The sequence below is a fragment of the Chiloscyllium plagiosum genome, unplaced genomic scaffold (genome assembly GCF_037043375.1).
Source record: "Chiloscyllium plagiosum isolate Xiang-an unplaced genomic scaffold, Cpla_swu_hap1 HiC_scaffold_28, whole genome shotgun sequence".
Lineage (NCBI taxonomy): Eukaryota > Metazoa > Chordata > Chondrichthyes > Orectolobiformes > Hemiscylliidae > Chiloscyllium > Chiloscyllium plagiosum.
The window spans coordinates 44,397,333-44,530,764 of NW_028270166.1; the positions used below are offsets into that span (position 1 = coordinate 44,397,333).

General features: G+C 46.2%; 43 non-coding genes across 43 annotated transcripts; all 43 read left to right on the forward strand.

Annotated features, from left to right (window-relative positions):
- The first annotated feature begins 23,821 nt into the window (after positions 1-23,821).
- trnak-uuu (transfer RNA lysine (anticodon UUU)) lies at positions 23,822-23,901 on the forward strand. Its single transcript has one exon. It is a non-coding gene; the product is annotated as a tRNA-Lys (tRNA).
- Positions 23,902-24,995: 1,094 nt separating this feature from the next.
- trnak-uuu (transfer RNA lysine (anticodon UUU)) lies at positions 24,996-25,068 on the forward strand. Its single transcript has one exon. It is a non-coding gene; the product is annotated as a tRNA-Lys (tRNA).
- A 1,093-nt stretch (positions 25,069-26,161) lies between these two features.
- Positions 26,162-26,234, forward strand: trnak-uuu (transfer RNA lysine (anticodon UUU)). Its single transcript has one exon. It is a non-coding gene; the product is annotated as a tRNA-Lys (tRNA).
- Positions 26,235-27,319: 1,085 nt separating this feature from the next.
- trnak-uuu (transfer RNA lysine (anticodon UUU)) lies at positions 27,320-27,399 on the forward strand. Its single transcript has one exon. It is a non-coding gene; the product is annotated as a tRNA-Lys (tRNA).
- A 1,093-nt stretch (positions 27,400-28,492) lies between these two features.
- Positions 28,493-28,565, forward strand: trnak-uuu (transfer RNA lysine (anticodon UUU)). Its single transcript has one exon. It is a non-coding gene; the product is annotated as a tRNA-Lys (tRNA).
- A 1,094-nt stretch (positions 28,566-29,659) lies between these two features.
- Positions 29,660-29,732, forward strand: trnak-uuu (transfer RNA lysine (anticodon UUU)). The gene has a single exon. It is a non-coding gene; the product is annotated as a tRNA-Lys (tRNA).
- Positions 29,733-30,826: 1,094 nt separating this feature from the next.
- Positions 30,827-30,899, forward strand: trnak-uuu (transfer RNA lysine (anticodon UUU)). Its single transcript has one exon. It is a non-coding gene; the product is annotated as a tRNA-Lys (tRNA).
- A 1,094-nt stretch (positions 30,900-31,993) lies between these two features.
- Positions 31,994-32,066, forward strand: trnak-uuu (transfer RNA lysine (anticodon UUU)). Its single transcript has one exon. It is a non-coding gene; the product is annotated as a tRNA-Lys (tRNA).
- A 1,094-nt stretch (positions 32,067-33,160) lies between these two features.
- On the forward strand, positions 33,161-33,233 carry trnak-uuu (transfer RNA lysine (anticodon UUU)). Its single transcript has one exon. It is a non-coding gene; the product is annotated as a tRNA-Lys (tRNA).
- A 1,094-nt stretch (positions 33,234-34,327) lies between these two features.
- On the forward strand, positions 34,328-34,400 carry trnak-uuu (transfer RNA lysine (anticodon UUU)). The gene has a single exon. It is a non-coding gene; the product is annotated as a tRNA-Lys (tRNA).
- Positions 34,401-35,494: 1,094 nt separating this feature from the next.
- trnak-uuu (transfer RNA lysine (anticodon UUU)) lies at positions 35,495-35,567 on the forward strand. The gene has a single exon. It is a non-coding gene; the product is annotated as a tRNA-Lys (tRNA).
- Positions 35,568-36,660: 1,093 nt separating this feature from the next.
- trnak-uuu (transfer RNA lysine (anticodon UUU)) lies at positions 36,661-36,733 on the forward strand. Its single transcript has one exon. It is a non-coding gene; the product is annotated as a tRNA-Lys (tRNA).
- Positions 36,734-37,827: 1,094 nt separating this feature from the next.
- Positions 37,828-37,900, forward strand: trnak-uuu (transfer RNA lysine (anticodon UUU)). The gene has a single exon. It is a non-coding gene; the product is annotated as a tRNA-Lys (tRNA).
- Positions 37,901-38,994: 1,094 nt separating this feature from the next.
- trnak-uuu (transfer RNA lysine (anticodon UUU)) lies at positions 38,995-39,067 on the forward strand. The gene has a single exon. It is a non-coding gene; the product is annotated as a tRNA-Lys (tRNA).
- Positions 39,068-40,161: 1,094 nt separating this feature from the next.
- On the forward strand, positions 40,162-40,234 carry trnak-uuu (transfer RNA lysine (anticodon UUU)). The gene has a single exon. It is a non-coding gene; the product is annotated as a tRNA-Lys (tRNA).
- Positions 40,235-41,328: 1,094 nt separating this feature from the next.
- On the forward strand, positions 41,329-41,401 carry trnak-uuu (transfer RNA lysine (anticodon UUU)). Its single transcript has one exon. It is a non-coding gene; the product is annotated as a tRNA-Lys (tRNA).
- Positions 41,402-42,495: 1,094 nt separating this feature from the next.
- trnak-uuu (transfer RNA lysine (anticodon UUU)) lies at positions 42,496-42,568 on the forward strand. The gene has a single exon. It is a non-coding gene; the product is annotated as a tRNA-Lys (tRNA).
- Positions 42,569-43,662: 1,094 nt separating this feature from the next.
- trnak-uuu (transfer RNA lysine (anticodon UUU)) lies at positions 43,663-43,735 on the forward strand. Its single transcript has one exon. It is a non-coding gene; the product is annotated as a tRNA-Lys (tRNA).
- Positions 43,736-44,829: 1,094 nt separating this feature from the next.
- trnak-uuu (transfer RNA lysine (anticodon UUU)) lies at positions 44,830-44,902 on the forward strand. Its single transcript has one exon. It is a non-coding gene; the product is annotated as a tRNA-Lys (tRNA).
- A 1,093-nt stretch (positions 44,903-45,995) lies between these two features.
- trnak-uuu (transfer RNA lysine (anticodon UUU)) lies at positions 45,996-46,068 on the forward strand. The gene has a single exon. It is a non-coding gene; the product is annotated as a tRNA-Lys (tRNA).
- Positions 46,069-47,160: 1,092 nt separating this feature from the next.
- trnak-uuu (transfer RNA lysine (anticodon UUU)) lies at positions 47,161-47,233 on the forward strand. Its single transcript has one exon. It is a non-coding gene; the product is annotated as a tRNA-Lys (tRNA).
- Positions 47,234-48,327: 1,094 nt separating this feature from the next.
- On the forward strand, positions 48,328-48,400 carry trnak-uuu (transfer RNA lysine (anticodon UUU)). Its single transcript has one exon. It is a non-coding gene; the product is annotated as a tRNA-Lys (tRNA).
- A 1,093-nt stretch (positions 48,401-49,493) lies between these two features.
- trnak-uuu (transfer RNA lysine (anticodon UUU)) lies at positions 49,494-49,566 on the forward strand. The gene has a single exon. It is a non-coding gene; the product is annotated as a tRNA-Lys (tRNA).
- Positions 49,567-50,660: 1,094 nt separating this feature from the next.
- On the forward strand, positions 50,661-50,746 carry trnak-uuu (transfer RNA lysine (anticodon UUU)). Its single transcript has one exon. It is a non-coding gene; the product is annotated as a tRNA-Lys (tRNA).
- Positions 50,747-51,838: 1,092 nt separating this feature from the next.
- trnak-uuu (transfer RNA lysine (anticodon UUU)) lies at positions 51,839-51,911 on the forward strand. Its single transcript has one exon. It is a non-coding gene; the product is annotated as a tRNA-Lys (tRNA).
- Positions 51,912-53,005: 1,094 nt separating this feature from the next.
- On the forward strand, positions 53,006-53,078 carry trnak-uuu (transfer RNA lysine (anticodon UUU)). Its single transcript has one exon. It is a non-coding gene; the product is annotated as a tRNA-Lys (tRNA).
- A 1,094-nt stretch (positions 53,079-54,172) lies between these two features.
- Positions 54,173-54,245, forward strand: trnak-uuu (transfer RNA lysine (anticodon UUU)). Its single transcript has one exon. It is a non-coding gene; the product is annotated as a tRNA-Lys (tRNA).
- A 1,091-nt stretch (positions 54,246-55,336) lies between these two features.
- trnak-uuu (transfer RNA lysine (anticodon UUU)) lies at positions 55,337-55,409 on the forward strand. Its single transcript has one exon. It is a non-coding gene; the product is annotated as a tRNA-Lys (tRNA).
- A 1,084-nt stretch (positions 55,410-56,493) lies between these two features.
- Positions 56,494-56,566, forward strand: trnak-uuu (transfer RNA lysine (anticodon UUU)). The gene has a single exon. It is a non-coding gene; the product is annotated as a tRNA-Lys (tRNA).
- A 1,094-nt stretch (positions 56,567-57,660) lies between these two features.
- Positions 57,661-57,733, forward strand: trnak-uuu (transfer RNA lysine (anticodon UUU)). The gene has a single exon. It is a non-coding gene; the product is annotated as a tRNA-Lys (tRNA).
- Positions 57,734-58,826: 1,093 nt separating this feature from the next.
- trnak-uuu (transfer RNA lysine (anticodon UUU)) lies at positions 58,827-58,899 on the forward strand. Its single transcript has one exon. It is a non-coding gene; the product is annotated as a tRNA-Lys (tRNA).
- Positions 58,900-59,993: 1,094 nt separating this feature from the next.
- trnak-uuu (transfer RNA lysine (anticodon UUU)) lies at positions 59,994-60,066 on the forward strand. Its single transcript has one exon. It is a non-coding gene; the product is annotated as a tRNA-Lys (tRNA).
- Positions 60,067-61,159: 1,093 nt separating this feature from the next.
- Positions 61,160-61,232, forward strand: trnak-uuu (transfer RNA lysine (anticodon UUU)). The gene has a single exon. It is a non-coding gene; the product is annotated as a tRNA-Lys (tRNA).
- Positions 61,233-62,325: 1,093 nt separating this feature from the next.
- On the forward strand, positions 62,326-62,398 carry trnak-uuu (transfer RNA lysine (anticodon UUU)). Its single transcript has one exon. It is a non-coding gene; the product is annotated as a tRNA-Lys (tRNA).
- Positions 62,399-63,490: 1,092 nt separating this feature from the next.
- On the forward strand, positions 63,491-63,563 carry trnak-uuu (transfer RNA lysine (anticodon UUU)). The gene has a single exon. It is a non-coding gene; the product is annotated as a tRNA-Lys (tRNA).
- Positions 63,564-64,655: 1,092 nt separating this feature from the next.
- On the forward strand, positions 64,656-64,728 carry trnak-uuu (transfer RNA lysine (anticodon UUU)). Its single transcript has one exon. It is a non-coding gene; the product is annotated as a tRNA-Lys (tRNA).
- Positions 64,729-65,820: 1,092 nt separating this feature from the next.
- On the forward strand, positions 65,821-65,893 carry trnak-uuu (transfer RNA lysine (anticodon UUU)). Its single transcript has one exon. It is a non-coding gene; the product is annotated as a tRNA-Lys (tRNA).
- Positions 65,894-66,985: 1,092 nt separating this feature from the next.
- On the forward strand, positions 66,986-67,058 carry trnak-cuu (transfer RNA lysine (anticodon CUU)). The gene has a single exon. It is a non-coding gene; the product is annotated as a tRNA-Lys (tRNA).
- Positions 67,059-68,149: 1,091 nt separating this feature from the next.
- Positions 68,150-68,222, forward strand: trnak-cuu (transfer RNA lysine (anticodon CUU)). Its single transcript has one exon. It is a non-coding gene; the product is annotated as a tRNA-Lys (tRNA).
- Positions 68,223-69,316: 1,094 nt separating this feature from the next.
- On the forward strand, positions 69,317-69,389 carry trnak-uuu (transfer RNA lysine (anticodon UUU)). Its single transcript has one exon. It is a non-coding gene; the product is annotated as a tRNA-Lys (tRNA).
- A 1,094-nt stretch (positions 69,390-70,483) lies between these two features.
- On the forward strand, positions 70,484-70,556 carry trnak-uuu (transfer RNA lysine (anticodon UUU)). The gene has a single exon. It is a non-coding gene; the product is annotated as a tRNA-Lys (tRNA).
- A 1,091-nt stretch (positions 70,557-71,647) lies between these two features.
- trnak-cuu (transfer RNA lysine (anticodon CUU)) lies at positions 71,648-71,720 on the forward strand. The gene has a single exon. It is a non-coding gene; the product is annotated as a tRNA-Lys (tRNA).
- Positions 71,721-72,814: 1,094 nt separating this feature from the next.
- trnak-uuu (transfer RNA lysine (anticodon UUU)) lies at positions 72,815-72,887 on the forward strand. Its single transcript has one exon. It is a non-coding gene; the product is annotated as a tRNA-Lys (tRNA).
- Positions 72,888-133,432: the final 60,545 nt, after the last annotated feature.

The following is a 133,432-nucleotide window of genomic DNA, read 5'->3' on the forward strand; positions in this document are numbered from 1 at the left end:
TGTTGCAGCTATACCGGACATAGGTTAGGCCACTTTTGGAATACTGTAATCAGTTCTGGTCTCCCTACTATAGGAAGAATGTTGCTAAACTTGAAAAGGTGCAGAATAGATTTACAAGGATGTTTTTGGGGTTGTAGAGTTTGAGCTATAGGGAAAGGCTGAATAGGCTACGGCTTTTGTCCCTAGAGTGTTGGAAGCTGAGGGGTAACATTACAGAGGTTTATGAAATCTTTAGGGGTATGGATACGATGAACAGCCAAGGTGTTTTCCCCATGGTAGAAGAGTACAAAATTATAGGGCATACGTTTAAGGTAAGAGTGGAAAGATTTAGAAGGGACCTAAGGAGCACTTCTTTTCACATAGAGGGTGTTATGTGCGTATGGAATGAGCTGGCAGAGGAAGTGATGGAGACGGAGACAATTACAGCATTTAAAATGCATCTGGATGGATACATCAATAGGCAGGTTTTAGAGGGATATAAGCCAAATGCTTGCAAATGGGACGAGATTAATTTTGGATATCTGGTCAGCATGGACAGAAGGGCTAGGTTCTGTGCTGTACAACAGTATGACTCTGTGAATCTATCTTGAAGGTTGAATACAATTGCAAAATCGCCTTGAGAAATGTGAGAGCTGGGAGTTCTTTAGAGTTGGGACACAGCAGCCAATCATCTCAGATTCAACCTCAAAATTGTAGCTCATGACCCACTTGGGGCCACACCCTCAGCTTTGAGTAGCCCTGGCCGAAATGATGTAATTTATACCCGTGATATAAGAAAGTAGACACTTATTGTAACCCAGTTTGTGAATTTAATGCAATCTTTCCTTCAATTTCCCATCCACCATTTTCTTTTTGGCTGCTGAATTTGTCTCTTTTTGTTATTGTGTTATTGCAACATTTCCATGTCTTGATTACTTTTTAGTCTCAAATGAACTTGATTAATTTTTGGATGTAAATCACAGCTGGGATCATGCTTCTTGAATAAAATACTTTTGTTAAAATTAAATGCCATTATTCTAAAGAAAGAAACACTTGCAGTAATGTTGATTAAAGAAAACTATTTGGGGGTTGTCAATGTATAAGCTATGTTAAAATAAAAATGTATGATTAGAACTTACTTTGAATGGGGAATATCTGCACTAAGCTCATGGTGAAGCTAGTAAACAAAAGCTGGAACATCCAGCTTTCTGGATTTTTCAGATTCTTTCTTTCCAGGGAGAGCTCAAGATAAAATCACTGGGAACAATAAGTACTGGGACTAAAACAGACATGGAATTTTTATGTCCCTGTGTTTCTGAAGGGCTGTTGATATGATCAAAATTTCACCACATCCTCGCTGCCCTTTGCTCAGTCTCGAAGCTAAACATACTGCTACCTTCATTGTACCATAGGAATAAACGGAGTAAGGTCAATGACTTTAATCACTCAATGCCACCCACAAAGCATAGCCATAAATATCTATGTCTCTCCCTGAACTCACATTGACAAAGACAGTATTTAAGAAAGAAAATGGATATTGTTGGCTATTTTCTCAATCTGGCACTCAAATTCCCTTCTGGTTGTTAAACACATTAATCGTGCACTAAACTAATTTCAATCTAATTTCATTTTCTAATATTGTAACCCTGTCCAATAAAGGGGCTACCAGGTGTGGAATGCCAGCAGCTCTCTGGTATTTTTCATGAGCTGACTTCTTAACACTTATATGGCATTGATCGGGAATCAATACTGAAGATTAGACATCCTACAGTGAATCTGGAGCTGAGCAGCAAACTCAGGAAAAGCTGGTGTTGAAACTTCAATTGATCCCAGTGAAATGGACAATTTGCAAGTCCCTCAGCATCAATTTGAAGGAGTATGAAAAAGCATTGGGAACTGACGGTCTTCTGGTGCAGTACCAGTACCTCTACCTATGGGTTAGAAGGCGTGGGTTTAAGTCTGAATACGTTGATTAAAAATAATTTGAGAGTTTTTGTTTCTTTGAGGAGGCCTTCAGCAAACTGTGCAGAATGCATTCCAAACATGTTCAGGCTAGGCGGATTAGCCATGGGAAATGCAGGTATATGAGGATGGGATGGGATGAGGTCTAGGTGGATGCTCTTTGGAGGGTCAGTCCAGACTCGAATGGCCAAATGACCTCTTTCTGCATTGTAGAGTTCCTATGAGTCTATGAAATGACAAAGAATAGGCCGGAAAACACAGTATCCCAAACAGTAGCTTGGGAGGTGATTACTGGAACCAAAGTGATAATGTGGCCACACCATCAAAGAAGGGATGCAGTCTGAGAAATACACCAAGAGCAAGGAATGGTGATTGCTGGGGAATCTTTTCCTTTTTTTTTGTTATCCATGTTCAATGGGGAGAAGAGTTATTTCAGTGGCTCAGTGGTTAGCACTGCCTCGTTAACAATGGTAGACAAATAGATAAGGTGCTGTGAGGATGTAGGTTAAGCCAGATATGCTTCTACAAGCAGCAATTATAAGCGTCTGATTCCCACTTTTGCACAAACACAAAAAAAACCCCAGTTAAAAGGTCATAAGGATCAATATGGTTGGGGAAAGGGAGGAGACGGCACAGGTGGAGGAAGTAGATAATCATGAAGAAGGATATACCCAACAATGGGCCACAGCAGGACGTGGTGAAATGGCCGAGTAAAGCTTGTGCTTTGTTATGCACAAGGCCGGATAAGGCAAGAGATAAACAATAGTAATGGGCACCGGGTTTGGAGTAGTGAATCCTATATAAGATATGTACTTGCTAAACTCTGTGTGCCAATTCCAGGCACCACGCTTGCAAGCTTTTAATAAACATACTGATTGCTTCAGATCTTGTCTCAGACTGAAATTATTGAAGTGAGTGTGCTTTGTTTCTCACAATATGGTACAGAGATGATACTGAAATGCTTTGTGCTGGAGGAGGAAGAGAGAACCTCGATTGATACAATTCAGCTCAACACATCTCAAAGTGCTCCACAGCCAATGAAGTACTTTTGCAATGCAAAATTGCATTTAATTCTGGTTGCCACACTACAGGAAGGACATAAAGGCTTTGGAGAGGGTGCAGAAGAGGTTTACCAGGATGTTGCCTGGATTAGAGGGTAAGAGCTAAAAGGAAAAGCTAGATAAACTTGGGTTGTTTTCTCTGGAGCAGTGGAGACAAAGGGGAGACTTGATTGAAGTCTGTAAAATTAGGAGATGCTGAGATAAGGATGACAGTCAGAAATATTTTTTTCCCCAGAGTTAAAATATCTTATACTAGGGGACATGTATTTAAGGTGGGAGGGAAAAAGTTCAAAGGACATGTGAGGGGCAAGGCTTTTACTCAGAGAGTGGTAGATATCTGTAAGATGTTGCCAGAGGTAATGATGGAGGCAATTGCGATGGGGATGTTTTAGATAAGCACAGGAATATACAAGAAATAGAAAGATATGGATCAAGGGCAGGCAGAAAGGATTACTTTAATTTTGCGTCAAGTTTGGCACAAAATCGTGGGCGGAAATGCCCGTTCCTGTGCTATACTGTTCTATGTTCTATGTTCTAATGCAATCTCAACTGCATTAAGGAAATGTGACTGTCATTTTGCGGAATCATGGTCACACAAAGAGAAGCCAAATAATGGCCCCAGGGAAATCCGCACAAAATGCTGAGTTAAAACATATGCAAAAATACCTGTTGTTTCCAACAATGGGCTCTCTCAGGTTTTTTTGTTAAAACTGCTCCAGATAAAATCTAAAACAGTTACTGATGGATTGAGATTGATTAATATCCAAACGGCTTCCAAGAAATATGGTGGCTATGTGCACAATTGACCTGGGTTCGATCCCCACCTATCACCTGAGGATGAGGGGATTTCTGAAAGATTGCAACCAGCTCCAACAATTAACTCCCAGGAGACTTTGTGAGTCCAAAATGCCACAAAGGTGTGCTCCCCTTGGTACAATCGATCCATTACATTCTGAAGGGCAACAGTGCCATCCCAGCCCAGCTGAGGAGCTCTCAGTACCCAGAGACAGGAGATAGGAATTAACCTGCAGCATCTCAGAGGATGGGATATTTGACATCCAGAATAGATTGAGAACTAGAACTGTCCTGGCAACCCAGTCAACCCAACACTGAATCGAGAGACATCGAAAATGAGAGCAGAAGGAAGTGTTTTGGCCCTTTATTATTGCCGTACCATTCATAGTGATCATAGCTGATCAAATCTACTCATGAAGATAGTGAGAACTGCAAATGCAGGAGAGTCAGAGTCGAAAAGTGGAAAGACAAAGCAGGTTAAGAAACATCCGAAGAACAAGAGTGTCGCAGGTGGAGGGTGATAGTGATAGCTCAGAGGGGAGGGTGGAGTGGATAGTTGAGAAGGAAGATGGACAGGTAGGACAGGTCAAGAAAGTGGTGTCAAGTTGGAGGGTTGGATCTGCAATATAGTGGGGAGGGGATGTTAGGAAACTAGTGAAGTTGATGTTGATGCTGTGTTGTTGAAGGGTCCCAAGGCAGCAGACAAGGCCTTCTTCTTCCAACCATTGGGTGGCTTGGCTTTGGTGGTGGAGGAGGCCCAGGATTTGCATGTCCTTGAGAGAGTTGGAGGGGGAGTTGAAGTGGTCGGCCACAGAGCAGTGCAGTTGTTTGGTACATGTGTCCCAGTGATGTTCCCTGAAATGTTCCATGAGTTAGTATCCTGTCTCCCTGATATAGAAGAGACCACATCCAATAGAGATTTTCCTGCACATCCAAACATGTTATCTCTGTGTTTGTTGCTTTCGATTTGGTCTCCTTTACATCAGGGAGAGGGGAAGCCAATTTGTGGAATATTGTAGGGAATATCTTTGGAAAGCACGCACCAAACAATCCCATAGCCCTGTGGCCAACCACTTCAACACCCCCCCATTCCGCCAAGGACGTGCACGTCCTGGGCCTCCTCCACCGCCAAATCCAAGCCACCCGACAGCTGGAGGAAGAAGGCCTCATCTGCCGCCTTGGGACCCTCCAACCCTGCGGCCCTGCAAACAATTTCTCTTCACATAATTAACTAATTCTCATTTGACAGCAATAATTGAATCTGTCTCGAATACATACTCCAACAGTGCAATTTAGATCCTAACCACGAACTCAACAGAAAGGTCATTCCTCATGAAGTCTGGCCCCTTTGTCAATTTTTTAAAATCAGTGCCCCATATGGCTCAGAAATAATCAACACCAGGAACAGTTTTTCCCTATCCCCTTTGTCCATGCCTATCGTGTTTTAAATTGCTGATCAAATGTCTTTCTCGAGCTTCTCATTCTTAAGAATAGTCGTCCCAGTTTCCTGAAGCAATCCTTGTGTCTCTCATACCAGAGTCAGTGTAGGAGTATTGATCTTGCTGAATCAGACTTAATGTGTGGGGTTTCAATTTTGTTAAATGAGACTGATCGTGGGGACAATGATTTCCTGAATCAGAGTAAATGTGGAGTCATGATTTTGCTGAGTAGTTGACACTGTATTCAACACTATGGAAAAACAAGTGCTTATAGAGTGACAATCCTCTCTGGGATTTCATTATATTTCAGATGACAGTGAGGGACTAAATATGTGAAAAGATTCTCCATACGATCCTGCATGCAACTTGCAAAATTGTTGAAATTGTTTTGCCTGTGAACAGTTTTGTTGAAATGTTCAACCCTTTCCTTGGAATTCTTTCCATTTTCTGTCTACCTCAACCCTTTTGTGTGATTATTTCAGTTCAAGGTGCTGCAGGGCAGACTGCAAAATTACTTGGCACTGTATTAGTGTTATTGACAGCTGAGACAGTGGTGCAGTGGTAACTATGTTTGCTTTTTTTAGCTGCTGTATAGTATTCAATTCTCAGTCACTACATACTTTCCTTCAGGATGACAAGATCCACTAATGAGTCTGTCTGGAGCCAGTTCTGGCAATTACTAGACGGCAGTTTCTTCTAAATATCTAATTTTCCAAACATCTCACACAAATATTTGCATCAGTAATTTCAATCTTTCTGCATCCATCACTTTCCAACAGTTTGCACTGTTCCTGAACTCTGTGGGATGACCTCTCACTGCCCAAAGATATCAAAATAGGGCAGGGGCTAGGAAACAGTCAAGTTTCCAAAAAGGAGGTTTTTAACAGCATCAGTGAGGCCTGAGCTGAGGCCTAAAATTTATTCCCCAGAGAACAGCAGGTGATAAAATTAAAAGAGTTCCTGATGCCAAAATCAAACATTACATACCGTCAAATTATTTTATTTTGTGCAAATTTAAATTTTTCCTTGAATTCTTTTGTCTCTCAGTCTCCGCTGACTTTGAAGAGAGAGGCATACGGCTGAATCGTGTGGTTTATGTGCTGCATGAAAATCACATCAAGTTTGGTGGCCTAAGTCTCACCACTGGTCTGAGCAAGTTTTCTCACTGTATCTTTTCAAACTCATCACATCCATTGACGTTTCAGTCCGAATGGTTGGTATCTGATTTTCACCCCTACGTACCATATGCCATTCCTGGAGCAGCTCTCCTCTTGTTGGAGATCACCAACTGACCCAGATTTCTTGGCACAAGTACCATCTTTAAAAGCCCTTTGTGCACCCGGCCAAGCACTGTCAATCTAGAGCTGTCCTGCATGGCTCTTAGCATTTGCCCCAAATATGGAAGACCAGGGAAAAATTTTTAAGGTGTTGCAGACACATAATTTCCTCTTGCCCAAGGACCAGCAGTGTAGGCCACCACAGCAGACATACCAGCCTGGTCCAAGGTTGCCAAGTGGGTTAGTGTAAATTCAACCATCTAGAAGGATGTCCAGCACTGTAGGAAGAAAGTCAATGTCGGTCTTTCTCTCCACCAGTGTAAATGCCACCAGCTTCTCTTTGCTACCTCGCACTCTATCGCTGCTTCTGTCGTCACCTCCCACCAAGACTCATGCTCAACCACTTTCATTATGTCCTCTAACACTTTCCCTCTTTTCCATCACAACCTCTGTCACTTTTAACCCTGTGTACCATCTGCACTGCCTACTCACTCACAAACTACACATCCCCACCTGCACCATAAGTACCATTGATGCCAATGTAATGGCTACTGCTCTCTCTCATTCCAGGAGCTAAACTATCCAAAACAGGACAAGATGAGTCAAGCCAGGAGGAGTGCTGCCCATTGTTTAGCTCCGCACTTCTCATGAGGATAGGATCCGGTCTCTAACCACCCTGAGAAGGGCCGAGACTGTATCAGAGGCTGCCTCTGACTAACTGCGCCCACAGCCCCTGAGTGAAGGCCATCCCCTTGACTTGACTGAGGTCTTCTGACAACCATGGCAAGCTTGTTGGCTTTGTGGTTGGCAAGACTTTAGTATTTTGAGCCTGGTATCCCTGGCTGAAGGGGTAATGCCCTAAAAAGGCAAGGCAATGTAAGGTAGGATGCTGCAAGCATTCGGGTAGGCTCAGAGTGAGCGAGCACTATGAATAAAGAGCCCAGAGGTACAGCCTGCTCCAGTCCAGGGGCTGGGTGTATGTCCCTGAGCACACAGTGTCTTTCCCGCAGGATTACAATGGGAGTTATTGGGGCAGCCTAAGGTACAGTGAAGTGTAGAAGCATCTTCTGAATAGATTGGAGACACGCCATGAGGTTACTGAAAGGCCGGCACATGTCGAAGGTTAATATTCGAGGATCTGGGGTGTGTGTGGCTGGAGCCTGTAAAGTGTCCCCAAGATGCTGGTGCCTGGTGTTCAACATGGGGCTCTCTTGGATTAAGTGGTGAGTTGAACCCACTGAGAAACTGATGAGATTTCCATGCTGAGGTATCCTGACACTGGCTTGTATGATAAGTTTGGTGAGATAGAAAGTCATGGTGAGTTTGGCTCTTGATAAGGCTTTTAGCATGCAACAAAAGAGACTCAGTTGCTGCCTAGTATAAATATTGCTATGTCACTTCTGAAAAGCAAATAGGATGCAATGAGCTGAGCCTCATGTGACTCTACCAATCATCGCACCAGAGCCCATGTTGCTCAGGGCCTGCGAAGATACTATCCATCGAGTACAAAAGCAAGAAATTATGACAAGAAACAAAAGCAGGAAGAGGCCATTTGGCCCCTCAAGCACAATCTGTCACTCAACTAGATCATGTTACTTCAAGGCTATTTTCCTTTACTATGCCTCAAGCCGTGATATCTTTAATATCCAAAAATGTGTCAATTTCTCTCTTGAACAGAACTCAATGATTGAACCCCCTCCAGGCTTCTGGGATAGAGAATTCCAAAAATTCATTTCTACCTTATCTCAGTCCTAAATGGGCCTGCCTCTTCTTGTTATGAAGTCGAAAGAGTGTATGGTCACTTTAAGAGACAAGTATCTTTTCTGAGCTGAGAGATTGTGACAGCACATGTTTGTCTGTGTTGAGCATTCCAGGAGCAAAACTATCCAAAACAGGACAAGATGAGTCAAGCCAGGAGGAGTGCTGCCCATTGTTTAGCTCCGCACTTCTCATGAGGATAGGATCCGGTCTCTAACCACCCTGAGAAGGGCCGAGACTGTATCAGAGGCTGCCTCTGACTAACTGCGCCCACAGCCCCTGAGTGAAGACCATCCCCTTGACGTGACTGAGAATGCTGAGAGTTGGATAATATATAACAATCAGCTTGGGATTTGATGTTCAGGCAATTGGATTTGAATTTAACAATTAATTTTAATTATGCCCAGAATACCATAAACCAATTGAGTTTGGATTTATTGTATTGAAAACATCAGACCAATGAGAGGGTACGACGCTGGGGGTTGTAAACGGAAGGGCATTTTGAACATTGGTCAGCGCTAACTGCTCTCTGAAGCAATAAACATCTTTTTCTCAAAAGAAATATCGCAGAAGGTATCATCTATTTAAGGTACCATGAAATTGTATACAAAGACATTCACAAAAAAGTAGATGACCCAGGGAGAAGGCAGCAAAATGGAAAGGAAACAGCAAAATTGGAAGGAAGACAGCATCCAAAGATGTACACATTAGGTGAATTGGCCATGCTAAATTGCCAGTAGTGTTCAGGCATGTGTAGGTTAGGTGCATTAGTCAGGAATAAATATAGAGTAATAAAGTAGGGGAATGGGTCTGAGTGGGTTGTTCTTTGGTGGGTTGGTGTGCACTTGTTGGCCGAAATGACCTTTTTCCACACTGTAGGGGGTTATATGATAAGTGACTGTATGGACTTTGAGAGATAAAATTGAGTTAATGTTTAATCATTGTGTTATTGATGCAGCAGTTTAATTGCGGTGTGGTCAGAGTTTTTCTTTAAGAGAAAAGCTTAACAGGTTTGCTAATAGTTTTTGTTTTGTGTTCATTTTTAGACTTAGAAAAATAAACTGTTATTGTTTTCTTTAAACAATAGAAATCAGAAGGCTTTCTTTCACTCCCTCTGAAAAGATTGAGGTGAGCTTTTCTGTGTGTTTTGGTTTTAAATAGCAGAGGAGTTTGACCTCTATCATAACATTAAACTGAGTGTGCCCCTGTTTGTTTGAATATTTTTATGCTTCAATAAGATGACCTCTCATTTGTCTAAACTGTTATGATTATAGTCAGGGTTAGTGTGGTGCTGGAAAGGCACAGCAGGAAAATCGACATTTCAGGCAAAAGCCATTTGTCAGGCTCCTCAAAGGAGGAGCTACGCCAGGGATCAGTCTACATTTAGCCTAATTCAAAGGGATATGTGTCTTTGGACAATATCTGGGTTTCTAGTAGATTAATTCATTAAAAAAATGATTATCATGATTTAGCCAATGACTTCATTATCATTCTTCCTAAATGTCTCCCTTTTGATTTTTAATTAGGCAGGAAATTTCAAAGTATTTAAACAAAGACTTAACACTGATTGGAAAATTATTTTGGTTGGTTTAATGAGAATGCCACAGGATAATAAGCTTTGTCACAGATTGAAGATAGTGTTGGTTATGGGGGTCTTGGCATAGAATGATGCTTAGTGTGGAGTGCAGTACCTGGGTTAGCGGGGGACTGTGGAGGGATTGCTAGCAAAAGAACACAGAAATATACAGCACAGGAATGGGACATTCGGTCTACAATGTTTTACTGATTGCCCACCAATCATTGTTTAACTGTTTTCCACTTTATAGGAAAATATTTATGGCATTTCTCATGTAACATGTGCCCTTAAGTAACACTGGGAGCCAAACTGTAATTCACTAATTACAAGCAGAAAGTTATTTTCTAAAATACAAGTTTGTTTTTCGGCGTTGCATTAAGTTATGATTGGTAAATCCTTGGAAAAGAAGTATTAGGAAAGAATTGGTCTGAGGTCAAATGACTCATTGTAGAAATTGTAAACTGATTGCAAATCTGAAGTGAGGTCCTGTTTATTTATTTTGCCCTCTTTAGTAAGCAGTGGGATGATCTTATCAAGGAGGTAAAAACAAGGACTGCAGATGCTGGAAACCAGAGTCTAGATTAGAGTGATGCTGGAAAAAGCAAAGCAGGTCAGGCAGCATCCGAGGAACAGGAAAATTGACATTTTGGGCAAAAGCTATTCATCAGGAATAGACTGTTCCTGATGAAGGGCTTTTGCCCGAAACGTCGATTTTCCTGTTCTTCGAATGCTGCCTGACATGCTGTGCTTTTCCAGCACCACCCTAATCTCAACCCTGATATTATCAGGTCCCCATTTACCTCAGACTGAGGGCTGAGTAACACTGTGTGGTTGCAGATGCTGCTTGGATAACACTACTTACACTTTTTTAAATTTGACAGTTCTGCTTGGACATGATATGCTTTCTGGAGTCCAGCCCAGAGTGTCTATCTGCTCACATTGGGCTACATTTGTAATGTGTCGTTATCTGTTAATTTGTTAACTTTTGGTCTGCTAATGGTTTTGTTACTGTTTTTCTTGATACTTTTGCATGTTTTGGGTTTACTAGAGCTGGCCTTAGCTTTTACTTTTACTGTGGGTGACATTGGAACAAAGGTGAATTATAACAGAAAATCCTCATGCACTTTGCCAAACCTAATAGAATTGAAGCTGATAATCTTCTATACTGAGGGGTTTGGCTGTGTGCTAGCCATCCTCCTGCATTAATAAACTGGGTACTCAGACATTTACCAGAAAATTGGTTCAGTTATCAGCATGGACATTGACCTTTTAAAAATTCAATAAATGCCATGAAGCAGTCAGATTACTGTAAAAGAAATTGTCTGGTGTAATGATGGAAACTCACTGTCCTGTTCCTAAATATACAGAGTAACTGAGAGTCTATGGGTTTGGTGGTCTGTGCAGCGAGAGTTAATGTTTGAGTGCAATATGACTGTTCATTAATACTCTTCTTACTGGATTTGAGACGTTATGTCTTTCCTTCTTGACAGATTCTGCCAGACTTGCTGAGTTTTTCCAGTGTTCTCTGTTTGTCTCAGCATCTGCAGTATTTTGCCTTTCTTTGAGTGTCCTTATCCTATCTGCCCCATATGTGGTTCTACTCCACACTTAACACTAACTACATTCTTAAAGAGGTGCAGAACCCTACTCAGTTGTGTGAAATAGTTCAGGGAGCATGCTTAACCCCCGCTTTTCAATAGCTGGAGTCAGACAATACAAACCCACTTTTCTAATCACATCCATATCACAAGAAAGCAAATAAGGTCACTCCCCTTGAGCCACACTACCTGATCTTTGACTTTACCTTTTTGTGGATGTGGAGTTGAGAGCAGTTTTATGGAGCTTCTGTTTACTGAAAATGGAATGAAGACATTGCCCCTCTCGGAAGTCAGGCCACCTAGCTGAACCCAGGAGCCTGAGAGTTTGCTATCAGATCAAGGATTTATGCTCAGTAAAGCTGACTAAAGCTGCCAAAATTGCCCAAGTAAACCAACAACGTAGCTTTTAGGATTAGTTTTATTGTCACATGTATTCGCATGAGTGCAGTGAAAGGTTTACAAATCACCTGTAAAGCCACTTAGGTACCAAGGTACAAATTAAATATAAATTTTTAGGGGAAAAAGAAAAATAAAGTCCAGCAAGAAATTCAAAATAGAGAAGTAAGAGTTCAGATTAACAGTCCTTCCAACCCAGATGGCACTGGGCTTCACCATGAGGCTGGGAGTGCTGGGAGACTAAGTCAATGCTCGCTTTCACCGTGGATGATGTCTGAGCTCGGGAGGCAAAAGGGGAAAAAAAAACATGTAATGAGAGAAAAGAAACCTATGCAATTTTAAGCATCCAGCTCATTCGGGTACTCAGCCCCCAAGCTCATCCAGAGCTCACTGGAAAGAATCCCAGTTCCCTGTTTCGTAAGTGATGCAGGCTGGATAACTGCTTCATATTGATAACAGCACAGCAAAGCTATGTCCAATGGGGATCCTCAAACCATTGATGGTGTGGACTGTCATTGTAATAATTGAGGCCACAAATAAAATTTGCATTTTTGTGACCAGTATTTGTGCACCTTCAAGTCTATCGCATTGTAATGATTGAAGTGCCACAGGATTACAGCCCACAGGCTATCCCTGTTCTGGGTAGCTGCATAAAAATAGCATTGGTGACAATGCTTCATTTTGTGTTTTTGCAGATTCATCCATCACATGGTGCCTGCAATTACTTTTATTGCTTTTGGTTTGCTGCCCATGCAAATGGCATTTCCATTGCAATTGAGACATGGAAATTTCTGCAGTTTCAGCCACACATTAAAATGATCTTTAAAGTTTCAATATTGATAGAAAGGTTTTAATCTGCACAATTTAGCTGTTTGGGTGTTGAAGTTTTGGTTTCTACTTTCCAACTCCACCAGGTTATGGTGATATGGCTTGCAAATTGAAAAGCTGAATTCCCATTTGAACACAGCCAAAGTAACAATTGAAACATTCTGTGGTCATTTTCCATCTCAGTGCTGTAAGAAATATTATGTGCACAGCCAAAAATGCAAGCAGCAATGAAAATGGCAAGGGCACCATATGCTGGCTGAAGAAGAGCTGTGTAAAAAAATCAGGGGAGTTACTTTGAAAATTTGACAAACTTCATCAAAACAGAGCAACTAGTCATCAGTCTTGAGACTGCCCAGACTTTTCAGGCCCTTATAATAAACTACAATCACTACTTGGTGTGCTGAAGTTGGATCCAGCCCTTTGTTCATGTATAATTGTTATAGCTAAACTTATGTTGGAACTTAGAGTAATGGTTTGCAAGCTTTTTCCTCCTTGGACCAGTTATGCAGAGAAAAACATCCGGCAGCACACATACCCATCCCAACAAAACATGCTTTAACCTGCAGACAAACTTAATAGGAAATGAAGCTGCTTTCAGTAAAGTACCAATGGTGTACTAATATGCCAGAGCTATTAGACTGTAGTAAGTCATGTTATCTTGCACTGTGTCCTAGACTAGAACAATATTATTATTATATTGAGCAAAACCCAAATGGTTTGAATTTTTCAAGACAGTAACAGAATACCAGACTGGTACTTGTATTACCTGAATGTGTATCACTCCTGAGTTGGTCAGATGTTTCATTCTTGTTTGGTGCCAACTTGACAGAATTAGAATATTTTGGTCTCGTTCCTGGAAACTATATACAGAGTGTACTGGGGAAAGGAAACCATGAACTTTCTTAAACATTTCGGTGTGATTTCATCTTGACATGAGACTGCAGGCAAGAGCAAGATCAAACGATTTGCATTAATTCATGTGATATTTAAGTGTCTCATTAAAATATCATACAGTCAGACTGAAACCAGCATCTCCCACCAAGTCTGATTCTACCCATTATGCTACTCATACAACAGCCTGACTTCAATTTGTTTTTTAAAAGGGGTGATTGCAATGGTGATTTCATCAGTCTACAAACATGTCATCACTTCCTTCTAAAGGTGATGGGAATTTAGGTTCTCCATGTGGACACTTGGATTCAGCTGGACAGAAGGAGAATTTGAATGAGGCAAGACTGTGGATGAGGTGTCTGTTCTAGGATTGCCCATAATAAGCTTGGTCTTGAGTCAGAATCATTGTAGTGGTTGCAACAATGTCAACCGGATGGACTTCATAGAATGAGTTCCCTGCTCAGAGCTGTTTAATTGTGTCCAATCAGGGAGCACTGAGTGACATTGTCAGGCATCCTGTTCAGAGAGCTGGCTCTGAGGGAGCTGGGTTATTGTCAAGGATTCTCCACATGTAAGTAAGGGGTAACTTGGTGACTGGATACTGGCCTTTTGTGGAGATACTTCAGAGTTTGCCAGAAGATCCTTGACCCCATACATCCATCTGCCCTTTTTTCCTGCTTTTATGACAAATAAACTCCAATTTTCTTTCCTATAAATAAGGAAATTACGAACAAAGGGGCAATCACTCTGTCCACTTGTCTTGATTTGGAGATGCCGGTGTTGGACTGGGGTGTACAAAGTTAAAAATCACACAACACCAGGTTATAGTCCAACAGGTTTAATTGGAAGCACACTAGCTTTCGGAGAGTCGCACCTTCATCAGGTGATAGTGGAGTACTCAATCCTAAAACACAAAATTTATAGCAGAAATTTACAGTATGATGTAACTGAAATTATACATTGAAAAATATCTTGATTGTCTGTTGAGTCTTTCATCTGTTTGAATACCATCAATATATAATTTCAGTTACATCACACTGTAAATTTTTTGCTATAAATTCTGTGTTTTAGGATTGAGTCCTCCACTATCACCCGACAAAGGAGTGATGCTCCGAAAGCTAGTGTGCTTCCAATTAAACCTGTTGTGTGATTTTAGGAGAAAGTGAGGACTGCAGATGCTGGAGATCAGAGCTGAAAATGTGTGTTGCTGAAAAAGCGCAGCAGGTCAGGCAGCATCCAAGGAGCAGGAGAATCGTCTTTTCGGGCATGAGCCCTTCTTCAGGTTTCCTGAAGAAGGGCTCATGCTCGAAACGTCGATTCTCCTGCTCCTTGGATGCTGCCTGACCTGCTGCGCTTTTCCAGCAACACATTTTCAGTTGTGTGATTTTACACTTGTCTTGAAGCTGCTTTGCAGCTTCCTGACAGCACATGTTCTCATCTAGTTGTGACTCATCCACCAGCTTGGACATAATACCTTTGGTCACCACAGCCATGACATTGATATGTATTGTGAACAGCTGGTGTTCAAGTACAGACCCCACTAGTCACAACCTGCTGATGCAAGAATGATCCATATATTCTCACTCTGTTTGCCAATTTTTGATCCATGCCAGTTTATTACCTCCTATTTTAATTTTGCTAACCAGCCTTTTGTGGGCACTTCATTAAAATCCTTCTGAAAACCCAAGTATTCTACATCCGCCAACACCCTTTATCAGATTTGTTCACAACATCATCAAACACCAACTTTGTCAAACTCCATTTCCCATTTGTAAGTCCATGCCGATTACACTCAATCAGATCTTTTTCCTTCAATCCCACATCCATTTATCACATGCTTTTTGATACAATCTCCACTATTGAAGTAAGGTTAATGGGCTTGGGGTTCCCTGCTTTCTCCTTTTCCTCTCTTGTTTAATAGTGCGCCAGATTTTTTACATTCCAGTCACCAGAACCATTCCAAATCTGTAGATTTTTGCAGGATAGTGGACAGGACAAATAAACTGGACACTTTATTCTGGGAGATGGTCACACCCCCTCGGTTTAAGTCTTCTAATTTCATCAATGGTCAGGGAAGGTTGGTGTCACTTCAAGTGAGGTGGGAAAGATGACCCAGAGAGCAGGAATACAGGAGCATTTGCCCAACAGGTTTGAATTTTTGGATGGTAATAAGGGCTGCAAGGATGAATGATCTGTGATGGAAGAAGATTCAAGCTGGGAAATAAGAAAGAGTGTAATGGTAGCCAGTGACAGTATAGTGAGGGGGATTGAAAGTGTTCTCAACATTAAATAACGAGTTCAGATAGTAGTGTTTTCCCCCCGGGGCAAGCACATCAGATCTGACCCAGAGTAGAATTTGCAGGTTGCAAGGGAGGATCCAGTGGTCCACATTGATACCAATGACACAGATCGAACATAAGAAAGAGGTTCTGCTGCAGGAGCATGAGATACAGTCATACAGTCATAGAGATGTATAGAACAGAAACAGACCCTTCGGTCCAACTCATCCATACTGGCCAGATATCCCAACCCAATCTAGTCCCACCTGCCATCACCTGGCCCATATCTCTCCAAACCCCTCCTATTGTATGCCCATCCTGATGCCTTTTAAATGTTGCAATGTTAGATGATAAATTATAAAACTGGAATGTCAAATGTAATAATCTCTGGATTATTACCTGAGCCATATGCAACTTGGCAAAGGATGAATAAGAGTCAAGAACTGAACATGTGGGAGTAGGGGGTTCTGTATCATGGGGTGATAGCACCAGTACTTACGGAAAGTGGACTCTGTGCCATTAGGATCGTCTACACCTTCACTATGCTGGGACCAGTGGTCCCACATGCAACACAATGACTAAAATGGAGGGGGCTTTAGACTAAGGATGGCATAGTAGCTCATTGGTTAGCACTGCTGCCTCACAGTACCAGGGACCTGGGTTTGATTCCAGCCTCATGATGTGCAAACTCCAAACAGACATTCTCCCCATATCTGTGAGAGTTTCCTCCAGGTGCTCCGGTTACTTCCCACAGTGCCAAATGGTGCAGGTAAGGTGGATTGGCCATGCTAAATTGCCCTGTGTCCAGGGAAGTGCAGGATAGGTTAGCCATGTAAAATACAATGTTACTGGGTGAAAATACAGGGGGAATGGATCTGGGTGGGATGATCTTCGAACAGTCAATGTGCACTTGATGGGCCGAATGGCCTGCTTCCACACTGTTGGTGTTCTATAATTCTAAACAAAGGGGCTGAGGAACCAAGGGAGAAAATGATGACTGCAGATGCTGGAGATCATCAGGAAGGTCTTATGCCTGAAACACCGATTCTTCTACTCCTCAGATGCTGCCTGACTTGCTGTACATTTCCAGCACCATAGTCTTGGCTGAGGAACCAAGCTTGGTTAAATGTAACAAATCAAGGAATGGTGTCAAGGCAGGACAGAAAAATACTATGTGGAATGCAGGCCAGAGAATGACAGGAAAGGACAGAAATAACATTAAGAAATAAACTTAAGTAGTCAAGACTAGATGCTGCAAATACAACAAAAACAAACTAAGTTAATGGTTCTCTATCCAAATGCTGGCATCATTCATAACAAGCAAAATGAATTGTTGGTACACTGAAGTGAATGAATATGATCTGATTGTTTCATAATCTTGTAGTAGTTACGCCTTTACTGAATAGTAGAGGGGGCTTGAAGAATTCTCCTAATTCATCTGTGTTTGTGTACCTTTATCAAGTTACCAAATGTTTGTGTGGAAATGCTAGCCACTTTTCTGAGTGCATTTCTGTTGCAGCTTGCTGTGGTTTAGGGCACAGGCATTGTGCTCAAAAGAAAGAACTTGATGATGAACTATAAAATACATAAATTCTGTGTTGTGATCGAGCCCTCCACTATCACCTGATGAAGGAGCGTCGCTCCGAAAGCTAGCGTGCTTCCAATTAAACCTGTTGGACTATAACCTGGTGTTGTGTGATTTTTTAACTTTATAAAATAGAGGGCCCAGTTAAAACAGCCTCAGCTCTCACTCTGTGACTCTGACAGTCCAAGATCGCCATCTTCTGGCTAAATACAAGAGACAATTCAGTCTTTTGAGACAGGTTTTGCCTTAGCCACAACATTTTGACAGTTTCGTCATTCTTTGCTGCTTCTTGAAGTCTGTCCAGTCCTCTAATTCAGCACTCATCTTTGCAGAGCTGTAACGTTTTCTTTCTATTTAATGGTCTCCTGGGTTTATGCATTGAGCAATGGATGAAGGCTGTTTCGCAAGGAGCCTTTCGTTCAACAACAATTCTCTACTGGGTTATTAAATCTCTTTTTAAAAATGCCTCAACCTTTACTATGATACATCTTATCCCAGTTTCCCAGTTCACCTGAGTCAGGTCTGCCATCATATTCTCAGTTACCTTTAATTCATTTTAAATCACAAGTAATGGTCAGAGAATTGAGTACGGGAATTGTGACATTGTTTTATGGCTGTTTAAGATATTAATCTAAATGTGGCCTTGGCAATGTGTACAATTCGAGTTGCTTTGCTATATGAAGGATATTATTAAACTGGGAAGGGCAAAAAAGATTTACAAGGATGTTACTGAGAGTGGATGAGATGAGCTATAAGGATAGGCTGGAATCTTTCTCCCTGATACGGTTCTGAGGGGTGACCTTATACAGGTTTATAAAATCATGAGGGGCATGGATAATCTGAATAGCTAAGATCTCTTCCCTAGGGAATGAGTCCAAAACTAGAGGTCATAGGATTAAGATGAGAAGGGAAAGACTTAAAAGGGTCCTAAGAGGCAACATTTTCAAAGAAGGGGTGGTGTAAAATGGAATGAATTGACCAAAAACATGGTAGCAGCAGATGCAATTACAACATTTAAAAGACATTAGGATAGGTACATGGGTAAGATAGGTTTAGTGGGACATGGGCCAAACACAAGCTGAAGGGACTAATTTAGTTGAGAAAACCTGGTTGGCATGGACAATTTGGGCTGAAGGGTTTCTGTGCTGCATGACTCTATGACACACAATCCATCATTTCAAACTCAACATTAATTTCCTTATGATCACTGTTGAAACAACTTGAGGCTGGTGTCATGAATTTTCTAATTAAAATATTGAGTCAATCTCAGTGAATCTTTCTCAATCAATTTCATCTCATCAAGCTTGGGCCCAAGCCTTTTACTATGACCAGTGGTCACTGAACCTGCAGCTTCTCAGAGACCAGAGCCAAAGTCATTCATTTAATCTGGAAAGGCTCCCCAATATAGGTTCTCAGTCTAGCTGAGGTCTTGCACTAACTTAAGGGTTGGAGTCCAGAGTGAACTTTGCTTAAAACCGATTCTGCAATCATTGAAACAGTTGCACCAGCATCAACCTCCATTAGAAGCAGGTGACCATTTAATCAGATGTTTATTTTGATTGACTCTGGTTTGGATGTTGTGAAGCAATTTAACTGTTCTCAGCCAGATGGAAGAGGATTTTCCAGATGTGCACTTACATGGATATAGGTCCATGAGTTCTCTTACTGAATTTAGGTCTAATGGCACCTTTTTACTGGCTTGAGTCCTCAATTGGTAGCAACTACATCAACGTGCCAGCCTGGAGCCTGAAGAAAGCTTGATTATTTGCCCAAGGCTTGGCTTTGTTTTCAGGTTTTGCTGTGGGGCAGACCTGCAGTCCCTCTGATCAGGATATGTCTTGAGTGAGGCTATGCAATTGTTTTCACTCAAGTGGTGTTCCCCAAGTTCAGTCTGACTCACAGGGGCGTCCACTTCCATTGGTGTGCACTGCAACTCATAGACTCAATTTGCCATATTCTCCAATGATAAAGCCAATTGTACTGCCCTTTGGAAGTCCTGATTTGGAGATGCTGGTGTTGGAAATCCAGTTGCTATTTAGCTAATAGATTATCTTTCATGGTTACATCATAAATCTCATTCGTGTTGCCCCTGAAATAACTCCAGAGGCCAGTATCCTGTCACCAAGTCACCCTTTATTGACATGTTGTGAGCCCTTGACACTGATCCAGCTGTCAGAGTGAGCAGGAATGTCTGACAATCCTGTTTACTGTATATTTCTCAACCAAGGCTCTCTGACTGGATCAGGTTAACAGCTCCAATTCGGAAACTCATTCTGAGGTCCACCTGGCTGACAACATTGCAAACCCGGCAGCTGTCACCTCGAGGCTCCTTTACCATGAGATTATTGATCATTCCTATCTCCTTGCAAACTGCCACGTCTAAAATAGCTTGGTCACAGAAACACTGACTCATTTTTCCTGCTGTCTTTGTGAATTTTATTTTCCCAGTTTACCTTAAGTTTAAAGTCATCAATAATTATGTTGGTACATTGCTCAATTTTACCTCCTGTATGCTCTGCTCTTTGTCACTACTCTCAAGGACCTTATAAACTGTGACCTCTTATCTTTCCTACTCTTGTCTCCACCCAAGCTGATTTGACAGATGGATTTTTCAAGTTAAGACCATCCCTCAGTATTGAACTAATGCCAAACCTAATTAACAGAGCCAATGCACCAACCTTTCCTAGCTTGGCATGCCTCAAATACCCTTCAACACTCACATCCCAGTCTTTCTTACTTTTCGACTATATTTTTGTAATTCTTTTCAACCCATTTTCACAAACACCAATCACTGACAATTCATCCGAATGTGTTGTGCATTCAGCTACAGTGCCTTAAATTCATTCTCTTGACCATTTTTTTGCAATCAAGGCTCCATTCTACTGCTGCACTCTTATATTTGTATGTTCTGTCCCTATCTGACACACTTTTGAACTCATCACTCAAGATATTACCCTGCTCTATCATTTTGTTGTTTCCCGTCACTTTATGATGTCTCCCCTTCACTTGACCATGGGCCCCACTACTTAGTCATTGTCAGTGGCAACAATATGAGTGCAATTGCCCCCTTGGAAATTCTGTGTCATTGCTACTGGATTCTCTGGGTCCTTGTGCACCTGATGAGCCCAATCCTAGAGTCACATCTCCAAACATACATTTGGCATGTGTTTTTGTAATTTATATGCGTACTTATGTGTGTGTGTGTTTCATTGTGCTGACATATGTCCCTGTGTTTTTGTGTAGGTGTGCGTGTTAGCTTGTGTGTTTGTTTGCATATCTGCCATTATGAAATATGCCATTTCCACTCCTAATCTGGCAGCCTTAACTTGCTATTCCACATGAGTTCTTATAACTTCAGGAAGTGAATTCTTCGAACTCCAAAGTAATCCCTAATACCATCATGTGTTTGATCTATTTTCAATGCCTTTATCCACCGATCAAAATTACTTTGTTTGATTCTTTCAAACTCAACACATGTATATGTTTGATCAGGTTCCCTCCTTAGATTCATGAAATGTTGGCTGGAGGCTTCTGGTGTTAGCTCAAATGTACTTAGGATGGCATTTTTCACTCATCAGGACATTAATAATAGACCAAAACACATGACGCTCTGAGAGACAATTATTTTGGAGGAGTTCAAAAATTCACTTCCTGATGTAGTGAGAACTCACGTGGAAGTGCAGAGGTTTAAAATAGCAGGGTAAGCAGCTGAATTTATGATTGAGTTGGGTCATAAATTAATGTTTAGCATCCAACCTCGATTTCATTCTGTGAGGCATAGAAATTGAGGTCAAGAAAAGTACTCACATGGTAAGGAAAAAGTAGATCTCGGTGAAGATGATAAAGATAGCTTACTACAGGTATAAAAAGGAAAGCCAGGAAGGGAAAAGAGAAGTTGAAAACCTCAGGTATTTTCATTGCAATAAAGTAGGCCACATGGAGTCAGTGTTGGTGGGTTAGAAAAGCACTTGGGAAGATTGATGTAGGAAAACAGGATAAGCCAGTAAATTTTGTTAAAGTAGCAAAAAGCACAGTGGCGGCCAAAACGCTGCACCAGAAAGTACAACCTGGTCAGAGGTTGGTTGAGGAGGAAGTGCCAGATTTTCTTAAACTACTTACTTGCAAAGGTAAGATTTATTGCTAGCATTACCAGCAGTAGGTAATAACTTACAGTGTTAACAGATGTGGGATCGTGCCTCTCTTTGTGAGATGAAGAGATACGTAATTCAGAAGAACTATTGCCAGAAAAAACGCCAATTTGTGGAATTCATGGTAAGACAGGAAGTCTTCAATTTATGTAGAGTGAAGTTACAGTCTACCGTGACAAATGGAGAAGTGGTGGTAGGGGTACTGCAGGAACACTCGGTTCCAGGAATACAATTTCTCCTTGGTAACATATTAGCTGGATCACAGAAGTGGGTCTACTGTGGTTGAAAAGCCAGTAGAGAATCAGGCAACTAAGGCATTACAAGAAGTATATCCTAGAAATTTACCTGACTGTAATTACAAGGTCACAATGCCAACAGTTGAAACAGGAGGACAAGTCAAAGAATACAAAAAGGAAGTTGATGTAGAACTATCAGACCATGTTTGATCAAATGGTTGAGACAAAACAGGAACACGTGGAAGACAAAGTGGATATTTTTCGCTCAAGGAATTTAACTGAATTACAACAAAGATGTAAAATTGATGCAATTACATTAGAAAGTGTACACAGAAGTGGAATCTGAGTTTATTCCCAAATGTTACCATCTAAAAAATGAACTGTTCGTGAGGAAATGGAGACCATCACATAGTCAGGCAGGTGAGAAATGAACAGACGTTCTACAAGTTGTATTACCATGGGTTAGAGAAAGGAGGCACTCCGGAGAGTGCATGAATTATCAGTAGAAGGTTATTTGGGGTAACACAAACTGAAGCTAAAATACAAAAACAGTTTTACTGCCCTGGACTGCATAAGGATGTAGATGAATTTTGCCAGATAATTCACACGTGTCAGTTAATTGGAAAACCTCAGGCAAAGATAAAAAGCAGCACCTTTAATACCCATTCCTGCAATTGAGAAACCTTTTAACAAGTGCCATAATCGATTGTGTAGGACCCCAAACTAAAACCAAAAGTGGGAATCAGTATTTGTTAATACTGGACGTGTCCCCTAGATTTCCAAAGGTCATTTCATCACACAACATCACAGCTAAAATTAGAGACGAGTTACTCAAATTTTTCACTGGGTATGGACAACAACAAAACAATCACATCAAGGGGCAAATTTTACACTAAAACTTTTCGGTAAAGTAATGGATAGATGAGGAATAAAACAATTCAAAACAATGCATATCATCTGGAATTGCAAGGAGTGTTAAGACAATGTTAAGAGTTTACAGTCAAGATTAGACAGACGACTGGGAGAAAGGAATTCCTTTTGTTTTCTTTGCCATTTGCGATGCTCAAAATGAATCGACCAAATTCAGTAGACTTGATTTAGATTTTGCGCATGAGATGAAAGGGCCTCTGAAATTAAAGAAAAATAGGTAAATCAGAATTCAGAGACCACATGTTTGGACTGTGTCAAATTGTAGGGAGCAATTAAATGGAGCAGGAGTTGACTAGGCAGCACTTTAAAAAATCATAGCATGAGATTAAACAGGAAGCAGACAAGAAATCCTAACCTAAATTTTGCGAACAAAGCTGAAGAGTTGGTGTTACTTCCTGTGATAGGTAAACCTTTAAAAGTAAGGTGTAGAGGACGTTTTGTCAAATCAAAAGAAGAGTGAGTGAGGTGAACGATTTGACTCCAGGCAGAGATATCTGAGTGTTTTGTGAAATTGCTCAAAAGCGATTTCGAGATGGAATCAAAGCAAAAGGTCAATGATTTACTGGTTACGCAAAGTGAAGAAACACCATCAGAAAATACTTTGGCGGTGCTGTGTTGTAAGCTTGCTGATGGCTTTGCAAGCACAGGCCACTTTTGCCTGCATTTCCAAAATGTGGCAGTTGCTGCCAAACTCGCGGTGTTTCTCCCGCAAAGCGTGGCTTCTGTTTGAATTGATCTCTTTCAGGTCCTCCAAATGTGCGTAATCAGAAATTAGCATAGAATCCCTCGACTGTGGAAACAGGCTCCCGACTCTCCCAGTAGTATCCCCCACACACCCAAACCCCTACCGCATGACTATTTACCCCGAATAAATGCACCGAACCTACACATCCCTGAAAACAATGGGCAATTTAGCATGGCCAGAACACGTGACCTGCAGGTTTGGAATCGGCCCTGCACAGTCGGGGCTGCCCGTCTTTCCTACTGAATTGTGTGGATTGTGTCAGAATGGCTGCGCGAGAGTGTGAAGCGCGAACGTCTTTTCCAGCTCAAGCAGGAAAAGCCGCAGCAGGGCGGCGGCTTGCCGCGAGCCCGGGTAGCTCAGTCGGTAGAGCATCAGACTTTTAATCTGACGGTCCAGGGTTCAAGTCCCTGCTGCGGCGGGTCGCTTTTAAATTGCACTGCCACGGGACAACAGCGAAGGCGAAGTGCGAGCAAATCAGACTGAATGGCCCTCACATTGTGGCGGTGGGAAGCAAGCACAGGCCACTTTTGCCTGCATTTCCGAAATGTGGCAGTTGCTGCCAAACTCGCGGTGTTTCTCCCGCAAAGCGTGGCTTCTGTTTGAATTGATCTCTTTCAGGTCCTCCAAATGTGCGTAATCAGAAATTAGCATCGAATTCCTCGACTGTGGAAACAGGCTCCCGACTCTCCCAGTAGTATCCCCCACACACCCAAACCCCTACCGCATGACTCTATTTACCCCGAACAAATGCACCGAACCTACACATCCCTGAAAACAATGGGCAATTTAGCATGGCCAGAACACCTGACCTGCACACCTTTGGACTGTGGGAGGAAACCGGATCCGTCCGACGAAATCCACGCAGACACGGGTAGAATGTGCAAACTGCACACAGGGAGTCGCCCGAGGCTCGAATCCGACAAGGGTCCGTGGCGCTGGGAGGCAGCAGTGAAATCCTGATTCTATTTGCACGTGCTGAAGCTTCGATTTATGGACACTGCTGTCATCGATGGTCTGCTTTTATAAAATCAAGTCAGACACTTCAAACGGAACCTTTCATGCACATCTTCCTTGTTTTGGAGCTGATGGTGATGTGGCAGTGCGTGTGGGAGTGTCGGTGCCTGCGGCTTGTGTTCGGGTGGATTGTGTCGAGCAGAGAGTGGATGCTGGGGGTAGGGACTGTGCGTGGTGTTGGAGGGATGATGATGAGGCCGTCTCATGAGCACCGTTCTTACTTTGGCGGTGCTGTGTTGTAAGCTTGCTGATGGCTTTGACGGTGCCAGAGGTGTGTGTTGAGGAGGGTTGTTACAGTAGGGAGAGGTCGGGGCGGCAATGGAATGGGGGTGATGAAGAGAGACAGCGGTTTGGAATCGGCCCTGCACAGTCGGGGCTGCCCGTCTTTCCTACTGAATTGTGTGGATTGTGTCAGAATGGCTGCGCGAGAGTGTGAAGCGCGAACGTCTTTTCCAGTTCAAGCAGGAAAAGCCGCAGCAGGGCGGCGGCTTGCCACGAGCCCGGGTAGCTCAGTCGGTAGAGCATCAGACTTTTAATCTGACGGTCCAGGGTTCAAGTCCCTGCTGCGGCGGGTCGCTTTTAAATTGCACTGCCACGGGACAACAGCGAAGGCGAAGTGCGAGCAAATCAGACTGAATGGCCCTCACATTGTGGCGGTGGGAAGCAAGCACAGGCCACTTTTGCCTGCATTTCCGAAATGTGGCAGTTGCTGCCAAACTCGCGGTGTTTCTCCCGCAAAGCGTGGCTTCTGTTTGAATTGATCTCTTTCAGGTCCTCCAAATGTGCGTATCAGAAATTAGCATCGAATCCCTCGACTGTGGAAACAGGCTCCCGACTCTCCCAGTAGTATCCCCCACACACCCAAACCCCTACCGCATGACTCTATTTACCCCGAACAAATGCACCGAACCTACACATCCCTGAAAACAATGGGCAATTTAGCATGGCCAGAACACCTGACCTGCACACCTTTGGACTGTGGGAGGAAACCGGATCCGTCCGACGAAATCCACGCAGACACGGGTAGAATGTGCAAACTGCACACAGGGAGTCGCCCGAGGCTCGAATCCGACAAGGGTCCGTGGCGCTGGGAGGCAGCAGTGAAATCCTGATTCTATTTGCACGTGCTGAAGCTTCGATTTATGGACACTGCTGTCATCGATGGTCTGCTTTTTTAAAATCAAGTCAGACACTTCAAACGGAACCTTTCATGCACATCTTCCTTGTTTTGGAGCTGATGGTGATGTGGCAGTGCGTGTGGGAGTGTCGGTGCCTGCGGCTTGTGTTCGGGTGGATTGTGTCGAGCAGAGAGTGGATGCTGGGGGTAGGGACTGTGCGTGGTGTTGGAGGGATGATGATGAGGCCGTCTCATGAGCACCGTTCTTACTTTGGCGGTGCTGTGTTGTAAGCTTGCTGATGGCTTTGACGGTGCCAGAGGTGTGTGTTGAGGAGGGTTGTTACAGTAGGGAGAGGTCGGGGCGGCAATGGAATGGGGGTGATGAAGAGAGACAGCGGTTTGGAATCGGCCCTGCACAGTCGGGGCTGCCCGTCTTTCCTACTGAATTGTGTGGATTGTGTCAGAATGGCTGCGCGAGAGTGTGAAGCGCGAACGTCTTTTCCAGCTCAAGCAGGAAAAGCCGCAGCAGGGCGGCGGCTTGCCACGAGCCCGGGTAGCTCAGTCGGTAGAGCATCAGACTTTTAATCTGAGGGTCCCGGGTTCAAGTCCCTGCTCGGGCGGGTCGCTTTTAAATTGCACTGCCACGGGACAACAGCGAAGGCGTAGTGCGAGCAAATCAGACTGAATGGCCCTCACATTGTGGCGGTGGGAAGCAAGCACAGGCCACTTTTGCCTGCATTTCCGAAATGTGGCAGTTGCTGCCAAACTCGCGGTGTTTCTCCCGCAAAGCGTGGCTTCTGTTTGAATTGATCTCTTTCAGGTCATCCAAATGTGCGTAATCAGAAATTAGCATCGAATCCCTCGACTGTGGAAACAGGCTCCCGACTCTCCCAGTCGTATCCCCCACACACCCAAACCCCTACCGCATGACTCTATTTACCCCGAACAAATGCACCGAACCTACACATCCCTGAAAACAATGGGCAATTTAGCATGGTCAGAACACCTGACCTGCACACCTTTGGACTGTGGGAGGAAACCGGATCCGTCCGACGAAATCCACGCAGACACGGGTAGAATGTGCAAACTGCACACAGGTAGTCGCCCGAGGCTCGAATCCGACAAGGGTCCGTGGCGCTGGGAGGCAGCAGTGAAATCCTGATTCTATTTGCACGTGCTGAAGCTTCGATTTATGGACACTGCTGTCATCGATGGTCTGCTTTTTTAAAATCAAGTCAGACACTTCAAACGGAACCTTTCATGCACATCTTCCTTGTTTTGGAGCTGATGGTGATGTGGCAGTGCGTGTGGGAGTGTCGGTGCCTGCGGCTTGTGTTCGGGTGGATTGTGTCGAGCAGAGAGTGGATGCTGGGGGTAGGGACTGTGCGTGGTGTTGGAGGGATGATGATGAGGCCGTCTCATGAGCACCGTTCTTACTTTGGCGGTGCTGTGTTGTAAGCTTGCTGATGGCTTTGACGGTGCCAGAGGTGTGTGTTGAGGAGGGTTGTTACAGTAGAGAGGTCGGGGCGGCAATGGAATGGGGGTGATGAAGAGAGACAGCGGTTTGGAATCGGCCCTGCACAGTCGGGGCTGCCCGTCTTTCCTACTGAATTGTGTGGATTGTGTCAGAATGGCTGCGCGAGAGTGTGAAGCGCGAACGTCTTTTCCAGCTCAAGCAGGAAAAGCCGCAGCAGGGCGGCGGCTTGCCACGGGCCCGGGTAGCTCAGTCGGTAGAGCATCAGACTTTTAATCTGACGGTCCAGGGTTCAAGTCCCTGCTGCGGCGGGTCGCTTTTAAATTGCACTGCCACGGGACAACAGCGAAGGCGAAGTGCGAGCAAATCAGACTGAATGGCCCTCACATTGTGGCGGTGGGAAGCAAGCACAGGCCACTTTTGCCTGCATTTCCGAAATGTGGCAGTTGCTGCCAAACTCGCGGTGTTTCTCCCGCAAAGCGTGGCTTCTGTTTGAATTGATCTCTTTCAGGTCCTCCAAATGTGCGTATCAGAAATTAGCATCGAATCCCTCGACTGTGGAAACAGGCTCCCGACTCTCCCAGTAGTATCCCCCACACACCCAAACCCCTACCGCATGACTCTATTTACCCCGAACAAATGCACCGAACCTACACATCCCTGAAAACAATGGGCAATTTAGCATGGCCAGAACACCTGACCTGCACACCTTTGGACTGTGGGAGGAAACCGGATCCGTCCGACGAAATCCACGCAGACACGGGTAGAATGTGCAAACTGCACACAGGGAGTCGCCCGAGGCTCGAATCCGACAAGGGTCCGTGGCGTTGGGAGGCAGCAGTGAAATCCTGATTCTATTTGCACGTGCTGAAGCTTCGATTTATGGACACTGCTGTCATCGATGGTCTGCTTTTTTAAAATAAAGTCAGACACTTCAAACGGAACCTTTCATGCACATCTTCCTTGTTTTGGAGCTGATGGTGATGTGGCAGTGCGTGTGGGAGTGTCGGTGCCTGCGGCTTGTGTTCGGGTGGATTGTGTCGAGCAGAGAGTGGATGCTGGGGGTAGGGACTGTGCGTGGTGTTGGAGGGATGATGATGAGGCCGTCTCATGAGCACCGTTCTTACTTTGGCGGTGCTGTGTTGTAAGCTTGCTGATGGCTTTGACGGTGCCAGAGGTGTGTGTTGAGGAGGGTTGTTACAGTAGGGAGAGGTCGGGGCGGCAATGGAATGGGGGTGATGAAGAGAGACAGCGGTTTGGAATCGGCCCTGCACAGTCGGGGCTGCCCGTCTTTCCTACTGAATTGTGTGGATTGTGCCAGAATGGCTGCGCGAGAGTGTGAAGCGCGAACGTCTTTTCCAGCTCAAGCAGGAAAAGCCGCAGCAGGGCGGCGGCTTGCCACGAGCCCGGGTAGCTCAGTCGGTAGAGCATCAGACTTTTAATCTGAGGGTCCCGGGTTCAAGTCCCTGCTCGGGCGGGTCGCTTTTAAATTGCACTGCCACGGGACAACAGCGAAGGCGTAGTGCGAGCAAATCAGACTGAATGGCCCTCACATTGTGGCGGTGGTAAGCAAGCACAGGCCACTTTTGCCTGCATTTCCGAAATGTGGCAGTTGCTGCCAAACTCGCGGTGTTTCTCCCGCAAAGCGTGGCTTCTGTTTGAATTGATCTCTTTCAGGTCATCCAAATGTGCGTAATCAGAAATTAGCATCGAATCCCTCGACTGTGGAAACAGGCTCCCGACTCTCCCAGTAGTATCCCCCACACACCCAAACCCCTACCGCATGACTCTATTTACCCCGAACAAATGCACCGAACCTACACATCCCTGAAAACAATGGGCAATTTAGCATGGTCAGAACACCTGACCTGCACACCTTTGGACTGTGGGAGGAAACCGGATCCGTCCGACGAAATCCACGCAGACACGGGTAGAATGTGCAAACTGCACACAGGTAGTCGCCCGAGGCTCGAATCCGACAAGGGTCCGTGGCGCTGGGAGGCAGCAGTGAAATCCTGATTCTATTTGCACGTGCTGAAGCTTCGATTTATGGACACTGCTGTCATCGATGGTCTGCTTTTTTAAAATCAAGTCAGACACTTCAAACGGAACCTTTCATGCACATCTTCCTTGTTTTGGAGCTGATGGTGATGTGGCAGTGCGTGTGGGAGTGTCGGTGCCTGCGGCTTGTGTTCGGGTGGATTGTGTCGAGCAGAGAGTGGATGCTGGGGGTAGGGACTGTGCGTGGTGTTGGAGGGATGATGATGAGGCCGTCTCATGAGCACCGTTCTTACTTTGGCGGTGCTGTGTTGTAAGCTTGCTGATGGCTTTGACGGTGCCAGAGGTGTGTGTTGAGGAGGGTTGTTACAGTAGAGAGAGGTCGGGGCGGCAATGGAATGGGGGTGATGAAGAGAGACAGCGGTTTGGAATCGGCCCTGCACAGTCGGGGCTGCCCGTCTTTCCTACTGAATTGTGTGGATTGTGTCAGAATGGCTGCGCGAGAGTGTGAAGCGCGAACGTCTTTTCCAGCTCAAGCAGGAAAAGCCGCAGCAGGGCGTTGGCTTGCCCCGAGCCCGGGTAGCTCAGTCGGTAGAGCATCAGACTTTTAATCTGAGGGTCCAGGGTTCAAGTCCCTGCTCGGGCGGGTCGCTTTTAAATTGCACTGCCACGGGACAACAGCGAAGGCGTAGTGCGAGCAAATCAGACTGAATGGCCCTCACATTGTGGCGGTGGGAAGCAAGCACAGGCCACTTTTGCCTGCATTTCCGAAATGTGGCAGTTGCTGCCAAACTCGCGGTGTTTCTCCCGCAAAGCGTGGCTTCTGTTTGAATTGATCTCTTTCAGGTCCTCCAAATGTGCGTAATCAGAAATTAGCATCGAATCCCTCGACTGTGGAAACAGGCTCCCGACTCTCCCAGTAGTATCCCCCACACACCCAAACCCCGACCGCATGACTCTATTTACCCCGAACAAATGCACCGAACCTACACATCCCTGAAAACAATGGGCAATTTAGCATGGTCAGAACACCTGACCTGCACACCTTTGGACTGTGGGAGGAAACCGGATCCGTCCGACGAAATCCACGCAGACACGGGTAGAATGTGCAAACTGCACACAGGTAGTCGCCCGAGGCTCGAATCCGACAAGGGTCCGTGGCGCTGGGAGGCAGCAGTGAAATCCTGATTCTATTTGCACGTGCTGAAGCTTCGATTTATGGACACTGCTGTCATCGATGGTCTGCTTTTTTAAAATCAAGTCAGACACTTCAAACGGAACCTTTCATGCACATCTTCCTTGTTTTGGAGCTGATGGTGATGTGGCAGTGCGTGTGGGAGTGTCGGTGCCTGCGGCTTGTGTTCGGGTGGATTGTGTCGAGCAGAGAGTGGATGCTGGGGGTAGGGACTGTGCGTGGTGTTGGAGGGATGATGATGAGGCCGTCTCATGAGCACCGTTCTTACTTTGGCGGTGCTGTGTTGTAAGCTTGCTGATGGCTTTGACGGTGCCAGAGGTGTGTGTTGAGGAGGGTTGTTACAGTAGAGAGAGGTCGGGGCGGCAATGGAATGGGGGTGATGAAGAGAGACAGCGGTTTGGAATCGGCCCTGCACAGTCGGGGCTGCCCGTCTTTCCTACTGAATTGTGTGGATTGTGTCAGAATGGCTGCGCGAGAGTGTGAAGCGCGAACGTCTTTTCCAGCTCAAGCAGGAAAAGCCGCAGCAGGGCGGCGGCTTGCCACGAGCCCGGGTAGCTCAGTCGGTAGAGCATCAGACTTTTAATCTGAGGGTCCCGGGTTCAAGTCCCTGCTCGGGCGGGTCGCTTTTAAATTGCACTGCCACGGGACAACAGCGAAGGCGTAGTGCGAGCAAATCAGACTGAATGGCCCTCACATTGTGGCGGTGGTAAGCAAGCACAGGCCACTTTTGCCTGCATTTCCGAAATGTGGCAGTTGCTGCCAAACTCGCGGTGTTTCTCCCGCAAAGCGTGGCTTCTGTTTGAATTGATCTCTTTCAGGTCCTCCAAATGTGCGTAATCAGAAATTAGCATCGAATCCCTCGACTGTGGAAACAGGCTCCCGACTCTCCCAGTAGTATCCCCCACACACCCAAACCCCGACCGCATGACTCTATTTACCCCGAACAAATGCACCGAACCTACACATCCCTGAAAACAATGGGCAATTTAGCATGGTCAGAACACCTGACCTGCACACCTTTGGACTGTGGGAGGAAACCGGATCCGTCCGACGAAATCCACGCAGACACGGGTAGAATGTGCAAACTGCACACAGGTAGTCGCCCGAGGCTCGAATCCGACAAGGGTCCGTGGCGCTGGGAGGCAGCAGTGAAATCCTGATTCTATTTGCACGTGCTGAAGCTTCGATTTATGGACACTGCTGTCATCGATGGTCTGCTTTTTTAAAATCAAGTCAGACACTTCAAACGGAACCTTTCATGCACATCTTCCTTGTTTTGGAGCTGATGGTGATGTGGCAGTGCGTGTGGGAGTGTCGGTGCCTGCGGCTTGTGTTCGGGTGGATTGTGTCGAGCAGAGAGTGGATGCTGGGGGTAGGGACTGTGCGTGGTGTTGGAGGGATGATGATGAGGCCGTCTCATGAGCACCGTTCTTACTTTGGCGGTGCTGTGTTGTAAGCTTGCTGATGGCTTTGACGGTGCCAGAGGTGTGTGTTGAGGAGGGTTGTTACAGTAGAGAGAGGTCGGGGCGGCAATGGAATGGGGGTGATGAAGAGAGACAGCGGTTTGGAATCGGCCCTGCACAGTCGGGGCTGCCCGTCTTTCCTACTGAATTGTGTGGATTGTGTCAGAATGGCTGCGCGAGAGTGTGAAGCGCGAACGTCTTTTCCAGCTCAAGCAGGAAAAGCCGCAGCAGGGCGGCGGCTTGCCACGAGCCCGGGTAGCTCAGTCGGTAGAGCATCAGACTTTTAATCTGAGGGTCCCGGGTTCAAGTCCCTGCTCGGGCGGGTCGCTTTTAAATTGCACTGCCACGGGACAACAGCGAAGGCGTAGTGCGAGCAAATCAGACTGAATGGCCCTCACATTGTGGCGGTGGTAAGCAAGCACAGGCCACTTTTGCCTGCATTTCCGAAATGTGGCAGTTGCTGCCAAACTCGCGGTGTTTCTCCCGCAAAGCGTGGCTTCTGTTTGAATTGATCTCTTTCAGGTCATCCAAATGTGCGTAATCAGAAATTAGCATCGAATCCCTCGACTGTGGAAACAGGCTCCCGACTCTCCCAGTAGTATCCCCCACACACCCAAACCCCTACCGCATGACTCTATTTACCCCGAACAAATGCACCGAACCTACACATCCCTGAAAACAATGGGCAATTTAGCATGGTCAGAACACCTGACCTGCACACCTTTGGACTGTGGGAGGAAACCGGATCCGTCCGACGAAATCCACGCAGACACGGGTAGAATGTGCAAACTGCACACAGGTAGTCGCCCGAGGCTCGAATCCGACAAGGGTCCGTGGCGCTGGGAGGCAGCAGTGAAATCCTGATTCTATTTGCACGTGCTGAAGCTTCGATTTATGGACACTGCTGTCATCGATGGTCTGCTTTTTTAAAATCAAGTCAGACACTTCAAACGGAACCTTTCATGCACATCTTCCTTGTTTTGGAGCTGATGGTGATGTGGCAGTGCGTGTGGGAGTGTCGGTGCCTGCGGCTTGTGTTCGGGTGGATTGTGTCGAGCAGAGAGTGGATGCTGGGGGTAGGGACTGTGCGTGGTGTTGGAGGGATGATGATGAGGCCGTCTCATGAGCACCGTTCTTACTTTGGCGGTGCTGTGTTGTAAGCTTGCTGATGGCTTTGACGGTGCCAGAGGTGTGTGTTGAGGAGGGTTGTTACAGTAGAGAGAGGTCGGGGCGGCAATGGAATGGGGGTGATGAAGAGAGACAGCGGTTTGGAATCGGCCCTGCACAGTCGGGGCTGCCCGTCTTTCCTACTGAATTGTGTGGATTGTGTCAGAATGGCTGCGCGAGAGTGTGAAGCGCGAACGTCTTTTCCAGCTCAAGCAGGAAAAGCCGCAGCAGGGCGTTGGCTTGCCCCGAGCCCGGGTAGCTCAGTCGGTAGAGCATCAGACTTTTAATCTGAGGGTCCAGGGTTCAAGTCCCTGCTCGGGCGGGTCGCTTTTAAATTGCACTGCCACGGGACAACAGCGAAGGCGTAGTGCGAGCAAATCAGACTGAATGGCCCTCACATTGTGGCGGTGGGAAGCAAGCACAGGCCACTTTTGCCTGCATTTCCGAAATGTGGCAGTTGCTGCCAAACTCGCGGTGTTTCTCCCGCAAAGCGTGGCTTCTGTTTGAATTGATCTCTTTCAGGTCCTCCAAATGTGCGTAATCAGAAATTAGCATCGAATCCCTCGACTGTGGAAACAGGCTCCCGACTCTCCCAGTAGTATCCCCCACACACCCAAACCCCGACCGCATGACTCTATTTACCCCGAACAAATGCACCGAACCTACACATCCCTGAAAACAATGGGCAATTTAGCATGGTCAGAACACCTGACCTGCACACCTTTGGACTGTGGGAGGAAACCGGATCCGTCCGACGAAATCCACGCAGACACGGGTAGAATGTGCAAACTGCACACAGGTAGTCGCCCGAGGCTCGAATCCGACAAGGGTCCGTGGCGCTGGGAGGCAGCAGTGAAATCCTGATTCTATTTGCACGTGCTGAAGCTTCGATTTATGGACACTGCTGTCATCGATGGTCTGCTTTTTTAAAATCAAGTCAGACACTTCAAACGGAACCTTTCATGCACATCTTCCTTGTTTTGGAGCTGATGGTGATGTGGCAGTGCGTGTGGGAGTGTCGGTGCCTGCGGCTTGTGTTCGGGTGGATTGTGTCGAGCAGAGAGTGGATGCTGGGGGTAGGGACTGTGCGTGGTGTTGGAGGGATGATGATGAGGCCGTCTCATGAGCACCGTTCTTACTTTGGCGGTGCTGTGTTGTAAGCTTGCTGATGGCTTTGACGGTGCCAGAGGTGTGTGTTGAGGAGGGTTGTTACAGTAGAGAGAGGTCGGGGCGGCAATGGAATGGGGGTGATGAAGAGAGACAGCGGTTTGGAATCGGCCCTGCACAGTCGGGGCTGCCCGTCTTTCCTACTGAATTGTGTGGATTGTGTCAGAATGGCTGCGCGAGAGTGTGAAGCGCGAACGTCTTTTCCAGCTCAAGCAGGAAAAGCCGCAGCAGGGCGGCGGCTTGCCACGAGCCCGGGTAGCTCAGTCGGTAGAGCATCAGACTTTTAATCTGAGGGCCCAGGGTTCAAGTCCCTGCTCGGGCGGGTCGCTTTTAAATTGCACTGCCACGGGACAACAGCGAAGGCGTAGTGCGAGCAAATCAGACTGAATGGCCCTCACATTGTGGCGGTGGGAAGCAAGCACAGGCCACTTTTGCCTGCATTTCCGAAATGTGGCAGTTGCTGCCAAACTCGCGGTGTTTCTCCCGCAAAGCGTGGCTTCTGTTTGAATTGATCTCTTTCAGGTCATCCAAATGTGCGTAATCAGAAATTAGCATCGAATCCCTCGACTGTGGAAACAGGCTCCCGACTCTCCCAGTAGTATCCCCCACACACCCAAACCCCTACCGCATGACTCTATTTACCCCGAACAAATGCACCGAACCTACACATCCCTGAAAACAATGGGCAATTTAGCATGGTCAGAACACCTGACCTGCACACCTTTGGACTGTGGGAGGAAACCGGATCCGTCCGACGAAATCCACGCAGACACGGGTAGAATGTGCAAACTGCACACAGGTAGTCGCCCGAGGCTCGAATCCGACAAGGGTCCGTGGCGCTGGGAGGCAGCAGTGAAATCCTGATTCTATTTGCACGTGCTGAAGCTTCGATTTATGGACACTGCTGTCATCGATGGTCTGCTTTTTTAAAATCAAGTCAGACACTTCAAACGGAACCTTTCATGCACATCTTCCTTGTTTTGGAGCTGATGGTGATGTGGCAGTGCGTGTGGGAGTGTCGGTGCCTGCGGCTTGTGTTCGGGTGGATTGTGTCGAGCAGAGAGTGGATGCTGGGGGTAGGGACTGTGCGTGGTGTTGGAGGGATGATGATGAGGCCGTCTCATGAGCACCGTTCTTACTTTGGCGGTGCTGTGTTGTAAGCTTGCTGATGGCTTTGACGGTGCCAGAGGTGTGTGTTGAGGAGGGTTGTTACAGTAGGGAGAGGTCGGGGCGGCAATGGAATGGGGGTGATGAAGAGAGACAGCGGTTTGGAATCGGCCCTGCACAGTCGGGGCTGCCCGTCTTTCCTACTGAATTGTGTGGATTGTGTCAGAATGGCTGCGCGAGAGTGTGAAGCGCGAACGTCTTTTCCAGTTCAAGCAGGAAAAGCCGCAGCAGGGCGGCGGCTTGCCACGAGCCCGGGTAGCTCAGTCGGTAGAGCATCAGACTTTTAATCTGACGGTCCAGGGTTCAAGTCCCTGCTGCGGCGGGTCGCTTTTAAATTGCACTGCCACGGGACAACAGCGAAGGCGAAGTGCGAGCAAATCAGACTGAATGGCCCTCACATTGTGGCGGTGGGAAGCAAGCACAGGCCACTTTTGCCTGCATTTCCGAAATGTGGCAGTTGCTGCCAAACTCGCGGTGTTTCTCCCGCAAAGCGTGGCTTCTGTTTGAATTGATCTCTTTCAGGTCCTCCAAATGTGCGTATCAGAAATTAGCATCGAATCCCTCGACTGTGGAAACAGGCTCCCGACTCTCCCAGTAGTATCCCCCACACACCCAAACCCCTACCGCATGACTCTATTTACCCCGAACAAATGCACCGAACCTACACATCCCTGAAAACAATGGGCAATTTAGCATGGCCAGAACACCTGACCTGCACACCTTTGGACTGTGGGAGGAAACCGGATCCGTCCGACGAAATCCACGCAGACACGGGTAGAATGTGCAAACTGCACACAGGGAGTCGCCCGAGGCTCGAATCCGACAAGGGTCCGTGGCGCTGGGAGGCAGCAGTGAAATCCTGATTCTATTTGCACGTGCTGAAGCTTCGATTTATGGACACTGCTGTCATCGATGGTCTGCTTTTTTAAAATCAAGTCAGACACTTCAAACGGAACCTTTCATGCACATCTTCCTTGTTTTGGAGCTGATGGTGATGTGGCAGTGCGTGTGGGAGTGTCGGTGCCTGCGGCTTGTGTTCGGGTGGATTGTGTCGAGCAGAGAGTGGATGCTGGGGGTAGGGACTGTGCGTGGTGTTGGAGGGATGATGATGAGGCCGTCTCATGAGCACCGTTCTTACTTTGGCGGTGCTGTGTTGTAAGCTTGCTGATGGCTTTGACGGTGCCAGAGGTGTGTGTTGAGGAGGGTTGTTACAGTAGGGAGAGGTCGGGGCGGCAATGGAATGGGGGTGATGAAGAGAGACAGCGGTTTGGAATCGGCCCTGCACAGTCGGGGCTGCCCGTCTTTCCTACTGAATTGTGTGGATTGTGTCAGAATGGCTGCGCGAGAGTGTGAAGCGCGAACGTCTTTTCCAGCTCAAGCAGGAAAAGCCGCAGCAGGGCGGCGGCTTGGCACGAGCCCGGGTAGCTCAGTCGGTGGAGCATCAGACTTTTAATCTGACGGTCCAGGGTTCAAGTCCCTGCTCGGGCGGGTCGCTTTTAAATTGCACTGCCACGGGACAACAGCGAAGGCGTAGTGCGAGCAAATCAGACTGAATGGCCCTCACATTGTGGCGGTGGGAAGCAAGCACAGGCCACTTTTGCCTGCATTTCCGAAATGTGGCAGTTGCTGCCAAACTCGCGGTGTTTCTCCCGCAAAGCGTGGCTTCTGTTTGAATTGATCTCTTTCAGGTCCTCCAAATGTGCGTAATCAGAAATTAGCATCGAATCCCTCGACTGTGGAAACAGGCTCCCGACTCTCCCAGTAGTATCCCCCACACACCCAAACCCCGACCGCATGACTCTATTTACCCCGAACAAATGCACCGAACCTACACATCCCTGAAAACAATGGGCAATTTAGCATGGTCAGAACACCTGACCTGCACACCTTTGGACTGTGGGAGGAAACCGGATCCGTCCGACGAAATCCACGCAGACACGGGTAGAATGTGCAAACTGCACACAGGTAGTCGCCCGAGGCTCGAATCCGACAAGGGTCCGTGGCGCTGGGAGGCAGCAGTGAAATCCTGATTCTATTTGCACGTGCTGAAGCTTCGATTTATGGACACTGCTGTCATCGATGGTCTGCTTTTTTAAAATCAAGTCAGACACTTCAAACGGAACCTTTCATGCACATCTTCCTTGTTTTGGAGCTGATGGTGATGTGGCAGTGCGTGTGGGAGTGTCGGTGCCTGCGGCTTGTGTTCGGGTGGATTGTGTCGAGCAGAGAGTGGATGCTGGGGGTAGGGACTGTGCGTGGTGTTGGAGGGATGATGATGAGGCCGTCTCATGAGCACCGTTCTTACTTTGGCGGTGCTGTGTTGTAAGCTTGCTGATGGCTTTGACGGTGCCAGAGGTGTGTGTTGAGGAGGGTTGTTACAGTAGGGAGAGGTCGGGGCGGCAATGGAATGGGGGTGATGAAGAGAGACAGCGGTTTGGAATCGGCCCTGCACAGTCGGGGCTGCCCGTCTTTCCTACTGAATTGTGTGGATTGTGCCAGAATGGCTGCGCGAGAGTGTGAAGCGCGAACGTCTTTTCCAGCTCAAGCAGGAAAAGCCGCAGCAGGGCGGCGGCTTGCCACGAGCCCGGGTAGCTCAGTCGGTAGAGCATCAGACTTTTAATCTGAGGGTCCCGGGTTCAAGTCCCTGCTCGGGCGGGTCGCTTTTAAATTGCACTGCCACGGGACAACAGCGAAGGCGTAGTGCGAGCAAATCAGACTGAATGGCCCTCACATTGTGGCGGTGGTAAGCAAGCACAGGCCACTTTTGCCTGCATTTCCGAAATGTGGCAGTTGCTGCCAAACTCGCGGTGTTTCTCCCGCAAAGCGTGGCTTCTGTTTGAATTGATCTCTTTCAGGTCATCCAAATGTGCGTAATCAGAAATTAGCATCGAATCCCTCGACTGTGGAAACAGGCTCCCGACTCTCCCAGTAGTATCCCCCACACACCCAAACCCCTACCGCATGACTCTATTTACCCCGAACAAATGCACCGAACCTACACATCCCTGAAAACAATGGGCAATTTAGCATGGTCAGAACACCTGACCTGCACACCTTTGGACTGTGGGAGGAAACCGGATCCGTCCGACGAAATCCACGCAGACACGGGTAGAATGTGCAAACTGCACACAGGTAGTCGCCCGAGGCTCGAATCCGACAAGGGTCCGTGGCGCTGGGAGGCAGCAGTGAAATCCTGATTCTATTTGCACGTGCTGAAGCTTCGATTTATGGACACTGCTGTCATCGATGGTCTGCTTTTTTAAAATCAAGTCAGACACTTCAAACGGAACCTTTCATGCACATCTTCCTTGTTTTGGAGCTGATGGTGATGTGGCAGTGCGTGTGGGAGTGTCGGTGCCTGCGGCTTGTGTTCGGGTGGATTGTGTCGAGCAGAGAGTGGATGCTGGGGGTAGGGACTGTGCGTGGTGTTGGAGGGATGATGATGAGGCCGTCTCATGAGCACCGTTCTTACTTTGGCGGTGCTGTGTTGTAAGCTTGCTGATGGCTTTGACGGTGCCAGAGGTGTGTGTTGAGGAGGGTTGTTACAGTAGAGAGAGGTCGGGGCGGCAATGGAATGGGGGTGATGAAGAGAGACAGCGGTTTGGAATCGGCCCTGCACAGTCGGGGCTGCCCGTCTTTCCTACTGAATTGTGTGGATTGTGTCAGAATGGCTGCGCGAGAGTGTGAAGCGCGAACGTCTTTTCCAGCTCAAGCAGGAAAAGCCGCAGCAGGGCGTTGGCTTGCCCCGAGCCCGGGTAGCTCAGTCGGTAGAGCATCAGACTTTTAATCTGAGGGTCCAGGGTTCAAGTCCCTGCTCGGGCGGGTCGCTTTTAAATTGCACTGCCACGGGACAACAGCGAAGGCGTAGTGCGAGCAAATCAGACTGAATGGCCCTCACATTGTGGCGGTGGGAAGCAAGCACAGGCCACTTTTGCCTGCATTTCCGAAATGTGGCAGTTGCTGCCAAACTCGCGGTGTTTCTCCCGCAAAGCGTGGCTTCTGTTTGAATTGATCTCTTTCAGGTCCTCCAAATGTGCGTAATCAGAAATTAGCATCGAATCCCTCGACTGTGGAAACAGGCTCCCGACTCTCCCAGTAGTATCCCCCACACACCCAAACCCCGACCGCATGACTCTATTTACCCCGAACAAATGCACCGAACCTACACATCCCTGAAAACAATGGGCAATTTAGCATGGTCAGAACACCTGACCTGCACACCTTTGGACTGTGGGAGGAAACCGGATCCGTCCGACGAAATCCACGCAGACACGGGTAGAATGTGCAAACTGCACACAGGTAGTCGCCCGAGGCTCGAATCCGACAAGGGTCCGTGGCGCTGGGAGGCAGCAGTGAAATCCTGATTCTATTTGCACGTGCTGAAGCTTCGATTTATGGACACTGCTGTCATCGATGGTCTGCTTTTTTAAAATCAAGTCAGACACTTCAAACGGAACCTTTCATGCACATCTTCCTTGTTTTGGAGCTGATGGTGATGTGGCAGTGCGTGTGGGAGTGTCGGTGCCTGCGGCTTGTGTTCGGGTGGATTGTGTCGAGCAGAGAGTGGATGCTGGGGGTAGGGACTGTGCGTGGTGTTGGAGGGATGATGATGAGGCCGTCTCATGAGCACCGTTCTTACTTTGGCGGTGCTGTGTTGTAAGCTTGCTGATGGCTTTGACGGTGCCAGAGGTGTGTGTTGAGGAGGGTTGTTACAGTAGAGAGAGGTCGGGGCGGCAATGGAATGGGGGTGATGAAGAGAGACAGCGGTTTGGAATCGGCCCTGCACAGTCGGGGCTGCCCGTCTTTCCTACTGAATTGTGTGGATTGTGTCAGAATGGCTGCGCGAGAGTGTGAAGCGCGAACGTCTTTTCCAGCTCAAGCAGGAAAAGCCGCAGCAGGGCGGCGGCTTGCCACGAGCCCGGGTAGCTCAGTCGGTAGAGCATCAGACTTTTAATCTGAGGGTCCCGGGTTCAAGTCCCTGCTCGGGCGGGTCGCTTTTAAATTGCACTGCCACGGGACAACAGCGAAGGCGTAGTGCGAGCAAATCAGACTGAATGGCCCTCACATTGTGGCGGTGGTAAGCAAGCACAGGCCACTTTTGCCTGCATTTCCGAAATGTGGCAGTTGCTGCCAAACTCGCGGTGTTTCTCCCGCAAAGCGTGGCTTCTGTTTGAATTGATCTCTTTCAGGTCCTCCAAATGTGCGTAATCAGAAATTAGCATCGAATCCCTCGACTGTGGAAACAGGCTCCCGACTCTCCCAGTAGTATCCCCCACACACCCAAACCCCGACCGCATGACTCTATTTACCCCGAACAAATGCACCGAACCTACACATCCCTGAAAACAATGGGCAATTTAGCATGGTCAGAACACCTGACCTGCACACCTTTGGACTGTGGGAGGAAACCGGATCCGTCCGACGAAATCCACGCAGACACGGGTAGAATGTGCAAACTGCACACAGGTAGTCGCCCGAGGCTCGAATCCGACAAGGGTCCGTGGCGCTGGGAGGCAGCAGTGAAATCCTGATTCTATTTGCACGTGCTGAAGCTTCGATTTATGGACACTGCTGTCATCGATGGTCTGCTTTTTTAAAATCAAGTCAGACACTTCAAACGGAACCTTTCATGCACATCTTCCTTGTTTTGGAGCTGATGGTGATGTGGCAGTGCGTGTGGGAGTGTCGGTGCCTGCGGCTTGTGTTCGGGTGGATTGTGTCGAGCAGAGAGTGGATGCTGGGGGTAGGGACTGTGCGTGGTGTTGGAGGGATGATGATGAGGCCGTCTCATGAGCACCGTTCTTACTTTGGCGGTGCTGTGTTGTAAGCTTGCTGATGGCTTTGACGGTGCCAGAGGTGTGTGTTGAGGAGGGTTGTTACAGTAGAGAGAGGTCGGGGCGGCAATGGAATGGGGGTGATGAAGAGAGACAGCGGTTTGGAATCGGCCCTGCACAGTCGGGGCTGCCCGTCTTTCCTACTGAATTGTGTGGATTGTGTCAGAATGGCTGCGCGAGAGTGTGAAGCGCGAACGTCTTTTCCAGCTCAAGCAGGAAAAGCCGCAGCAGGGCGGCGGCTTGCCACGAGCCCGGGTAGCTCAGTCGGTAGAGCATCAGACTTTTAATCTGAGGGTCCCGGGTTCAAGTCCCTGCTCGGGCGGGTCGCTTTTAAATTGCACTGCCACGGGACAACAGCGAAGGCGTAGTGCGAGCAAATCAGACTGAATGGCCCTCACATTGTGGCGGTGGTAAGCAAGCACAGGCCACTTTTGCCTGCATTTCCGAAATGTGGCAGTTGCTGCCAAACTCGCGGTGTTTCTCCCGCAAAGCGTGGCTTCTGTTTGAATTGATCTCTTTCAGGTCATCCAAATGTGCGTAATCAGAAATTAGCATCGAATCCCTCGACTGTGGAAACAGGCTCCCGACTCTCCCAGTAGTATCCCCCACACACCCAAACCCCTACCGCATGACTCTATTTACCCCGAACAAATGCACCGAACCTACACATCCCTGAAAACAATGGGCAATTTAGCATGGTCAGAACACCTGACCTGCACACCTTTGGACTGTGGGAGGAAACCGGATCCGTCCGACGAAATCCACGCAGACACGGGTAGAATGTGCAAACTGCACACAGGTAGTCGCCCGAGGCTCGAATCCGACAAGGGTCCGTGGCGCTGGGAGGCAGCAGTGAAATCCTGATTCTATTTGCACGTGCTGAAGCTTCGATTTATGGACACTGCTGTCATCGATGGTCTGCTTTTTTAAAATCAAGTCAGACACTTCAAACGGAACCTTTCATGCACATCTTCCTTGTTTTGGAGCTGATGGTGATGTGGCAGTGCGTGTGGGAGTGTCGGTGCCTGCGGCTTGTGTTCGGGTGGATTGTGTCGAGCAGAGAGTGGATGCTGGGGGTAGGGACTGTGCGTGGTGTTGGAGGGATGATGATGAGGCCGTCTCATGAGCACCGTTCTTACTTTGGCGGTGCTGTGTTGTAAGCTTGCTGATGGCTTTGACGGTGCCAGAGGTGTGTGTTGAGGAGGGTTGTTACAGTAGAGAGAGGTCGGGGCGGCAATGGAATGGGGGTGATGAAGAGAGACAGCGGTTTGGAATCGGCCCTGCACAGTCGGGGCTGCCCGTCTTTCCTACTGAATTGTGTGGATTGTGTCAGAATGGCTGCGCGAGAGTGTGAAGCGCGAACGTCTTTTCCAGCTCAAGCAGGAAAAGCCGCAGCAGGGCGTTGGCTTGCCCCGAGCCCGGGTAGCTCAGTCGGTAGAGCATCAGACTTTTAATCTGAGGGTCCAGGGTTCAAGTCCCTGCTCGGGCGGGTCGCTTTTAAATTGCACTGCCACGGGACAACAGCGAAGGCGTAGTGCGAGCAAATCAGACTGAATGGCCCTCACATTGTGGCGGTGGGAAGCAAGCACAGGCCACTTTTGCCTGCATTTCCGAAATGTGGCAGTTGCTGCCAAACTCGCGGTGTTTCTCCCGCAAAGCGTGGCTTCTGTTTGAATTGATCTCTTTCAGGTCCTCCAAATGTGCGTAATCAGAAATTAGCATCGAATCCCTCGACTGTGGAAACAGGCTCCCGACTCTCCCAGTAGTATCCCCCACACACCCAAACCCCGACCGCATGACTCTATTTACCCCGAACAAATGCACCGAACCTACACATCCCTGAAAACAATGGGCAATTTAGCATGGTCAGAACACCTGACCTGCACACCTTTGGACTGTGGGAGGAAACCGGATCCGTCCGACGAAATCCACGCAGACACGGGTAGAATGTGCAAACTGCACACAGGTAGTCGCCCGAGGCTCGAATCCGACAAGGGTCCGTGGCGCTGGGAGGCAGCAGTGAAATCCTGATTCTATTTGCACGTGCTGAAGCTTCGATTTATGGACACTGCTGTCATCGATGGTCTGCTTTTTTAAAATCAAGTCAGACACTTCAAACGGAACCTTTCATGCACATCTTCCTTGTTTTGGAGCTGATGGTGATGTGGCAGTGCGTGTGGGAGTGTCGGTGCCTGCGGCTTGTGTTCGGGTGGATTGTGTCGAGCAGAGAGTGGATGCTGGGGGTAGGGACTGTGCGTGGTGTTGGAGGGATGATGATGAGGCCGTCTCATGAGCACCGTTCTTACTTTGGCGGTGCTGTGTTGTAAGCTTGCTGATGGCTTTGACGGTGCCAGAGGTGTGTGTTGAGGAGGGTTGTTACAGTAGAGAGAGGTCGGGGCGGCAATGGAATGGGGGTGATGAAGAGAGACAGCGGTTTGGAATCGGCCCTGCACAGTCGGGGCTGCCCGTCTTTCCTACTGAATTGTGTGGATTGTGTCAGAATGGCTGCGCGAGAGTGTGAAGCGCGAACGTCTTTTCCAGCTCAAGCAGGAAAAGCCGCAGCAGGGCGGCGGCTTGCCACGAGCCCGGGTAGCTCAGTCGGTAGAGCATCAGACTTTTAATCTGAGGGCCCAGGGTTCAAGTCCCTGCTCGGGCGGGTCGCTTTTAAATTGCACTGCCACGGGACAACAGCGAAGGCGTAGTGCGAGCAAATCAGACTGAATGGCCCTCACATTGTGGCGGTGGGAAGCAAGCACAGGCCACTTTTGCCTGCATTTCCGAAATGTGGCAGTTGCTGCCAAACTCGCGGTGTTTCTCCCGCAAAGCGTGGCTTCTGTTTGAATTGATCTCTTTCAGGTCATCCAAATGTGCGTAATCAGAAATTAGCATCGAATCCCTCGACTGTGGAAACAGGCTCCCGACTCTCCCAGTAGTATCCCCCACACACCCAAACCCCTACCGCATGACTCTATTTACCCCGAACAAATGCACCGAACCTACACATCCCTGAAAACAATGGGCAATTTAGCATGGTCAGAACACCTGACCTGCACACCTTTGGACTGTGGGAGGAAACCGGATCCGTCCGACGAAATCCACGCAGACACGGGTAGAATGTGCAAACTGCACACAGGTAGTCGCCCGAGGCTCGAATCCGACAAGGGTCCGTGGCGCTGGGAGGCAGCAGTGAAATCCTGATTCTATTTGCACGTGCTGAAGCTTCGATTTATGGACACTGCTGTCATCGATGGTCTGCTTTTTTAAAATCAAGTCAGACACTTCAAACGGAACCTTTCATGCACATCTTCCTTGTTTTGGAGCTGATGGTGATGTGGCAGTGCGTGTGGGAGTGTCGGTGCCTGCGGCTTGTGTTCGGGTGGATTGTGTCGAGCAGAGAGTGGATGCTGGGGGTAGGGACTGTGCGTGGTGTTGGAGGGATGATGATGAGGCCGTCTCATGAGCACCGTTCTTACTTTGGCGGTGCTGTGTTGTAAGCTTGCTGATGGCTTTGACGGTGCCAGAGGTGTGTGTTGAGGAGGGTTGTTACAGTAGGGAGAGGTCGGGGCGGCAATGGAATGGGGGTGATGAAGAGAGACAGCGGTTTGGAATCGGCCCTGCACAGTCGGGGCTGCCCGTCTTTCCTACTGAATTGTGTGGATTGTGTCAGAATGGCTGCGCGAGAGTGTGAAGCGCGAACGTCTTTTCCAGTTCAAGCAGGAAAAGCCGCAGCAGGGCGGCGGCTTGCCACGAGCCCGGGTAGCTCAGTCGGTAGAGCATCAGACTTTTAATCTGACGGTCCAGGGTTCAAGTCCCTGCTGCGGCGGGTCGCTTTTAAATTGCACTGCCACGGGACAACAGCGAAGGCGAAGTGCGAGCAAATCAGACTGAATGGCCCTCACATTGTGGCGGTGGGAAGCAAGCACAGGCCACTTTTGCCTGCATTTCCGAAATGTGGCAGTTGCTGCCAAACTCGCGGTGTTTCTCCCGCAAAGCGTGGCTTCTGTTTGAATTGATCTCTTTCAGGTCCTCCAAATGTGCGTATCAGAAATTAGCATCGAATCCCTCGACTGTGGAAACAGGCTCCCGACTCTCCCAGTAGTATCCCCCACACACCCAAACCCCTACCGCATGACTCTATTTACCCCGAACAAATGCACCGAACCTACACATCCCTGAAAACAATGGGCAATTTAGCATGGCCAGAACACCTGACCTGCACACCTTTGGACTGTGGGAGGAAACCGGATCCGTCCGACGAAATCCACGCAGACACGGGTAGAATGTGCAAACTGCACACAGGGAGTCGCCCGAGGCTCGAATCCGACAAGGGTCCGTGGCGCTGGGAGGCAGCAGTGAAATCCTGATTCTATTTGCACGTGCTGAAGCTTCGATTTATGGACACTGCTGTCATCGATGGTCTGCTTTTTTAAAATCAAGTCAGACACTTCAAACGGAACCTTTCATGCACATCTTCCTTGTTTTGGAGCTGATGGTGATGTGGCAGTGCGTGTGGGAGTGTCGGTGCCTGCGGCTTGTGTTCGGGTGGATTGTGTCGAGCAGAGAGTGGATGCTGGGGGTAGGGACTGTGCGTGGTGTTGGAGGGATGATGATGAGGCCGTCTCATGAGCACCGTTCTTACTTTGGCGGTGCTGTGTTGTAAGCTTGCTGATGGCTTTGACGGTGCCAGAGGTGTGTGTTGAGGAGGGTTGTTACAGTAGGGAGAGGTCGGGGCGGCAATGGAATGGGGGTGATGAAGAGAGACAGCGGTTTGGAATCGGCCCTGCACAGTCGGGGCTGCCCGTCTTTCCTACTGAATTGTGTGGATTGTGTCAGAATGGCTGCGCGAGAGTGTGAAGCGCGAACGTCTTTTCCAGCTCAAGCAGGAAAAGCCGCAGCAGGGCGGCGGCTTGGCACGAGCCCGGGTAGCTCAGTCGGTGGAGCATCAGACTTTTAATCTGACGGTCCAGGGTTCAAGTCCCTGCTCGGGCGGGTCGCTTTTAAATTGCACTGCCACGGGACAACAGCGAAGGCGTAGTGCGAGCAAATCAGACTGAATGGCCCTCACATTGTGGCGGTGGGAAGCAAGCACAGGCCACTTTTGCCTGCATTTCCGAAATGTGGCAGTTGCTGCCAAACTCGCGGTGTTTCTCCCGCAAAGCGTGGCTTCTGTTTGAATTGATCTCTTTCAGGTCCTCCAAATGTGCGTAATCAGAAATTAGCATCGAATCCCTCGACTGTGGAAACAGGCTCCCGACTCTCCCAGTAGTATCCCCCACACACCCAAACCCCGACCGCATGACTCTATTTACCCCGAACAAATGCACCGAACCTACACATCCCTGAAAACAATGGGCAATTTAGCATGGTCAGAACACCTGACCTGCACACCTTTGGACTGTGGGAGGAAACCGGATCCGTCCGACGAAATCCACGCAGACACGGGTAGAATGTGCAAACTGCACACAGGTAGTCGCCCGAGGCTCGAATCCGACAAGGGTCCGTGGCGCTGGGAGGCAGCAGTGAAATCCTGATTCTATTTGCACGTGCTGAAGCTTCGATTTATGGACACTGCTGTCATCGATGGTCTGCTTTTTTAAAATCAAGTCAGACACTTCAAACGGAACCTTTCATGCACATCTTCCTTGTTTTGGAGCTGATGGTGATGTGGCAGTGCGTGTGGGAGTGTCGGTGCCTGCGGCTTGTGTTCGGGTGGATTGTGTCGAGCAGAGAGTGGATGCTGGGGGTAGGGACTGTGCGTGGTGTTGGAGGGATGATGATGAGGCCGTCTCATGAGCACCGTTCTTACTTTGGCGGTGCTGTGTTGTAAGCTTGCTGATGGCTTTGACGGTGCCAGAGGTGTGTGTTGAGGAGGGTTGTTACAGTAGAGAGGTCGGGGCGGCAATGGAATGGGGGTGATGAAGAGAGACAGCGGTTTGGAATCGGCCCTGCACAGTCGGGGCTGCCCGTCTTTCCTACTGAATTGTGTGGATTGTGTCAGAATGGCTGCGCGAGAGTGTGAAGCGCGAACGTCTTTTCCAGCTCAAGCAGGAAAAGCCGCAGCAGGGCGGCGGCTTGCCACGAGCCCGGGTAGCTCAGTCGGTAGAGCATCAGACTTTTAATCTGACGGTCCAGGGTTCAAGTCCCTGCTCGGGCGGGTCGCTTTTAAATTGCACTGCCACGGGACAACAGCGAAGGCGTAGTGCGAGCAAATCAGACTGAATGGCCCTCACATTGTGGCGGTGGGAAGCAAGCACAGGCCACTTTTGCCTGCATTTCCGAAATGTGGCAGTTGCTGCCAAACTCGCGGTGTTTCTCCCGCAAAGCGTGGCTTCTGTTTGAATTGATCTCTTTCAGGTCATCCAAATGTGCGTAATCAGAAATTAGCATCGAATCCCTCGACTGTGGAAACAGGCTCCCGACTCTCCCAGTAGTATCCCCCACACACCCAAACCCCTACCGCATGACTCTATTTACCCCGAACAAATGCACCGAACCTACACATCCCTGAAAACAATGGGCAATTTAGCATGGTCAGAACACCTGACCTGCACACCTTTGGACTGTGGGAGGAAACCGGATCCGTCCGACGAAATCCACGCAGACACGGGTAGAATGTGCAAACTGCACACAGGTAGTCGCCCGAGGCTCGAATCCGACAAGGGTCCGTGGCGCTGGGAGGCAGCAGTGAAATCCTGATTCTATTTGCACGTGCTGAAGCTTCGATTTATGGACACTGCTGTCATCGATGGTCTGCTTTTTTAAAATCAAGTCAGACACTTCAAACGGAACCTTTCATGCACATCTTCCTTGTTTTGGAGCTGATGGTGATGTGGCAGTGCGTGTGGGAGTGTCGGTGCCTGCGGCTTGTGTTCGGGTGGATTGTGTCGAGCAGAGAGTGGATGCTGGGGGTAGGGACTGTGCGTGGTGTTGGAGGGATGATGATGAGGCCGTCTCATGAGCACCGTTCTTACTTTGGCGGTGCTGTGTTGTAAGCTTGCTGATGGCTTTGACGGTGCCAGAGGTGTGTGTTGAGGAGGGTTGTTACAGTAGAGAGAGGTCGGGGCGGCAATGGAATGGGGGTGATGAAGAGAGACAGCGGTTTGGAATCGGCCCTGCACAGTCGGGGCTGCCCGTCTTTCCTACTGAATTGTGTGGATTGTGTCAGAATGGCTGCGCGAGAGTGTGAAGCGCGAACGTCTTTTCCAGCTCAAGCAGGAAAAGCCGCAGCAGGGCGGCGGCTTGGCACGAGCCCGGGTAGCTCAGTCGGTAGAGCATCAGACTTTTAATCTGACGGTCCAGGGTTCAAGTCCCTGCTGCGGCGGGTCGCTTTTAAATTGCACTGCCACGGGACAACAGCGAAGGCGAAGTGCGAGCAAATCAGACTGAATGGCCCTCACATTGTGGCGGTGGGAAGCAAGCACAGGCCACTTTTGCCTGCATTTCCGAAATGTGGCAGTTGCTGCCAAACTCGCGGTGTTTCTCCCGCAAAGCGTGGCTTCTGTTTGAATTGATCTCTTTCAGGTCCTCCAAATGTGCGTATCAGAAATTAGCATCGAATCCCTCGACTGTGGAAACAGGCTCCCGACTCTCCCAGTAGTATCCCCCACACACCCAAACCCCTACCGCATGACTCTATTTACCCCGAACAAATGCACCGAACCTACACATCCCTGAAAACAATGGGCAATTTAGCATGGCCAGAACACCTGACCTGCACACCTTTGGACTGTGGGAGGAAACCGGATCCGTCCGACGAAATCCACGCAGACACGGGTAGAATGTGCAAACTGCACACAGGGAGTCGCCCGAGGCTCGAATCCGACAAGGGTCCGTGGCGCTGGGAGGCAGCAGTGAAATCCTGATTCTATTTGCACGTGCTGAAGCTTCGATTTATGGACACTGCTGTCATCGATGGTCTGCTTTTTTAAAATCAAGTCAGACACTTCAAACGGAACCTTTCATGCACATCTTCCTTGTTTTGGAGCTGATGGTGATGTGGCAGTGCGTGTGGGAGTGTCGGTGCCTGCGGCTTGTGTTCGGGTGGATTGTGTCGAGCAGAGAGTGGATGCTGGGGGTAGGGACTGTGCGTGGTGTTGGAGGGATGATGATGAGGCCGTCTCATGAGCACCGTTCTTACTTTGGCGGTGCTGTGTTGTAAGCTTGCTGATGGCTTTGACGGTGCCAGAGGTGTGTGTTGAGGAGGGTTGTTACAGTAGAGAGAGGTCGGGGCGGCAATGGAATGGGGGTGATGAAGAGAGACAGCGGTTTGGAATCGGCCCTGCACAGTCGGGGCTGCCCGTCTTTCCTACTGAATTGTGTGGATTGTGTCAGAATGGCTGCGCGAGAGTGTGAAGCGCGAACGTCTTTTCCAGCTCAAGCAGGAAAAGCCGCAGCAGGGCGGCGGCTTGGCACGAGCCCGGGTAGCTCAGTCGGTGGAGCATCAGACTTTTAATCTGACGGTCCAGGGTTCAAGTCCCTGCTCGGGCGGGTCGCTTTTAAATTGCACTGCCACGGGACAACAGCGAAGGCGTAGTGCGAGCAAATCAGACTGAATGGCCCTCACATTGTGGCGGTGGGAAGCAAGCACAGGCCACTTTTGCCTGCATTTCCGAAATGTGGCAGTTGCTGCCAAACTCGCGGTGTTTCTCCCGCAAAGCGTGGCTTCTGTTTGAATTGATCTCTTTCAGGTCATCCAAATGTGCGTAATCAGAAATTAGCATCGAATCCCTCGACTGTGGAAACAGGCTCCCGACTCTCCCAGTAGTATCCCCCACACACCCAAACCCCTACCGCATGACTCTATTTACCCCGAACAAATGCACCGAACCTACACATCCCTGAAAACAATGGGCAATTTAGCATGGTCAGAACACCTGACCTGCACACCTTTGGACTGTGGGAGGAAACCGGATCCGTCCGACGAAATCCACGCAGACACGGGTAGAATGTGCAAACTGCACACAGGTAGTCGCCCGAGGCTCGAATCCGACAAGGGTCCGTGGCGCTGGGAGGCAGCAGTGAAATCCTGATTCTATTTGCACGTGCTGAAGCTTCGATTTATGGACACTGCTGTCATCGATGGTCTGCTTTTTTAAAATCAAGTCAGACACTTCAAACGGAACCTTTCATGCACATCTTCCTTGTTTTGGAGCTGATGGTGATGTGGCAGTGCGTGTGGGAGTGTCGGTGCCTGCGGCTTGTGTTCGGGTGGATTGTGTCGAGCAGAGAGTGGATGCTGGGGGTAGGGACTGTGCGTGGTGTTGGAGGGATGATGATGAGGCCGTCTCATGAGCACCGTTCTTACTTTGGCGGTGCTGTGTTGTAAGCTTGCTGATGGCTTTGACGGTGCCAGAGGTGTGTGTTGAGGAGGGTTGTTACAGTAGAGAGAGGTCGGGGCGGCAATGGAATGGGGGTGATGAAGAGAGACAGCGGTTTGGAATCGGCCCTGCACAGTCGGGGCTGCCCGTCTTTCCGACTGAATTGTGTGGATTGTGTCAGAATGGCTGCGCGAGAGTGTGAAGCGCGAACGTCTTTTCCAGCTCAAGCAGGAAAAGCCGCAGCAGGGCGGCGGCTTGCCACGAGCCCGGGTAGCTCAGTCGGTAGAGCATCAGACTTTTAATCTGAGGGTCCAGGGTTCAGGTCCAGGGTTCAAGTCCTTGCTCGGGCGGGTCGCTTTTAAATTGCACTGCCACGGGACAACAGCGAAGGCGTAGTGCGAGCAAATCAGACTGAATGGCCCTCACATTGTGGCGGTGGGAAGCAAGCACAGGCCACTTTTGCCTGCATTTCCGAAATGTGGCAGTTGCTGCCAAACTCGCGGTGTTTCTCCCGCAAAGCGTGGCTTCTGTTTGAATTGATCTCTTTCAGGTCATCCAAATGTGCGTAATCAGAAATTAGCATCGAATCCCTCGACTGTGGAAACAGGCTCCCGACTCTCCCAGTAGTATCCCCCACACACCCAAACCCCTACCGCATGACTCTATTTACCCCGAACAAATGCACCGAACCTACACATCCCTGAAAACAATGGGCAATTTAGCATGGTCAGAACACCTGACCTGCACACCTTTGGACTGTGGGAGGAAACCGGATCCGTCCGACGAAATCCACGCAGACACGGGTAGAATGTGCAAACTGCACACAGGTAGTCGCCCGAGGCTCGAATCCGACAAGGGTCCGTGGCGCTGGGAGGCAGCAGTGAAATCCTGATTCTATTTGCACGTGCTGAAGCTTCGATTTATGGACACTGCTGTCATCGATGGTCTGCTTTTTTAAAATCAAGTCAGACACTTCAAACGGAACCTTTCATGCACATCTTCCTTGTTTTGGAGCTGATGGTGATGTGGCAGTGCGTGTGGGAGTGTCGGTGCCTGCGGCTTGTGTTCGGGTGGATTGTGTCGAGCAGAGAGTGGATGCTGGGGGTAGGGACTGTGCGTGGTGTTGGAGGGATGATGATGAGGCCGTCTCATGAGCACCGTTCTTACTTTGGCGGTGCTGTGTTGTAAGCTTGCTGATGGCTTTGACGGTGCCAGAGGTGTGTGTTGAGGAGGGTTGTTACAGTAGAGAGGTCGGGGCGGCAATGGAATGGGGGTGATGAAGAGAGACAGCGGTTTGGAATCGGCCCTGCACAGTCGGGGCTGCCCGTCTTTCCTACTGAATTGTGTGGATTGTGTCAGAATGGCTGCGCGAGAGTGTGAAGCGCGAACGTCTTTTCCAGCTCAAGCAGGAAAAGCCGCAGCAGGGCGTTGGCTTGCCCCGAGCCCGGGTAGTTCAGTCGGTAGAGCATCAGACTTTTAATCTGAGGGTCCAGGGTTCAAGTCCCTGCTCGGGCGGGTCGCTTTTAAATTGCACTGCCACGGGACAACAGCGAAGGCGTAGTGCGAGCAAATCAGACTGAATGGCCCTCACATTGTGGCGGTGGGAAGCAAGCACAGGCCACTTTTGCCTGCATTTCCGAAATGTGGCAGTTGCTGCCAAACTCGCGGTGTTTCTCCCGCAAAGCGTGGCTTCTGTTTGAATTGATCTCTTTCAGGTCCTCCAAATGTGCGTAATCAGAAATTAGCATCGAATCCCTCGACTGTGGAAACAGGCTCCCGACTCTCCCAGTAGTATCCCCCACACACCCAAACCCCGACCGCATGACTCTATTTACCCCGAACAAATGCACCGAACCTACACATCCCTGAAAACAATGGGCAATTTAGCATGGTCAGAACACCTGACCTGCACACCTTTGGACTGTGGGAGGAAACCGGATCCGTCCGACGAAATCCACGCAGACACGGGTAGAATGTGCAAACTGCACACAGGTAGTCGCCCGAGGCTCGAATCCGACAAGGGTCCGTGGCGCTGGGAGGCAGCAGTGAAATCCTGATTCTATTTGCACGTGCTGAAGCTTCGATTTATGGACACTGCTGTCATCGATGGTCTGCTTTTTTAAAATCAAGTCAGACACTTCAAACGGAACCTTTCATGCACATCTTCCTTGTTTTGGAGCTGATGGTGATGTGGCAGTGCGTGTGGGAGTGTCGGTGCCTGCGGCTTGTGTTCGGGTGGATTGTGTCGAGCAGAGAGTGGATGCTGGGGGTAGGGACTGTGCGTGGTGTTGGAGGGATGATGATGAGGCCGTCTCATGAGCACCGTTCTTACTTTGGCGGTGCTGTGTTGTAAGCTTGCTGATGGCTTTGACGGTGCCAGAGGTGTGTGTTGAGGAGGGTTGTTACAGTAGAGAGAGGTCGGGGCGGCAATGGAATGGGGGTGATGAAGAGAGACAGCGGTTTGGAATCGGCCCTGCACAGTCGGGGCTGCCCGTCTTTCCTACTGAATTGTGTGGATTGTGTCAGAATGGCTGCGCGAGAGTGTGAAGCGCGAACGTCTTTTCCAGCTCAAGCAGGAAAAGCCGCAGCAGGGCGGCGGCTTGCCACGAGCCCGGGTAGCTCAGTCGGTAGAGCATCAGACTTTTAATCTGAGGGTCCAGGGTTCAAGTCCCTGCTCGGGCGGGTCGCTTTTAAATTGCACTGCCACGGGACAACAGCGAAGGCGTAGGGCGAGCAAATCAGACTGAATGGCCCTCACATTGTGGCGGTGGGAAGCAAGCACAGGCCACTTTTGCCTGCATTTCCGAAATGTGGCAGTTGCTGCCAAACTCGCGGTGTTTCTCCCGCAAAGCGTGGCTTCTGTTTGAATTGATCTCTTTCAGGTCATCCAAATGTGCGTAATCAGAAATTAGCATCGAATCCCTCGACTGTGGAAACAGGCTCCCGACTCTCCCAGTAGTATCCCCCACACACCCAAACCCCTACCGCATGACTCTATTTACCCCGAACAAATGCACCGAACCTACACATCCCTGAAAACAATGGGCAATTTAGCATGGTCAGAACACCTGACCTGCACACCTTTGGACTGTGGGAGGAAACCGGATCCGTCCGACGAAATCCACGCAGACACGGGTAGAATGTGCAAACTGCACACAGGTAGTCGCCCGAGGCTCGAATCCGACAAGGGTCCGTGGCGCTGGGAGGCAGCAGTGAAATCCTGATTCTATTTGCACGTGCTGAAGCTTCGATTTATGGACACTGCTGTCATCGATGGTCTGCTTTTTTAAAATCAAGTCAGACACTTCAAACGGAACCTTTCATGCACATCTTCCTTGTTTTGGAGCTGATGGTGATGTGGCAGTGCGTGTGGGAGTGTCGGTGCCTGCGGCTTGTGTTCGGGTGGATTGTGTCGAGCAGAGAGTGGATGCTGGGGGTAGGGACTGTGCGTGGTGTTGGAGGGATGATGATGAGGCCGTCTCATGAGCACCGTTCTTACTTTGGCGGTGCTGTGTTGTAAGCTTGCTGATGGCTTTGACGGTGCCAGAGGTGTGTGTTGAGGAGGGTTGTTACAGTAGGGAGAGGTCGGGGCGGCAATGGAATGGGGGTGATGAAGAGAGACAGCGGTTTGGAATCGGCCCTGCACAGTCGGGGCTGCCCGTCTTTCCTACTGAATTGTGTGGATTGTGTCAGAATGGCTGCGCGAGAGTGTGAAGCGCGAACGTCTTTTCCAGTTCAAGCAGGAAAAGCCGCAGCAGGGCGGCGGCTTGCCACGAGCCCGGGTAGCTCAGTCGGTAGAGCATCAGACTTTTAATCTGACGGTCCAGGGTTCAAGTCCCTGCTGCGGCGGGTCGCTTTTAAATTGCACTGCCACGGGACAACAGCGAAGGCGAAGTGCGAGCAAATCAGACTGAATGGCCCTCACATTGTGGCGGTGGGAAGCAAGCACAGGCCACTTTTGCCTGCATTTCCGAAATGTGGCAGTTGCTGCCAAACTCGCGGTGTTTCTCCCGCAAAGCGTGGCTTCTGTTTGAATTGATCTCTTTCAGGTCCTCCAAATGTGCGTATCAGAAATTAGCATCGAATCCCTCGACTGTGGAAACAGGCTCCCGACTCTCCCAGTAGTATCCCCCACACACCCAAACCCCTACCGCATGACTCTATTTACCCCGAACAAATGCACCGAACCTACACATCCCTGAAAACAATGGGCAATTTAGCATGGCCAGAACACCTGACCTGCACACCTTTGGACTGTGGGAGGAAACCGGATCCGTCCGACGAAATCCACGCAGACACGGGTAGAATGTGCAAACTGCACACAGGTAGTCGCCCGAGGCTCGAATCCGACAAGGGTCCGTGGCGCTGGGAGGCAGCAGTGAAATCCTGATTCTATTTGCACGTGCTGAAGCTTCGATTTATGGACACTGCTGTCATCGATGGTCTGCTTTTTTAAAATCAAGTCAGACACTTCAAACGGAACCTTTCATGCACATCTTCCTTGTTTTGGAGCTGATGGTGATGTGGCAGTGCGTGTGGGAGTGTCGGTGCCTGCGGCTTGTGTTCGGGTGGATTGTGTCGAGCAGAGAGTGGATGCTGGGGGTAGGGACTGTGCGTGGTGTTGGAGGGATGATGATGAGGCCGTCTCATGAGCACCGTTCTTACTTTGGCGGTGCTGTGTTGTAAGCTTGCTGATGGCTTTGACGGTGCCAGAGGTGTGTGTTGAGGAGGGTTGTTACAGTAGAGAGGTCGGGGCGGCAATGGAATGGGGGTGATGAAGAGAGACAGCGGTTTGGAATCGGCCCTGCACAGTCGGGGCTGCCCGACTTTCCTACTGAATTGTGTGGATTGTGTCAGAATGGCTGCGCGAGAGTGTGAAGCGCGAACGTCTTTTCCAGCTCAAGCAGGAAAAGCCGCAGCAGGGCGGCGGCTTGCCACGAGCCCGGGTAGCTCAGTCGGTAGAGCATCAGACTTTTAATCTGACGGTCCAGGGTTCAAGTCCCTGCTCGGGCGGGTCGCTTTTAAATTGCACTGCCACGGGACAACAGCGAAGGCGTAGTGCGAGCAAATCAGACTGAATGGCCCTCACATTGTGGCGGTGGGAAGCAAGCACAGGCTGCATTTCCGAAATGTGGCAGTTGCTGCCAAACTCGCGGTGTTTCTCCCGCAAAGCGTGGCTTCTGTTTGAATTGATCTCTTTCAGGTCCTCCAAATGTGCGTAATCAGAAATTAGCATCGAATCCCTCGACTGTGGAAACAGGCTCCCGACTCTCCCAGTAGTATCCCCCACACACCCAAACCCCTACCGCATGACTCTATTTACCCCGAACAAATGCACCGAACCTACACATCCCTGAAAACAATGGGCAATTTAGCATGGTCAGAACACCTGACCTGCACACCTTTGGACTGTGGGAGGAAACCGGATCCGTCCGACGAAATCCACGCAGACACGGGTAGAATGTGCAAACTGCACACAGGTAGTCGCCCGAGGCTCGAATCCGACAAGGGTCCGTGGCGCTGGGAGGCAGCAGTGAAATCCTGATTCTATTTGCACGTACTGAAGCTTCGATTTATGGACACTGCTGTCATCGATGGTCTGCTTTTATAAAATCAAGTCAGACACTTCAAACGGAACCTTTCATGCACATCTTCCTTGTTTTGGAGCTGATGGTGATGTGGCAGTGCGTGTGGGAGTGTCGGTGCCTGCGGCTTGTGTTCGGGTGGATTGTGTCGAGCAGAGAGTGGATGCTGGGGGTAGGGACTGTGCGTGGTGTTGGAGGGATGATGATGAGGCAGTCTCATGAGCACCGTTCTTACTTTGGCGGTGCTGTGTTGTAAGCTTGCTGATGTCTTTGACGGTGCCAGAGATGTGTGTTGAGGAGGGTTGTTACAGTAGGGAGAGGTCGGGGCGGCAATGGAATGGGGGTGATGAAGAGAGACAGCGGTTTGGAATCGGCCCTGCACAGTCGGGGCTGCCCGTCTTTCCTACTGAATTGTGTGGATTGTGTCAGAATGGCTGCGCGAGAGTGTGAAGCGCGAACGTCTTTTCCAGCTCAAGCAGGAAAAGCCGCAGCAGGGCGGCGGCTTGCCGCGAGCCCGGGTAGCTCATTCGGTAGAGCATCAGACTTTTAATCTGAGTGTCCAGGGTTCAAGTCCCTGCTCGGGCGGGTCGCTTTTAAATTGCACTGCCACGGGACAACAGCGAAGGCGTCGTGCGAGCAAATCAGACTGAATGGCCCTCACATTGTGGCGGTGGGAAGCAAGCACAGGCCACTTTTGCCTGCATTTCCGAAATGTGGCAGTTGCTGCCAAACTCGCGGTGTTTCTCCCGCAAAGCGTGGCTTCTGTTTGAATTGATCTCTTTCAGGTCCTCCAAATGTGCGTAATCAGAAATTAGCATCGAATCCCTCGACTGTGGAAACAGGCTCCCGACTCTCCCAGTAGTATCCCCCACACACCCAAACCCCTACCGCATGACTCTATTTACCCCGAACAAATGCACCGAACCTACACATCCCTGAAAACAATGGGCAATTTAGCATGGCCAGAACACCTGACCTGCACACCTTTGGACTGTGGGAGGAAACCGGATCCGTCCGACGAAATCCACGCAGACACGGGTAGAATGTGCAAACTGCACACAGGGAGTCGCCCGAGGCTCGAATCCGACAAGGGTCCGTGGCGCTGGGAGGCAGCAGTGAAATCCTGATTCTATTTGCACGTGCTGAAGCTTCGATTTATGGACACTGCTGTCATCGATGGTCTGCTTTTATAAAATCAAGTCAGACACTTCAAACGGAACCTTTCATGCACATCTTCCTTGTTTTGGAGCTGATGGTGATGTGGCAGTGCGTGTGGGAGTGTCGGTGCCTGCGGCTTGTGTTCGGGTGGATTGTGTCGAGCAGAGAGTGGATGCTGGGGGTAGGGACTGTGCGTGGTGTTGGAGGGATGATGATGAGGCCGTCTCATGAGCACCGTTCTTACTTTGGCGGTGCTGTGTTGTAAGCTTGCTGATGGCTTTGACGGTGCCAGAGGTGTGTGTTGAGGAGGGTTGTTACAGTAGGGAGAGGTCGGGGCGGCAATGGAATGGGGGTGATGAAGAGAGACAGCGGTTTGGAATCGGCCCTGCACAGTCGGGGCTGCCCGTCTTTCCTACTGAATTGTGTGGATTGTGTCAGAATGGCTGCGCGAGAGTGTGAAGCGCGAACGTCTTTTCCAGTTCAAGCAGGAAAAGCCGCAGCAGGGCGGCGGCTTGCCACGAGCCCGGGTAGCTCAGTCGGTAGAGCATCAGACTTTTAATCTGACGGTCCAGGGTTCAAGTCCCTGCTGCGGCGGGTCGCTTTTAAATTGCACTGCCACGGGACAACAGCGAAGGCGAAGTGCGAGCAAATCAGACTGAATGGCCCTCACATTGTGGCGGTGGGAAGCAAGCACAGGCCACTTTTGCCTGCATTTCCGAAATGTGGCAGTTGCTGCCAAACTCGCGGTGTTTCTCCCGCAAAGCGTGGCTTCTGTTTGAATTGATCTCTTTCAGGTCCTCCAAATGTGCGTATCAGAAATTAGCATCGAATCCCTCGACTGTGGAAACAGGCTCCCGACTCTCCCAGTAGTATCCCCCACACACCCAAACCCCTACCGCATGACTCTATTTACCCCGAACAAATGCACCGAACCTACACATCCCTGAAAACAATGGGCAATTTAGCATGGCCAGAACACCTGACCTGCACACCTTTGGACTGTGGGAGGAAACCGGATCCGTCCGACGAAATCCACGCAGACACGGGTAGAATGTGCAAACTGCACACAGGGAGTCGCCCGAGGCTCGAATCCGACAAGGGTCCGTGGCGCTGGGAGGCAGCAGTGAAATCCTGATTCTATTTGCACGTGCTGAAGCTTCGATTTATGGACACTGCTGTCATCGATGGTCTGCTTTTTTAAAATCAAGTCAGACACTTCAAACGGAACCTTTCATGCACATCTTCCTTGTTTTGGAGCTGATGGTGATGTGGCAGTGCGTGTGGGAGTGTCGGTGCCTGCGGCTTGTGTTCGGGTGGATTGTGTCGAGCAGAGAGTGGATGCTGGGGGTAGGGACTGTGCGTGGTGTTGGAGGGATGATGATGAGGCCGTCTCATGAGCACCGTTCTTACTTTGGCGGTGCTGTGTTGTAAGCTTGCTGATGGCTTTGACGGTGCCAGAGGTGTGTGTTGAGGAGGGTTGTTACAGTAGGGAGAGGTCGGGGCGGCAATGGAATGGGGGTGATGAAGAGAGACAGCGGTTTGGAATCGGCCCTGCACAGTCGGGGCTGCCCGTCTTTCCTACTGAATTGTGTGGATTGTGTCAGAATGGCTGCGCGAGAGTGTGAAGCGCGAACGTCTTTTCCAGCTCAAGCAGGAAAAGCCGCAGCAGGGCGGCGGCTTGCCACGAGCCCGGGTAGCTCAGTCGGTAGAGCATCAGACTTTTAATCTGAGGGTCCCGGGTTCAAGTCCCTGCTCGGGCGGGTCGCTTTTAAATTGCACTGCCACGGGACAACAGCGAAGGCGTAGTGCGAGCAAATCAGACTGAATGGCCCTCACATTGTGGCGGTGGGAAGCAAGCACAGGCCACTTTTGCCTGCATTTCCGAAATGTGGCAGTTGCTGCCAAACTCGCGGTGTTTCTCCCGCAAAGCGTGGCTTCTGTTTGAATTGATCTCTTTCAGGTCATCCAAATGTGCGTAATCAGAAATTAGCATCGAATCCCTCGACTGTGGAAACAGGCTCCCGACTCTCCCAGTAGTATCCCCCACACACCCAAACCCCTACCGCATGACTCTATTTACCCCGAACAAATGCACCGAACCTACACATCCCTGAAAACAATGGGCAATTTAGCATGGTCAGAACACCTGACCTGCACACCTTTGGACTGTGGGAGGAAACCGGATCCGTCCGACGAAATCCACGCAGACACGGGTAGAATGTGCAAACTGCACACAGGTAGTCGCCCGAGGCTCGAATCCGACAAGGGTCCGTGGCGCTGGGAGGCAGCAGTGAAATCCTGATTCTATTTGCACGTGCTGAAGCTTCGATTTATGGACACTGCTGTCATCGATGGTCTGCTTTTTTAAAATCAAGTCAGACACTTCAAACGGAACCTTTCATGCACATCTTCCTTGTTTTGGAGCTGATGGTGATGTGGCAGTGCGTGTGGGAGTGTCGGTGCCTGCGGCTTGTGTTCGGGTGGATTGTGTCGAGCAGAGAGTGGATGCTGGGGGTAGGGACTGTGCGTGGTGTTGGAGGGATGATGATGAGGCCGTCTCATGAGCACCGTTCTTACTTTGGCGGTGCTGTGTTGTAAGCTTGCTGATGGCTTTGACGGTGCCAGAGGTGTGTGTTGAGGAGGGTTGTTACAGTAGGGAGAGGTCGGGGCGGCAATGGAATGGGGGTGATGAAGAGAGACAGCGGTTTGGAATCGGCCCTGCACAGTCGGGGCTGCCCGTCTTTCCTACTGAATTGTGTGGATTGTGTCAGAATGGCTGCGCGAGAGTGTGAAGCGCGAACGTCTTTTCCAGTTCAAGCAGGAAAAGCCGCAGCAGGGCGGCGGCTTGCCACGAGCCCGGGTAGCTCAGTCGGTAGAGCATCAGACTTTTAATCTGACGGTCCAGGGTTCAAGTCCCTGCTGCGGCGGGTCGCTTTTAAATTGCACTGCCACGGGACAACAGCGAAGGCGAAGTGCGAGCAAATCAGACTGAATGGCCCTCACATTGTGGCGGTGGGAAGCAAGCACAGGCCACTTTTGCCTGCATTTCCGAAATGTGGCAGTTGCTGCCAAACTCGCGGTGTTTCTCCCGCAAAGCGTGGCTTCTGTTTGAATTGATCTCTTTCAGGTCCTCCAAATGTGCGTATCAGAAATTAGCATCGAATCCCTCGACTGTGGAAACAGGCTCCCGACTCTCCCAGTAGTATCCCCCACACACCCAAACCCCTACCGCATGACTCTATTTACCCCGAACAAATGCACCGAACCTACACATCCCTGAAAACAATGGGCAATTTAGCATGGCCAGAACACCTGACCTGCACACCTTTGGACTGTGGGAGGAAACCGGATCCGTCCGACGAAATCCACGCAGACACGGGTAGAATGTGCAAACTGCACACAGGGAGTCGCCCGAGGCTCGAATCCGACAAGGGTCCGTGGCGCTGGGAGGCAGCAGTGAAATCCTGATTCTATTTGCACGTGCTGAAGCTTCGATTTATGGACACTGCTGTCATCGATGGTCTGCTTTTCAAAAATCAAGTCAGACACTTCAAACGGAACCTTTCATGCACATCTTCCTTGTTTTGGAGCTGATGGTGATGTGGCAGTGCGTGTGGGAGTGTCGGTGCCTGCGGCTTGTGTTCGGGTGGATTGTGTCGAGCAGAGAGTGGATGCTGGGGGTAGGGACTGTGCGTGGTGTTGGAGGGATGATGATGAGGCCGTCTCATGAGCACCGTTCTTACTTTGGCGGTGCTGTGTTGTAAGCTTGCTGATGGCTTTGACGGTGCCAGAGGTGTGTGTTGAGGAGGGTTGTTACAGTAGAGAGAGGTCGGGGCGGCAATGGAATGGGGGTGATGAAGAGAGACAGCGGTTTGGAATCGGCCCTGCACAGTCGGGGCTGCCCGTCTTTCCTACTGAATTGTGTGGATTGTGTCAGAATGGCTGCGCGAGAGTGTGAAGCGCGAACGTCTTTTCCAGCTCAAGCAGGAAAAGCCGCAGCAGGGCGGCGGCTTGGCACGAGCCCGGGTAGCTCAGTCGGTAGAGCATCAGACTTTTAATCTGACGGTCCAGGGTTCAAGTCCCTGCTGCGGCGGGTCGCTTTTAAATTGCACTGCCACGGGACAACAGCGAAGGCGAAGTGCGAGCAAATCAGACTGAATGGCCCTCACATTGTGGCGGTGGGAAGCAAGCACAGGCCACTTTTGCCTGCATTTCCGAAATGTGGCAGTTGCTGCCAAACTCGCGGTGTTTCTCCCGCAAAGCGTGGCTTCTGTTTGAATTGATCTCTTTCAGGTCCTCCAAATGTGCGTATCAGAAATTAGCATCGAATCCCTCGACTGTGGAAACAGGCTCCCGACTCTCCCAGTAGTATCCCCCACACACCCAAACCCCTACCGCATGACTCTATTTACCCCGAACAAATGCACCGAACCTACACATCCCTGAAAACAATGGGCAATTTAGCATGGCCAGAACACCTGACCTGCACACCTTTGGACTGTGGGAGGAAACCGGATCCGTCCGACGAAATCCACGCAGACACGGGTAGAATGTGCAAACTGCACACAGGGAGTCGCCCGAGGCTCGAATCCGACAAGGGTCCGTGGCGCTGGGAGGCAGCAGTGAAATCCTGATTCTATTTGCACGTGCTGAAGCTTCGATTTATGGACACTGCTGTCATCGATGGTCTGCTTTTTTAAAATCAAGTCAGACACTTCAAACGGAACCTTTCATGCACATCTTCCTTGTTTTGGAGCTGATGGTGATGTGGCAGTGCGTGTGGGAGTGTCGGTGCCTGCGGCTTGTGTTCGGGTGGATTGTGTCGAGCAGAGAGTGGATGCTGGGGGTAGGGACTGTGCGTGGTGTTGGAGGGATGATGATGAGGCCGTCTCATGAGCACCGTTCTTACTTTGGCGGTGCTGTGTTGTAAGCTTGCTGATGGCTTTGACGGTGCCAGAGGTGTGTGTTGAGGAGGGTTGTTACAGTAGAGAGAGGTCGGGGCGGCAATGGAATGGGGGTGATGAAGAGAGACAGCGGTTTGGAATCGGCCCTGCACAGTCGGGGCTGCCCGTCTTTCCTACTGAATTGTGTGGATTGTGTCAGAATGGCTGCGCGAGAGTGTGAAGCGCGAACGTCTTTTCCAGCTCAAGCAGGAAAAGCCGCAGCAGGGCGGCGGCTTGGCACGAGCCCGGGTAGCTCAGTCGGTGGAGCATCAGACTTTTAATCTGACGGTCCAGGGTTCAAGTCCCTGCTCGGGCGGGTCGCTTTTAAATTGCACTGCCACGGGACAACAGCGAAGGCGTAGTGCGAGCAAATCAGACTGAATGGCCCTCACATTGTGGCGGTGGGAAGCAAGCACAGGCCACTTTTGCCTGCATTTCCGAAATGTGGCAGTTGCTGCCAAACTCGCGGTGTTTCTCCCGCAAAGCGTGGCTTCTGTTTGAATTGATCTCTTTCAGGTCATCCAAATGTGCGTAATCAGAAATTAGCATCGAATCCCTCGACTGTGGAAACAGGCTCCCGACTCTCCCAGTAGTATCCCCCACACACCCAAACCCCTACCGCATGACTCTATTTACCCCGAACAAATGCACCGAACCTACACATCCCTGAAAACAATGGGCAATTTAGCATGGTCAGAACACCTGACCTGCACACCTTTGGACTGTGGGAGGAAACCGGATCCGTCCGACGAAATCCACGCAGACACGGGTAGAATGTGCAAACTGCACACAGGTAGTCGCCCGAGGCTCGAATCCGACAAGGGTCCGTGGCGCTGGGAGGCAGCAGTGAAATCCTGATTCTATTTGCACGTGCTGAAGCTTCGATTTATGGACACTGCTGTCATCGATGGTCTGCTTTTTTAAAATCAAGTCAGACACTTCAAACGGAACCTTTCATGCACATCTTCCTTGTTTTGGAGCTGATGGTGATGTGGCAGTGCGTGTGGGAGTGTCGGTGCCTGCGGCTTGTGTTCGGGTGGATTGTGTCGAGCAGAGAGTGGATGCTGGGGGTAGGGACTGTGCGTGGTGTTGGAGGGATGATGATGAGGCCGTCTCATGAGCACCGTTCTTACTTTGGCGGTGCTGTGTTGTAAGCTTGCTGATGGCTTTGACGGTGCCAGAGGTGTGTGTTGAGGAGGGTTGTTACAGTAGAGAGGTCGGGGCGGCAATGGAATGGGGGTGATGAAGAGAGACAGCGGTTTGGAATCGGCCCTGCACAGTCGGGGCTGCCCGTCTTTCCTACTGAATTGTGTGGATTGTGTCAGAATGGCTGCGCGAGAGTGTGAAGCGCGAACGTCTTTTCCAGCTCAAGCAGGAAAAGCCGCAGCAGGGCGGCGGCTTGCCACGAGCCCGGGTAGCTCAGTCGGTAGAGCATCAGACTTTTAATCTGAGGGTCCAGGGTTCAAGTCCCTGCTCGGGCGGGTCGCTTTTAAATTGCACTGCCACGGGACAACAGCGAAGGCGTAGTGCGAGCAAATCAGACTGAATGGCCCTCACATTGTGGCGGTGGGAAGCAAGCACAGGCCACTTTTGCCTGCATTTCCGAAATGTGGCAGTTGCTGCCAAACTCGCGGTGTTTCTCCCGCAAAGCGTGGCTTCTGTTTGAATTGATCTCTTTCAGGTCATCCAAATGTGCGTAATCAGAAATTAGCATCGAATCCCTCGACTGTGGAAACAGGCTCCCGACTCTCCCAGTAGTATCCCCCACACACCCAAACCCCTACCGCATGACTCTATTTACCCCGAACAAATGCACCGAACCTACACATCCCTGAAAACAATGGGCAATTTAGCATGGTCAGAACACCTGACCTGCACACCTTTGGACTGTGGGAGGAAACCGGATCCGTCCGACGAAATCCACGCAGACACGGGTAGAATGTGCAAACTGCACACAGGTAGTCGCCCGAGGCTCGAATCCGACAAGGGTCCGTGGCGCTGGGAGGCAGCAGTGAAATCCTGATTCTATTTGCACGTGCTGAAGCTTCGATTTATGGACACTGCTGTCATCGATGGTCTGCTTTTTTAAAATCAAGTCAGACACTTCAAACGGAACCTTTCATGCACATCTTCCTTGTTTTGGAGCTGATGGTGATGTGGCAGTGCGTGTGGGAGTGTCGGTGCCTGCGGCTTGTGTTCGGGTGGATTGTGTCGAGCAGAGAGTGGATGCTGGGGGTAGGGACTGTGCGTGGTGTTGGAGGGATGATGATGAGGCCGTCTCATGAGCACCGTTCTTACTTTGGCGGTGCTGTGTTGTAAGCTTGCTGATGGCTTTGACGGTGCCAGAGGTGTGTGTTGAGGAGGGTTGTTACAGTAGAGAGGTCGGGGCGGCAATGGAATGGGGGTGATGAAGAGAGACAGCGGTTTGGAATCGGCCCTGCACAGTCGGGGCTGCCCGTCTTTCCTACTGAATTGTGTGGATTGTGTCAGAATGGCTGCGCGAGAGTGTGAAGCGCGAACGTCTTTTCCAGCTCAAGCAGGAAAAGCCGCAGCAGGGCGTTGGCTTGCCCCGAGCCCGGGTAGCTCAGTCGGTAGAGCATCAGACTTTTAATCTGAGGGTCCAGGGTTCAAGTCCCTGCTCGGGCGGGTCGCTTTTAAATTGCACTGCCACGGGACAACAGCGAAGGCGTAGTGCGAGCAAATCAGACTGAATGGCCCTCACATTGTGGCGGTGGGAAGCAAGCACAGGCCACTTTTGCCTGCATTTCCGAAATGTGGCAGTTGCTGCCAAACTCGCGGTGTTTCTCCCGCAAAGCGTGGCTTCTGTTTGAATTGATCTCTTTCAGGTCCTCCAAATGTGCGTAATCAGAAATTAGCATCGAATCCCTCGACTGTGGAAACAGGCTCCCGACTCTCCCAGTAGTATCCCCCACACACCCAAACCCCGACCGCATGACTCTATTTACCCCGAACAAATGCACCGAACCTACACATCCCTGAAAACAATGGGCAATTTAGCATGGTCAGAACACCTGACCTGCACACCTTTGGACTGTGGGAGGAAACCGGATCCGTCCGACGAAATCCACGCAGACACGGGTAGAATGTGCAAACTGCACACAGGGAGTCGCCCGAGGCTCGAATCCGACAAGGGTCCGTGGCGCTGGGAGGCAGCAGTGAAATCCTGATTCTATTTGCACGTGCTGAAGCTTCGATTTATGGACACTGCTGTCATCGATGGTCTGCTTTTTTAAAATCAAGTCAGACACTTCAAACGGAACCTTTCATGCACATCTTCCTTGTTTTGGCGCTGATGGTGATGTGGCAGTGCGTGTGGGAGTGTCGGTGCCTGCGGCTTGTGTTCGGGTGGATTGTGTCGAGCAGAGAGTGGATGCTGGGGGTAGGGACTCTGCGTGGTGTTGGAGGGATGATGATGAGGCCGTCTCATGAGCACCGTTCTTACTTTGGCGGTGCTGTGTTGTAAGCTTGCTGATGGCTTTGACGGTGCCAGAGGTGTGTGTTGAGGAGGGTTGTTACAGTAGAGAGGTCGGGGCGGCAATGGAATGGGGGTGATGAAGAGAGACAGCGGTTTGGAATCGGCCCTGCACAGTCGGGGCTGCCCGTCTTTCCTACTGAATTGTGTGGATTGTGTCAGAATGGCTGCGCGAGAGTGTGAAGCGCGAACGTCTTTTCCAGCTCAAGCAGGAAAAGCCGCAGCAGGGCGGCGGCTTGCCACGAGCCCGGGTAGCTCAGTCGGTAGAGCATCAGACTTTTAATCTGAGGGTCCAGGGTTCAAGTCCCTGCTCGGGCGGGTCGCTTTTAAATTGCACTGCCACGGGACAACAGCGAAGGCGTAGTGCGAGCAAATCAGACTGAATGGCCCTCACATTGTGGCGGTGGGAAGCAAGCACAGGCCACTTTTGCCTGCATTTCCGAAATGTGGCAGTTGCTGCCAAACTCGCGGTGTTTCTCCCGCAAAGCGTGGCTTCTGTTTGAATTGATCTCTTTCAGGTCATCCAAATGTGCGTAATCAGAAATTAGCATCGAATCCCTCGACTGTGGAAACAGGCTCCCGACTCTCCCAGTAGTATCCCCCACACACCCAAACCCCTACCGCATGACTCTATTTACCCCGAACAAATGCACCGAACCTACACATCCCTGAAAACAATGGGCAATTTAGCATGGTCAGAACACCTGACCTGCACACCTTTGGACTGTGGGAGGAAACCGGATCCGTCCGACGAAATCCACGCAGACACGGGTAGAATGTGCAAACTGCACACAGGTAGTCGCCCGAGGCTCGAATCCGACAAGGGTCCGTGGCGCTGGGAGGCAGCAGTGAAATCCTGATTCTATTTGCACGTGCTGAAGCTTCGATTTATGGACACTGCTGTCATCGATGGTCTGCTTTTTTAAAATCAAGTCAGACACTTCAAACGGAACCTTTCATGCACATCTTCCTTGTTTTGGAGCTGATGGTGATGTGGCAGTGCGTGTGGGAGTGTCGGTGCCTGCGGCTTGTGTTCGGGTGGATTGTGTCGAGCAGAGAGTGGATGCTGGGGGTAGGGACTGTGCGTGGTGTTGGAGGGATGATGATGAGGCCGTCTCATGAGCACCGTTCTTACTTTGGCGGTGCTGTGTTGTAAGCTTGCTGATGGCTTTGACGGTGCCAGAGGTGTGTGTTGAGGAGGGTTGTTACAGTAGAGAGGTCGGGGCGGCAATGGAATGGGGGTGATGAAGAGAGACAGCGGTTTGGAATCGGCCCTGCACAGTCGGGGCTGCCCGTCTTTCCTACTGAATTGTGTGGATTGTGTCAGAATGGCTGCGCGAGAGTGTGAAGCGCGAACGTCTTTTCCAGCTCAAGCAGGAAAAGCCGCAGCAGGGCGTTGGCTTGCCCCGAGCCCGGGTAGCTCAGTCGGTAGAGTATCAGACTCTTAATCTGAGTGTCCAGGGTTCAAGTCCCTGCTCGGGCGGGTCGCTTTTAAATTGCACTGCCACGGGACAACAGCGAAGGCGTCGTGCGAGCAAATCAGACTGAATGGCCCTCACATTGTGGCGGTGGGAAGCAAGCACAGGCCACTTTTGCCTGCATTTCCGAAATGTGGCAGTTGCTGCCAAACTCGCGGTGTTTCTCCCGCAAAGCGTGGCTTCTGTTTGAATTGATCTCTTTCAGGTCCTCCAAATGTGCGTATCAGAAATTAGCATCGAATCCCTCGACTGTGGAAACAGGCTCCCGACTCTCCCAGTAGTATCCCCCACACACCCAAACCCCTACCGCATGACTCTATTCACCCCGAACAAATGCACCGAACCTACACATCCCTGAAAACAATGGGCAATTTAGCATGGCCAGAACACCTGACCTGCACACCTTTGGACTGTGGGAGGAAACCGGATCCGTCCGACGAAATCCACGCAGACACGGGTAGAATGTGCAAACTGCACACAGGTAGTCGCCCGAGGCTCGAATCCGACAAGGGTCCGTGGCGCTGGGAGGCAGCAGTGAAATCCTGATTCTATTTGCACGTGCTGAAGCTTCGATTTATGGACACTGCTGTCATCGATGGTCTGCTTTTTTAAAATCAAGTCAGACACTTCAAACGGAACCTTTCATGCACATCTTCCTTGTTTTGGAGCTGATGGTGATGTGGCAGTGCGTGTGGGAGTGTCGGTGCCTGCGGCTTGTGTTCGGGTGGATTGTGTCGAGCAGAGAGTGGATGCTGGGGGTAGGGACTGTGCGTGGTGTTGGAGGGATGATGATGAGGCCGTCTCATGAGCACCGTTCTTACTTTGTCGGTGCTGTGTTGTAAGCTTGCTGATGGCTTTGACGGTGCCAGAGGTGTGTGTTGAGGAGGGTTGTTACAGTAGAGAGGTCGGGGCGGCAATGGAATGGGGGTGATGAAGAGAGACAGCGGTTTGGAATCGGCCCTGCACAGTCGGGGCTGCCCGTCTTTCCTACTGAATTGTGTGGATTGTGTCAGAATGGCTGCGCGAGAGTGTGAAGCGCGAACGTCTTTTCCAGCTCAAGCAGGAAAAGCCGCAGCAGGGGGTTGGTTTGCCGCGAGCCCGGGTAGCTCAGTCGGTAGAGTATCAGACTCTTAATCAGAGAGTCCAGGGTTCAAGTCCCTGCTCGGGCGGGTCGCTTTTAAATTGCACTGCCACGGGACAACAGCGAAGGCGTAGTGCGAGCAAATCAGACTGAATGGCCCTCACATTGTGGCGGTGGGAAGCAAGAACAGGCCACTTTTGCCTGCATTTCCGAAATGTGGCAGTTGCTGCCAAACTCGCGGTGTTTCTCCCGCAAAGCGTGGCTTCTGTTTGAATTGATCTCTTTCAGGTCATCCAAATGTGCGTAATCAGAAATTAGCATCGAATCCCTCGACTGTGGAAACAGGCTCCCGACTCTCCCAGTAGTATCCCCCACACACCCAAACCCCTACCGCATGACTCTATTTACACCGAACAAATGCACCGAACCTACACATCCCTGAAAACAATGGGCAATTTAGCATGGCCAGAACACCTGACCTGCACACCTTTGGACTGTGGGAGGAAACCGAATCCGTCCGACGAAATCCACGCAGACACGGGTAGAATGTGCAAACTGCACACAGGTAGTCGCCCGAGGCTCGAATCCGACAAGGGTCCGTGGCGCTGGGAGGCAGCAGTGAAATCCTGATTCTATTTGCACGTGCTGAAGCTTCGATTTATGGACACTGCTGTCATCGATGGTCTGCTTTTTTAAAATCAAGTCAGACACTTCAAACGGAACCATCCATGCACATCTTCCTTGTTTTGGAGCTGATGGTGATGTGGCAGTGCGTGTGGGAGTGTCGGTGCCAGCGGCTTGTGTTCGGGTGGATTGTGTCGAGCAGAGAGTGGAGGCTGGGGGTAGGGACTGTGCGTGGTGTTGGAGGGATGATGATGAGGCCGTCTCATGAGCACCGTTCTTACTTTGGCGGTGCTGTGTTGTAAGCTTGCTGATGGCTTTGACGGTGCCAGAGGTGTGTGTTGAGGAGGGTTGTTACAGTAGAGAGAGGTCGGGGCGGCAATGGAATGGGGGTGATGAAGAGAGACAGCGGTTTGGAATCGGCCCTGCACAGTCGGGGCTGCCCGTCTTTCCTACTGAATTGTGTGGATTGTGTCAGAATGGCTGCGCGAGAGTGTGAAGCGCGAACGTCTTTTCCAGCTCAAGCAGGAAAAGCCGCAGCAGGGCGGCGGCTTGGCACGAGCCCGGGTAGCTCAGTCGGTAGAGCATCAGACTTTTAATCTGACGGTCCAGGGTTCAAGTCCCTGCTGCGGCGGGTCGCTTTTAAATTGCACTGCCTCGGGACAACAGCGAAGGCGTAGTGCGAGCAAATCAGACTGAATGGCCCTCACATTGTGGCGGTGGGAAGCAAGCACAGGCCACTTTTGCCTGCATTTCCGAAATGTGGCAGTTGCTGCCAAACTCGCGGTGTTTCTCCCGCAAAGCGTGGCTTCTGTTTGAATTGATCTCTTTCAGGTCCTCCAAATGTGCGTAATCAGAAATTAGCATCGAATTCCTCGACTGTGGAAACAGGCTCCCGACTCTCCCAGTCGTATCCCCCACACACCCAAACCCCTACCGCATGACTCTATTTACTCCGAACAAATGCACCGAACCTACACATCCCTGAAAACAATGGGCAATTTAGCATGGCCAGAACACCTGACCTGCACACCTTTGGACTGTGGGAGGAAACCGAATCCGTCCGACGAAATCCACGCAGACACGGGTAGAATGTGCAAACTGCACACAGGTAGTCGCCCGAGGCTCGAATCCGACAAGGGTCCGTGCCGCTGGGAGGCAGCAGTGAAATCCTGATTCTATTTGCACGTGCTGAAGCTTCGATTTATGGACACTGCTGTCATCGATGGTCTGCTTTTTTAAAATCAAGTCAGACACTTCAAACGGAACCTTTCATGCACATCTTCCTTGTTTTGGAGCTGATGGTGATGTGGCAGTGCGTGTGGGAGTGTCGGTGCCAGCGGCTTGTGTTCGGGTGGATTGTGTCGAGCAGAGAGTGGAGGCTGGGGGTAGGGACTGTGCGTGGTGTTGGAGGGATGATGATGAGGCCGTCTCATGAGCACCGTTCTGACTTTGGCGGTGCTGTGTTGTCAGCTTGCTGATGGCTTTGATGGTGCCAGAGGTGTGTGTTGAGGAGGGTTGTTACAGTAGAGAGAGGTTGGGACGGCAATGGAATGGGGGTGATGAAGAGGGATAGCGGTTTGGAATCGGCCCTGCACAGTCGGGGCTGCCCGTCTTTCCTACTGAATTGTGTGGATTGTGTCAGAATGGCTGCGCGAGAGTGTGAAGCGCGAACGTCTTTTCCAGCTCAAGCAGGAAAAGCCGCAGCAGGGCGGCGGCTTGCCACGAGCCCGGGTAGCTCATTCGGTAGAGCATCAGACTTTTAATCTGAGTGTCCAGGGTTCAAGTCCCTGCTCGGGCGGGTCGCTTTTAAATTGCACTGCCACGGGACAACAGCGAAGGCGTCGTGCGAGCAAATCAGACTGAATGGCCCTCACATTGTGGCGGTGGGAAGCAAGCACAGGCCACTTTTGCCTGCATTTCCGAAATGTGGCAGTTGCTGCCAAACTCGCGGTGTTTCTCCCGCAAAGCGTGGCTTCTGTTTGAATTGATCTCTTTCAGGTCCTCCAAATGTGCGTATCAGAAATTAGCATCGAATCCCTCGACTGTGGAAACAGGCTCCCGACTCTCCCAGTAGTATCCCCCACACACCCAAACCCCTACCGCATGACTCTATTCACCCCGAACAAATGCACCGAACCTACACATCCCTGAAAATAATGGGCAATTTAGCATGGCCAGAACACCTGACCTGCACACCTTTGGACTGTGGGAGGAACCCGGATCCGTCCGACGAAATCCACGCAGACACGGGTAGAATGTGCAAACTGCACACAGGTAGTCGCCCGAGGCTCGAATCCGACAAGGGTCCGTGGCGCTGGGAGGCAGCAGTGAAATCCTGATTCTATTTGCACGTGCTGAAGCTTCGATTTATGGACACTGCTGTCATCGATGGTCTGCTTTTTTAAAATCAAGTCAGACACTTCAAACGGAACCTTTCATGCACATCTTCCTTGTTTTGGAGCTGATGGTGATGTGGCAGTGCGTGTGGGAGTGTCGGTGCCTGCGGCTTGTGTTCGGGTGGATTGTGTCGAGCAGAGAGTGGATGCTGGGGGTAGGGACTGTGCGTGGTGTTGGAGGGATGATGATGAGGCCGTCTCATGAGCACCGTTCTTACTTTGTCGGTGCTGTGTTGTAAGCTTGCTGATGGCTTTGACGGTGCCAGAGGTGTGTGTTGAGGAGGGTTGTTACAGTAGAGAGGTCGGGGCGGCAATGGAATGGGGGTGATGAAGAGAGACAGCGGTTTGGAATCGGCCCTGCACAGTCGGGGCTGCCCGTCTTTCCTACTGAATTGTGTGGATTGTGTCAGAATGGCTGCGCGAGAGTGTGAAGCGCGAACGTCTTTTCCAGCTCAAGCAGGAAAAGCCGCAGCAGGGGGTTGGTTTGCCGCGAGCCCGGGTAGCTCAGTCGGTAGAGTATCAGACTCTTAATCAGAGGGTCCAGGGTTCAAGTCCCTGCTCGGGCGGGTCGCTTTTAAATTGCACTGCCACGGGACAACAGCGAAGGCGTAGTGCGAGCAAATCAGACTGAATGGCCCTCACATTGTGGCGGTGGGAAGCAAGAATAGGCCACTTTTGCCTGCATTTCCGAAATGTGGCAGTTGCTGCCAAACTCGCGGTGTTTCTCCCGCAAAGCGTGGCTTCTGTTTGAATTGATCTCTTTCAGGTCATCCAAATGTGCGTAATCAGAAATTAGCATCGAATCCCTCGACTGTGGAAACAGGCTCCCGACTCTCCCAGTAGTATCCCCCACACACCCAAACCCCTACCGCATGACTCTATTTACCCCGAACAAATGCACCGAACCTACACATCCCTGAAAACAATGGGCAATTTAGCATGGCCAGAACACCTGACCTGCACACCTTTGGACTGTGGGAGGAAACCGAATCCGTCCGACGAAATCCACGCAGACACGGGTAGAATGTGCAAACTGCACACAGGTAGTCGCCCGAGGCTCGAATCCGACAAGGGTCCGTGCCGCTGGGAGGCAGCAGTGAAATCCTGATTCTATTTGCACGTGCTGAAGCTTCGATTTATGGACACTGCTGTCATCGATGGTCTGCTTTTTTAAAATCAAGTCAGACACTTCAAACGGAACCTTTCATGCACATCTTCCTTGTTTTGGAGCTGATGGTGATGTGGCAGTGCGTGTGGGAGTGTCGGTGCCAGCGGCTTGTGTTCGGGTGGATTGTGTCGAGCAGAGAGTGGAGGCTGGGGGTAGGGACTGTGCGTGGTGTTGGAGGGATGATGATGAGGCCGTCTCATGAGCACCGTTCTTACTTTGGCGGTGCTGTGTTGTAAGCTTGCTGATGGCTTTGATGGTGCCAGAGGTGTGTGTTGAGGAGGGTTGTTACAGTAGAGAGAGGTTGGGACGGCAATGGAATGGGGGTGATGAAGAGGGATAGCGGTTTGGAATCGGCCCTGCACAGTCGGGGCTGCCCGTCTTTCCTACTGAATTGTGTGGATTGTGTCAGAATGGCTGCGCGAGAGTGTGAAGCGCGAACGTCTTTTCCAGCTCAGGCAGGAAAAGCCGCAGCAGGGCGTTGGCTTGCCCCGAGCCCGGGTAGCTCAGTCGGTAGAGCATCAGTCCTTTAATCTGAGGGTCCCGGGTTCAAGTCCTTGCTTGGGCTTCGCATTATGTGAAGTAAGCGTACTACAATCAGATGGGATGGTGTTCTCGTTTCTTTGGTTAAATCCAACACTCTCGGCATCAGATGAACAGGGGAAATAGGAGTGTGAGAAGTCTCCTAAGTCCTCTTTTCCAACAAGATCGGAAGTGCTATGTATCACAACTCGGTTCCTTTTTCATACCAGCTCCTCATAGATCTCAACTTCCTGATATTTCAAAAATCGACTCACCACCTCTTTCGATACTTTTAGTTCGCTATCTTTGCAGCTCTTTGGACTGCATTCTCCATACATTCTGGGAGAAGAAATGCTTTCACTTCTTCGTTCTACATGAGTGCCTCCCTTATTATGTAACTGTGTCCACCAGTAGTGGAATCATCTTCTCAACTTTCACCCTTTCAAGCTCCCACAGAATTTGTATGATTCAACAAGATCATCCTTAACTCTAATGAAAAAAAACCTAACCCATTTAACCGTTCATTATAAATCAAACGCTATATCCCAAGAATATACCTTGTGAATCTCTCTTGAGCAGCCTCTAATGCTATACATTAGCTTTTCTGAAACACAAGGGTCAAAACTGTACACAGTTCTCCAGATGCAGCCTTTCCAACAGCCTGTACAGTTATAATAAGAATTCCTTAATTTTAATTCCAAGTTACCATCAATAAAAGCCAAATTCTATTTCCCTTTTTAATTACTTGCTGAACCCAAACACTAACTGCTTTTGTTTTGAGAACTCCAAAATCCTTCAATGCTGGTCTTTTTAGACTGTCTCTCCATTTAAATAATAGCCAGCTTTTTGGTTCTTCCTACCAAAGTGCATGGCCTCACACTTTACTAAATTAAAAACAGTGCCTCCATTATCTCTGCAGCCACTTCCTTTAAAACCCTTGGATGTAAGCCATCAGGTTCTGGCAAATTGTCTGACTTTTATCCAATTCGTTTGTTCAATGCTTTTTTCCTCATGATACAGATTATTGCCAGATCTGTCCTCAAATTAGCACTTCGCTTATCTGTTAACTTTGGGCTATTTATCGTGTCCTTGATCATGAAGTTCAAAATATGGGTTTCAACCATCTGTAGTTTCCCTGAAATTATTTAGTCACATCTTCCACACACTTAGTTCAGTCACTTGCTTGCTGATTATATGCCCATAAGCATTCTTGCTATCTATTTTGTTATATTTATCCAATTTACATTCATAGTAAATGTTCTCTACCTTTATTAGCCGTTTGATCATCTACTGCTGGTTTCTAAAAAAATCCCAATCCTATGGCCTACCACTAGGTTTTGATACTTTATTCCCGCACCTCTGTTTGAATTTTTTCGACTTTTGAAACTCCCCTACAATTGAAACCACCCTCAACGAATTAGTTAGTTCACACCCTAGTTATACTATTCACTAGGACAGCAGTCCCAAAGTCTGGTTCAAATGAATCCTGTCCCCACAACACAGCGCTGTCTTTACCCAATACTGGAGCCAGAATCCCATGTACAGAGCCCATTGCTCCCATAACAATCTTTGAATCACATATTTATCTCTTGAAACTTATTTACCCTACACCAATTTGCACCTGGCTCCGATAGTAACCTGACAAAAATTCCATTTGGTTCTGCTCTTTTATTTAGCTTTGAGCAGTTTGCAATCCCTCAGCACAAATCTTTCTTAGTCCTGTCTATATTGTCAATACCTACATGGACCATGACAACTACAGATTTACAACTACAACCTTCAACTACCACTGCAAATTGTTATCCAGCCCTGAAGAGTTTTCCTGAATCTTGCTATCAATGTAGCCTTCGGGAGTCTACATTTTGTTGCACAGAACAGTATTTCTTCCTCAACGACACTATTCTGCTGTGGAATTTCCCTACTCTTAGAATAAGGACACATTACTGATCCAAACAATAATACAATAATGATTGAGGAATTTTGAAGCAATACTCATGCATGGTAGAAACAAATAAGAAGATTAGGAACCTGGTTCTTTGGTTGGGTAACTTAACCAGCTGTGCGCCAGTCCACACTCTCTGGAATACGGTAATAGTGTCGAGCTTTCATTGGCTCTCGTGTCTGGTTATTCATTGGCACAGCTTTCCTCTCATATGTGTTTAATAATTCAGCAAATTCTTTTAGTGTCTGAAGAAAAAGAAAGAATTAGATTTTCTACAGTATGTCTCACAGACTCAGGCCATCGAATGCAATAGGGATTTAGGAAACACAGCTGCCAATTTGTGCATAGGAAATTGCATGGACAGTAATGTGGTAAATGATCAGATAGTCTTCTGCTAATGCTATCTGGAAAGTCAACATTGACCAGGAAACTGCACCAATTCTTTCTGGTGTTTGTACATGATGCTCGAGGAGAAAGTGAGGACTGCAAATGCTAGAGATCAGAGCTGAAAATGTGTTGCTGGAAGACTTCCTGCGCTTTTCCAGCAACACATTTTCAGCTTTGTAAATGATGCTGTTTGGGATGCAGTATTCTATTATAAAGACAGGACAACATTTGTATCTGCGCCTTGATTTTTTTTTTTTGCACTATGCTATGTCCAAACATTTGATCTCAGGTCAAAATCTAAGCTTGTGTTTCTCTCACATTTCATCACTCTGGATCATGGTAGCTATGGGTGGAGGTTGTTGCCTAGTGGTATTATCACTGGACAGTTAATCCAAAGACTCAGGTAATGTTCTGGGGGCCTAGGTTTGAAAGTCTTCATGGTAGATGGCAGAATTTGAATTCAACAGAAATTTGGAGTTCCAAATTGAATGATGATTATGAAACCATTGTCCGAAAAGAAATGCAACTGGTTCACTAATATCCTTTAGAAAAGAAAACTGCCATCCTCACCTGGTCGGGACTACATATGATTCCAGACTTATAGCAATGTGGTTGACTCTTAACTAGCCTCTGGCAAAACATTCTGGCCCAGCCAGCAATGTCTTCATCTTGTAAATGCATTACAAAAAGCAGATTTTGTGGTGATTTGTTACTTGAACATGTGGGCCCTCAAGATATAAACAATGCTGTTAAAACAACATTTGGAGTCAGAAAGTCATAGAGATGTACAGAACAGAAACAATTCCTTCAGTCCATTTCATCCATGCCGACCTTATATCATAAATTAATCTAGTCCCATTTTCCAGCACTTGGGCCATATCCCTCTAACCCTTTTCTATACATCCAAGTGCCTTTTCAATGTTGTAATTGTACCAGCCTCCACCACTTCCTCTGGCAACTCATTCCATACTTGCACCACTGTCTGCATGAAAATATAGTCCTTCAGATCCCATTCAAATCTTTCCCCTCTCACCTTAAACATATGTCCTCTAGTCTTGAACTCTCCCAGTCTGGGGAAAAGACCTTGGCTATTCAATCTATCCATGCCCCTCGTGATTTTATAAACCTCTATAAGATCACCCCTCAGCCTCCGATGCTCCAGGGAAAACAGCCCCATTCTATTCAGCCTCTCCCTATAGCTCAAACCTCCCTACCCTGGCAACATCCTTATAAATCTTTTCTGAATCCTTTCACGTTTCACAACATTCTTCCTACTGCATGCATGATTCCAAAAGTGGACTAATCACTGTTCTTTACAGCCACAACATGATCTGCCAACTCCTATTCTCAATGCACTGACCAATAAAAGCAAGCATACCAAATGCCATCTTCACTATTCTATCAACCAGGGAGCCCACTTTCAAGGATCTATGAACCTCCACTCCAAGCTGTCTTTATTTAGCAACACTCCCCAGGACCTTACTATTAAGTGTATAAGTCCTGCCCTGATTTGCCTTTACAAAATGCAACACCTCACATTTATCTGAATTAAACTCTATCTGACACTCCTCAGCCCATTTACCTATCTGATCAAGGTCATATTGTACTATGAGGTAACCTTCTTCATTGTCCACTACACCTCCAATTTTGGTGTCATCTGCAAACTTATGAACCTCCTATGTTCGCATCCAAACCATTTATATAAATAATGAAAAGCAGTGGACCCAGCACCGATCCTTGTGGCATTCCACTTGTCACAGTCCTCCAATCTGACAAGCAAGCCTCCACCACCACCATCTGTCTGCTTCCTTTGAGCCAGTCTGTATCCAAATGGCTAATTCTCACTATATTCCATGAGATCTAACCTTGCTAACCAATCTACCATGAGCAAACTTGTCGAATGCCATACTGAAGTCTATATAGATCACGTCCACCACTCATAAATCCCCTTAATTACTTCTTTAAAAAACTCAATCAAGTTAATGAGTTGTGATTTCCCACGCACAAAGCCATGTTGACTGTCCCTAATCAGTTTTTGCATTTCCAAATACATGTAAATCCTATCCCTCCAGATTCCCTCCAACAACTTACCCACCATGGACTTTTACTATAAACCCACAGACTCGCATAACTACCTGGACAATACCTCCACCCACCCCAGTAGCCTGCAAGAATGCTATCCCATTTTTCCAATTCCTCTGCCTTTGTTGCATCTCCTCAGATGAGGAGACCTTCCACTCGCAAGCATCCCAGACGTCCACTCATTTTGAACAACATGCTTTTCCCCCTCTGTCATCCAGACAGCCATCCTCTGCACTTACTCCATTCCCTGCTCCACTGCTTTAAACCCCCACCCTTCCAACCACCACAAAGACAGAGTCCCCCACTCCTCGCCTCCCACCCGATCAGTCTCTGCATCCAATGTATATCCTTAAACACTTCTGCCAACTCCAACTAGACCCCAACACCAAGAACATCTTCGTCTCCCCACCCATTTCTGCCTTCCGCAAGGACTACTCCCTTCGCCAATCCTTTGTTTGCACCACTCTCCCCACCGACCCCCCGAATCCCCAGGGACCTTCCCCTGTAACCGTAAAAGATGCAAAACCTGCAGTTACACCCCCCCCCCCCAACACACCTCCATCCAGGGCCCTAAACAATCCTTCCATGTGAGACAGGGGTTCACCTGCCTCGCCTCCAACCTAGTTTACTGTATCTGGTGCTCCCGATGTGGTTTTCTCTACATCGGAGACACCAAATGTTAACTAAGGGAACGTTTAAGCGAGCATTTCAGCAGTGCCTGAAGAGGCCAACCTGACCTCCCAGTCACCTATTTACCAAAGCTACTTCATGTCCCCTTTTTGCCTTCCTGATTTCCCTTTGAAGTGTACTCCTACTGCCTTTATAATCTTCTAGGCATCCACTCTGTCCCTGCTGTCTATACCTGACATAATCTTCCTTCTTTCTCTTAGCTAAAGCCTCAATTTCTCAATTCATCAGCATTCCCTACACCTACCAGCCTTTCCTTTCACCCTAACAGGAATATACTGTCCCTGGACTCTCGTCATCTCATTTATCAAGGTTTTGCAATGTCCTACTGTCCCTTACCTGTGAACATCTGCCCCCATTCACCTTTTGAAAGTTCTTGCCAAATTCCATCAAAATCACCCTTCCTGCAATTTAGAATTTTGACTTTTAGATTCGATCGATCCTTTTCCATCTCTATTTCAAAACCAGTAGAATTTTGGACATTGGCCCCAAAGTGCTTCCCCACTGACACCTCAGTCACCTGCTCTGCCTTATTGCTCAAGAGTAGGTCATGTTTTGCACCTTCTCGAGTCGGTACATCCACATCCTGACTCAGAACATTTTCTTGTAGACACTTAACAAAATCCTGTCCATCTAAGCCCTTAACACTATGGCAGTCCCAATCTACTTTTGGAAAGTTACAGCCTCCTACAATAACCACCCTATTATTCTGACAAATAACTGAGATCTCCTTACAAGTTATTTTCTCTATTTTCCCACTGACTATTGGAGGGTCTATAGTACAGTCCCTGTAAGATGATCATCCCTTTGTTTATTTCTCAGTTCCACTCAAATAACTTCCCTGGACATATTCCCTGGAATACCTTCCCTAAGTACAGCTAACTAAACCTTGATCAAGAATGCCAATCCCCCTCCTCCCTTGCCCCCTTTCTATTCTTCTGATCGCATCTATACCTTGGAACATTAAACTGCCAGTCCTGTCCACCCCTGAGCCACATGTTAGTAACTGCTATGATGTTCGGTACCAGAAACCTGGCTGTCAGTACTACATACAGCTATGAGTCCATCATTCCCTAATTTTCCAAAACAGCATACTTGTTCAAGTTGGGGATAGCCACAGGAGATGCCTGCACTACCTGCCTCCCTCGCCTACGTTTCCTGGAGGTAATCTATCAACCTGAATGTATCTGTGGTTTATCTCCCTTCCTGCAACTACCATCTATCACACCCTCCTTGCTTCTGTAAACTCTTCATTGCCTCTAGCTGCCATTCCAACTGCTCCATGCGATCCAATAAGATTATCAACCAGACACACTTCATGCAGATATAATCATCAGTAACATGGAAACTCTCTCTAATCTTCCACATCCGACAGGAAGAGCACATCACTCTACTAAAGGCCGCCTTTGCACCTTAACAATCTGCAGACCCAGAAAATAGCCCAGTCTTCCTGATGTAAAAACACTTCTCCAGGCCAAATTAGTATCTATGTTTTATATTTTAAAAGTTTAATCAAGAGACAGACCTCAACAAAAACATTTAATCAAAAATAAAACCACTGTACTCACTGTTGTAGATTTATATTTTAAAAAAGTGAGATAACACTTTAAAACCTAGCCACTGAGCTGTTCCCATGCTGTGAGCTCCCCTAAACAGGTTAGCTGTGAACTTCACTCTTTATTTTTCTTAGAAGAACTCTGATGTCCAAAGATACTTGAAACCAAACAGCAGAGGCAGTCAGCTGTGCAGGTTCATTGCTGGGTCAGACAGTTGTGCTGACTGATTTCTCCGATTGTTTCACCTCCCACGTCGTCGCTATCTGTCTCTCTTCTTCCTTTTACAAGTGCTGTTGTTTCGATCTCTTTTTTTCCAAAGTTCTAAAACAATATAACAGCTTATTAAACACTAACTACTGCTCCTAGAATTTGAGGAAATCAGCTCCAACACTGAAAAATCTCATAAAAGGAACAGTTCTTACAGCCACAATTTTTTTCCTGTCCTCCATCTTGGATTAACCACATGGGGTATTTATTGCTCATTGACCTGAGTTGACCTGAGTAGCTGACTTGAGAACATTAAGAGCCAATTATGTAGTATAGGACAGAATGATATGTGACTCCGTCAGGTTTATGTAGCAGATCCCCATTCTTGTGCTGGGCTTTCACAATAAAAGCATGAATGCATTTATCCGACACTAACCAACAAATCCCCGATTCTGTCGAGTTTCATTTCTCAGCTTGTCCTGGTAGAATTTAAGTTCTAAGCACTGGATTATGTATGTAACCAATAGGCCACCTTAACCAAGACGTCACTCACCAAATCACCAAAACTATTCATGACCATCATAAACGTTGACTTTTGATGTTCATTATGCTCCTTAATTTTCTTCAGATTTTGCAGCCAGGTTCCTTTTCTGAGAGCCTCTGTTTTCTGGACACAGAACACTGAGAAATAAGGTGTTGTCATCTTGAAGATGTGTCTGCCTTTCAATAGCACGTCTGGAGACCTCAGAATGTCCCAAAGTGTTTTACAGCTATTAGTTTTGAAGTGTAGCTGCTTGAATATTGGTGAGGGAACGTTGCTTAGTCTTGGTGCATCTAGTAGGTTTACCCTGATGACACCCCATGTTATGTGGGATCTGTATGTCAGGAACCAGCAGCATTTTACTGCACCCCTGGGATGTTAAATTTTAATCTGTCTGTCTTTGCAATGTCCATTAATTGCACCTTTTAGGAAATTGGCCAAACAGTGTTGAAAATATGACCTTTCAACCAAGGAGTTGAATCCATGGGAAAATGGGTCTGGGAGAAAAAGATGAGAAGGAGTGTCTGTACCAATCTGTTCCAGATAACAAAAGATAATTTGACGTTCTTGTAATCATGAAACTTCTCACTGACAGAATTCTATTCTCTTGAACTCATTGTGGAGTGTGTCTGCGGGATTTTATTGTTTACATCACTAATTACAAGCAGAAAGTTATTTTCTAAAATACAAGTTTGTTTTTCGGCGTTGCATTAAGTTATGATTGGTAAATCCTTGGAAAAGAAGTATTAGGAAAGAATTGGTCTGAGGACAAATGACTCATTGTAGAAATTGTAAACTGATTGCAAATCTGAAGTGAGGTCCTGTTTATTTATTTTGCCCTCTTTAGTAAGCAGTGGGATGATCTTATCAAGTAGGTAAAAACAAGGACTGCAGATGCTGGAAACCAGAGTCGAGATTAGAATGATGCTGGAAAAAGCACAGCAGGTCAGGCAGCATCCGAGGAACAGGAAAATTGACATTTTGGGCAAAAGCTCTTCATCAGGAATAGACTGTTCCTGATGAAGGGCTTTTGCCCGAAACGTCGATTTTCCTGTTCTTCGAATGCTGCCTGACATGCTGTGCTTTTCCAGCACCACCCTAATCTCGACCCTGATCTTATCAGGTCCCCATTTAGCTCAGACTGAGGGCTGAGTAACACTGTGTGGTTGCAGATGCTGCTTGGATAACACTACTTACACTTTTTTAAGTTTGACAGTTCTGCTTGGACATGAGATGCTTTCTGGAGTCCAGCCCAGAGTGTCTATCTGCTCACATTGGGCGACATTTGTAATGTGTCCTTATCTGTTAATTTGTTAACTTTTGGTCTGCTCATGGTTTTGTTACTGTTTTTCTTGATACTTCTGCATGTTTTGTGTTGACTAGAGCTGGCCTTAGCTTTTACTTTTACTCTGGGTGACATTGGAACAAAGGTGACTTATAACAGAAAATCCTCATGCACGTTGCCAAACCTAATAGAATTGAAGCTGATAATCTTCTATACTGAGGGGTTTAGCTGTGTGCTCGCCATCTCCTGCATTAATAAACTGGGTACTCAGACATTTACCAGAAAATGTGTTCAATTATCACCATGGCAATTCGACTTTTTAAAAAATCAATAAATGCCATGAAGAAGTCAGATTAGTGTAAAACAACAGATAGTGAGAGAAAAGAAACCTATGCAATTTTAAGCATCCAACTCATTCGGGTACTCAGCCCCCAAGCTCATCCAGAGCTCACTGGAAAGAATCCCAGTTCCCTGTTTCGTAAGTGATGCAGGCTGGATAACTGCTTCATATTGATAACAGCACAGTAAAGCTATGCCCCATAGGGATTCTCAAACCATTGATGGTGTGGACTTTCTTTGTAATAATTGAGGCCACAAATAAAATTTGCATTTTTGTGACCAGTAATTGTGCACCTTCAAGTCTATCGCATTGTTATGATTGAAGTGCCCCCACAGGATTACAGCCCACAGGCTATCCCTGTTCTGGGTATCTGCATAAAAATAGCATTGGTGACAATGCTTCATTTTGTGTTTTTGCAGATTCATCCATCACATGGTGCCTGCAATTACTTTTATTGCTTTTGGTTTGCTGCCCATGCAAATGGCATTTCGATTGCAATTGAGACATGGAAATTTCTGCAGTTTCAGCCACACATTAAAATGGTCTTTAAAGTTTCAATATTGATAGAAAGGTTTTAATCTGCTTAATTTAGCTGTTTGTGTGTTGAAGTTTTGGTTTCTACTTTCCAACTCCACCAGGTTATGGTGATATGGCTTGCAAATTGAAACCCTGAATTCTCATTTGAACACAGCCAAAGTAACAATTGAAACATTCTGTGGTCATTTTACATCTCAGTGCTAAAAGAAATATTATGTGCACAGCCAAAAATGCAAGCAACAATTAAAATGGCAAGGGCACCATATGCTAGCGTTTTATTGTTTACAAGTTAATCTGGGGCAAATGTACCTAAAGACATAATTGAAAATGTTAAGAAATTAATCCAAACTTCAGCCAATGATCCAGTGAGATCTTACAATTCGATAATGACTAAAAGCATCTCAACCTCAAATGCTTGTGAATCCTAGATCTGAGACCTGCCCCATCTCTGCTCATGTACTCGGCTTTGCAAATTTGAAACTTCAGCAATCCCCTTTGTACCTCCTCAGATGCCGAAGCAATTTGTGTTCCTTAGAACATAGAACGTAGAACAATACAGCACAGAACAGGCCCTTCGGCCCATGATGTTGTGCCGAACATTTGTCCTAGCTTAAGCACCCATCCGTGTACCTATCCAATTGCCACTTAAAGGTCACCAAAGATTCTGACTCTACCACTCCCACAGGCAGCGCATTCCATGCCCCACCACTCTCTGGGTAAAGAACCCACCCCTGACATCTCCCCTATACCTTCCACCCTTCACCTTAAATTTATGTCCCCTTGTAACACTCTGTTGTACCCGGGGAAAAAGTTTCTGACTGTCTACTCCATCTATTCCTCTGATCATCTTATAAACCTCTATCAAGTCACCCCTCATCCTTCGCCGTTCCAGCGAGAAAAGGCCTAGCACTCTCAACCTATCCTCGTATGACCTATTCTCCATTCCAGGCAACATCCTGGTAAATCTTCTCGGCACCCTCTCCAAAGCTTCCACATCTTTCCTAAAGTGAGGCGACCAGAACTGCACACAGTACTCCAAATGTGGCCTGACTCTTGAATTCAATCCCTCTGCTAATGAATGCTAATACACCATAGGCCTTCTTACAAGCTCTATCCACCTGAGTGGCAACTTTCAAAGATCTATGAACATAGACCCCAAGATCACTCGGTTCCTCCACCTCACTAAGAACCCTACCGTTAACCCTGTATTCCGCATTCTTATTTGTCTTTCCAAAATGGACAACCTCACACTTGGCAGGGTTGTACTCCATCTGCCACTCCTCAGCCCAGCTCTGCAAAATATCTAAGTCCCTTTGCAGCCGACAACAGCCCTCCTCACTATCAACAACTCCACCAATCTTCGTATCATCTGCAAATTTACTGACCCACCCTTCGACTCCCTCATCCAAGTCATTAATAAAGATTACGAACAGCAGAGGACCCAGAACTGATCCCTGCGGAACTCCTTCTGCAAGACCTGGACAAGATCCTATCTTGGGCTGATAAATAGCCCGTAATATGTGCACCACACGGGACCAGGTAATGGCCATAGAAACATAGAATCACTCCGTCAACCCAGCAGCTCTCCTTCAATGACTTTACCATCATGAATCCTACAGAATTAGCATCGCATGGGTTATCATTGATCAGAAACTGAATTGAACCAGCTCTATAATCACTCTGGCTGCAGCAGTAAGTCAAAGGCTAGAAATTCTGCAGTGAGTAATTAACCTCCTAACTCCTAAGTGGCATGGTGGCTCAGTACCAGGGTTCCAGGTTCGATTCCAGCCTCGGGCAACTGTATTTGTGGAATTTGCACATTCCACCCGAGTCTGCGTGGGTTTCCTCCGGGTGCTCCAGTTTCCTCCCACAGTCACAAAGATGTGCAGGTTAGGTGAATTGGCCATGTTAAATTGCTCATAGTGTGCAGAGATGTGTCGGCTAGGTGCACGAGTCAGGGGAAATGTAGAGTAATAGGGTAGGGGAAAGAGTCTGGGTGGGCTACTCTTTTGAGGGTCAGTGTGGACTTCTTGGGCCTAATGGCCTGTTCCACACTGCAGGGATTCAATGAGATATATCCAAAGGCCTTTATAAAAAGGATAATCCAGGAGCCTGAAGGAATAGTCTCCAATTGGACAGATGAGTGCAAGATTTCAACAACACTAAGAAAACTTGTCACCTTCCAGAACGAAACAGCCCATTTAAAATTTTGTTTTACAGTCATAGAGTCACTCTGCATGGAACCATACCCCTATGTCCAATCAATCCATGCCAACCACGCTCCCAAATTAAACTAGTCGCACTTGTCTGCATTTGGGCCTATCCCTTCATACCTTTCTTATCCATGTACTTATCCAAATGTCCTTTAAATATTAAAACTGTACATCCACTACTTCTTCTGGCGGTTCATTCCACATATAAACCAATCTCTGTGTCAAAACGTTGCACCTCATGTCCTTTTAAAACCTATAAAAAGCGTGCTAAATGCCTTCTCGACCACCCTGCCTATATGTGATGCAAACGTCAAAGAATTATGTACCTGAACACTGGTTTGTCAGATATTTATCCAATTCAAAAGGAAAAAGAAGCATCCTGGATAAGTATTCTTCACCTCTGAGACCTTTCTTACCTTACTGTTGTACTTTTTCCCATGGATCGTCTTCCAGGTTTCCCAGTCTATATTTGAACTTGGAGTGGTTGACAAGGCGCATATTGTGATCACGGAACATGCCATGAGCAAGCCCAACTCCAACATCAGGTACTGAGTCGGTGTCATGACACAGTGCAGCCACTCTTATGAAAACCTCTAAAATGAGAGGGTGAAATCAGTGTCTCTCAAATCAAGAACTCAGAAGCTTAATTTCTTTATTTGCTCCTCCTTTCCACTTCTAAATGCCTTATGGTTCTGAGGACGTTGTCGTTCATAGGTCCTTCTCTAAGGAAGAAACTGGATGTACAATGTCTGATATAACACTGTATGAAAGCTTCAAATCAGAAAAGACTATTCGGCTGCTTGGACCCTTTAGCACATCATGCAGGGCATCCTCGATCATGTAGGCATTCCTAAAATTAAAAATAGTGGGCAATTTATCTGGAATCTAAAGTATCATGAACTTGGTGTTCACCAGCCTCCATCTTCACTGACTTTCTCGAGTTAGTATTAATTTGTTATTGTAAGGGGTTCCCATAGGTGCCAAGGAGTAAATTAACAGAGGGATTCATTTCTATTTACAGTGTGAAATAAGACCATAAGGGGGTAAGATGGAATTAATAGATCTGGAGCTGGGAGGCTACATGATACAAGATCAAAACTTTAATCCACCTAGTGATATTTGGTTTCCCAGCCTGGAAAGAGAGTGTAGCTTGGTACACAAGGCATTCACCCTCCAAGGCTGGGAATAGCAGCCTGCCCAGAGCTATTGGTCTCCACGTGAGGTCAATCTCAGACTGATGCAGAGGTATATGCTTCAGTTTATGGACATGACAATGGTAAAACAGCCTGACAGGGAAATGTACCCAAATTTATCAAGTGCTCTGTGTAATTGCCACTCTGACAAGCCTTCAGGTCATTTGCAGCTGTTGTTGCTGATCTAGCATTTCAATACAAATACAAGATATACATTCATACTGTAACATACAACTCCCAATGACATTATAACTCCTGGGACATTTCATAAATCTTTACGCTGATAAGCAGTGTGGGCTAACGTGCACTGCATCAATACTTGAAATCTGAAGAGTAATTCTTTAGGATATTGGAACAGAGCTTGATCATTTAGTCCCTTGAACATATTCCGCTATCCAACAAGATCATGGTTGATCTGTGACTCAACTCAACACATCTACCTATCTCTATATCCCTTAATACCACTGGATAACAAAAACCTAGCAAGTTTACATTTCACATTTACAACCAATACAATATCAATGGTTATTTGGGAAAAATGCTCCAATTTCCAACACCATTGATATGAAGGGTCAATAGATATGGAGCTGGAAAAGCACAGCAGGTCACACAGCATCTGAGGAGCAGGAAAGTCAATGTCTTGGGCCAAAGCCCTCGATCAGGAAATGGGGTGGCATGGTCGTTCAGTGGTTAGCACGTCTGCCTTAAAGCACCAGGGTCACAGGTTTGATTCCAGCCGAGGGCAACTTCATATGTGGAGTTTGCATTTTCTCCCCATGTCTGTGAGGGTTTCTTCCTGCAGGTCAGGTGAATTGGCCATGCTAAATTGCCCATAGTGTTAGGTGCATTAATCAGAGGGAAATGGTCTGGATGGGTTACTCTCTGGAGGGTCAGTGTGGACTGGTTGGGCCAAAGAGCCTGTTTCCACACTGTAGGGAAACTAATCATTTACGTGAAGATGCATGTCCTGATTTCACTCATGAAAATTCAGGCTCTAATCATTTAGACGAGTCTTAAACTTCCAGGAAATAGTTTATCTCCATTGAACTTACCTGTTCCTCCAAACTGCTTGAAAACTCTAAACTATTCATCAAATTCCAGCAAGGCAGGGCCATCTGGTGCAATCACACCTTTTAATTAAACCTTTGCAGTGCAGATATTCACCCATTAATTCTAAACTCTTTCCGAGGCTCATTTATCCTTTTTTAAGGATGGTGGCTAAAACTGCTGACTGTAGAAACATAAAGACTCAGAAATATGTGCAAGTGTAGTCCATTTGGCCCGTCAAGCCCACTCTGCATTCAACATGACCACTGCTGATTGTCTATCTCAACACCATACTCTGTGTCTATACCCTTTGACACCTACAATCTCTAGAAATTTATCTTTTGCTTCAATATATTCAGTGACTTAGGTTCCACAGACTTTTATAGGAGAGGTTTCCATAGGTTCACCACCCTCTGAGTGAAGAAATCTCTCATCATCTCAGTCGGAAATGGATAGAATTAACGTATATCTTGATACTGTTGCCTCTCCTTCTGGAACACCCCTCCCCACTGCTGGTCAGGGGAAATATCATCCTCACTTCCAGTCTGTCCAGCACCCTTAGAGTTTTCTACATTTTAACAAGATTCCTGTTCATTTCTCTAAACTCCAGTGAATATAAAATCAATTGACCAATTGCTCTGGATAAGACAAACTTGTCATCCCAGGAATCAATCTGGTCAACTTGAGGCTTAGTTTAACACAGGCTTTGCATAACTGGAACATACTCATTCACGAGATGGACCAAAAACACGAGGTGGACAGGGTTGAGATGCTACATGCATTACATTTCCTCAAATGAGGTCAACATAGGTTTCTTTACCAATGAGGGCAGGGTACCAATCAGAGTACAACGGGATCTTGATCAGATGGGGTTTAACGCAAATAAATGTGAGGTGCTGCATTTTGGAAAGACAAATCAAGGCAGCACTTCTACACTTAATCATAACGTCCTGGGGAGTGTTACTGAACAGATACATTGGAGTACAGGTTCATAGTTCTTTGACAGTGAAATCATAGGTAGTTAGGAGAGTGAAGAAGGCATTTGTATGCTTGTTTTTAATTGAGCAATGCATTGGCAGGTCATGTTGCAGCTGTACAGGACATTGGTTAGGCCACTTTTGTAATGTTGTGTGCAATACTGCTGTTGATGCTATAGGAAGGATGTTGTAAAACTGGAAAGGGTTTAGAAAAGATTTACAAGGATGTTACAAGGGTTGGAGGGTTTGAGCTACAAGGAGAGGCTGAATATGCTGTGACTATTTTCCCTGGAGCATTCGAGGCTGAGGGGTGACCATATGGAGGCTTATAAATTCATGAGGGAGGCTGATATAATTACAAAATTTAAAAGGGATCTGGATAGGTTTAGGAATAAGAATGAGTTAAAGTGATATGGGCTACATGCTGGCAAATGGGACTAGATTAATTTAGCATATCTGGTCAGCATGGAAAAGTTGGAGCAAAGGGTCTGTTTTCATGCTATGAAATTCTATGACTCTATGATAATTTACAAACACTATTGCTCTGGAAACATGGAAGGGCCTCTCAAATAGTAAGTGAATAAAGAACAATATGCAAATGAGGTAAGGACCACAAATTTCCTTCCCTAAAAGAATACATTTCTTGACTATAATTGATAATAGATGGAATGGTCATCACAGACTAGTTTTCAACTTAGATTCTCGATCAAATTCAAACTCTTTGCTATTTGAGCTCATATTCCTGCAGCAACAGTCTGGCTTACTAGCCCAGTAAATTATCATTATGTCACTGACTCCCTGTCAGTTGGCTTTGAGCCTGGTTTGATTTGTTGTGAGGTGATGCACTGGCAACAGAGTGATAATCTTTGTTGAGGGAAAGGATGTTGAAGTCCCTCTCATCCAGCTTCCTAACCCAGGATGGCCAAACATGTTCTGGCAGCCTATTGCCCCCTGTGAAGAAGTTTCTTAGGATGCCAAACCACTGCCATCTTCTGGCCAACAACAGAAGTGAGGCTGCATAAATAATTTCAAAATTACGTTACAAATATTGTCCTGAGGAGAAAGGAATGCAGGACAATAGTGATCCCATGAAAAAAAAGTGGTCCAGTTGATCACCTTGACCTGTGAACTGGTGCAGGTGACTGGTCCTATCAGAGATGTATCTCACATGACTCCCACTTTTAGCCTTCACATCCCTGAGTTCTGCTTCCATACTGTACACTAAATGCTGGAGCTGACTCATGCTGTGCCCTAACCTGTCAGTAGGTAGTAGATACCTGTCAGTAAAGCAGGTTATGTTTACATTCTAAAAGACAATCTGCGCATCTCCATCAATTGGATCCCTTTGCTATAATAGTGTTTCCAGTTAACTTCCCTGATCAACTGCAATATAGCTCCCATCAGACACATCATTCATGCCTTTCACAAAAAGCTGTCTGTGTTGTGTGAAAAATATAAAACCCTTTCAATGCTACAGATAGTAAAACTGTGTCCCCTCTAATGATATAATCAGGTAAATCATTTGAACAATTCGTTGGTTGGGGAGGCATGGTAGCTCAGTGATAAGACCCACTGCCTCACAGCACTCGTTACCCGGGTTTGATTCCCGCCTCATCTATCTGCGTGGAGCTTGCATATTCTCCCTGTGTCTATGTGGGGTTCCTTTGGGTGCTTCGGTTTCCTCCCACAGTCCAAAGATATACAGGTTAGGTGGATTGACCATGCTAAATTGCCCATAGCATGGAGAGGTATGCAGGCTAGTTGGGTTAGACCTGGGAAATGCTGGTTTACAGGGATATCACAGGGGAAGGTGGGTCTGGGAGGGTGCTCTTCAGAAGATCAGTGTGGACTCAATGAGCTGAATGGCTTGTTTCTGCACTGTAGGGATTCTATGAATAGGCATCTTCAGTATTCCATAGTGTAGGGAATCTAATCTAATCTCATCTAATCAGTCTTCACAAAATTAGCCTTTGGTTAACCGCTATATTTGTGAGATGACCCTTTAGTTTGGCAACAGAATAAATCTAATGTTTTGAAATAGAACTACAAAGTGAGGGGAAGGACATAAATACACAATGAACATGTCCATTAATTTCTAAACTGCAAATTATCCTCAGCCAGAATATTGCAATAAACCTGCTAGCTCACTTCAGTCTGTGAGGGAAATGAAATGAGGGAACCTAACATTGAAATACAAATGGAGACATTTAATACTGACTGGGAACGTTAAACAGTTTATAAACATCATTGGATCTGAATGTAAGTAAACAAAATGACTGTAGCCTCACATCATTTGCTGAGTCCCGGAGTTTCTTCTAAATTGTTCTGATTGAGGGTTGGGATTTATATACCAGTAACTGTAAGACAGAAGGTTCAGAAGATTCTCAAATAGTTTGGTTATAGCCTTAAGGCAAATGTTAAATTTCTGCTAAGTGAACGAAGATGACCTGAGATTCTGTCATGAGCTGACCATTCATCATCAGTAATCCCATTGCGCATAAATGCCTGAAACCATGTGTTAAGACACTGTTCGGAAACTCAAATTAAGTGAGCAGTTAATGGAAGGGGCCTTAGGCTGCTAGAGTACTGCAGCCTAGTCAGAAGTTTTGCCATCTTTCACTCCAAGAAAGCATTAGAGAATCTCTGGAAGAAACAGTTGAACAGTTACAATGCAGCAAAAAGAAAAATGTCAAGAATTTCCAAAATAGATTTTGTCCTGTTTTTTTCTTTAGATTGGATGCTTCAAATGATTGAGCCTTTTAACCTGGTGATTTCCATTTTACTTTTGTGTAGTTGTCGCAATATCGGAAACAGACAGTATGTGTTGGAGTCATCAAACGGTATTACTCACCACTTGTACCCTGTTCATTTTTGTCACCAATATGCCATGTTGAAAGTTGCTTCATGCAGTACATATTCTGCAACCTGTGAGAACCTGCTATGTAAAAACATTTTGCTTCAGCCTCGATCCCTGGATTTTAGGCAAATAATCTCTGATCATCAGTTCTCTCACCAGTGGAAACTATTACTGCTTATTTACTCAATCAAATCCTTCATGATTTTGATATGTATATTAAATCTTTGCTTTAATCATTAACCAATCCCAACTGTCCATGTGACTGAAGTTCCTCATGCCTCACAATATTCCAGTAAATCTCTTGTGTGGCCTCTTTAAATACTCGATGTTTTTTTCAAGGTATGATGACCCGTACTTCAGATGTGGCTAAAACAGTATTGTATATAAGTTCAACATAGCAGTCTTGCTTTTGTATTTTATACCTCTATTTACAGTCATCTATAAAATTGTAGAAAGAGGTTATTCACATGGGTCTTGAAGGCTTGGAATTCTAATATGTTATTTTGGTTCTCTAACAATGGGTGGATACAGTTTCCAGTTGTATTTCCTTTCACTGGGAAGAGTTGGTATTCCTTGTGGATTCCTGCTCACGCCTTGAAATTTTCACTTAGGTCAGCCTGAGCTGGGTCACATGTTAGCTGATGGATGTTTGGCCTGAAGGTCAGACCGAGGGCGACTCCCTCTACCTTTTCAAATAGTCCCATGGGGTCATTCATATTGACTAATGCCTGCCACCTCTTTAATGTCTCAACAAAAAGACAGCACCACCAACAGTGCCTCAGTATGACAGTCAAGTTTTCAAGTCTCTGGAGTGGGACTTGAACCAGGAAACTTCTGGAGTTTTGTCTGCAGTTTGGGTCTCACCATAGGAAAAGTGTTCTGGTGTAAAGGGAAGATTTATCAGACTGATTCCTGGGATGGCAGACCTGACATATGAAGAGAGAGACTGGATCATCGGACTGTGTGTGTGTGTGTGACAGAAACCTACAAAACTCTCACAGGATTAGACAGGGTAAATGCTGGAATTATGTTCCTGAATTGACTGGAGAGACCCAACCCAGGGCTCACAGGTAGGCCATGTTGGATTAAGGAGAAATTTCTTCATCCACAGACTGATGAGTTTAAGGGACTCTCTCCTCAAAAAAACGATCGAGGCCAAAACATTGAATGTTTTGAAGAAGGAGTTAGATATAGTACTTAGGACTAAAGGGATCATAGAGTATGAGAAACAGGGCAGTGAATTGGATGAGAGACCATGATCATATTGAAAGATGCAGTAGGGTTGAATGGCCTACTCTGTGCTTCTCCTTATACAAATTGGATTGAAATTGGGGCCAGGTCTACCTGTGCAATTTTCGACATTGTCATGCAGATTTCATTGGACTAGAGCTCCCTTCAAAACTGCAACCTCTACCATCTAGAAAGATAAGGGCATTAGATAGATGGGTCCCCATCACCTGTAAGTTCCCCTCAGACTCACATCCCAACCTGATTTGAAACTATGTCACAGTTCCTTCACTTCCAGCAGGTTAAATTCCTGGAACTCACTTTTAAACTGCACTGTGGGTATACAGTGGGTATAAAGCTACAGTTCAAGAAGGTAAGTGAGCTCGACATTCTGAAGGTCAATTAGGGATGGGCAACAAATACTTGTATTGCCAATGTGAATTCATAACTAGCTGCATGCCTCAATAGGATGAGAGAAGTCCTGATAGGTTAGCACATGTTCACGGAAGCTATGGCTTAAAAAATAAATAATCCCAATAAGAGGATGCTTTTGGAAACAGTGCATGCTGTCACTGGCGTGGCCATGCCGAGGCTGTGGCCAGTGACAGGATGAAAATGTCAGAATGTTCTTATCCTTTTTTGCCTCATTCCCCCAATCTCCTCTGATTACAAGCTGCAGACAGTTTAAGGATTTATTTTTGCATACATTTGTCCACTCCCTTCACTGCAACACCTTCAGATGGTGAAGAACTGCAATTTTGTCTGACAGTGATACAAGAGCAAGACATGACAAAGGAACCAGTTCAGACACAGACATACTTTAGAGATTAGCTCTAGGGAGGGATATGCAAGTCAATGGACAGCCAGCCCAGCAGGAATGGGGTCATGATCATGTCAACTTTACAGAATCACGGAATTGTTATTACAGAAGAAGACCATTTGGCCCATCACGTCTGGACTGACTCTCGGAACATTTTAGCTTTGTGCCATTCTTCCAGACTTTTCCCATAACCCTGCACAATGTTTCTATGTAAATAATCATCTGATGCCACTCCCAGGCAGGACATTCCTTGCTTTATGAAAAACATTTTCTTCCCGCATACTGGCTTCTTTTGCAAAACACTTTAAAACCGTTCCCTTTGTGTACTCAATCCACTTATGAGCAGGAACAGGTTTCTGTCTATCCACTCTGTCTAGACCCTCCATGATAAACCTTCTGAAGATTTGACTAGACCCCTGACTGTAGAGGCAATGTTAGAGAAGAGGTTAAAAAGGAAATTAGAGGCACAATGAATAAAGGTACAGCTGTAATTATCAATTACTTTAATCTGTTTATGGATTGGGCAAATTAAATTAGTAATAATATGGTAGAGGAGGAATTCATGAAGTGTGCACTAGATGTTTTTCTGGCTCTCTACGCTGAAGATTTAATTAGAGAACAGGCTATCCTCAATTTGTTATTGCATAATGAAAAAGGAGTATTTGGCAAATTAGCTGTGCAGCACCCCTTAGGGATGAGTGACCATAATATAATAGAATTCCTCATCAAAATGAGAGGCATGCAAGTGATTCTGAGGCTAAGGTTCTGAATCAAGGTAGAGGAAACTACAATGGTATGAGGCAAAAGCTGGCTATGATAAGTTGAGAAATGTTATTAAAAGGGATGGGCAATGACAAACATTGAAGAGTGTATGGAGGAATTGGAACAAGTGTTCATCCCTGTTTGGATCAAAAATGCAATGGAAAACAATGGCATGAGAATGGTAACATGGAAATTAGGGATAATATTAGATCCAAGTAAGAGACACAGACATTAGCCAAAAAAGTAGGAGAGCTAAGGATTGGGAACAGTTTAAATACCAGCAAAGAAGGACAAAACAATTGATTGAGAGAGGGAAAATAGATTATGAATGGAAGCTTGCCAAGGATACGTGTAAGTGAATATGCTGACTACCTTCTTGTGGAGCAATGTGATATTCCTGCTTTAAGCTGTCTAAGTCTCTGAATAGCTTTGGAAATTCATGCTGATAGTATCCCTGAAAGGTCCTTACTCCTTGTGAGAGGTTGAGGATCATAGGACATAATAAAGAGTCAAGGGTTTAAGACAGAGGTGAGGATGTGAGCATAAGACGTATAGTTACTAAGTTTGCAGATGACACCAAAATTGGAGGTATTGTGGACAGCAAAGAAGGTTATCTCAGATTACAACAGGATCTTGAACACATGGGCCAATGGGCTGAGAAGAGACAGATCGAGTTGAATTTAGATAAATGTGAGTGTTGCATTTTGGGAAAGCAAATCTTGGCAGGACTTATACACTTAATGGTAAGGTCCTAGGGAGTGTTGCTAAACAAAGAGACCTTGGAGTGCATGTTCGTAGCTCCTTGAAAGTGGAGTCACAGGTAGATAGGATAGTGAAGAAGGCATTTGGTATGCTTTCCTTTGTTGGTCAGAGTATTGAGTACAGTAATTGGGAGGTCATGTTGTGGCTGTATAGGACATTGGTTAGGCCACTGTTGGAATATTGCATGCAATTCTGGTCTCCTTCTTATTGGAAAGATGTTGTGAAACCTGAAAGGGTCCAGAAAAAGTTTACAAGGATATTGCCAGGGTTGGAGGATTTGAGTTATAGGGAGAGGTTGAATAGGCTAGGGCTGTTTTCCCTGCAGTGTCGGAGGCTGAGGGGTGACTTTACAGAGGTTTACAAAATTATGAGGGGCATGGATAGGGTAAATAGGCAAAGTCTTTTCCCTGGGTTCGGGGAGTCCAGAACTAGAGGGCATAGGTTTAGGATGAAAAGGGAAAGATATAAAAGAGACCTAAGAGACAACTTTTTCACTCAGAGAGTGGTGCATGTATGGAATGAACTGCCAACTCACTGGAGGAGAAAGCTCCACAAACACTCTCATCTCTCAATGCGAAAGATGAAGCTCAATCATTTGCAGCAATCTTCAGCCAGCAATGGTGAATCCAGCAAGAGAGTGGTAAGTGTATGGGATTGAGCTCCCAGAGAACGTGGTGGAGGCTGGTACAATTGCAACATTTAAGAGGCATTTGGATGGGTATATTAATAGGAAGGGTTTGGAGGGATATGGGCCAGGAGCTGGCAGATGTGACGAGATTGGGTTGGGATATCTAGTAGGCGTGGATGATTTGGTCCGAGGGGTCTGTTTCCATGCTGTACATCTCGATGATTTTATGTTGAATACAAACCCTGGAGATCCACAGAGGAGTCGGAAAAAGAGAGGAAACATTGCTAGTGTCTCCTTATCCTTAGGTAATGCCCTTCAACTCCTGATGTATAACATTATAGAGTCATATAACCTCACAGGAACAGAACTTTTGGTCCAATCAGTTCATGCCAATCATAATCCTAACCAAACTCATCCCACCTGCCTGCACCTGCTCCAAACATTTCTTATTCATGTAGTTATCCAAATATCATTTAAACTTCATAACTATGCCCGCATCCACCACTTCCTCTGGAATTTCATTCCACACACAAACCACTCTCTGTGTAAAACCAAATTGCCACATCTTCTTAAAATCTTTCTCCTCTCACTTAAAACAAATACCCTTTGTTTTGACATCCCACATCCTCGGGAAAATACACCAGCTATTCACCCTATCTGTGTCCTCCATGATTTCATAGACCTCTCTAAGGTTACACCTCAACCTCCTGTATTCCTGAGAAAAACAATCCCAGCCTAAGCAGCCTTTCTTTATAACTCAGACCCTCCATTCGTGGCAACATTGTGGTAAATTTCTTCTGAGCTCCCTCCAGCTTAACAATATACCTTCCTGTAACAGTTAGTGGTGGTCTGTTTGCTGAATGGCTGGTTTGTAATGCAGAGTGATTTCAACAGCATAGATTCAATTCCCACACCTGCTGAGGTTACCAGGAAAGATTCTCCTTCTCAATTTCACCCCTCACCTGAGGCGTGGTGACCCTTAGGGTAAACCACCACCAGACATTTCTCTCTCTGCAACAACAGAGCAGCCCTTTGGTCTGATAAAACAATACTGACTTTACCTTACTCTTTTATTACATCTATGCATTGCAGGTTACTAAATACAGTAGTCTGAGACCTCCCTATGTACTTCTTCCAGTTTGATGCTTTATTTCAATCTCTAATACTAATATTAGTTATGCCTTCATCATTTGCATATTATTATGGTACAGATCTACTTTGCTGTAGTATACGTCTCACATGGCAGTGTCACCTAAGCCCCCTCTCCCCTCTACTGACCCTGAAACACTCTGGCTACCGTGTTAACAGTCTCTCCCTCTTCAGAACTAGCTCTGGGAAAGATGTAAAGGACTGGATTGCCTTATTTTCACTGTCTGTTTTCTGCTAATGTTCACAATCTCTGTACACCCCTGATCATTCGAACACTGTGTGTATATGACATTGATGTACAGATTTCAGACCAAGTGGGGCATCTTTGGTTTACAAGTTCTCCAAGTGTCAGGTGACTGTAAGGTAAACATTTGCCATGGTGACTGCAGAAAGGTATTTTGGGAGTAGTTAGTTTCTAGGTATTAATTGTGAAAATTACAGGTCAGGAACATAAATCACTTCTCACATTGGATAGGCAATAAACATTGGGAGGTTGTAGCATCTGAGAGAGAGCACAGGTTAGCAAATCTCCACCAGTAATGGACTGATGAGTTAGGGTTACATCTGAAATCCTGACATAGCTTTGATCCTTGCAGACTCCGATTGATCACTCTTTCCTTTGGGAGTTATTTTTCTCCTTTTATCTCTATTCAAAAGGTTTTGGTGGCCTCTGAGTTATAAATGTCATTGGTATAGTTCAAAGCTCTCCATTCAGCCAAAGTATTCCAGCAATCCCACATGTGGTCCTGGAAAACGGCATACTAAATTAGGAAGTACTAATTGAAAATCACTTTCTTATCAGAAAGCAGATGATAAAGGAACTATGTTATCTGTTCTGTAAATTTTATGTTAAATTCCCATCGATGACATCAGAAATGCATGTACCTTGCTTTTGTTGACTCCCTGTTAAGATTTCCCTGTTCTCCTATGTTTTTGAATGTTGCAAATGTCCTTGAAAAAACCATGATAAAATGTGAGTGTGTCTAATTTAGCCAGCAAATTGTGCTACACAAATGCCAGGCTATGACTATCATCAAGAAGAGACAGTCTAACTACCACCCTTTGATATTCAATGGTGTTTTCATCACTGAATCCCCAACTAACAACATCCTGGGGTTTATCGTTGACCAGAAACTTAAATGGACTCACCACGTAAACACAGCAACTACAAGAGCATGTCAGAGGCAAGGAATACCATGATGTATAACTCACCTCTGACACACCAAAACCAGTCCACTATTAGCAAAGCACAAGTCAGGAGTATGATGGAATACGCCCCACTTGCCTGAATGAGTGAAGCTCCAACACCACTGCTCAGTAGGAGCAGTGCACACTATCTATAAGATGCACTGTAGAAATTCACCAAAGATCATCACACAGCACCTTCTGAACCCATAACCACTTCCATTTGGAAGGACAAGGCCTGCAGGTGCATGGGGTCACCACCTCTTTCAAGTTCCCATCCGAGCCACTCACCATCCTGACTTGGAAATATATCACCATTCCTTCACTGTCGCTGGGTCAACATCCTGACATTCACTCCCTCATGGCATTGTGGGTCAACTCACAGCAAGTTGACTGTAGCGGTTCAAGAAGCATGCAGGTTCATAGTTCCTTGAAAGTGGAGTGTCAGGTAGATAGGATAGTAAAGAAGGTGTTTTGTATGTTTTCCTTTGTAGATCAGAACATTGAGTTGACATGTCATGTTGCAGCTGTACAGAACATTGGTTAGGCCACTTTTGGAATGTTGTGTGCAATTCTGGTTTCCCTCCTATAGAAAGGATGTTGTAAAACTTGAAAGGGATCAGAAAAGAGTTACAAGGATGTTGCCAGGATTGGATGGTTTGAGCTATAGGGAGAGGCTGAACAGGCTGGCGTTGTTTTCCCTGAAGTGTCAGAGGTTGAGGGGTGACCTGAAAGAAATTCCCTTGAATGGGGGAGTCCAGAACGAGAGGGTGTAGGTTTAAGGTGAGAGGAGAAAGATTTAAAAGGGACCTAAAGAACAACTTTTTCATGCAGAGGGTGGTGCATGTATGGAATGAGCTGTCAGAGGAAGTGGTGGAGGCTGGTACAATGACAACATGTAAAAAACATCTGGATGGTTATATGAATAGGAAGGATTTCGAGGGATAGGGGCCAAATGCTGGCAAATGGGGCTAGATCAATTTAGGAAATCTGTTGATCATGGACAAGTTGGACTGAAGAGTCTGTTTGCATTCTGTACATTTCCATGACTCTGAGACTCTGAGATAACTCACCACTATCTTCTCAAGAGCAACCAAGGATGGGTAATAAATGCTGTCCAGCCAGCGATTCCCACACAGATGAATTTATAAAACTATCGCACTTGCTTCAGTAAGGTAAGGATCGTAGTCAACATGATTCAAACCAATGTGGGGTAGGGTGGTGGTGGTGGGGGGTGGGGTGGTCATGTGGGGAGGCGGTAACACCAAAATAATTTTGATCCATGACCGTAACCACTCAGGTCTGGCATCTCTCTTGCATTGGATGTCATTGGCGAATATCCCTGTTACGAGGACACAGGCAAAAATTCTAGCAATTCTGCCTTGAGTGTGGCAGGTAAAGGAAGAGGCTTCCAATGGCGGCAGCAACAAAGCCAGGATGTGCTGGACACAGCTCCACCCAGCCCAGGGTGTCCTGGCAAGCAAGGTTGACTCACCTAGCCTGGACACACAGGCTGAGCCAAGGCTCCAGGTTTGAGGCTGGGCCTGGGTACCTGAAGGAGTGGAAGAATTGGTGAAAGGGATGAGGGAGACCCTGATGGATATTGGCAACATTGTGAGGGACATTGTATAGGGAATGGGAGGGATGGGACCCCCACATCCAGCTCTGATGCGGCAGTTGTGATTGGGGAAGCTGGTAATCCAGAGCCCGTTACAGAGACTCTGGCCACTACCAAGCATCAATAGGAGGAACAAGAAGAGAGAAGGAAGAACTCTATTGCAGTAAAATCATGCCTTATATTCAGTGTTTCAAGATGGCAGAGGGGCATGGTGACACTTTGCATACAACGCATGATAAAACACTTTTCACTGTATTTTTATATACATATGACAATTAATCTAAATCCAATCTAATCTGCAGCCATCTATCTTCAAAGATACTATTCCTAACTTTTACCTCTTATAGAGGTTTATAAATGCTGGAAGATGGGACTCGACTTATTTAGGATTGAAATGGAAAAATTTGTCCGAAGGGTCTGTTTCCGCGCTGTACATCACTGTGTGAGTCAGTGACTCACTGATTCTTGTCACTGGCTATCTCTTATGTCACATCTTTCTGCCATTCACCCCACTCTATCCCTCCCTACACATCCTTATTCCTTTCTCAATTCTTATTGCTTTTCTCATGAGCTCTTGTGGAGAGATGTGGTGAATGAAGCAATGAGTGCAAAGTAGTCAGCATCAAGAGGGGAAAGTGGGAAGTGGGGTAGAGTTCAGGACAAATGAAAGCAGGAGGGAAGGAAGAGGGAGTTGATGTCTTATGTTGTTAAAAGTGTATCCTCTCCTTACATGGTTTGGGCCCTCAGTCAGTGAATCTGAAATATTTGCTCATTGTGATCTCATCCCAATACATTTTCTTCATTTTTATAAGCGATTTTGATGTGAATATAGGAGGAATGGTTAGTAAGTTTGCAGATGACACCAAAATGGATGAGATAGTGGAGAGTGAAAAAGGTTTTCTCAGAGTACAACGGGACCTTGATCAGATGGGCCCATGGAGTTTAATTTAGATAAATGTGAGATGTTGCATTTTGATAAGCAAATCAAGGCAGGACTTATACACTTAATGGTCGGGCCCTGGGGATTGTTGCCGAACAAGAGATCTTGGGGTTCCTTGAAGGTGGAGTCACAGGTAGTCAGGGTGTTGACAAAGACATTTGTTATGCTTGCCTTTTTTGGTCAGTGTACTGAGTTTCGGAGTTGGGATGTCATGTTGCAGCTATACCGGACATAGGTGAGGCCACTTTTGGAATACTATAATCAGTTCTGGTCTCCCCCCTATAGGAAGGATGTTGTTAAACTTGAAAGGATGCAGAATAGATTTACAAGGATGTTTCTGGGCTTGTAGAGTTTGAGCAATAGGGAAAGGCTGAATAGGCTGCGGCTTTTGTCCCTGGAGTGTTGGAAGCTGAGGGGTAACATTACAGAGGTTTATGAAATCTTTAGGGGTATGGATACCATGAATAGCCAAGGTCTTTTCCCCAGGTTAGAAGAGTACAAAATTAGAGGGCATAGGTTTAAGGTGAGAGTGGAAAGATTTAGAAGGGACCTAAGGAGCACTTCTTTTCACATAGAGGGTGCTATGTGTGTATGGAATGAGCTGACAGACGAAGTGATGGAGACGGAGACAATTACAGCATATAAATGCATCTGGATGGGTACATCAATCGGAAGGATTTAGAGGGATATAGGCCAAGTACTTACAAATGGGATGAGATTAATTTTGGATATCTGGTCAGCATGGACAGAAGGGCTAGTTTCTGTGCTGTACAACAGTATGACTCTGTGAATCTATCTTGAAGCTTGAATACAATAGCAAAATCGCCTTGAGAAATGTGAGAGCTGGGAGTTCTTGAGAGTTGGGACACAGCTGTTGTAACTTGGTTCCAACTCTACAGCAGCCAATCATCTCAGATTCAACCTCAAAATTGTAGCTCTTGACCCACTTGGGGCCACACCCTCAGCTTTGAGTCGCCCTGGCTGAAATGATGAAATTTATACCCGTGATATAAGAAAGTTGACATTTATTGCAACCCAGTTTGTGAATTTAATGCAATCTTTCCTTCAATTTCCCATCCACCATTTTCTTTTTGGCTGCTGAATTTGTCTCTTTTTGTTATTGTGTAATTACAACATTTCCATGTCTTGATTACTTTTTAGTCTCAAATGAACTTGATTAATTTTTGGATGTAAATCACAGATGGGAACATGCTTCTTGAATAAAATACTTTTGTTAAAATTAAATACCATTATTCTAAAGAAAGAAACACTTGCAGTAATGTTGATTCAACAAAACTATTTGGGGGTTGTCAATGTATAAACTATGTTAAAATAAAAATGTATGATTAGAACTTACTTTGAATGGGGAATATCTGCACTAAGCTCATGGTGAAGCTAGTAAACAAAAGCTGGAACATTCTCACTGCTTTCTGGATTTTTCAGATTCTTTCTTTCCGGGGAGAGCTCAAGATAAAATCACTAGGAACAATAAATACTCGGAGTAAAACAGACATAGAAATTTATGTCCCTGTGTTTCTGAAGGGCTGTTGATATGATCAAAATTCCACCACATCCCCACTGCCCTTTGCTCAGTCTCGAAGCTAAACATACTGCTACCTTCATTGTACCATAGGAATAAACGGAGTAAGGTCAATGACTTTAATCACTCAATGCCACCCACAAAGCATAGCCAAAATATTTATGTCTCTCCCTGAACTCACATTGACAAAGACAGTATTTAAGAAAGGAAATGGATATTGTTGGCTATTTTTTCAATCTGGCACTTAAATTCCCTTCTGGTTGTTAAACACATTAATCGTGCACTCAACTAATTTCAATCTAATTTCATTTTCTAATGTTGTAATCCTGTCCAATAACGGGGCGAGCAGGTGTAGAATGCCAGCAGCGCTCTGGTATTTTTCATGAGCTGACTTCTTAACACTTATATGGCATTGATCGGGAATCAATACCGAAGATTAGACATCCTACAGTGAATCTGGAGCGGAGCAACAAACTCAGGAAAAGCTGGTGATGAAACTTCAATTGATCCCAGTGATATGGACAATTTGCAAATCCCTCAGCATCAATTTGAAGGAGTATGAAAAAGCATTGGGAACTGACGGTCTTCTGGTGCAGTGCCAGTACCTCTACCCATGGGTTAGAAGGCGTGGGTTTAAGTCTGAATACGTTGATTAAAAATAATTTGAGAGTTTTTGTTTCATTGAGGAGGCCTTCAGCAAACTGCAGAATGCATTCCAAAGATGTGCAGGCTAGGCGGATTAGCCATGGGAAATGCAGGGTTATGAGGATGGGATTGGATGAGGTCTAGGTGGATGCTCTTTGGAGGGTCAGTCCAGACTCAATGGGCTGAATGACCTCTTTCTGCATTGTAGAGTTCCTATGAGTCTATGAAATGACAAAGACTAGGCCGGAAAACACAATATCCCAAACAGTAGCTTGGGAGGTGATTACTGGAACCAAAAGGGATAATGTGGCCACACCTTCAAAGAAGGGAAGAAGTCTGAGAAATACACCAAGAGGAAGGAATGGTGATGGCTGGCGAATCTTTTCCCTGTTTTTGTTATCCATGTTCAATGGGGAGAAGAGCTAGTTCAGTGGCTCAGTGGTGAGCACTGCCTTATGGTTCTAGTGACCTAAATTCAATTCCAGTCTTGGGTGACAGACTGTGTGCAGTTTGCATGTCCTTCCTGCATCTGTGTGGGTTTCCTTCGGGTGCTGTAGTTTCCTACCTCAGTCCAAAGATGTGCAGGTTAGGTGGATTGACCATGGGAAATGCAGGGATCGAGTAGGGAGTGAATTTGGGTGGGAAGCACTTTGGAGAGTTAGTGTGGATTTGTTGGGCTGAATGGCCTATCTCCAACTTTAAGGATTCTATGATCAGTGAAGAAGAACTTACATGAGAGAGATCATGATCAATGCACATAAGGATTGGGGGAGTGGGCAATTCAGCAGCTCCTGCCCGCTCTTTCATTTATTGAGATCATGGCTGATCTCACCTTGGCCATAATTCCATTTCCTACCAGCTAGTATGTCATATTGTGGGATATAGGTAAAGTAGTGTTAATTCTACAATTATAATTACTTATGCAAGGTAAATGCACTTACACCAGTGTATAATTGTTTCAACAAAGAGCTGAGTCAACAAGAATGAAAACTATGTGGAGGAAATATATAATTGATTTTGTATAAGCTAAAATGTGAATGCTAGAATGAAAACGTGCCTGCTAACAATGGTAGACAAATAGAAAGGTGCTGTGAGGATGTAGGTTAAGCCAGATATGCTTGTACAAGCAGTAATTATCAGTGTTTGTTTCCCACTTTTGCAAAAACACAAAAACAAACCCCAATTAAAAGGTCATAAGGATCAATATGGTTGGGGAAAGGGAGGAAATGGCACAAGTGGAGGAAGTAGATAATCATGAAGAAGGATATACCCAACAATGGGCCACAGCAGGATGTGGTGAAATGGCTGAGTAAAGCTTCTGCTTTGTTATGCACAAGGCCGGATAAGGCAAGAGATAAACAATAGTAATGGGCACCGGGTTTGGAGTAGTGAATCCGAAATAAGATATGTACTTGCTAAACTCTGTGTGTCAATACCAGGCACCAGGCTTGCAAGATTATAATAAACATACTGATTGCTTCAGATCTTGTCTCGGACTAAAATTATTGAAGTGAGTGAGCTTTATTTCTCACAATATGGTACAGAGATGATACTGAAATGCTTTGTGTTCGAGGCGCAAGAGAGAACCTCGATTGATACAATTCAGCTCAACACACCTCAAAGTGCTTCACAGCCAATGAAGTACTTTTGCAATGCAAAATTGCATTTAATTCTGGTTGCCACACTACAGGAAGGACATAAAGGCTTTGGAGAGGGTGCAGAAGAGGTTTACCAGGATGTTGCCTGGATTAGAGGGTAAGAGCTATAAGAAAAGCTAGATAAACTTGGGTTGTTTTCTCTGGAGCAGTGGAGACAAAGGGGAGACTTGATTGAAGTCTGTAAAATTAGGAGATGCTTAGATAAGGTTGACAGTCAGAAATATTTTTTTCCCAGAGTTGAAATGTCTTTTACTAGGGGACATGTATTTAAGGTGAGAGGGAAAAAGTTCAAAGGACATGTGAGGGGCAAGTCTTTTACTCAGAGAGTGGTAGATGTCTGTAAGATGTTGCCAGAGGTAATGATGGAGGCAGTTGCGATGGGGATGTTTTAGATAAGCACAGGAATATGCAAGAAATAGAAGGATATGGATCAAGGGCAGGCAGAAAGGATTACTTTAATTTTGCGTCAAGTTTGGCACAAAATCGTGGGCTTGAAGGCCCATTCCTGTGCTATACTGTTCTATGTTCTATGTTCTAATGCAATCTCAACTGCATTAAGGAAATGTGACTGTCATTTTGCAGAATCATGATCACACAAAGAGAAGCCAAATAATGGCCCCAGGGAAATCCGCACAAAATGCTGAGTTAAAACATATGCAACAATGGGCTCTCTCAGGTTGTTCTGTTAAAACTGCTCCAGATAAAGTCTAAAACAGTTACTGATGGATTGAGATTGATTAATATCCAAACGGCTTCCAAGAAATATGGTTGCTATGTACACAATTGACCTGGGTTCGATCCCCAGCTTTCACGGGAGGATGAGGGGATTTCTGAAAGATTGAAACCAGCTCCAACAATTAACTCCCAGGAGAGGTGTGTGAGTCCAAAATGCCACAAAAGTGTGCTCCCCTTGGTACAATCGATCCATTATATTCTGAAGGGCAACAGTGCCATCCCATCCCAGCTGAGGAGCTCTCAGTACCCAGAGACAGGAGATAGGAATTAAACTGCAGCGTCTCAGAGGATGGGATATTTGACATCCAGAATAGATTGAGAACTAGAACTGTCCTGGCAACCCAGTCAACCCAACAGTGAATCGAGAGACATTGAAAATGAGAGCAGGAGGAAGTGTTTTGGCCCTTTATTATTGCCGTACCATTCATCGTGATCATAGCTGATCAAATCTACTCATGAAGATAGTGAGAACTGCAAATGCTGGAGAGTCAGTGTTGAAAAGTGGAAAAGCAAAGCAGGTTAAGCAACATCTGAAGAACAAGAGAGACAACATTTCAGGCACAAGCTTTCCATCAAGAATGTGGCGGAGGGATGGGGCAGGTAAGGGAACTGTGAGATAAATAGGAGTGTAGGGGTGGATGAAGGTAGCTGGGAAGGCGATAGGTAGATGCAGGTGGAGGGTGATAGTGATAGGTCAGAGGGGAGGGTGGAGTGGATAGTTGAGAAGGAAGATAGACAGGTAGGACAGGTCTAGAAAGTGGTGTCAAGTTGGAGGGTTGGACCTGCAATACAGTGGGGGAGGGGAGGTTAGGAAACTAGTGAAGTTGATGTTGATGCTGTGTGGTTGAAGGGTCCCAAGGCGGCAGACAAGGCCTTCTTCTTCCAGCCATTGGGTGGTTTGGCTTTGGCAGTGGAGGAGGCCCAGGATTTGCATGTCCTTGGGAGAGTTGGAGGTGGGTGTTGAGGTGGTTGGCCACAGGGCTATGGGATTGTTTGGTACATGTGTCCCAGTGATATTCACTGAAATGATTCCATGAGTTGGTGTCCTGTCTCCCCGATATAGAAGAGACCACATCCAACAGAGATTTTCCTGCACATCCAAACATGTTATCTCTGTGTTTGTTGCTTTTGATTTGGTCTCCTTTACATCAGGGAGAGTGGAAGCCAATTTGTGGAATGTTGCAGGGAATATCTTTGGAAAGCACGCACCAAACAATCCCATAGCCCTGTGGCCAACCACCTCAACACCCACCCATTCAGCCAAGGACGTGCAAGTCCAGAGCCTCCTCCCCCGCCAAATCCAAGCTACCTGACAGCTGGAGGAAGAAGGCCTCATCTGCCACCTTTGGGATCCTCCAACACTGCGGCCCTGCAAATAATTTCTCTTCACGCAATTAACTAATTCTCATTTGACAGCAATAATTGAATCTGTCTCGAATACATACTCCAACAGTGCAATTTTGATCCTAACCTCTAACTCAACAGAAAGGTCATTCCTCATGAAGTCTGGCCCCTTGGTCAATTTTTTTAAATCAGTGCCCCGTATGGCTCAGAAATAATCAACACCAGGAACAGTTTTTCCCTATCCCCTTTGTGTTTTTAAATTGCTGATCAAATGTCTTTCTCTTGCTTCTCATTCTTAAGGATAATAATCCCAGTTTCCTGAAGCAATCCTTGTGTCTCTCATACCAGAGTCAGTGTAGGAGTAGCGAACTTGCTGAATCAGACTCAATGTGTGGAGTTTTAATTTTGTTAAATGAGACTGATCGTGGGGACAATGATTTCCTGAATCAGAGTGAATGTGGAGTCATGATTTTGCTGAGTAGTTGACACTGTATTCAACACTATGGAAAAACAAGTGCTTATAGAGTGACAATCCTCTCTGGGATTTCATTATATTTCAGATGACAGTGAGGGACTAAATATGTGAAAAGATTCTCCATACGATCCTGCATGCAACTTGCAAAATTGTTGAAATTGTTTTGCCTGTGAACAGTTTTGTTGAACTGTTCAACCCCTTCCTTGGAATTCTTTCCATTTTCTGTCTCCTCAACCGTTTTGTGTGATTATTTCAGTTCACGGTGCTGCAGGGCAGACTGCAAAATTACTCGGCACTGTATTAAGTGTTATTGACAACTGAGGCAGTGGTGCAGAGGTAACTATGGTTGCTTTTTTTAGCTGCTGTGTAGTATTCAATTCTCAGTCACTACATACTTTCCTTCAGGATGATAAGATCCACTAATGAGTCTGTCTGGAGCCAGTTCCTGCAATTACTAGATGGCAGTTTCTTCTAAATACCTAATTTTCCAAACATCTCACACAAATATTTGCATCAGCAATTTCAATCTTTCTGCAATCCATCACTTTCCAACAGTTTGCACTGTTCCTGAACTCTGTGGGATGACCTCTCACTGCCCAAAGATATCAAAATAGGGCAGGGGCTAGGAAACAGTCAAGTTTCCAAGAAGGAGGTTTTTAACAACATCAGTGAGCCCTGAGCTGAGGCCTGAAATTTATTCTCCAGAGAACAGCAGGTGATAAAATTAAAAGAGTTCCTGATGCCAAAATCAAACATTACATACCGTCAAATTAACTTATTTTGTGCAAATTTAAATTTTTCCTTGAATTCTTTTGTCTCTCAGTCTCCGCTGACTTTGAAGAGAGAGGCATACGACTGAATCGTGTGGTTTATGTGCTGCAGGCAAAGCACATCAAGTTTGGTGGCCTAAGTCTCACCACTGGTCTGAGCAAGTTTTCTCACTGTATCTTTTCAAACTCATCACATCCATTGACGTTTCAGTCTGAATGGTTGGTCTGATTTTCACCCCGACTTACCATATGCCATTCCTGGAGCAGCTCTCCTCTTATTGGAGATACCAACTGACCCAGATTTCGTGGCACAAGTACCATCTTTAAAAGCCCTTTGTGCACCCGGCCAAGCACTGTCAATCTAGAGCTGTCCTGCATGGCTCCTAGCATTTGCCCCAAATATGGAAGACCAGGCGAAAATTGACAAGGTGTTGCAGACTCATAATTTCCTCTTCCCCAAGGACCAGCAGTGTAGGCCACCACAGCAGACATACCAGCCTGGTCCAAGGTTGCCAAGTGGGTTAGTGTAAATTCAACCATCTAGAAGGATGTCCAGCACTGTGTGTGTGGCTGGAACCTGTGAAGTGTCCCCAAGATGCTGGTGCCTGGTGTTTAACATGGGGCTCTCTTGGATTAACTCTCGGTGAGTTGAACCCACTGAGAAACTGATTAGATTTCCATGCTGAGGTATCCTGACACTAGCTTGTATGGTAAGTTTGGTGACATAGAAAGTCATGGTGAGTTTGGTTCTTGATAAGGCTTTTAGCATGCAACAAAAAAGACTCAGTTGCTGCCTAGTATAAATATTGCTATGTCACTTCCGTAAAGCAAATACGATGCAATGAGCTGAGCCTCATGTGACTCTACCAATCATCGCACCAGAGCCCATGTTGCTCAGGGCCTGAGAAGATACTATCCATCGAGTACAAAAGCAAGAAATTACGACAAGAAACAAAAGCAGGAAGAGGCCATGTGGCCCCTCAAGCACAATCCGTCACTCAACTAGATCAAGTTACTCCAAGGCTATTTTCCTTTACTATGCCTCAAGCCGTGATATCTTTAATATCCAAAAATGTGTCAATTTCTCTCTTGAACAGAACTCAATGATTGAACCCCCTCCAGGCTTCTGGGATAGAGAATTCCAAAAATTCATTTCTTCCTTATCTCAGTCCTAAATGGGCCTGCCTCTTATTGTTATGAAGTCGAAAGAGTGTATGGTCACTTTCAGAGACAAGTGTCTTTTCTGAGCTGAGAGATGTTTATCTGTGTTGAGCTGACAGGTGCAGAGAATGCTGAGAGTTGGATAATATATAACAAACAGCTTGGGATTTGATGCTCAGGCAATTGGATTTGAATTTAACAATTAATTTTAATTATGCCCAGAACACAATAAACCAATTGAGTTTGGATTTATTGTATTGAAAACATCAGACCAATGAGAGGGTACGACGCTGGGGGTTGTAAACGGAAGGGCATTTTGAAAATTGGTCAGCGCTAACTGCTCTCTGAAGCAATAAACATCTTTTTGTCAAAAGAAATATCGCAGAAGGTATCATCTATTTAAGGTACCATGAAATTGTATACAAAGACATTCACAAAAAAGTAGATGACCCAGGGAGAAGGCAGCAAAATGGAACGGAAACAGCAAAATTGGAAGGAAGACAGCATCCAAAGATGTACACGTTAGGTTAATTGGCCATGCTAAATTGCCAGTAATGTTCAGGGATGAGTAGGTTAGGTGCATTAGTCAGGAGTAAATGTAGAGTAATAAAGTAGGGGAATGGGTCTGAGTGGGTTGTTCTTTGGTGGGTTGGTGTGCACTTGTTGGCCGAAATGGCCTTTTTCCACACTGTAGGGGGTTATATGATAAGTGACTGTATGGACTTTGAGAGATAAAATTGAGTTAATGTTTAATAATTGTGTTATTGATGCAGCATTTTAATTGCGGTGTGGTCAGAGTTTTTCTTTAAGAGAAAAGCTTAACAGGTTTGCTAATAGTTTTTGTTTTGTGTTCATGTTTAGACTTAGAAAAATAAATTGTTATTGTTTTCTTTAAACAATAGAAATCAGAAGGCTTTCTTTCACTCTCTCTTAAAAGATTGAGGTGAGCTTTTCTGTGTGTTTTGGTTTTAAACAGCAGAGGAGTTTGACCTCTATCATTACATTAAACTGAGTGTGCCCCTGTTTGTTTGAATATTTTTATGCTTCAATAAGATGACCTCTCATTTGTCCAAACTGTTATGATTATAGTCAGGGTTAGTGTGGTGCTGGAAAGGCACAGCAGGAAAATCGACATTTCAGGCAAAAGCCATTTGTCAGGCTCCTCAAAGGAGGAGTTATGCCAGGGATCAGTCTAGCGAATCTTTATTACACTCCCTCTGTGGTAAACATATCCGTCCTTTGACAAGAGGTCTAAAACTACACTGAGACTGTGCAAGATTCTAGTTTTTTAAACTCCATTTTATCCTCTTTCCCCCTTGACAACAGTATGAGATAAAGGTTATTTTCCAGCTCCCTTCAATTCCAGAGTCAGATTGGACTTGAAAGGTTAACTATGTTTCTGTCTGTACAGGTGCTGCTCGACCTGAATGACTTTCTCTAGCACTTCCTGTTTTTATTTCAGCTCTTTGGGTAGTTTGAGACATAAGATTAGCTACATTTAGCCTAATTCAAAGGGATATATGTCTTTGGACAATATCTGGGTTTCAAGTAGATTAATTCATTAAAATATTGATTGTCATGATTTTGCCATTCTTCCTAAATGTCTCCCTTTTGATTTTTAATTAGGCAGGAAATTTCAAAGTATTTAAACAAAGACTTAACACTGATTGGAAAATTATTTTGGTTGGTTTAATGAGAATGCCACAGGATGATAAGCTTTGACACAGATTGAAGATAGTGTTGGTTATGGGGGTCTTAGAATGATGCTTCGTGTGGAGTGCAGTACCTGGGTGAGCGGGGGACTGTGGAGGGATTGCTAGCAAAAGAACACAGAACTATACAGCACAGGAATGGGACGTTCGGTCTACAATGTTTTACTGATTGCCCACCAATCATTGTTTAACTTTTTTCCACTTTATAGGAAAATATTTATGGCATTTCTTATGTAACACGTGCCCTTAAGTAACACGAGGAACCAAATTGTAATTCACTAATTACAAGCAGAAAGTTATTTTCTAAAATACAAGTTTGTTTTTCGGCATTGCATTAAGTTATGATTGGTAAATCCTTGGAGAAGAAGTATTAGGAAAGAATTGGTCTGAAGACAAATGACTCATTGTAGAAATTGTAAACTGATTGCAAATCTGAAGTGAGGTCCTGTTTATTTATTTTGCCCTCTTTAGTAAGCAGTGGGATGAACTTATCAAGTAGGTAAAAACAAGGACTGCAGATGCTGGAAACCAGAGTCGAGATTAGAGTGATGCTGGAAAAAGCACAGCAGGTCAGGCAGCATCTGAGGAACAGGAAAATTGACATTTTGGGCAAAAGCTGTTCATCAGGAATAGACTGTTCCTGATGAAGGGCTTTTGCCCGAAACGTCGATTTTCCTGTTCTTTGAATGCTGCCTGACATGCTGTGCTTTTCCAGCACCACCCTAATCTCGACCCTGATCTTATCAGGTCCCCATTTACCTCAGACTGAGGGCTGAGTAACACTGTGTGGTTGCAGATGCTGCTTGGATAACACTACTTACACTTTTTTAAATTTGACAGTTCTGCTTGTACATGATATGCTTTCTGGAGTCCAGCCCAGAGTGTCTATCTGCTCATATTGGGCTACATTTGTAATGTGTCATTATCTGTTAATTTGTTAACTTTTGGTCTGCTAATGGTTTTGTTACTGTTTTTCTTGATACTTCTGCATGTTTTGGGTTGACTAGAGCTGGCCTTAGCTTTTACTTTTACTCTGGGTGACATTGGAACAAAGGTGACTTATAACAGAAAATCCTCATGCACGTTGCCAAACCTAATAGAATTGAAGCTGATATTCTTCTATACTGAGGGGTTTGGCTGTGTGCTAGCCATCCTCCTGCATTAACAAACTGGGTACTCAGACATTTACCAGAAAATGTGTTCAATTATCACCATGGCAATTTGACTTTTTAAAAAATCAATAAATGCCATGAAGCAGTCAGATTAGAGTAAAAAAAAACATGTAATGAGAGAAAAGAAACCTATGCAATTTTAAGCATCCAACTCATTCGGGTACTCAGCCCCCAAGCTCATCCAGAGCTCACTGGAAAGAATCCCAGTTCCCTGTTTCATAAGTGATGCAGGCTGGATCACTGCTTCATATTGATAACAGCACAGTAAAGCTATGCCCCATAGGGATTCTCAAACCATTGATGGTGTGGACCTTCATTGTAATGATTGAGGCCACAAATAAAATTTGCATTTTTGTGACCAGTAATTGTGGACCTTCAAGTTTATCGCATTGTAATGATTGAAGTGCCACAGGATTACAGCCCACAGGCTATCCCTGTTCTGAAGGCTGCATGAAAATAGCATTGGTGACAATGCTTCATTTTGTGTTTTTGCAGATTCATCCATCACATGGTGCCTGCAATTACTTTTATTGCTTTTGGTTTGCTGCCCATACAAATAGCATTTCCATTGCAATTGAGACATGGAAATTTCTGCAGTTTCAGCCACACATTAAAATGATCTTTATAGATCCAGTATTGATAGAAAGGTTTTAATCTGCTCAATCAACTGTTTGGGTGTTGAAGTTTCGGTTTGTACTTTACAACTCCACCAGGTTATGGTTATATGGCTTGCAAATTGAAAAGCTGAATTCCCATTTGGACACAGCCAAAGTAACAATTGAAACATTCTGTGGTCATTTTACATCTCAGTGCTATAAGAAATATTATGTGCACAGCCAAAAATGCAAGCAACAATGAAAATGGCAAGGGCACCATATGCTGGCTGAAGAAGAGCTGTGTAAAAAAATCAGGGGAGTTACTTTGAAAATTTGACAAACTTCATCAAAAAAGAGCAACTAGTCATCAGTCTTGAGACTGTCCAGACTTTTCAGGCACTTGTAATAAACTACAATCACTACTTAGTGTGTTGAAGTTGGATCCAGCCCTTTGTTCATGTATAATTGTTATAGCTAAACTTATGTTGGAACTTAGAGTAATGGTTTGCAAGCCTTTTCCTCCTTGGACCAGTTATACAGAGAAAAACATTCGGCAGCACACATACCCATCCCAACAAAACATGCTTTAACCTGCGGACAAACTTAATAGGAAGAATGAAGCTGCTTTCAGTAAAGTACCAATGGTGTACTAATATGCCAGAGCTATTAGACTGTAGTAAGTCTTGTTATCTTGCACTGTGTCCTAGACTAGAACAATATTATTATTATATTGAGCAGAACCCAAATGGTTTGAATTTTTCAAGACAGTAACAGAATACCAGACTGGTACTTGTATTACATTGTGTATCACTCCTGAGCTGCTCAGATGTTTCACTCTTGTTTGGTGCCAACTTGACAGAATTAGAATATTTTGGTCTCGTTCCTGGAAACTATATACAGAGTGTACTGGGGACAGGAAACCATGAACTTTATTAAACATTTCGGTGTGAGTTCATCTTGACATGAGTCTGCAGGCAAGAGCAAGATCAAACGATTTGCATTACTTCATGTGATATTTAAGTGTCTCATTAAAATATCATACAGTCAGACTGAAACCAGCATCTCCCACCAAGTCTGATTCTACCCATTATGCTACTCATACAACAGCCTGACTTCAATTTGTTTTTTAAAATGGGTGATTGCAATGGTGATTTCATTGTCTACAAACATGTCATCACTTCCTTCTAAAGGTGATGGGAATTTCGCTTCTCCGTGTGGACACTTGGATTCAGCTGGACAGAAGGAGAATTTGAATGAGGCAAGACTGTGGATGAGGTGTCTGTTCTAGGATTGCCCATAACAAGCTTGGTCTTGAGTCAGAATCATTGTAGTGGTTGCAACAAGGTCAACCAGATGGACTTCATAGAATGAGTTCCCTGCTCAGAGCTGTTTAATTTTGTCCAATCAGGGAGCCCTGACTGACATTGTCAGACATCCTGTTCAGAGAGCTGGCTCTGAGGGAGCTGGGTTATTGTCAAGGATTCTCCACATGTAAGTAAGGGGTAACTTGGTGACTGGATACTGGCCTTTTGTGGACATATTTCAGAGTTTGCCAGAAGATCCTTGACCCCATACATCCATCTGCCCTTTTTTCCTGCTTTTATTACAAATAAACTCCAATTTTCTTTCCTATAAATAAGGAAATTAGGAACAAAGGGGCAATCACTCTGTCCACTTGTCTTGATTTGGAGATGCCGGTGTTGGACTGGGATGTACAAAGTTAAAAATCACACAACACCAGGTTATAGTCCAACAGGTTTAATTGGAAGCACACTAGCTTTCGGAGAGTCGCACCTTCATCAGGTGATAGTGGAGGGCTCAATCCTAAAACACAAAATTTATAGCAGAAATTTACAGTATGATGTAACTGAAACTATACATTGAAAAATATCTTGATTGTCTGTTGAGTCATTCATCTGTTTGAATACCATCAATATATAATTTCAGTTACATCACACTGTAAATTTTTTGCTATATATTCTGTGTTTTAGGATTGAGTCCTCCACTATCACCTGAGGAAGGAGTGATGCTCCGAAAGCTAGTGTGCTTCCAATTAAACCTGTTGTGTGATTTTAGGAGAAAGTGAGGACTGCAGATGCTGGAAATCAGAGCTGAAAATGTGTGTTGCTGAAAAAGCGCAGCAGGTCAGGCAGCATCCAAGGAGCAGGAGAATCGTCTTTTCGGGCATGAGCCCTTCTTCAGGTTTCCTGAAGAAGGGCTCATGCTCGAAATGTCGATTCTCCTGCTCCTTGGATGCTGCCTGACCTGCTGCGCTTTTCCAGCAACACATTTTCAGTTGTGTGATTTTACACTTGTCTTGAAGCTGCTTTGCATCTTCCTGACAGCACATATTCTCATCTAGTTGTGACTCATCCACCAGCTTGGACATAATACCTTTGGTCACCACAGCCATGACATTGATATGTATTGTGAACAGCTGGTGTTCAAGTACAAACCCCACTCGTCACAACCTGCTGATGCAAGAATGATCCATATATTCTCACTCTGTTTGCCAATTTTTGATCCATGCCAGTTTATTACCTCCTATTTTAATTTTGCTAACGAGCCTTTTGTGGGCACTTCATTAAAATCCTTCTGAAAACCCAAGTATTCTACATCCGCCAATACCCTTTTATCAGATTTGTTCATAACATCATCAAACACCAACTTTGTCAAACTCCATTTCCCATTTGTAAGTCCATGCCGATTACATTCAATCAGATCTTTTTCCTTAAATCCCACTTCCATTTATCACATGCTTTTTGATACATTCTCCACTATTGAAGTAAGGTTAATGGGCTTGGGGTTCCCTGCTTTCTCCTTTTCCTCTCTTGTTTAATAGTGCGCCACATTTTTTACATTCCAGTCACCAGAACCATTCCAAATCTGTAGATTTTTGCAGGATAGTGGACAGGGCAAATATACTGGACACTTTATTCTGGGAGATGGTCACACCCCCTCGGTTTAAGTCTTCTAATTTCATCAATGGTCAGGGAAGGTTGGTGTCACTGCAAGTGGGGTGGGAAAGATGACCCAGAGAGCAGGAATACAGGAGCATTTGCCCAACAGGTTTGAATTTTTGAATGGTAACAAGGGCTGCAAGGATGAATGATCTGTGATGGAAGAAGATTCAAGCTGGGAAATAAGAAAGAGTGTAATGGTAGCCGGTGACAGTATAGTGAGGGGGATTGAAAGTGTTCTCGACATTAAATAACGAGTTCAGATAGTAGTGTTTTCCCCCCGTGACAAGCACATCAGATCTGACCCAGAGTATAATTTGCAGGGGGCAAGGGAGGATCCAGTGGTCCACATTGATACCAATGACACAGATCGAACATAACAAAAGAGGTTCTGCTGCAGGAGCATGAGATACAGTCATACAGTCATAGAGATGTATAGCACAGAAACAGATCCTTCGGTCCAAATCATCCATACTGGCCAGATATCCCAACCCAATCTAGTCCCACCTGCCAGCACCTGGCCCATATCTCTCCAAATCCCTCCTATTATATGCCCATCCTGATGCCCTTTAAATGTTGCAATGTTAGATGTTAAATTATAAAACTGGAACGTCAAATGTAATAATCTCTGGATGATTACCTGAGCCATATGCAACTTGGCAAAGGATGAATAAGAGTCAAGAACTGAACATGTGGGAGTAGGGGGTTCTGTACCATGGGGTGATAGCACCAGTACTTACGGAAAGTGGACTCTGTGCCATTAGGATCGTCTACACCTTCACCATGCTGGGACCAGTGGTCCCACATGCAACACAATGACTAAAATGGAGGGGGCTTTAGACTAAGGTTGGCATAGTAGCTCAGTGGTTAGCACTGCTGCCTCACAGTACCAGGGACCTGGGTTTGATTCCAGCCTCATGATGTGCAAACTCCAAACAGACATTCTCCCCATATCTGTGAGAGTTTCCTCCAGGTGCTCTCCTACCACCCGATCAGTCTCTGCATCCAATGTATATCCTTAAACACTTCTGCCAACTCCAACTAGACCCCACCACCAAGAACATCTTCGTCTCCCCACCCATTTCTGCCTTCCGCAAGGACTACTCCTTTTGCCAATCCTTTGTTTGCATCACTCTCCCCACCGACCCCCCGAATCCCCAGGGACCTGCCCCTGTAACCGTAAAAGATGCAAAACCTGCTGGTACACCTCCCCCCAACACACCTCCATCCAGAGCCCTAAACAATCCTTCCATGTGAGACAGGGGTTCACCTGCCTCGCCTCCAACCTAGTTTACTGTATCTGGTGCTCCCGATGTGGTTTTCTCTACGTCGGGGACACCAAACGTTAACTAAGGGAACGTTTCGCCGAGCATTTCAGCAGCGCCTGAAGGGGCCAACCTGACCACCCATTTTAATTCTCCTTCCCACTCCCTTTCTGACATGACCATCCTTGGCCTCCTCCATGCCACTATGAACCAAACCACAAATTGGAGGAACAACACCTCATCTTTTGCCTGGGCAGCCTTCAGCTGGGGGGACTCAACTTTGAATTCTTCAACATGAAGCAACCTCCCTTCTCATCCCCCAACTCTCTTCCCAGCCCCTAACCCCCTTCCATTTCTCTCATTGACCCTTCCTTCCAGCTACAAACAGACTCAGTCTTCCTATTGACCAACCAGGTCGTACCCTCTACCTGTGTTCACCTATCACTACCTCACCACCCCTCCCCTCTCCTGTCTGCTCCTCAGATGCTGCCTGACCTGCAATGTTTTTCCAGCACCACTCTAATCTAGATTCTGGTTTCCAGCATCTGCAGTCCTCACTTTTGCTAAGCTCTCCTTACCCCCACCCCCAGTCCTGAAGATGGATTATGCTTGAAGTGTTGACTTCTCCACCTCCTGATGCTGCCTGGCTTGCAGTGTTCTTCCAGTCTCCATCTTGTCTACCTTGGATTCCAGCATCTTCAGTTCTTTTGTCTCTCACCACTGATGTCAGGCTCACCGGTTCCCTCACTTTTCCTTACCAGCTTTCTTAAATAATGGCATGACGTTAGCCAACCTCCAGTCTTCTGGCACCTCCCCTGTAGCTATTAGTGATACAAATATTTCAGTAAGAGGCCCCGCAATCACTTCCTTAGCTTCCCACAGAGTTTGAAGTACACCTGATCAGGTCGCTAAGGTTTATCCACCTTTATGTGTTTTAAGTAATCCAGCACCTCCTCCTCTGTAATATGGACACATTTCAAGCTGTTGTTATTTATTTCCCCATGCTTTCTATCTTCCATATCCTTTTCCAGGATGCAAACTACTCATTTAGTATCTCCTGCAGTTCCACTATTAGGCAGCTTTGCTAATCTTTAAGGGACTCTATTCTCTCCATTGTTAATCTTCCAGCTTTAGTATATTTGTAGAATCCCTTTGGAGTGTCCTAAACCTATTTGCCAAAGCTACTTCATGTCCCCTTTTTGTCTTCCTGATTTCCCTCTTAAGTCTACTCCTACTGCCTTTATACTCTTCTAGGCATCCACTCTGTCCCTGCTGTCTATACCTGACATAAGCTTCCTTCTTTCTCTTAGCTAAAGCCTCAATTTCTCAATTCATCAGCATTCCCTACACCTACCAGCCTTTCCTTTCACCCTAACAGGAATATACTGTCCCTGGTCTCTCGTCATCTCATTTATCAAGGTTTCCCAATGTCCAGCTGTCCCTTTACCTGTGAACATCTGCCCCCAATCAACTTTTGAAAGTTCTTGCCAAATTCCATCAAAATCACCCTTCCTGCAATTTAGAATTTTGACTTTTAGATTCGATCGATCCTTTTCCATCTCTATTTCAAAACTAATAGAATTCTGGTCATTGGCCCCAAAGCGCCTCCCCACTGACACCTCAGTCACCTGCTCTGCCTTATTGCTCAAGAGTAGGTCATGTTTTGCATCTTCTCTAGTAGGTACATCCACATCCTGACTCAGAACATTTTCTTGTAGACACTTAACAAAGTCTTGTCCATCTAAGCCCTTAACACTATGGCAGACCCAATCCCTGTAAGATGATCATCCCTTTTTTTATTTCTCAGTTCCACCAAAATACCTTCCCTGGACATATTCCCTGGGATACCTACCCTAAGTACAGCTAACTTAACCTTAATCAAGAATGCCACTCCCCCTCCTCTCTTGCCCCCTTTCTATTCTTCCGATAGCATCTATACCTTGGAACATTAAACTGCCAGTCCTGTCCACCCCTGAGCCACATGTTAGTAACTGCTATGATGTTCGGTACCAGAAACCTGGCTGTCAGTGCTACATATCCCTGAGAGTCCATCATTCCCTAATTTTCCAAAACAGCATACTTGTTCAAGTTGGGGATAGCCACAGGAGATGCCTGCACTACCTGCCTCCCTCGCCTACCTTTCCTGGAGTTAATCTATCCACCTGAATGTATCTGTGGTTTATCTCCCTTCCTGAAACTACCATCCATCACACCCTCCTTGCTTCTGTAAACTCTTCATTGCCCTAGCTGCCATTCCAACTGCTCCATGTGATCCAATAGGATTCTCAACCAGACACACTTCACGCAGATATAATCATCAGTAACATTGAAACTCTCTCTAATCTTCCACATCCGACAGGAAGAGCACAACACTCTACTAAAGGCCGCCTTTGCACCTTAACAATCTGCAGACCCAGAAAATAGCCCAGTCTTCCTGATGTAAAAACACTTCTCCAGGCCAACTTAGTATCTATGTTTTATATTTTTAAAGTTTAATCAAGAGACAGACCTCAAGAAAAACATTTCATCAAAAATAAAACCACTCTACTCACTGTTGTAGATTTTTTTTTAAAAAGTGAGATTACACTTTAAAACCTAGCCACTGAGCTGTTCCCATGCTGTGAGCTCCCCTAAAAAGGTTAGCTGTGAACTTCACTCTTTATTTTTCTTAGAAGAACTCTGATGTCCAAAGATACTTGAAACCAAACAGCAGAGGCAGTCAGCTGTGCAGGTTCATTGCTGGGTCAGACAGTTGTGCTGACTGATTTCTCCGATTGTTTCACCTCCCACGTCGTCGTTATCTGTCTCTCTTTTTCCTTTTACAAGTGCTGTTGTTTTGATCTCTTTTTTTCCAAATTTCTAAAACAATATAACAGCTTATTAAACACTAACTACTGCTCCTAGAATTTGAGGAAATCAGCTCCAACATCGAAAAATCTCATAAAAGGAACAGTTCTTACAGCCACAATTTCGTTCCTGTCCTCCATCTTGGATTAACCACATGGGGTATTTATTGCTCATTGACCTGAGTTGACCTGAGTAGTTGACTTGACAACATTAAGAGCCAATTATGTAGTATAGGACAGAATGATATGTGACTCCGTCAGGTTTATGTAGCAGATCCCCATTCTTGTGCTGGGCTTTCACAATAAAAGCATGAATGCATTTATCCAAAATAACCAACAAATACCGGATTCTGTCGAGTTTCATTTCTCAGCTTGTCCGGATAGAATTTAAGTTCTAAGCACTGGATTATGTATGTAACCAATAGGCCACCTTAACCAAGACATCACTCACCAAATCACCAAAACTATTCATGACCATCATAAACGTTGAATTTTGATGTTCATTATGCTCCTTAATTTTCTTCAGATTTTGCAGCCAGATTCCTTTTCTGAGAGCCTCTGTTTTCTGGACACAGAACAGTGAGAAATTAAGGTGTTGTCATCATGAAGATGTGTCTGCATTTCAATAGCACCTCTGGAGACCTCAGAATGTCCCAAAGTGGTTTACAGCTATTAGTTTTGAAGTGTAGCTGCTTGAATATTGGTGAGGGAATCTTGCTGTGGGAAGTGTCAATGTTTTATGGGCTCTAATCTGGCATTGGTCTGAAATGTACCAAATCTCAGCTCGAAGTGGGTCAAATGACACACACACACACAGGGTGACACCCTAAAATTGAAATATAGAAGTGTAGCTGCTTGAATATTGGTGAGGGAACATTGCTTCGTCTTGGTGCATCTAGTAGGTTTACCCTGACGACACCCCAGGTTATGTGGGATCTGCATGTCAGAAACCAGCAGAATTTGTACTGCACCCCTGGTTTGTTAAAGTTTAATCTGTCCGTCCTTGCAATGTCCATTAATTGCACCTTTTAGGAACTTGGCCAAACAGTGTTGAAAATACGACCTTTTAACCAAGGAGTTGAATCCATGGGAAAATGGGTCTGGGAGAAAAAGATGAGAAGGAGTGTCTGTAGCAATCTGTTCCGGATAATAAAAGATAATTTGACGTTCTTGTGATCAGTGAAACTTCTCACTGACAGAATTCTATTCACTTGAACTCATTGTGGAGTGTGTCTGCTGGATTCCAGTCTTGGGTAAGTTTGACTCAAAGGTGAACTGAAGTCAAGACCACCAGGAAGTTGTGCCCTAGGTCGAAGGCCAAAATTCAGAGACCAATTTCTTAGTAAGTAATTCTGAAAACGCTACTTCTATCTCTATCAAGGAGCTATTCAGAAGGAAGTGAAAGCATTTGGTGAGGTCATGGGCTGTACGGATAAAGCCCCCACCTCCTTGTCGATATGGTTGGAGGTTTCCAAACCTGGGCACTGGACTCGCTACATTGCAATCTGAGGCATTCAGCTCATCAAGTCCATGCCACTTCTATGGGTATGGTTTACAATTGCAGTCTTTGAGATGGTTTCCATTGTAAACAGTAACCATCTTTAATGTTTCTTTAATTTGGATTGGGATCACATTGGGAAAAGGCTACTGCTGTAAACCAAGGACTGTGGAAGGAGTCACTATTCTTTTAAGAATAAGGTCAAAAATCACACGACATCAGGTTATAGTCCAATGGGTTTATTTGAAAACACTAGCTTTTGGAGTGCTGCTCCTTCATCAGGTGTTAGTGAGAGAGGAAGGCCTTAGACACAGAATTTATAAGGAAAGGTTCAAAGGATCATACAACTCATGAGAATGAATTGAACACACATAAGATGACTTTTAAATCTTTAATCAGTTAGAATGGAGTTGCAGGTTTCAGTTGATTAATATGCAATTCCCAGGATTTCTTTCAAGTCAATGCCCTGAGACAACTTAAGGTGTTATCAATATGAAGGAGGTGACACCTCCGGTCAGACAATGTATTTGAGGCGTGAAGTCTTGTTTAGGGTCTGACCAGAGGTGTCACCTCCTTTATATTGAGAAATTTTCTCAGAAATTCTGGAATTTGCATATTAATCAATTGACACCCATACCTCCAATCTAACCGATTAAAGATTTAAGAGATATCTTACGTGTGTTCAATTCATTTTCAAGAGTGGTTTGACACTTTGATCTTTTCCTTATAAATTCTGTGTCTAAAGTCTTCCTCTCTCACTAACACCTGATGAAAGTGCAGTGCTCTGGAAGCTAATGTTTTCAAATAAACCCATTGGACTATGACCTGGTGTCATGTAATTTTTGACCTTGTCCAATTGAGTCTAACACTGGCACCTCCACATCATGGCTTTTAAAAAACAAGAGACTGGAACTCTTTGAGTGTCGCATTTACACTGTTCCTTTATTCATACACTGCATTCATGGGCTTTCGGACTTTTCAGCAAAAGTAAAGCTTAGGTTAAGCATTATATTAATTACATGAAGCGTTTTATTGTTTACAAGTTAATCTGGGGCAAATTTACCTAAAGACGTAAGTGAAAATGTTCAGAAATTAATCCAAACTTCAGCCAATGATCGGGTGAGATCTTACAATTCAATAAGGACTAAAAGCATCTCAACCTCAAATCCTTGTGAATCCTAGATCTGAGACCTGCCTCATCACTGCTCATGTACTCTGCTTTGCACATTTTAAACTTTAGCATTCCCCTTTGTAACTCCTCAGATGCCGAAGCAATTTGTGTTCCTTCTGCAAGACCTGGACAAAATCCTATCTTGGGCTGATAAATAGCCTGTAATATGTGCACCACACGGTACCAGGTAATGGCCATAGAAACATAGAATCACTCTGTCAACCCAGCAGCTGAGATTCCAATAATCTCTCCTTCAATGACTTTACCATCATGAATCCTACAGTATTAGCATCGCATGGGTTATCATTGATCAGAAACTGAATTGAACCAGCTCTATAATCACTCTGGCTGAAGCAGTAAGTCAAAGGCTAGAAATTCTGCAGTGAGTAATTAACCTCCTAACTCCTAGATGGCATGGTGGCTCAGTACCAGGGTTCCAGGTTCGATTCCAGCCTCGGATAACTATGTGTGGAATTTGCACATTCCACCCGAGTCTGCGTGAGTTTCCTCCGGGTGCTCCAGTTTCCTCCCACAGTCACAAAGATGTGCAGGTTAGGTGAATTGGCCATGTTAAATTGCTCATAGTGTGCAGAGATGTGTCGGCTAGGTCCACTAGGATATAGAGTAATAGTTTAGGGGAAAGAGTCTGGGCGGGCTACTCTTCTGAGGGTCAGTGTGGGCTTCTTGGGCCAATTGGCCTGTTCCACACTGCAGGGATTCAATGAGATATATCCAAAGGCCTGTATAAAAAGGACAATCCAGGAGCCTGAAGGAATACTCTCCCATTGGACAGATGAGTGCAAGATTTCAACAACACTGAGAAAACTTGTCACCTTCCAGAACAAAACAGCCCACTTTAAATTTTGTTTTAGAGTCATAGAGTCACTCTGCATGGAAACATACCCTTATGTCCAATCAATCCATGCCGACCATGCTCCCAAATTAAACTAGTTGCACTTGCCTGCATTTGGGCCTATCCCTTCATACCTTTCCTATCCATGTACTTATCCAAATGTTCTTTAAATATTAAAACTGTACATCCACTACTTCTTCTGGCAGTTCATTCCACATATGAGCCAATCTCTGTGTCAAAACATTGCACCTCATGTCCTTTTAAAACCTTTAAAAAGCGTGCTAAATGCCTTCTCGACCACCCTGCCTATATGTGATGCAAACTTCAAAGAATTATGTACCTGAACACTGTTTTGTCAGATATTTATCCAATTCAAAAGGAAAAAGAAGCATCCTGGATAAGTATTCTTCACCTCTGAGACCTTTCTTACCTTACTATTGTACTTTTTCCCATGGATAGTCTTCCAGGTTTCCCAGTCTATATTTGAACTTGGAGTGGTTGACAAGGCGCATATTGTGATCACGGAACATGCCATGAGCAAGCCCAACTCCAACATCAGGTACTGAGTCGGTGTCATGACACAGTGCAGCCACTCTTATGAAAACCTCTAAAATGAGAGGGTGAAATCAGTGTCTCTCAAATCAAGAACTCAGAAGCTTAATTTCTTTATCTGCTCCTCCTTTCCACTTCTAAATGCCTTATGGTTCTGAGGACATTGTAGTTCATAGGTCCTTCTCTAAGGAAGAAACTGGATGTACAATGTCTGATATAACACTGTATGAAAGCTTCAAATCAGAAAAGACTATTTGGCTGCTTGGACCCTTTAGCACATCATGCAGGACATCCTCGATCATGTAGGCATTCCTAAAATTAAAAATAGTGGGCAATTTATCTGGAATCAAAAGTATCATGAACTTGGTGTTCAACAGCCTCCATCTTCACTGACTTTCTCGAGTTAGTATTAATTTGTTATTGTAAGGGGTTTCCCATAGTTGCCAAGGAGTAAATTAACAGAGGTACTCATTTCTAATTACAGTGTGAAATAAGACCATAAGGGGGTAAGATGGAATTAATAGATCTGGAGCTGGGACTACATGATGCAAGATCAAAACTTTAATCCACCTCGTGATATTTGGTTGCCCAGCCTGGAAAGAGGGTGTAGCTTGGTACACAAGGCATTCACCCTCCAAGGCTGGGAATAGCAGCCTGCCCAGAGCTGTTGGTCTCCACGTGAGGTCAATCTCAGAATGATACAGAGATATATGCTTCAGTTTATGGACATGACAATGGTAAAGCAGCCTGACAGGGAAATGTACCCAAATTTATCAAGTGCTCTCTGTAATTGCCACTCTGACAAGCCTTCAGGTCATTTGCAGCTGTTGTTGCTGATCTAGCATTTCAATACAAATACAAGATATACATTCATACTGTAACATACAACTCCCATTGACATTATAACTCCTGGGACATTTCATAAATCTTTACACTGACAAGCAGTGTGGGCTAACGTGCACTGCATCAATACTTGAAATCTGAAGAGTAATTCTTTAGGATATTGGAACAGAGCTTGACCATTTAGTCCCTTGAACATATTCCGCTATCCAACAAGATCATGGTTGATCTGTGACTCAACTCAACACATCTACCTATCCCTATATCCCTTAATACCACTGGATAACAAAAACCTAGCAAGTTTACATTTCACATTCACAATATCAATTATTATTTGGGAAAAATGCTCCAATTTCCGACACCGTTGATATGAAGGGTCAATAGGTGTGGAGCTGGAAAAGCACAGCAGGTCACACAGCATCTGAGGATCAGGAAGGTCAATGTTTTGGGCCAAAACCCTTTGTCAGGACATATGGTGGCTCAGTGGTTAGCACTGCTGCCTCACAGCACCAGTGTACCAGGTTTGATTCCAGCCTTGGGCGGCTTCCTATGTGGAATTTGCATATTTCTCCCCATGTCTGTGAGGGTTTCCTCCTGCAGGTTAGGTGAATTGGCCTTGCTAAATTAGGTGCATTAATCAGAGGGAAATGGTCTGACTGGGTTACTCTATGGAGGGTCAGTGTGGACTGGTTGGGCCAAAGAGCCTGTTTCCACACTGTCGGGAATCTAATCATTTATGTGAAGATGCATGTCCTGATTTCACTCATAAAAAATCAGGCTCTAATCATTTAGACTAGTCTTAAACTTCCAGGAAATAGTTTATCTCCATTGAACTTACCTGTTCCTCCAAACTGCTTGAAAACTCTAAACTATTCATCAAATTCCAGCAAAGCAGGGCCATCTGGTGCAATCACACCTTTTAATTAAACCTTTGCAGTGCAGATATTCACCCATTAAATCTAAACTCTTTCCAAGGCACATTTATCCTTTTTTAAGGATGGTGGCTAAAACTGCTGACTGTAGAAACATAAAGACTCAGAAATATGTGCAAGTGTAGTCCATTTGGCCCGTCAAGCCCACTCTGCATTTAACATGACCACTGCTGATTGTCTATCTCAACACCATACTCTGTGTCTATACCCTTTGACACCTGCAACCTCTAGAAATTTATCTTTTGCTTCAATATATTCAGTGACTTAGGCTCCACAGACTTTTATAGGAGAGACTTCCACGGGTTCGCCACTCTCTGAGTGAAGAAATTTCTCATCATCTCAGTTGGAAAAGGATAGAATTAATGTATATCTTGATACTGTTGCCTCTCCTTCTGGAACACCCCTCCCCACTGCTGGTCAGGGGAAATATCATCCTCACTTCCAGTCTGTCCAGCACCCTTAGAGTTTTCGACATTTTAACAAGATTCCTGTTCATTCCTCTAAACTCCAGTGAATATAAAATCAGTTGACCAATTGCTCCTGATAAGACAAACCTGTCATCCCAGGAATCAATCTGGTCAACTTTAGGCATAGTTTAACACAGGCTTTGCATAACTGGAACATACTCATTAAAGAGATGGACCAAAAACAAGGGGTGGACAGGGTTGAGATGCTACATGCATTACATTTCCTCAAAGGAGGTCAACATAGGTTTCTTTACCAATGAGGGCAGGGTGAAGGTAACCTCAGAGTACAACGGGATCTTGATCAGATGGGGTTTAATGCAAATAAATGTGAGGTGCTGCATTTTGGAAAGACAAATCAGGGCAGCACTTCTACACTTAATCATAACGTCCTGGGGAGTGTTACTGAACAGATACATTGAAGAAAGGTTCATAGTTCTTTGACAGTGAAATCATAGGTAGATAGGAGAGTGAAGAAGGCATTTGTATGCTTGTTTTTAATTGGGCAATGCATTGAGTATAGGAGTTGGCAGGTCATGTTGCAGCTGTACAGGACATTGTTTGGGCCACTTTTGTAATATTGTGTGCAATACTGGTCTTGATGCTATAGGAAGGATGTTGTAAAACTGGAAAGGGTTTAGAAAAGATTTACAAGGATGTTACAAGGGTTGGAGGGTTTGAGCTACAAGGAGAGGCTGAATATGCTGTGAATATTTTCCCTGGAGCATTCGAGGCTGAGGGGTGACCATATGGAGGTTTATAAACTCATGAGGGAGGCTGATATAATTACAAAATTTAAAAGGGGTCTGGATAGGTTTATGAATAGGAATGATTTAGAGTGATATGGGCTACATGCTGGCAAATGGGACTAGATTAATTTAGCATATCTGGTCAGCATGAACAAGTTGGACCAAAGGATCTGTTTTCGTGCTATGAAATTCTATGACTCTATGATAACTTACAAACACTACTGCTCTGGAAACATAGAAGGGCCTCTCAAATAGAAATGAATAAAGAACCATATGCAAATGAGGTAAGGACCACAAATTTCCTTCCCTAAAAGAATAAATTTCTTTACTATAATTGATAATAGATGGAATGGTCATCACAGACTAGTTTTCAACTTAGATTCTCGATCAAATTCAAACTCTTTGCTATTTGAGCTCATATCCCTGCAGCAATAGTCTGGCTCACTAGCCCAGTAAATTATCATTATGTCACTGACTCCCTGTCAGTTGATTTTGAGGCTGGTTTTATTTGCTGTGAGGTGATGCACTGGCAACAGAGTGATAATCTTTGTTGAGGGAAAGGATGTTGAAGTCCCTCTCATCCAGCTTCCTAACCCAGGATGGCCAAACATGTTCTGGCAGCCTATTGCCCCCTGTGAAGAAGTTTCTTGGGGTGCCAATCCACTGCCATCTTCTGGCCAACAACAGGAGTGAGGCTGCATAAATAATTTCAAAATTACGTTACAAATATTGTCCTGAGGAGAAAGGAATGCAGGAAATTATGGTCCCATGAAAAAAAAAGTGGTCCAGTTGATCACCTTGACCTGTGAACTGGTGCAGGTGATCACCTTGATCTGTGAACTGGTGCAGGTGACTGGTCCTATCAGAGACATATCTCCCATGACTCCCAGTTTTAGCCTTCACATCCCTGAGTTCTGCTTCCATACTGTACACTAAATGCTGGAGCTGACTCATGCTGTGCCCTAACCTGTCAGTAGGAAGCAGATTCCTGTCAGTAAAGCAGGTTATGTTTACATTCTAAAAGACAATCTGCACATCTCCATCAATTGGATCCCTTTGCTATAATAGTGTTTCCAGTTAACTTCCCTGATCAACTGCAATATAGCTCCCATCAGACACATCATTCATGTCTTTCACAAAAAGCTGTCTGTGTTGTGTGAAAAATATAAAACCCTCTCAATGCTACAGATAGGAAAACTGTGTCCCCTCTAATGATATAATCAGGTAAATCGTTTGAACAATTCGTTGGTTGGGGAGGCATGGTGGCTCAGTGATAAGACCCACTGCCTCACAGCACTCGTTACCCGCGTTTGATTCCCACCTCATCTATCTGCGTGGAGCTTGCATATTCTCCCTGTGTCTGTGTGGGGTTCCTTTGGGTGCTTCGGTTTCCTCCCACAGTCCAAAGATATACAGATTGCCCATAGCATAGAGAGGTATGCAGGCTAGGTGGGTTAGACCTGGGAAATGCTGGGTTACAGGGATAGCATAGGGGAAGATGGGTCTGGGAGGGTGCTCTTCAGAAGGTCAGTGTGGACTCGATGAGCTAAATGGCTTGTTTCTGCACTGTAGGGATTCTATGAATAGGCATCTTCAGTATTCCATACTGTAGGGAATCTAATCTAATCTAATCTAATCAGTCTTCACAAAATTAGCCCTTGGTTAACCGCTATATTAGTGAGATGACCTTTTAGTTTGGCAACAGAATAAATCTAATGTTTTGAAATAGACCTACAAAGTGAGCGGAAGGACATAAATACACAATGAACATGTCCATTAATTTCTAAACTGCAATTTATCCTCAGCCAGAATATTGCAATAAACCTGCTAGCTCACTTCAGTCTGTTAGGGAAATGAAATGAGGGAACCTAACATTGAAATACAAATGGAGACATTTAATACAGACTGGGAACGTTAAACAGTTTATACACATCATTGGATCTGAATGTAAGTAAACAAAATGACTGTAGCCTCACCTCATTTGCTGAGTCCCGGAGTTTCTTCTAAATTGTTCTGATTGAGGGTTGGGATTTATATACCAGTAACTGTAAGACAGAAGGTTCAAAAGATTCTCAAATAGTTTGGTTATAGCCTTAAGGCAAATGTTAAATTTCTGCTAAGTGAACGAAGATGACCTGAGATTCTGTCATGAGCTGACCATTCATCATCAGTAATCCCATTGTGCATAAATGCCTGAAACCGTGTGTTAAGACACTGTTCGTAAACTGAAATTAAGTGAGCAGTTAATGGAAGGGGCCTTAGGCTGCTAGAGTACTGCAGCCTAGTCAGAATGTTTGCCATCTTTCACACCAAGAAAGCATCAGAGAATCTCTGGAAGAAGCATGAACAGTTACAATGCAGCAAAAAGAAAAGCGTCAAGAATTTTCAAATTAGCTTTTGTCCTGTTTTTTGTTTTTAGATTGGATGCTTCAAATGATTGAGCCTTTTAACCTGGTGATTTCCATTTTACTTTTGTGTAGTTATCACAATATAGGAATCAGACAGTATGTGTCAGACTCATCAAACAGTGTTCCTCACCAGCTCTTACACTTGTACCCTGTTCATTTTTGTCACCAATATGCCATGTTGAAAGTTACTTCATGCAGTACATATTCTGCAACCTGTGAGAACCTGCTATGTAAAGAGATTTTGCTTCAGCCTCGATCCCTAGATTTTAGGCAAATAATTTTTGATCATTAGTTCTCTCATCAGTGGAAACTATTTCTGCTTATTTACTCAATCAAATCCTTCATGATTTTGATATGTATATTAAATCTTTGCTTTAATCATTAATCAATCCCAACTGTCCATGTGACTGAAGTTCCTCATGCCTCACAATATTCCTTGTAAATCTCTTGTGTGGCCTCTTTAAATACTCAATGCTTTTTTCAAGGTATGATGACCCGTACTTCAGATGTGGCGAAACCAGTATTGTATATAAGTTCAACATAGCAGTCTTGCTTTTGTATTTTACACCTCTATTTACAGTCGTCTATATAATTGTAGAAAGAGGTTTATTCACATGGGTCTTGAAGGCTTGGAATTCTAATATGTTATTTTGGTTCTCTAACAATGGGTGGATACAGTTTCCAGTTGTATTTCCTTTCACTGGGAAGAGTCGGTATTCCTTGTGGATTCCTGCTCACGTCTTGAAATTTTCACCTAGGTCAGTCTGAGCTGGGTCACATGTTAGCTGATGGATGTTTGGCCTGAAGGTCAGACCGAGGGCAACTCCCTCTACCTTTTCAAATAGTCCCATGGGGTCATTCATATTGACTAATACCTGCCACCTCTTTAATGTCTCAACAAAAAGACAGCACCACCAACAGTGCCTCAGTATGACAGTCAAGTTTTCAAGTCTCTGGAGTGGGACTTGAACCAGGAAACTTCTGGAGTTTTGTCTGCAGTTTGGGTCTAACCATAGGAAAAGTGTTCTGGTGTAAAGGGAAGATTTATCAGACTGATTCCTGGGATGGCAGATCTGACATATGGAGAGAGACTGGATCATCAGACTGTGTGTGTGTGTGTGTGTGTGACAGAAACCTACAAAATTCTCACAGGATTAGACAGGGTAAATGCTGGAATTATGTTCCTGAATTGACTGGAGAGACCCAACCCAGGGCTCACAGGTAGGCCATGTTGGATTAAGGAGAAATTTCTTCATCCACAGAGCGGTGAGTTTATGGGACTCTCTGCTCAAAAAAAGATCGAGGCCAAAACATTGAATGTTTTGAAGAAGGAGTTAGATATAGTACTTAGGACTAAAGGGATCATAGAGTATGAGAAACAGGGCAGTGAATTGGATGAGAGACCATGATCATATTGAAAGATGCAGTAGGGTTGAATGGCCTACTCTGTGCTTCTACTTATTCAAATTGGATTGAATTTGAGGCCAGGACTACCTGTGCAATTTTCGACATTGTCATGCAGATTTCATTGGACAAGAGCTCCCTTTAAAACTTCAACCTCTACCATCTAGAAAGATAAGGGCATTAGATAGATGGGTCCCCATCACCTGCAAGTTCCCCTCAGACTCACATCCCAACCTGATTTGAAACTATGTCACAGTTCCTTCACTTCCAGCAGGTTAAATTCCTGGATCTCAATTTTAAACTGCACTGTGGGTATACAGTGGGTGTACAGCTACAGTTCAAGAAGGTAAGTGAACTCGACATTCTGAAGGTCAATTAGGGATGGGCAACAAATACTTGTATTGCCAATGTGAATTCATAACTTGCTGCATGCCTCAATAGGATGAGAGAAGTCCTGATAGGTTAGCACATGTTCACGGAAGCTATGGCTTAAAAAATAAATAATCCCAATAAAAAGATGCTTTTGGAAACAGTGCATGCTATCACTGGGGTGGCCATGCGGAGGCTGTGTCCAGTGACAGGATGAAAATGTCAGAATGTTCTTATCCTTTTTTGCCTCATCCCCCAATCTCCTCTGATTACAAGCTGCAGACAGTTTAAGGTTTATTTTTGCATACATTTGTCCACTCCCTTCACTGCAACACCTTCAGATGGTGAAGAACTGCAATTTTGTCTGACAGTGATACAAGAGCAAGACATGACAAAGGAACCAGTTCAGACACAGACATACTTTAGAGATTAGCTCGAGGGAGGGATCTGCAAGTCAATGGACAGCCAGCCCAGCAGGAATGGGGTCATGATCATGTCAACTTTACAGAATCACGGAATTGTTATTACAGAAGAAGACCATTTCGCCCATCATGTCTGGACTGACTCTCGGAACATTTTAGCTTTGTGCCATTCTTCCAGACATTTCCCATAACCCTGCACAATGTTCCTATGTAAATAATCATCTGATGCCACTCCCAGACAGCACATTCCTTGCTTTATGAAAAACATTTTCTTCATGCATACTGGCTTCTTTTGCAAAACACTTTAAAACCGTTCCCTTTGTGTACTCAATCCACTTATGAGCAGGAACAGGTTTCTGTCTATCCACTCTGTCTGGACCCTCCATGATAAACCTTCTGAAGATTTGACGAGACCCCTGACTGTAGAGGCAATGTTAGAGAAGATGTTAAAAAGGAAATTTGAGGCACAATGAATAAAGGTCCAGCTGTAATTATCAATTACTTTAATCTGTTTTTAGATTGGGCAAATTAAATTAGTAATAATATGGCAGAGGAGGAATTCATGAAGTGTGCATCAGATGGTTTTCTGGCTCTCTACGCTGAAGATTTAATTAGAGAACAGGCTATCCTCAATTTGTTATTGCGTAATGAGAAAGGAGTACTTGGCAAATTAGCTGTGCAGCACCCCTCAGGGATGAGTGACCATAATATAATAGAATTCCTCATCAAAATGAGAGGCATGCAAGTGATTCTGAGGCTAAGGTTCTGAATCAAGGTAGAGGAAACTACAATGGTATGAGGCAAAAGCTGGCTATGATATGTTGAGAAAGTTTATTAAAAGGGATGGGCAATGACAAACATTGAAGAGTGTATGGAGGAATTGGAACAAGTGTTCATCCCTGTTTGGATCAAAAATGCAATGTAAAAGAATGGCATGACCATGGTAACAAGGGAAATTAGAGATAATATTAGATCCAAGTAAGAGACACAGACATTAGCCAAAAAAGTAGGAGAGCTAAGGATTGGGAACAGTTTAAATACCAGCAAAGAAGGACAAAACAATTGATTGAGAGAGGGGAAATAGATTATGAATGGAAGCTTGCCAAGGATACGTGTAAGTGAATATGCTTATTGCTAGTTGTGGCATGGCAATGAAATTACCGGAAGTTCTTTATTTTGCTGTTTGGAGTCCTTCCACACTGTCACCTTCTGTTCTAAGTTTCCTCCTTTTCCAAGTTTCTACTTGAATGCTTCCAAGATATTTTCCTGACTTCAGAGTCTCCCCTTCTTTAGCTGCATCTTGTGGAACGTCTCATCTAACCATGGATCCTGAATTTGGAGGGCCCTAGTTGCCACTATGCTTAATTTTCTGCTTAAAGTAATGCTGCTTCCAGCAGAATTGGATAGTTCTCCTTAGTAGCTCTGAGACGTGGATTTCTCAACATTCCCTTTGTGTGAGGCTGGAGGCCAATGTTCCCTCGAGAGTGTACGGATGTGCTGGAATGGCCCATGCATGACCTCCGTTTCCAGACACAACTGCTTTGGATGTGAGCATAAGACGTATAGTTACTAAGTTTGCAGATGACACCAAAACTGGAGGTATTGTGGACAGCAAAGAAGGTGATCTCAGATTCTTGAACTACAGGATCTTGAACACATGGGCCAATGGGCTGAGAAGAGGCAGATGGAGTTGAATTTAGATAAATGTGAGTGTTGCATTTTGGGAAAGCAAATATTGGCAGGACTTATACACTTTATGGTAAGGTCCTAGGGAGTGTTGCTAAACAAAGAGACCTTGGAGTGCATGTTCGTAGCTCCTTGAAAGTGGAGTCACAGGTAGATAGGATAGTGAAGAAGGCATTTGGTATGCTTTCCTTTGTTGGTCAGAGTATTGAGTACAGTAATTGGGAGGTCATGTTGTGGCTGTACAGGACATTGGTTAGGCCACTGTTGGAATATTGCATGCAATTCTGGTCTCCTTCTTATTGGAAAGATGTTGTGAAACCTGAAAGGGTCCAGAAAAAGTTTACAAGGATATTGCCAGGGTTGGAGGATTTGAGGTATAGGGAGAGGTTGAATAGGCTAAGGCTGTTTTCCTTGCAGTGTCGGAGGCTGAGGGGTGACTTTATAGAGGTTTACAAAATTATGAGGGGCATGGATAGGGTAAATAGGCAAAGTCTTTTCCCTGGGGTCGGGGAGTCCAGAACTAGAGGGCATAGGTTTAGGATGAAAATGGAAAGATATAAAAGAGACCTAAGAGACAACTTTTTCACTCAGAGAGTGGTGCATGTATGGAATGAACTGCCAACTCACTGGAGGAGAAAGCTCCACAAACACTCTCATCTTTCAATGGGAAAGATAAAGCTGAATCATTTGCAGCAATCTTCAGCCAGCAATGGTGAATCCAGCAAGAGAGTGGTAAGTGCATGGGACTGAGCTGCCAGAGAAAGTGGTGGAGGCTGATACAATTGCAACATTTAAGAGGCATTTGGATGGGTATATTAATAGGAAGGGTTGTGGAGGGATATGGGCCGGGTGCTAGCAGGTGGGACTAGATTGGGTTGGGATATCTAGTTGGCATGGATGAGTTGGTGCAAAGGGTCTGTTTCCATGCTGTACATCTCAATGATTCTATGTTGAATACCAACCCTGGAGATCCACAGAGGAGGAGGAAAAAGAGAGGAAACATTGCAAGTGTCTCCTTATCCTTAGGTATTGCCCTTCAACTCCTGATGTATAACATTATAGAGTCATATAACCTCACAGAAACAGAATCTTTGGTCCAATCAGTTCATGCCAATCATAATCATAACCAAACTCATCCCACCTGCCTGCACCTGCTCCAAACATTTCTTATTCATGTAGTTATCCAAATATCATTTAAACTTCATAACTATGCCCGCATCCACCACTTTCCTCTGGAATTTCATTCCACACACAAACCACTCTCTGTGTAAAACCAAATTGCCACATCTTCATAAAATCTTTCTCCTCTCACTTAAAAAAAAACCTTTGTTTTGACATCCCACGTCCTAGGGAAAATACACCAGCTATTCACCTTATCTATGTCCTCCATGATTTCATAGACCTCTATAAGGTCACACCTCA